The following is a 140878-nucleotide window of genomic DNA, read 5'->3' as shown; positions in this document are numbered from 1 at the left end:
AGACTGCATGTCTTAAGTTGTGTAATAGGCTTTTAGTGTCACAAATGAAAGTCACACATTAATTTTTTTTCTCAGGTTGTTTGTTTTTCTCTCTTTATTTTTTTTTGGACTGAAAGATTTGTTCACAAAGCTCAACATCACTGTGGATAAAAATGGAGTATAAGTAAATTGTGTAACATAAACCGACATGATCTTATAGAGGAACAGAATGGAGGCAAAAACATTCAAATTCATCACTTTTACTGATATTGAGCAGTATTGATGACTATTATCTCACTCTCTAATCTGTCAGCTGTTGCCATGGCAGCTGGCATGCAGTTTCTTTCCAGTTATAAAATCATAGCCTGTGTTATTTGCCTCTATAAGTTTGAGTTGAATTTTACATTGACAGCTGTCTTCTTTTTATGATCACTTTGTTCCATGTGTGAAAAATCCCAGAGTTCTCCTGTGTTTTAAGAAAGCACCTATTACATTCTTGCCCACTATATGACTGAGCCATCACTTTATATTACAGGTCAACGTTACGGTGCTTAATTATGTGCCGGCTGCTTGGGGCTCCTAATAACCTGTCATTGAGGGGAATTTGAATGTCACACCATATTGTTGGGCCCTAATGGCAGCAGGCAGATCCACTGATGAGCCGTTTTGGGACAATTACAGCGGATATTCAAATCACAGGTCTGGGTGTGTGGTGAACTGCACCGCACACAACCTGAAGGGGCTGACACGCACGCACGCTCGCACGCACACACTTGTTGTATCTTGACCCCGCAGCCCACCTCTCTAGACACATAAAGAAGATGCCTCCCCCCCTGCTGCTGAAACAGTTTAACTGTAGCCTGATCGCTTTTATTATCCGCCTAATCCAGATATCAGCGATTTCATCAAGCCGGGAAGATATGCATATCATGAATTATTTTGACACTGGGACCTTTTAATTTTCGCCGGCAATATTTCATCCCACCAATCAGTGCCTGGAGTGGTTGTCGCCGGGCGGACGTGGCGGTGTCAGAGGACGAGACTCCCACCGGCGGATCCAAATCACCCGGGGGACAATAATGAGCTATGGCCACAATTATGAGCTGCCTGTGTGCGCATGCATCTCATCAAGGCCCCCATGCAAGCTGCTGCAGGAGGAGGAGCACGCACAGAGATACACAATGCAAGACATATACATCAAAGATTGAATTTTTATTTAAAAGAAATAAGATGGCCTAATTTTATAATGCAAACATGAAGTCCTTGCATTTTACTGATACTTTACTTCACTACTTTTTAGAAGCAAAATATTGCACTTTTTGCTCAACTACAGTTATCTGACACCTACTGCAGTAACTTTACAGATTAACAGTAGTGGATTACTATTTACTTTGTGATTAAGATGTTACAAAACCTACGTTTCCTGAAATAAATTACATTGTTACAGATTTTGCTACCCTACAATAGGCTGTGTGATTTTTTCACATAAGTTAATGCTTGATTCATAATATTATAATATATAATACTATAACACTGACAGGGGCCCTTCTGATCCATAATGAATAGTTTTACTCAAAGTACATTTTGCTGATAACAACTTTTGGGTTGAAAAACATTTATAACTGCAGACTTAATAGCCTGTTAGAAAGTCAGAAACCAATGAACATTTATTAATTGTTAACTAACAAAAGTGGAATGGATAAATACATGCCAATGAGATTTTTCACCTAATGACAACCCAAAGTGTGTCCTTATTACTGTCTTTTAACTAATCTATAAAAAAGTAGTAAACATGTATTAACCACTGATATAGTCATTAGCCTTTATACAGGTTGCCTAATAGAAAGTGGCACCAATACTTCTTCCACCATGGAAACAAATAAAAACGTTATCACACTCCTAAAAAAAGATTTTCTGACTCAGCAACCACATTACTTCACATTTTGGTTCCCTTACACACTCACAACACATATAAAATCATAAGGACGCATTACTTTCCACAGCACAGGGCGTCATGTCTGTCCGTGATATGTGGACTGTGTAACTTAATAGTTTGTGTCTTTACCCAGCTCCCCGTGGAGCGGGTATTACGTGAGCAAATTGGATGCTCAAACAGTCAGTCCGTGACCTTCCCTCATCCTGGATGTTGACCCCCGTATAAAGAGAGACATTACATCTCGTTACACAACAACACGGCTCCGGCGCTTCGCTCCAGATAAAGAAAAATGTCTCAATTAAATCTTCAACGGGGACCCCTGCCGAAGAGTTATCGCTGCCCCGGTAGCGCTGATCGCTACACTCACACATCCTCAAAAGTTATTTGACATAAATTGCCGGAGTCACATCATTTCCTGCCACACTCTGAGCGGGATTTACGGCTGATCCCATTGACTGGGAGCTGAACCTCCAATAAAATTCCTCAAGACACCATGGGGCCGTGAGACGCACATATCTACCCTCCATCAGGTCCTCTCCCCCCTGCGCGCAGATTAACCATGCAAATACACACAGGTGGGAGGGTGATACCGACAACACATTTATGCACATATATGCAACTGGGCTGATATGACCGTGGGGAGGGCCAGGGATGTGCACAAGACAGGCTGATTGTGTTTTATCTGATTGGGGTGGGGGGACTGCAAGGTGGCTTATCCAAAGAACTCAAGGAGGAGTGAAAGTGAACTTATTGGAAGTGAGTGCCACTTTTATGTTCTCTGGAGGATATCCCCTTATGTGCAAACCCCCCACCACTTCTGAGAGAAGTAATATCATTGTAAGGCAGCATATGAACCCTTGAGGAAAATCATTTAAAACTGAAAATTGCTTTTCACATTAGCACTCAGGCATTGTGGAGAAAGGTGCACACTATATTAATGACTAAAAACAACCTTATGGCTGCATTAGTCTACAGATTCTACAGTCTGAGGTGAGCAAAGCATGTTAATTGTTGCAGTGTGTTAATGGTTATGATGATTCTTTGCCCAAGCTCAAACTGACCAGATGGAAATGCAGTTTCAGCATGGCTCTCCATAGCATTAGGAACCTTAGGTCATGCAATTACAAGCAAGTGTTTTCATCTGATGTTTTCCGATTATACTCTGGACCCCACACTTTATAATTTGTTTCCCTTGTCAGGCTTACTGTCTCTCTCTAGTGGTGATAAGTGAGAAGTCTTAACTCGGAGGCCTCTTACTGCAAATACCATATACATATTTGGTCACTGTGAATGGTTGGTATTTATACACGCTGTCTGTGGTATGAGATTCTGGTACACTAGCTATTGTACATGCATGCAGCTGGAAGCCTCCTGATGTAGAGTACCACACAGTCTTTAACTACATGAGACAAAATGTGGGATTTGAAACTACATTTTTAAGACAACATAAGTCCTCAGAAAAAAAACCCCTGACAACTGGGCCATCTCCATATGCTGATGAAAATCGTGTGATATGTTCGAAAAGCTCCAGAACTGCCACTAAATGGACCTTGAGGTGAGATTATATTGTCAAAAGATATGAGAGGGTTAATCCTCTTTAAAAAAGATTGCACTGCTGGTTGTTTATGCAGCTCTACTGAACAAATACTACATAAATAACATTGTTTCACTTCAATCTGTGCATTGAATGTATACCTGAGTTACATCCATTTGAACCTGACTTAAAACACTGCTTGTGCTGCAACTTATTTTTAATGTCTTATTTGTCCAGGATACCATTTCTGAAGTTGTCTTTTGTGTTTAATTTGCAGAATTTTGATTTAAGAGTTTTCTCCAAGGATTTTCCAGTATAAATGAAGGTTTAATTTAAAATGACCTGAGCAGATAACAATTGTTTTGTCAAACCTTTCATTAAATGTGCTTTAGTCACCTTCCATCCAGATGATATAGCAGGGCAGTGAAGGCCTCCCCTCCAGCTTGGCACATCGTTTCATTGGAGGCTCAGCAGCATCAGCATCAGCATCAGCATCAGCAGTGGCTCCAGGGCCTCCAGCTGGGGCTGGCTGCTGCCTCTGCCTGCCTACCAGCACCGAGGCTGGGGGAGGTGGTGGGCAGACCACGGGATCGCCCTGGGGCACCTCACTTATGCACCAGTAAAGAAAACTGAATTTTCCCTTTCTTTGCTAAGAATGGTTGCTGCCTTCAGCAATTTGATATGACAAAGTAAGGTCTGGAGCACTGGTGTGACCACTGCACATGCCATGAAGAGCATCATGAGTATAATACTGGGAAATGATAGGTCAAGGCCATCTTATCATATTCAGTAAAAGCAGCCAAAACATTCTGATAAAAATAAAAAGCACCAGACAAATTTAAATTTTAAGTTTATCATCATTTGCATTAACAATGTATGGGAATCTACAGTTTTAAGATCTGCATTACATTATATTACATTTGATGACAGACACATGAAGTCTGTTCACATGAAGTTACATTTTTGAGTTTGTGTTTTGTCAACCTTACAGATGTGGTTAATCTAACATTTAAGGGAAATTTACACTTTGATCAACACATAAGGACAGTTCTAAGGAACGATGTTCAAGTATTTCTTTGCAGTGTGAGCTGAGACATCAAATTTAAAATTAAAAATGAAATTACATGATGCCATTTAAGAGGTTAATTCTGTGCAAAATGGACAAATAAAGAAGAAAATACTGATGATGCCCCTAACTTTTAACTAATACCTTTAATGTGAAAACATTATTTTGAAGGATGATGCAGATTTATAATCACAACATTTAATGCAAAAAATATTATTGCTTTTCCAGAGAATAGCCACCATCAATTCAAATTATTCAGGTCATTCTGTGTCAGTCCTCTATGTATTTGACCTCAACCAACTGTGACGTCTCCGCACCATCAGAACAATAAAAGTCGCCTGGTCAGCATTGTATATAATAATTGTTAATGACACTCACACAAGTCAGAGAAGATAATAATTAAACCTGGTGTGAGTCATTGGGGTTGTAAGGGCTAAAGAAAAGGAAAAAACTTGCAAAGAGCATTAGCATTAGCTGCTACAACCTCTTATCCTATTTTGTGACATTAAAAATGCAAATCAGTATTACAAAAACAGAACAAAATTTTCCTTCACATGTAAGGTCTGAGATTTTAGGAAATGAGGCACCATTTACAAAATGTACATAACCACACCCTTGTTCCAGTATACCACTACTGCTCATATGACAGCATTAGTGAGTCCTCTGTATGTGTGCGTGAGCGTGCACCAACGTGATCTTTGCTTTAAGGACACTCCTGGCTAAACTGAAAATTTAACTGAACAGGTGGGGCTACAATACTGTAAAAATGTCGGTGGGAGTCCAGGTAACAGGTAAGTATTTGACAAGCAGGCAGCTAACAGGTTTGCCTTCAACATGCAGATCTAGGGTTTTACTAAAACTACAGGTGAGATAGAGGGCTGAAAGCAGAGGTAGCCTAAAGTCTGTGCAAATAACACAAGGAGCTGTCAGTTAATTCTCCGCCACTGTAGAACTCACATTAGATTTTTTCCTGCATTATATCATCATCAGAGAAGTCCTGTTTTGTGACAGAAACAACTAAACGCAGTCAAGAGTGGTATATTAATCAGCCAACTAGCTAATCAGTTCTTCTTTCAGTATGCAACAAACAGTCTAATACATGTGAGCCAGTGGCTGAATGGGCTGAGTCTTGCTGGTGTCTAAGTTTCTATTTTGACTTAAGTGGCGTCCCTCAGTGAGCTAAAAGCTGGCGGAGCTGGTGCTCCACCACAAACATTACATCTTACATGCTCAGAGCTCTCAAATCATTCGAATGAATGATGAAAAACTAATATTAAAGTAAAATGTCAAAAAGGCACACACAAAAATCACAGATCTAGGCATCAGGAAAGATTGGCACAAAAGACTCATAGCATGCTAATAAAACCGAAAGAGGGAAGAAAAAAGATCAGCTTAATTAGGAAACTAAAGAATGAAAAATATGGAAAAAAATATATATAGTAAAAGGAAAATGACTGAAAATAGACACCAGGAGGAAAGCAACCAAAAATCATGCACACTAAAAAAAAGGAACTCCCAATTTTCAAGGTATTCAAAATCAGCCTCAGAACAATTAAATATGCCTGCCATATGTCAACACTGTCAACGCAGCGATATACATTTCCAGAATGTTATTTGGTTTTGGCTGATTTAAAGTCCTCTGGCTATATCTTGTGAGATACATATGCAGCTAGTATATAGTTGTGCACACACAGCCAGTAGTGGGATTTGTAGCTCAATATATACACAAGTTAAAGTTATTGTAGGTTCCACTCAGCAGTCCAGCACTTGTTGCACACACGTGGCCAGGCTCTGTGGGCTTTGCAGAGGGTACTCTAGACTAGTGTAGGGCCGTGAGGCAGGGCTTAGTCCGGGACAAGGCTGAGAGACGCTAAGGCTGCAGCTGGATGGTACTTTAGAGAAAACAGGGAGCAGAGAGAGAGAAACACAGGAAGTGGTCACCAGTAAAAGGAGCGCGTCAGGAAGTTGGCGGCCGTGCTGAGCCAGCCCATGCCGTCTGTGATGGAGCCTACGCGTGTGACAGCCTTGTCCTGCTCCTGGGATGGAGTCTCCTCCTCAGGCAGGTAGTCTGGGATGTCTGTGTTCTCCTCTACCAGCACCGCCGAGTCCTCCTGGAATGGCACCATCAGCTGCACAAAGACAGAAGAGAAATATTTATTTTAACAAAGAAAAAATGCTAAGAGAATAATTTGTGTTTGTATTAACACGAAGCATGGAATTTGTCCAAAATAAAAATAATTTTAAAAAAATATTCCAGGATTAACGTAAAGCACAACTGTTAAGACTATAGAGCCAAATAATCATCATCATTAGGAGTCAGACTACATCACTGAGCCAGGTCTGACCCCTGCTGGCCACATTATATATGACTATTAATGTAGCCTTTGCCAATTATTTTAAATTATTTGAGCAACACATTATTGGAAAACAAACACTTCTCATATTTTGTTAAAAGTTAGCAGTTCTCTATACAGTTTGGGTACAAGCTCCAAATTGGGAATACACTGCTGTAAAAGGTGCAGCTAGGACTGGTCATGTGTTTGGCAAAAAGAAACTAGCCTACAGGCTGAGGCAGAGATGTGACTAGCTAATCATGTCAGTGTGAATAAGTCTCAGCCACAGGCAAGGGCGGCTACGCTCCCTGTACAGAGATACACACAACATACAGTGAGCATACTGATCTATCAACTGAATTGTTCTAGGTTAAAAAAAAAAAGTATGTACAGCAAATTTAAGGTAATCAATAGAGATCCTACAGTTGTTTTCTCTCTCATATCTGTCTTTCAGCTGTCCTTACCTCTCCTCCGTCCTCTGTCTTCACCACCTGCTGAGCCGTCATTACTTTGGTGGAATTGATTGCTGTGCCCAACGCCTGTGGTGGAAAAAAGCCCACTTCTGTTTTCATTTGTGATTGTTCATATTTCTGTCTTCAGCTCCAACATGAACAAAATACTTGTGGTCAATTAAATGTTAATGCTAAATACTGCAGCAACAATGACAATGCTGCTCTCAACACAGGCTGAAAACATACTAGTCAGCTTTCCTGTATTGGGCAATTTTTGCCTTTGGTGCTTTTGCTACGTTATGCCCTAGACATCCAACCAAATGGTTACAGTATATGTATGCTTTGTTAAGAGTACATTTACATCAATTTCAGGCAATCCAGGCTGATTAAAGATGACAATTACTTGCCAGTTTTAAATACCAGTAATAAAGTTAATATTTTGCAGTGACTGAAGGGAGCAGATAGTCCCACTTTTAATATAATCAAAACAGGCAACAGAACAGCAATCAATAGGTCACAGTGAAATTTGGATTGCAGGCTTAGACACATGTGGAAACAATATTTTGTTTAGTAATCAATCAGGACAGATCCTGATAAAGTGGTGTTTATTCCAGAAACTGAAACTGGACAGATGGCGTCCGAACAGACACTTACCTCAGCTTTGAGGTCGGAACGGATCCTGACCACACATCTCTTGACAGCCATCTGGAAGGTGAAGCTGATGACCCCTCGAATCTTCAGCAACGCCTCCTCACAAAGGCTCCTTCGAGTCTGACAACAGACAGGAAACAGATGAAAAGGTATGAGTAGATGTGTGAAACAACAAGGCCAACATGTCACAAAGAAATGATTGTGGTATATTATAAAGTATAAGATTTCAAATGTGGTTGATGCAAAATCAGCTACAGTTTAATAGGGTCAAATGTGGGCATAAAAATATATTATAAAACAATAAATTGCTACATCCAACATGCTATTGAGAAATACAGTTTTCATAACTATGGTTTCCAGCTGCCACAGTGTTGTGTGTTTCTGCTGTAGTGATAGCGATGCAGCCCACCAGAGGCCGTCTGTCTACTGTAATGTAATCTGGCTAGGTGCAAGCTTCCTGCAGAGCAGCATTCAGGTTCAATCTCAACGTCCTGCTGTTCAATGGCTGACATTTACAACCTGACCCCTCCACCCCCCTATCCTGTGCCAGATAGACACCGCTAAGATGCACTGACAACACTGTGATAATGACAGCAGCAAACACGATGCCCTAAAAAGAGATTTTTGTGCATCAACAGATGTCTGGTGTGTCTGAGCATGATAGATGCGTGCCAGTACGTCATGTTGAGTCCTGAATGCACTCTGAACACTTACAGGGTCATCCAGTCCATCAATGTGCAGCACCACAGTTTTGGCCCTCTTGTTGTTGGAGCCCAGGAAGAAGTGGGCTTTACGCTGACAGGAGGCGGCTGCTGCCTCGGCCTGTTCGGCCTCTTCTTTACCAGCTGACTGCAAAATCTCGTAGATCTCAGAGGCCAGCAGTTTGGTCTCCCCAGGTGATGTACTCCTTTGGTGAGAGAGAGTAAAAAAGGGAGAGGGAGACAATCATGAAAGAAAAAGAGAATTGAAAATGATCTGTTGTGTTGACATAGTGTATTTGGAAGTACCTCTGTAACAATACTAAAAGGTGGAATGCAGTTGAATGTAGGTATAATTGATGTTAAGAATAGGTAAATTGAATCTTGTGCACTTTTAAATGGCCATACTACTGCGCCAAAATATTTCTGTTGAGAGGCAAGATAGGAATACCCATGCAAAGGCAGAAAAGTCAAATAAATTCATTAAGCTCTTATTTTGTAAGCACCAATGGATGTGGCCTGAATCTGACCATGTCCTTCCTGGTCTGACGCTGGAGACTTAGAACTCTGCTGCTGCCACAGGGGGCCAGTGACAGCCATATTACCACCTAAACTTTCAATAAATTCAGAAATACTGTAAATGTTTGAGTCTGTTAAGCCCAATATTCTTTGCACAATCATTTAGTGTACCAAAAGACAGTGCTGCTATCCATCACACAACACTCATGCTAATTAAGCCTATTCTGCACTTCGGTCATGTTGTTACTGCCATTTTAGCAAAAAATCCATAGCAGAGCATAATATTTTAGTGGGCAGCAGCTTTCCTTGAAGAAGCCACATAAGGTCAGTTGCAGTTGATATTTTGTGAGGGATCATGAGATACCCCTGCAGGCTATACTGCTTTATATGTCACCAAGTCATCACTCCTTCTATAGTAACCACATACGACATCAGCTGTCTGGAATGGCTACCCTCTGGGAGCCTGGTGCTCCCCGGCGCTGTGCGACACATTCCTACTCCGGCTTTATGGAAGCCTGTCATCCTTCCAGCAAGCCAAACACTTTCTTCAATAAATGTATTTATCTATTCATCACTTTTAGGATTTGAATAAGAGGCAACATCTTCTTGAGCTTTGGATCTTAATGTGTTGACGGAATAAAAATGGTATTCACACCTGTTTGGTGGTGCAACTATGCTGGACGCTCCCCCTCAGCCATGTGTTCCCACTCTGTCCAGCTATGATCGACCTCTACCGAAAGTCAGATCGACTGGACTGCGAGCAGGGAAAGCTGCTGCTGTTGCTGCAGGGCTCCTCTTGATGCCACCCCTGACTAGCTGAAGTGACTGGCTTACCCCAGGGCAAGCAAGAGCATTGCCAGAGGAAGAGAAGAAGCGGGGGGGACTAAATCCTACAAGCTACAGCCGGCCACTTGAACATTGGGCTATTCCTATCAGGGTGCTAATGATGAACAGCAGTCACATTGTAAAATTGCCACAGACCCTCGGGTCAGTTATCTGTCTCAAACCAGACCTGCATACGACACTACATGGGTGACCAGAGTGTGTTCATCATACTCTTTAAGGAAATTATAGAATAAATTGCGTGTAATGCTTCTAGAAAAGATGATCTACAAATGATACAAGACTAAAAACAAGTAACAAAGACACATGATCAAAATATACCATGTGTGGAAAATGATCCACTTCTGCAAAATAACCTGCCAACTCCATGACAAAATAATAGCAAATATAAGCTCACATCAATAAAAACACGCAAGTGGACTCATCAAGAAATTGTAGAGAGGTGGCAAGATGCATTAAATCTATGACATGCAGAAACAGCAATTTAACTGTTTACTACCCTATTCTAATTCAACTTTAATCACATTTATGCTGACATGGCAAATGGAAGGACAGCATCCTTCCTGGAAAATTTGCAGACAGGCACACATTGTCTGTGCAAAACAAAAGAAATCCTAGGTTAAGGTTTTATGTAAAAAAAAAGTGCACAGTGAGCGTGTGTGTGTGTGTGTGTGTGTGTGTGTGTGTGAGAGAGAGAGAGAGAGAGAGAGAGAGAGAGAGAGAGAGAGAGAGAGAGAGAGAGAGAGGTGATGACAGGGACTTGCTTCTGCATGACATTCTGCAAACTCAGCATCATGCCCAGCTCGCCCTTCATCTTCTCCCTGTTGGCTCGACATTCTGCCAGGTAGCGCACGGCCTGCAAGGACAAGGGCAACCGTTATCTATCCAGCGCTAAAAGCTGACTGACCCTTTGTGATATCATAAGAGAGAGAGCTTTTAAAATGGGTGAGCATGTGCAATGGTAAAACATTACATAACCAATATAAATACACATGCACTACCGTCAAGGAGCAGCTCTTACATAAAGCCACTTAGATGTGTACTCTCAATACAAGTCATGTACTGTGCAAAAGGGTCGTGATGGAAGTGGGGACAGGTTGCTATATCAAAGACTTTGTATTGTGTTTACACTACAAAACAGACAGCAGATGTCACCATTGTACAGTGTTTTTAAATATACAGCTATTAATGCCACCAGATGTCAGCTTGTGACGGTGACTGGGACACAGTGGTGGGAGAAATGGCCTTTAGACCGTCACTGAAACCTGCTCTGACACTGCTGGACAGCAGGGGGGGACAAAATATGACATGAGCAGAAAACACCTAAATTACAGAACCAGAGGGGAGCTCAACTGGTAATTCAACCAAGACTAATTTAATCTAAACAGCTGCTGTAGATATTTCAACTAGAATGTTTGAATAATTAATTTCTCTCTTTGTATGGTGGTACTGAATAATCAGCACTGTGTAATCAAACTTTATAGTTTTCCTTTATGCAACAGTAACTATCTGTGATGTGAATAGTCTTATATGTGAACACAAAGAAAATGTAAATAACTAGATGCTCTTTACCAATAGTGCCGAGTAGACGATCTGTGGGTTGGGGTGGTCCAAAAAAAGGATGAGACCTGGCAGACAACCTTGGTCTTCAACTATGGCTCTTCGGTTCAGGGGGTCTGCAGCAAGATCTCGCAGCTGGTTCACCACAGTCAGTGCATCCATCTCCGCACTCATGGTGCCTCTTGTCTTGACGTCAAGCGCATCAAACCAACCTCTTCACTCTACTGGAAAAAAAGAAAAAAAGATGAGGTAGCTTAAATCAGGGAGCTTACATTATACAAATAAGGGTTAGAGGTAATTATTATTTAATAATCAATTAACCTGTAGATTCATAGTCCAAGGTGACAGCTTCAAATTGCCTATTTTTCTGACTACCGGTAAAAAGCCCAAAGATAGTAAATTTGCAATAATACAAAACAGAGACATGGAGCAAATCTTCACATTTGCGAGGCTGGAGTAAATGTTTGGGTTTTTATCTTAATAAATGGCAAGAACATTAATTGATTGTCAAAGCGGTTTACAAATAATTTTCTGTGAATCAATTAATCTACAAATCGTTGCAACACTAATACAAATACGTTTTATGTATATAACAAGTAATCTCAAAATCTATCTTTCAATCTATTTTTACTGTTTTTTTACTAACTTGGTGCAGAATAATGTTAGTGTCGGTGGTATGCCCTAACTATTTAACTTTCCCATTGCCTTAGACCACGTTTTACTGTTTGTTGAAGTTTCTGGGGATTTATATCAGCAATAACCTTTGAAATGTGGTGCTATACAATCTGACTGATTAATGACTCTTGTAAAGTTACTGATTTTACTGATATGCATTGATAAAACTGTAGTTATCACATGAAAGAACAAATAGCTTAGCATGCTTCAGTAGGTAAATTTTAATGCGGTTTAATCCCATGCTTTCCTTCTAACACAATCAAGTAATTTCCGTTAACCAAAACACAAATACTCGTTTTTGCCAAAGACACTTTCTACAGTACGACCCCCAACCTCACCTCAAATCACGTCCTGTGGTACAGAGGCGATTCGGCAGCTAAGCTAGGCTAACGTTAGCTAACGTACTTGACAATTAACTACAGCATACCTTTTTGTCAGTTTTCAGTAAAAGTAAAAGACTCCAGTTACAACAGATACAAAAACGACGTAACAAGAAACAGCTAAGTTCAGACGCCACTTAAACAACTGTAACAAAATAATTACACTAACGCTAGGCCTGCGCCTCTTTCTTTACTATGTTTCTTTAGTTAGCAGCTGTGCACAGTGTTTAGGTTTTGTGGCACATCAATGGGTACGGCTGTTTTGTGATTCAGGATATCCCAGTTTTCCACAAGGATCCCAGCAGTTTTACCCGGACACAGCACCGCCGGGAAATATAGGAAACTATAACGAACATACTCAGAGTTCCTTGCATATGATTGGACAGTAAACTTTGATCGACTGATATAAAGGCCAATCATCAGATAGTTTTCTTTTAAAGGTCAAAACTAGTTGGTGGTTTTGTCAGTCAGTCAATATGAATAACCAATGGTGGCGTTCCATGGTCACAACCTGTCCGTTGTAATCTGTGTAATCCAATTGGCTCAAAATGTATTCCATGAGTCTTCCCACATTAGTCACCTCCTACAGTAGATGTCCGGCGGTTTACAAGGTGGAAAAAATTACAAAGTTGTCAACCAGCGTCAGTCTCGGTAAGTTTATTTCAAAGTCACACACACACAACCGATCTTCGAATATAATATTAACACATGTAGTTGGCTATGGTGCTTTAGAGGTAACTAGAATTGTGCGTGTCTTCGACATATCCTAATTAAATTGTCAGCGGTTGTTAAAGTTGGCTGGAGTTAGCTAGCCCGCTATCGTTGTTAGCATCAGTTAGCCCGCTAAAGTTAAGATTCACCCGTTTAATTTAGCTTAGCTAACACATTAGCCTGTCGCAGGCATGATATCAGCTAACATCTGTCACAGAACTGCGGCTGACTCACGTTTACACGTTTCTTGGTGTCCTTATTTAAGTTATGAACTCTTAAAAATAAAACGGCGATAAGGTTAGAGAGTAGCTTGAAAACGTTCGCTGTAAGGATATATACGTTAGATTAAATAGAAAATAGAGTGCCTTAACGTTGAGAACGTAACTTCATTAATCTGTGATAAACTGATGTGTTACAGCAGCCAGGCCACACGTAAAATCGCAAAACAAACAACACAAATGGAAATGGTAACGTTAACTATTATTGACAACTATAATAAGCTACATCTTTTGTTTTTGCATTTTTTGTTAATCTTACAGCTACCTAGTGTCGTGTGTGTTTTTCTACACTGAGCAATTAGCATTTAGTGCTATTGCTAAAATAAAAGTTCAGATCATACTAATTTTATTTACTTTGTTGCTACTTTGACTGTATTACATGCCCCACGTGTAGGGAAAATGGATGGAGAAATTCTAATTCCTTAACCAATTAATTATTGGCAGCAATGATAATATTGGACATATAACTATATTGCTTTTCAAAGTTAATCTAGGCCAATGCCACTCAAGCCTAATACAGAATGTATGTCAATGTATTGTACTGGAGCAACACTGGTATACACTGTAGAGGCATAAAGCTCCTCAGGAAGTCATTGTTGGTTTTAAGTTTTGTGTTGCTAGGTGATTCAACCTGATTTTCTCACTCTTGTTTTGTGTTTTCTTCTAGATGACCATTTGGTGATGATGCCCTTGGTGTTGGGGCATGTCCATCTGCCCTTGTGAAACACACAAACAGAAATGAGTAAAGACCATGCACAGATCGAAATGGACCTGGTATGTGACAATCCGTGTTTGATGTCTGACTCAATAAGTGTCTTATAAATGTACTTTTTCCATACATCTCAAAATTTGATTTCATAGTCTTACACCGACCATGAAACACCACCTTGTTGTACCTTTCTCTGGCTCTCATCTGAAAGCCCATTGTTAAGGTCTCTCAGTTGCAAGATCTGAGAAGTACCAGCCATAGACTACTGAAATCTGCTGGTGTTTCCACTCAAATGCAGCTTGTGTAGACTGCATTTAGTTAATTAATACATTAATTGTAATCAACATAATTTGGCTCTTTCTTTTTTTTCCCTTTCTTTTTTCTTTTTCTTTCATTTGTGATGTAAATTGTGTGTTTCATCTTTTGTTTTGCAGGCTTTTGGATCAGCCAAACCCTATGGGTCCTCAAGAAGTATTGTGAGGAGGATAGCTACTAGTCTTCCTCTTAAACCCTGCCCCAGGGTTCATTTTCAGGTGAGGGAAGGTTACCGGGATCATAATTTCTATAGTGTTGTGTCATTTAACAGACAGACCTGTCAGTCTTGTCCGTCTTATGATGTTTTTTGAATTTGTCACACATGATATAGGCCTGTTTCCTCTTCCAACTGTTGGAGTCACAGCCATGTGACGACAAATCACACACCCTCTTCAGCTTTTGTTTACCTCTGCTTGTCTGACTGTTTTCATTTATGAACCATAAACAGACTGGATGAAGTCACTATAATGGAGATATGTTCTTATCATTAAAGCACTGACTGTGTTCAGAAGTTTTGAAACTGTTAACAAATCAGCATTTGAGATATTTCAATTCAGTGGCATGTAATTTTGAAAACTGAAGTTCTTTTCTTAACTTTTCTGACTCCTTCAATACTGTGCTTTCTCTTTTCTTCTTTTCTTCTTTCTCCAGCTACCCCCTCTAGCTATGAGGAATGCAGTATGTCTGCTTTAGGTCAGTTTGTTCAGCAACTTACAAAAACCTTGAGCTGATGTAAGATCTACTGAGCTACCTTCTGACCTAGCTGAACCTTTCATTAACAGCATATAGATCCCTTCCACACCCCTCCCTCTGAACTGCCCTCATTTCCTAATTTTTACAGAATTACTTCCTTTAATTAGTTGTTGAAATGCAGTGTTATAATGTGTTCGGGTGTGTGCTCTTGTCTGGTATGCTTTTCTGAGGTTTGTTTTGTCTAAATGTTGAATATGGCTGTTCTCTCTCTAACAGCTTTATCCATACAATGAGGACGCTGGTGTCCTGATTGGCACCAGGAGCCAGAACGGTTTGGTGGCCTCTCTGGCTGATATCGCCTGGATAGACAGGGATGAGGAGGATGACGAAGACTTCTTTGGCAGATCCAGGTGAGAGCGGGATAGTGATCTGTCAGCTAACATCTTCTAGAGGAGAATTGCAGTTTCATGTGTAAGAATTTACAGACTTTTCCAGTGAGTAGTGTCTTGAAAAAGGTGATTCTGCCTCATTAAGCAGGTCAGGGATCCCACCAGGATTCGTGTTTCGAGCCTGCCGGCCTCATCCTCAGAGAAAACCCTTAACCCGCCAGAGGTCACTACCAAGCCTGCATCAGGGGACTCCGGACCCCCAGGGGCCAACAGTCGCTAATGATGAGGCCATTCAGAAGATCAGTGCACTTGAGACCGAACTTGCCAAACTCAGAGCTCAGATAGCACAAATCGTACTGGCTCAGGAAAAGTGCGCACAGCCAGGTATCTTACACAGCCTTCAAAAACATAGGCATATCTCTCTCCGTATGGTGTGAAACGCATGGAGGGATTTGTTTTCCTCTATTTGCTCCACTGTAGTAACATACATTTTCCTCTAGATGGCAGCAGAATTTCACATGTTACACAGCTTTAAGATTTTTCTTTGTTTTGCTTCAGCTGCTACCGCAGGGATACCTCCACCCCCCCCTCCATCTGGCACGCTGCCTCCCCCTCCACCACCACCACCACCGCCACCCCTACCCCCCTCAAGTCTCCAGCGGACATTTTCTGCCATTGACTTGATAAAGGAGCGCAGGGGCATGAGGACAGGCGGCCAGACAGTTTTGGATTCAAGGCCAGCAGAAATCCCGAGCATGCTTGATGTCCTGAAAGACATGAGCAAAGTCAAGTTGCGATCAGTCAAAAGGTAGGTCTCTACTTAAATAGTGAATCAATGAAAATATATTCAGATACATTTGGAAGTGATCAAATATGAAGACTAAAGTGTTTTTGGAAGTTAATAGATGTTTATCCCAGCTAACAGTAGTTGTTTTTGGTCTTGTCTCTGTACGTTACTGTAATCAAGTGTAGTGTTACAGTCAACAGAACCACAGATTCAACTCAAGCTTTCTTTGCCTAATTTTTTAGTATATAATATCTGAATGCACCTTAATTGCTCTTGTTAACTGTATATTTCGTAGTCGTCCAGTGGAAGGTGATGCCAAAGTGAAGTCCAACGAGCCAGCAGATGCTGCAGCTCTTATCGCTGAGGCCCTGAAACGCAAGTTTGCCCATCGTTATCGACACAACAGTGAACGAGAAGACAAGGAGGATTTTAAACATCCTGTTCTAGACGTGAAACCTCAAACCGAAACCCCTTTGGTGAGAGATGTTACTGTATTTATCACTATTATCCAAAACAAGCCACAAACGCCACATAATCTGCCATTAATTCATCCTCAGTGGACCATTTTCAACTTAGGTAGACTGTTTGTAGATAATAATTTGAATAACACCATATATGGAATTAAGTGTATGTACTTTGACTGATCTCGTCTAAGTAGTTTGCATGGTGTCATGTACTTTATTCTATTTTCTGTCTGTTTCACAGTTTGGGCAGCACATGTTGAAACAAACTGGAAAAAGGAAGTTGTTCTGAACAGGTGATTCTGAACTCGAGGTCCGGATGTACCATGCACACTTAGAAGTGCCTTATCAACCCTTTTCAATATCAACTGTTTTTGTGGAAGAACAAGGGATTCTGCCTGAACTAGATGACAGTCTGCTCCAAGTATCATCTCATCCGATGACCATCTTGATAATCTGTTTTTGCACTTTTATAACTTATAATATTAGCTTTCTGTTATACAAACATGATTTATTTTTGTTTACCTGAATGTCTTTTTGTTTTTGTGATGAATAGTCCAAATTTCTGCTTGTCACAGTCCTGAGTGTGTCAGAGGCACAAGGGCATGTTTAAACACACTACTACACCACTACAGAATCATTAAGTGTAATTGGTTTTATTGTTCAATCATTACTTAGGTTTTTGTTAAACTTGTTGCACATATCATCGTTAGTTGCATTCCCATTTTTAAGGAGTCTGTGAAAGCTGAAGAGTTCTTCTACCACAGAGGAAAGGGAGCACTTTCTTACTTGTGGAATATTGTGCTGTATTGTTTATATATGTAAAATGACTTGTAGACTAATTTATGACTTGGATCCTTCTATTTATGTTGTGGTTTAAGTAGATAATTAATATTTTAACACAGGTAATTATGTTGTAGATTTGTCCGTTATTAATTACAGTTGGGTTTTAAACAATTTTGTACATTATCTGTTGAACCTCTAAGTTGTATCCCAGTTGCCAGTCTTGCCCGGGCTTTTATGTCTTTTGCTGGTTCAAATTTATGCATCCCAGTTTTAGTTGACATTATTTATTTCTTTAGAAAGATCAGCGTTTAAGAGCCAAACACATTCCAGTGATGCTGTGCGAGACTCTCTTTCAATGCCAAAAATTACATTTTCGCATCTCTTTTTCCTTTTCTATTTACCATTTAGAATTTTGCTTAAATAGTGAGGAAAACAGATACTGTATCTATTAAGTAAAGGTCATATTTCTAGGTTAATGACGGTACAAGTACAATGTTTTGTTGCTTTATCAGTACCTTTGTCGTATCTCAGAACACTTTCCGAGAACTTAAAACTCACAGTTCAACATCATCTCTATAGAAATACTGCATTGTTGTAGTTAGCTCTGTATTAAAAACATATTTTCATCATGGTTCGTAAGGCACCCATTGTTATCAGTATCCCAAAGGTATAAATTGTGCTTTTGTGCCAGCAATCATCACATTTTTATGCCTCAGTTTGTGTCTCAGAACTTAACTGACTCCTTGGGGTCATGTGAGGTTTTTGGCAGTATTTTCTTCAAAGTGACTGATTACACATGGTTTCCAATTCTGTTCACTATGCCAGTGTAGTTGCTGCTTCAAGACAACTCAACTAGTATTACCTTTTTATAAGTGAAGGTGGACTGGGTGTGTCAGTAGTAATTTGAGTGATTTAAATGTACTATTCAAGATTTGTAGAAAAGTTGTCTTCCATAAAAATTGTCAACTTCAATTGTGAAATCTCTAAATAAAAGTTTATGGTCTGCCAGACTTGCTTTGGTGCATGTTTGTCATGGTTAATTTTTAACCCAATGAAAGGCCCTCATTAAATTGCTCTTAAATAGTTAGGATCAGTCAAAAGTGAAGGCAAAGCTGCGATGAATAAAATTTAATTTGAAGGAGACATTAGCAGAAATAGTGTAAATCAATGATAGTATTAGACAAAATGCTTTAACTGTGTGAAAGTCAAAGAAACATTTGTCAACAACAGGTTTTATTATTCAAATTGTAACTGCAACAGGCATGTATCAAAAAGGTCAATACAGCAAAGCCTTTACAAAATCTGGCTCGACACTGAAGTCTTCCCAAAAATGGCTGTCGCAACAAATTGTAAACAGTTTTATCAACAGTCTTACAGCACTTACAGCAAAATACAAATCAGCTAAAGTAAGAAAAGCACCTGTTATCTTTCAAAATGTTTAAACACAAACACAATTTGTGCCACTATACAGAATCAAAGTAGACAAACCAAACAAAGAAATGGAATGTTCAAAGTCACTTGACCATTTTGTTTCCGTACAAAAAAAAAAAAAAGGACAGCTGGAGTTGTTCCTCAAAACAAAAAGGCAAAGGGGTTGGACAGTGCATTCAAAGACAAGCACACCATGCACTTGATGGGAAAAGGAGCTGGTTTGGTCACTTAGCATAGTTTGTGCATAGTTATAAGGCATCAGTCGAGCAGTCCTTTAGGTTGCATGTGGCTGAGAGAGACATTCTGCGGAGAGGGAGAGTCTCCTTCAGTAGATCCTAGCCAGGAAAAAAACAACCTTGCATCGCCTGCAGAACACCTCCTCCCCCTCTCCCTCTTGATAAGAGACTGGCAAAACCCTGAGCGAGTTGCGTGGAGTGGAGTTCCAGGTGAGATGCATGTGCAGCAAATGATCTCCAGTCTGGGAGGGAAGCTACCCCGAGTTCAACCAGCACTGGAAGAGTCGGAAACATCATCAGAAAAGGACTAATTTCTACAATACCATTACAGGGTCTTTTGGAGATGTCATGGAGACGAAGCTGCACATCCAACACCATCGTTATTTGGGAGTGCAAGAACACATTGTAGCACAGGTGGAGTTACTTATGGCATCTGGTGTGAATAAGGTTCTGCTCATGGCTTCAACAGTGGGATGACAGTTCAAACGAGTGGTTCTACACATCTGTGCTTCGAAGGCAAACCGTGGAGCCGACATGATTCACTTCAGTTCAAGGGAAAGAAACAACAAACAAGGAAATGCGTAAACAGTCTTCATAGAGGCAGCAAAAGGACTGGGCTTGTCACATTTTTTTTTTTTGTCTTTACACGAGGAAGAATCTTCAATACAAATGCAACACAGCTTTACTTTAAAGTCTTAGGAGAGTCTAATGAATACTCCAGTTGTCAATGCAGTTTAGATCATTCTTCAAATCTTTGTTTTCAAATGGCACTTCAAAATACCAGAAAAATGTCTTCTTCAGTTCTTATACTGCTTTCCCATTAAGGTTCACCAACAAAAAAAGTGGCATGTTGAGTCAGTAATGCCAAAACTACAGTGGACAAATAAATAAAACCAAGAAAATAAAAGAAAATACAGCAGTAGCCAAATGAGGTATCTATGTATTGCTCTATGCCAAAAATCAGGAATTAAAAATTAAATAAATTAAATAAAATCAGTGGTTTATCAAGATGGGAGGCAAAAGCAACAAAACATAAACAAGGTGTTAGGATCAGGTGGGGCAGCAGCAGGGCTGCAGGCCATCGCATGCCCCACCTGGTCCCCAGTGTGTGGTGAGGCCCTGAGGCCGGGGTCAGGAGTCAGGAGGTTGAGGTGAAAGGGCACATGATGAGTGTCAGGATTCTCTGCTTCCCTGAGGTATTTCTTTGGAGCTGGTTCCTCCTGCGGTTGTGGCTGTGTTGCCGTCTCTTCGGGCGGCGGCGTCATCTGTGTCGGTGCCGGCTGTGCTAGGCTCCACCTCCTCGGAGACGGAGGTTTGTTCCTGCTGTAGGCCGCCCCAGCTGGCCTTGTTCAGCCCCATGTGGCCCAGCATGGTCTGGGACAGACGTGTGTCGGAGAAACGGGCCCACTCTGCAAACAGCGGCTCCGCCACGTATGTCATGAAGCCTGAAGGGAGAGAAGAGGCGCAGATTAAGTCTAAAGATTAGACACAAGCTATAAATGAAAGCTGAATACAAACACAACACAGCTACTTACCTATTTGAATGTTGCCAACTGTGTTGGCCTCTCTGTCACAAAGTGGGCTGACTTCAAGTTTGTGCTTCTTCTCAATTTCTCCTAAAAGAGCATAACAAAATCTAATTAATATATGAGCTATTACGTCTGTTCTACTGTTATGGAATTAATTGGTTATAGAGAATAAACACAGGGAGAACAAAGGGAGGAACTGTAAGGGGACTAAAGAGAAGAGCAAAATGAATAACTGAAGGAGAATGACAAACAATATAACAGCAGGCAGCATAAAATAAAAAAATTAAATAAAAACCTTGTTGGAAGAACTCCTCGGTCACTTTCTCACTCCACTGTTTGCTCAGCTCCCAGGGTCTGCAGGGGTTACAGATGTCCGCACACTTCAGAGCCATCTGTACAGGGTGGGAGTAAAAACAAAATAAGAGTTCTGCTGAGAAGAAGTTGTGTGCGAATGACGGAGGAGGTAACCGACCTGCAGAATGAAGTGACGGTGGCTGGCGTTGCTCAAGCACAGGTTCTCCTGGTCCAGGTGCCTGCGAAACCTAGACAGGTAGTCATTCTGTCTGCTGATGTCCGTGGCCAGGATTAAGGAGCCCAACTCCCTCTCCATGTTCAGGCTAAGGGGTCGGAAAGACAAAATGATCAGACTGTTTAGCACTGCCCGTGGCATCTGTTCACATTTGCTCTGAAAGACTGAGCAGAGAAGTCTTTTGAAATAACTTCACTTTCTGAAGTAACATATATATAACCTTTCAATGGGTGCTGTCTAATGTTGTGTGTTGCACAGTGTATATAGCACTAATGCTCAGTGCACTTAGCATAATTTCAGTGTCAGACCGACCTGTCCTCAGCAGGCAGATGGGAAAACAGCCCAGTCTCTCTGAGCAGGCCCACTGCCGACTTCCAGTGGTGGTTTTCCAGAACTGAGGTATTCTGTACATTAAAAAAGGAAAAATGTGCACAGACACATTAATTTAATACATCATATGATGTCTTCCACTATAGTACATTCATAAGTAAGTTCTAGCAGACTAGAGCGACTGTTACGTGGTTTTACCCTATAGAGTGTAGCTAAATAGTGGTCAGTCTTGATGAGGAAAGGCTGGTTGACTCCAGGATGGTCCAGGTCATGTGTGGCGGCTGCTAGGAGTCCCAGTAGGATGTCACAAGAGGTCAGAGACTTGGCAAGCTGCATTCACAACAAGACAATGGCACAAAGATTATGATGACTGATCACCAAAATACAAATATTACTTCACTGAAGCACTTCTGATCTGGAAATTATTAACTGACACTTGTGCAACTTTTGCCTAACAACTAACTAAGTTAAAGGTAGTTCCTCAAGCCAAACAGAACTAAAATGTCTGTACTGTATTGTATGTCTTGTTTGTATGTTTCACCATTGGTTCCCGCATGTAGCAGTACATGGCCTGTGTGACATCTGCAGCGTGGACAGCGTTGTGGTATGGGTTGTCACTGTGGTAGTCCTCCTGGACCATGACCAGGAACCTCCAGAGTTTGACCATGTCCAGCTGGAAGAGCTCCACCAGGCCATACTGGTTCAGCAGGTGGAAGGTCAGGGTGATCAGGCTGTTTCCTGAACAACACAACAACTGGAATGAGCGTGCTGCTTTCATCTGGTCTATCTCAGACATTGTTACAATGTTAAATATCATCAATTTATTATGCTTAGTGCATTGCAGGAGTCATTTTATTGGTGCATCCGCTTTCTCTAAACCTGCCTCGACTACCCCTTCTTCAGTTTCTCCTCTACTTCATTTCCCATAATTACTTCTTTTTGGGATTTTTCGTCCTTTTTTCCCCAAAGCAATATGCACTGTCGCAGTTATCTCTTGCCATCCCTTTTCCTATCTCTTGCTATTGAGTTACACTGTATACATCAAGACAGATGTATGGCGAGAACATACAATAACCAAGAACATACTTTTTTCTGGTCTGAGTCATGCCCCTTATTCATCATACAACATATCTTGTGCCTGGACCACATTCTTATCTACTGAGGCTACTGTCAGCGCAGAAATATGTATTCGTTTCAATAGGCTCCCTGTGTGAGTGTTGAATGGTTGTTCAAAATGAAGAGTGGAGCTGCTGTTGCTCTTTGAGGCCTAAAAACCAAACTACATTATAGCTGCATTGGAAAATTAACAATATATTGTTGTGTCCTCTTACACAAGCAAATAACAACAAAACTGACCCAAAATTGCATGAATATAAGATGTGTTTTTTTCCCTTAATCTTCATACAGTAAAACCTCTGTGTCTGCCAGCATCCAATAGATGGCACCATTGGTAACACATTGAATCTAAGGCTGGTTTAATGCTGGATTCTCCTGTCAGTGCTGCATTACTTCTGTTGTCATGACTTTTAAAACAACTTCTGATCAGTATTTCAGATCATATTTTACCTACCATTTGTCAACCTATCGAAGAGGAAAATGTCAAAATTCCAGTTCCCGACTTTTTCCAGCATGCACTACGTAAGAGAGTAAAAAGAGAAGCACAGAATTAGTGATGTGAAAGTGTGTGCAAGTCTTAGTATGGTATCATTATAAAAAAGGTGGGTGTCATACTCTGGCCTGTCCAGTGTAGTCTTCATCCAGGATGTGCAGGGGGATCTGCTGGGGGACTCCCCGCAGCAGACGGGATGAGTGCAGGTACCTCTGGAAGCTGAGCAGTCTGTGGACCCTCCTCTCAGGAGCAGAGCTTGTTGACGTGGACCCACAGCCCAGCCGTGCTGCACACGCAGACACAAAAATTGACAAAAGATGTAATATGTAACACTGTTTTTGGTAAATGTTTATTTCACAAGCTCATTAGGCTTGGAGAGTCATTTGGGTTGCACAAACTTGGTGGGGATCTGACACCAACACAGAGATATACAAACAGTCGCTGCTGACACAGCCGCCCACTTGTAAGCCTTTCGTCTGGGATCACACAGCAGACATGCTTTGTCAGTGGTCTCTCTCTCTCTCTCTCTCTCTCTCTCTCACTCACTCACACACTCACACACACACAATGTCTGAATAAACCGCCGGTGCAATCCGGAAACACGTCAGCATGAGGTAGGATTACTTTTGGGTCAAAATGTCAACACACACGCGCACAAACACACACACACAAACGCACACACGCACGCACACACACACGCACACACGCACGCACGCACGCACACACACGCACACACGAACGCACACATAGACACACAACGTTTGATGTTTTCTAAAAGGGTTTCTATGAGTATGAGGACAGCTATGAGTATGTGGTTAGTTTATCACACACCTATTCACAAAGCTTTGATAAAAAAAAGCCTCTCACAAGGTTTACACTAAGTCACACCTTGGTCTTTATCATCATGTGAAGCACTGTATGAAAGCAGTGCACAAACATCACTGTCAGTCTTGCTGGAGAGGAACAAACTGTGTGTGGAGCTACAGTTTGATAATGTATTGTTATCAAAAGAGGCTGGCGAGTCAAGTAATGGGCTGTCATACTCACTGTGAAGAGTTCGGAAGTCGATGCACAGGTATGGGTGGGAGCTTCTTCGTTCCGGTTCAAATCCAACCTGACTTCTCACTCTCACATCTCCTAGAAGAAATCAGCACTTATTTCCTCAAGATTCATGCTGCTTGAAAAGAAAGGTGTCTGAATACGCTAGGCCGAGTAGTATTTACAAATATGTTTGATTATATACACTGGAATTTATCCCTTGGATTGCCACAAGGATGGGATTTACTACAATGAGACAATCGCAAATGTATGTGAAATTACCAACACAGCTGAAATCCTGTCCTCTTTTAAGCAAGCCTCTGTTCCACTAGCCACAGTCTGACAGTATATTTTCCATCACAAAGGGTTTCTTTCATCAGTCCTTCTAAAAAACTGAAACTGATTCTGGTGTTCCGGCAATATTCAAAGATAGATGACAATTTACAACTTACTAACTGTATTTGGTTGCTTTTGTTTGTTACTATCCTGCCTGTTTGATGCTAAAGCTAAATGTTTTTAATGTGAAATACTTTTGACTATTTGAATAAAATCTTACTTACAAAATGTACAGCTTAATAAAATTTGAATGTCATTTTGAAGACAAAACAATGGATTATTTTGTTAGAATTTAACAGCAATATATCCTTGGAGTTTTAGCCAGAAAATTGCATCAAAGCCTCATGGGAGCTGCAGTTGTTGAGTGCTAGCAATATAATCAGTCTTTGATTTTTGTTTAAATGATGATGCATCAATTTTTTCTAGTCAATATGGTAGTGGATATGCACTTACTGTATTTTGGAGTTCGGACAGAAAAACAAGTTTCAGTTTTTCATAACACAGGAAATAATCCATCTTATACGAAGCACTGAAAGTAAAGCAGGACTTCACCTCTCTATTGTCAAAACGTGGTAAAACCCATCATTTTGGTACTCCAAGCAAATTAAAACAAGCAAAAGGTGTGATTTTGTAAATACTATTTGACCCAAGTCTGGTGTATACTTTCCATGTGCGGGCGCAGTCACGCACAAACACACACTTCCACGTCCCAGAAAAGAAAACTGAATGGACAGACAAGTCAATCAAACAGCTGAGCATGCAATGCCATGTCAGGACAGTCTGCTCTACTATTAGTACTCAGAGCCACTGAGAGTGATCTATAGTCCATCTATGACTGTTTTTAGTAGTCAGGCAGAGGAACAGGCTCCAGACTCGGCCCAAACAGACAGCAGACGCCAGCCTGCTTGTAGACTGCAGTCAGGAGCAGTGAGAGCATAGTGAGGTGACAGGATGGTGCTATGACACTGATGCAGTAAAATGCTAGTGTGTCATTCCAGGCAACACTCTATATGCGGCAGGACTCTATATGGCAGTATACTCATCAAGGTGCTAAACAGTGCAATGATATGTTTCCAGCATGGCACTTCTGATTGTGTCGTATGTGCATTAGAATTAAAATCAAAGCAGTCACACAGGTGTGTTCCACCAACCAGCATGTTACTTACTTGCAAACAGCTGTTTGAATACTACACAAGCTCCTATCAAAATACCAAAACTAAGAATTACAATTAAAGGCATAACGATGCTCAACATTATTTTGAAAAGCTGTTTGTAAAGTTGTTGGTATGAATGTGGAGAGTGAAACCGTATCAGTGGCATATCACGTGCTAAACATAAATTATGACCAAAAGACACTACAATTCATGCACTCCTGAGTGAGTGAGTGAGTGAGTGAGTGAGTGAGTGAGTGAGTGAGTGAGTGAGTGAGTGAGTGAGTGTGATTATTGTGTTTTGAGAGTCACAGGGTCCATGTTTCCCCTGTGGTGCATTAGTGCTGGCGCTCTGGGGTGGATGTAGGTCATGTCATTATAACTGATGCGGCAAAGCTCTTAGTCCTGCTATTTGAAAGCACATCAGCATTAACTTGGCAGACTGAACCCTTGCCCAGGCAAACACCAGTCTGCATTAGTGTGCCTCTCCTCACACTCAATTTAGTATAAAATCTACAGACACAGATGCTTTATACCGGTGACGTATGAGACTGCCATCATACTTAGCCAAGTAAAATTATTAAAAAGCTAAACCTCCTTCAGTCAGCTCAATAAATTCCTATTACTGTAACTACACGCACGTGGCAGCAGTTGACTCATGGGCATTATCAAGCGGGAGAGAAACAAAGTCTAGCAATATTATGTGAAAGCTACAGTAAACAGGATTTGAACAAAGTCATTCAGTAAGCCCTAAACTGCCCCTGCTGTTCAATGCTCCCTGCCTACTCACTATGCTACACAGCAGCAATCTAATTATATATATATATATATATATATATATAAAAAACTGACAGAATAACACTATGAGCAATTCTAGTTTCTTTCTTTCTTGCCGCTCACTGCCAGCCAAACACCATCTGATCTATGAATTAAGGTAGTAAAAGTTGCATGTGAGGGCACATCTATGTGGTAGATTGATGTCAGGAGTACACCCAGGCTCTAATCGCACCATTATCTCCAATAACCTTATTGATTAGGAAGCAAAAGCTGATCTGGCTGCTTCCTAGATGCATTTGACTCCATCTGCCTGGCAGAGCTATGAGCCCTCTATCCTCTCATCCATTTTCTAAACTGCTTATCCTGTTTAGGATCGCTGAGGGCAGCACTGGGCAAATGGACACACACACATCCAGTACGTACACACGCGTGTACATGAACACAAAAACACACTCTGCCAATGAAATCCTGTACTCTTAACAAAACCTTATCAAACTTCAGACACTCACCACTACAGATACAAACAGCCTATTCTGATTGAGAGATTACCAGAAGGCCAGGGACTGAGTGGACCCTGCACACGCACTCTGGTGCATCCCTAGCTCTTGATAATCTCTACATCCCTCTGTCCATTTCTGATCCATCCATTTCCCATCTCACTGCTTTTTAAGCCATTGTGTATTAAGAAATGAACATGATCATGGAGGAGATAAACCTACTGATGTCTCAAAACATGTGTATGTGTGTGTTTACTGAAAATGCATGTGTGTGTATGCAAGAGTGGGGAAACACTTACCTAGCATACGAATGTACAGCGCTGTCTGGTCAGAGCTGTCATAGGAGATGGCCCCTCGTCTCTGAATAAACAGAGAAACCTCATCAACAAACTGTCCAGGGTTTATACCAATATAATGTTGCAATTCTATTTATAAGACGACGCAATAGGGGAATTGTTATGCCCTAAAGTGATGTGAGTGGTATCAAAAACACATCCCAAAAACACAAAACACAGGCAATTTTTAACGTATACACAGAGCTTGATAAATGGAGGGTGGTGGTGTAATGTTCCTACTGTTGGTTCTAATCTGCTGTGTGTGTGTGTGTGTGTGTGTGTGTGTGTGTGTGTGTGTGTGTGTGTGTGTGTGTGTGTGTGTGTACAAAGTGTTACACTGATAAACATGTTCCAGCTCTGTATCTTAGCACACAGCCTGATACGGCACTTATACCACTGCTATCAGTCATGTGAGAAACACACGTGTTATGCGCACACACACACACACACACACACACACACACACACACACGTTTCCCATAAATAGAAATTATTTTGGGTCCCATCCAAATAAGTTTTCTGTGATGTTCTGACTTCCCTTTAAAGGTCTGCCTCAAAATACAGTTGAAAATGCAGAAAGATTAAAAAGTATATATTGAAAAAATTACTTCCCTAATCTGACGTCAGCAGATGAATGCAATTTGAATGAATTTGAATTTGTATTTGAATTTACTTTAGTGGAACTGATAACCAGGACAGATGCGGCCCACGAACCCATGACAAGTCAATACCATTCCTCAATAGCAGAGTATTTGATAAATTATTATAACAATCTATTAATTAAAATCATTGTGGCTGGCTTCTTTAAATTTAAACTTTCTTCCTTGCAAGATCAATGTAATAATCTAATCTCAATACTTTTTCTAAGAAGCAGCTACAGTTGACTTGTCCACCAAGTTTAGTGATCATCTGCTAACTGTAAAAGTTGATCTATATCTAGATTTGGACATTTGATTTAGATTTTTTTCTTGTCAATGTGTGCCAAGGAAACACAACAAGACAAAGAACTGGCTGTGTGAGAGGCAGAAACAGATTAGGCATGCCTTGTACATTTTCTTTAGGTTTCTGGAGTCAAAGTTACCACTAACCTCCAGTGAAATACAACAATGTTACATTTTAAATAAGGGTGCATTAGTCTGTTGACCTCGGAAAGGGAACAAGTTGCTAAAATATGGATGGAGATCCTATCAAATTAAGTTGATAAGTTTTATGTTTCATCTTTATTTGCACATGCAATACCATCCAGTGTCAACAGTATCCCTCACCAAGAGGCAGCTGCAGCAGAGTCTCAACCACAGCGATAGCTGTAGCGGGTATGACTGTGGTAACTGCATATTTGCTCTGTCGACAGACAGCTGCTCCGGGCTACACTGAGGTGTTGGCTCACCTCTCTACGCACTCCACACATCCAAGCCCCCCTTCAGGCCGACTCTCCACTCTCCCTTCTGGGGCTACCCTCATCTAGGGTTACCCATTCCACAGGGAGCCTGCATGACTGGCCATGTTGGCTCACTGACGGACTCTGTCTATATGCTGGGACCATTTAATGACAACCGTCAGCTGGTCACACCACAAACACAAACACGTGCAAACACAAATGTACAAGCTTGTACACTCATTACTTCATATACTTTAGGATTATTGTCAATCTCCTTCACACACACATACACACCTGACACTGTCTGTCCTCTAAACTCATGACAGCCGCCAATCCAAAGCTAATATTTTACCGGCTAGCAAACAGCTTGACTCAGGGTGGGTAATCTGCAAAGCTGTATTTTAGTGTCAACAGGCCTCTGTGTTTACACACAGCACCAGTGGTTAGTGTGAATATTATAGATTGTGTGTATCTAGCATGGGCTTTGTTTGTCTGTTTGTGTGTGTGTGTGTGTGTAAGGGGGTTGGTATTGACCATAATATGTGTGGGAACTGCATAATGCTGGCTCTGGGGCTGGGAATGGAAGAGTGACCAGTCCTGCCAACACTTGCCCAAACAAACCTTTTGGCCAGAGCTTGCTTGTTGCAAAAACAAACACACACACACACACACACACACACACACACTAGTTGGCACTTAAGTGGACACTGGCATGTGCTCCCTCGTGAGCTGGTAAGAAGGAGGCGGCAGTGCAAACACTTTGTCAATGTCACAATCCCACTGTGAACGGAAGGGAAGGTCAAGTTTTACCCTTGAAACGGCCAGCCCACAACACACACCCCCTGCCGCACCTTGCAGTGCCAAGTGCCAACGAACACAAAACCATAGTGGTCCCATCATGGTCCGACATGAACTTGAGCCCCTTTGTAAACTCTGTGTTTTTGGCATTTATGCTTCACAGCTGAGGGTGATGCAGGATGTCAAAGGCAGGACTTAAACTTAATGTCACAGATGCGTAATTTAGTTATTAAAGTTAACTTTGCACTTTGTCCCTCTTTACACACGCTTATCACACATTTCAATCATAAGAAACATTAGGAATGAAGTCCAGCAGCGATTAATCTCTTCTTTGAAATGCCTGCTCGTGTAACCTGCATGACTGATCTAAAAGTTTTTCTCACTGTATCTTACATTCTGAAAGTCACAAGCCTGTTTTGGATTTCTTAGAAACAGCATGTTCTGCCTGTTTGTATTCGGTTGCATCCTCAGAGGACAGTATTACAAAATTCTTAATAAGGCTAAACCGAGAGGACCAAATGTTATGCATGCTAAATTGATGCCATGGCAAATTGACCATTGATCAATTTGACCATTGATCAATTTGCATATTTTGCATATTTTCATATAAGAAACTAGAAAGAGCTCAACACTTTGTACAGCCACTTAACAATAAAAGCCTTCTGCAGGCCAGATAGCTATTGGAAAATTTTAACTATGATGCAGCTACATGAGGTTTTGACTTGGTCACTGAGAATAGTGACCAACTGCTAACTCCTTTGTTTGATAAAAAACTGTGGTACTGGCAACAAGCTAAGCTGAGGTGAATCTCAACCCTCCAACAGGAAACCTGGGTGGTGCAGTGCCCATATCATGGGTTCTGATCATGGTTGCTCACAGGTGTGTCACAGCAAAGGTATCCAGCTTAATGGAAATCTGGCAGTTGGTCATAGGCCGAATGAAGAAAAATACAGATAAAAATCACCAACATTGTCAGTTCTAAGAGACTCAAACTAAAAAAAAATAATGTCCTAACTTTAGGACAGCTGGATGGAGCTGAGCAGGGATGAGCAACAGGTCAAAACAAATAGGCTGAGACGTCTATTAAGCAAAACACACTCAATTGTGCCTTAAAAATCTCCTGTATCAATGATTCTCAAAATGGCCACCATGGAATACATTACAAGAACTGAAACTGAGACATTTGCATTTCAAGATAGAAACTGTTAGATTTTTCCAATGACTTGTTAATACTGTCAAGAGTTCTTGGTGCCAGCGCAAAGTAGCCACTAGAGAAATTGAAGCTTCAGGGAGTTATGCTTTGGCTTCACTGCTGAGCCATGCTGGTTGTGACTTTGCATTTGACCCACAGCCTCTGGCATCAAACAAGGCAGGGCTAGCATTAACATTTCTACCAATCTTTTGGCCTGTGGCATTTTTTCCCACAAAATTGGGGTGTGAAGGGAGAAATTTGACTCACTGGGTTATTAAGCAATTATGTCATCACCATCGTCTCTGATGAATCCTGGGCAGTGACTTTTTGAAACATCCAGAAAAATACAACAAACTTTTTGTAAAAACCTCACCTGATCAGCTCAAGCACCATTATTCTGAAAAGGAGATTATATATATATATATATATATATATATATAGTCAAATCAAGTCACAGTTGTTGCTCACTAGTATACAGTTAAGTACTTACACAAACCCTAGCTTATTTTGCTTATTTTGTAAATTTACTTGTGTGGGTGAGCAGCTTGTTAAAAACTGATTATTAGTAAACACTATTTGAAGTCATTATACATCAAAAGAACCCTTAGAATTTTTCACAGGAAAAATATTGGTTTTAGAACCATAAAAGCGCCAAATAGGATTCAACCAAACTTGTTGAAACGTTTTGCACAGGCACTTAAGTTACATTTAACTGTTTAACAATGTCCCAAATTTGTTTGTAGGCCACATTTTTTTGTGTTTACTTCCATAAAGCTTTACAAACTCAAACTCTTTTCTTATTTTTGGGTCATCTGCTTTGGGTGCCTTTCACCAAACATCTGGAGTTGGTGTTGAGAGCAAGCCAAATTCAGTTTTGCTTGGAGTTTACTGCTAGCGTAACAGTCTGCTCCTTGTGCTCCCTGCAATTCCACATGAGTTTGTTTACATACGGCTCTGTTTCTTATCTCCGCTTATTCTGGCTGCCTGGGGTCGTGGCACTCAGGCATCTGAGGTCAGTGGGTCATGTGATGTCAAAACTTCTGACTGAGTAACCCCACGGCTCCAATGTTTGTCATTGACAGATTCACAAATGTTCAAAAATGTGAACTCAAGTGACCTTACTGGAATTGGGTGAGTAAAGGTGTGTTAAATATCTTCTTTTTGTCCCCATTAACAGCTACCTAATTGTTATGGTGAACCTGCGCTGGCTGAGTTGCAAGAACTCAAATTCAAAACAGCCAAGTATCTTTTTCAAACATGCTCTTTTGTCATCATAGCATTGTGTTTGCGCTGATATTGTAGTCTAACGCCCTTTGAAGGGTATTCAACGGTCCAGTACAGAGTGCAGCATTCTCACACTTCCTTGTCGCGAACACAGACATAAAACCTGCTTTTATTATTTAATTTAGCTTTAAAATTGGGTTTTAGCTGAGGACAGGCCTATTGGATAGTCAGTAAGTCAGCTGGGGCCAAGTAAATGAGGAAGCCAGCAGTATTCCTATAAACTGCCATATCAGAAACAAAGGAGCGCACATGCACACGCCACACACACGTAAATTCCCAAGATAAAAGCAGCTGGACTCAGCACAGTTTCATAAACTGAAAGTTTCCTTCTGAGTTATGACCTCTTACAGCGCTCTGCTGTGCGGGACGGCACATTCCAGTAACTGAGTGGTAGGCCATAAATGTGGATAGGTTTGGAGTGAGTGAGTGAGTGAGTGTGTGTGTTTGTGCACCAGGCATTGCATACACAAAAGCCCTAGATGGAGTCTACCTGTTGTAAGGGTGTTTTATGAGAACACTGTCCGCTCTGACACACTCCAGCTGCAGTGAGTTTTTGAGAGAGGGCTGCAGGTTTGAGGAGAGGTCTGGGGTGAATTGGCCCGATGCCTTAGCCGGCAGATGACAGGGCAGTGTTGTCGCCAAAGAACAAAGCAGCATGCTTGTCAAGCAGAAATATATCTGCAACCAATGTATTTTTTTTGTTGTTGTTTTTTTACTGGCGAGCAAAATGTCTTAAAATGATTTAAGCCTTTACACAGAGTGCTTTAAGGGCCTTGTATAAATGTGCTTTTAGCAGCGCTCTATGAAACAAGTAGAGTTAAGAGGTGGGGGGAAGGGGGAGACTTGCTTCATATTCTCACAGGCTGTCTACCCTGCACAGGAATTTCATTCATTTTTAAACATCATCCACAGGCTCTAATTGCTTCTCTGGGCCAGCGTAATGCCCCCCCCCCGGAAGTCTTAACCTTCTGAGGAGGGCAAATAAAACCCAAGCCGCCAACCACTGCACCTGTGGACAACTATTTGGTGTTTAAAACTTGTAACACCGGTAAATAACTTCTCCCTTCTAGTATAGGCTCATCTCATATGTCTACAGGACTATGGTAAATATGATTAAAATTCAGTGAGAGCAGTTGGCCCCTAACATTGTGTCAGTTAGTATGTTGATGTGCGGAACCACATTCTCACGGCCGATTGCACTCAACACTGCAGCACAAAAACAAAACAGTCATGTGATTAGGGGGGCCCCTTACAGAGAGAGACAGACAGGCAGAGCGTGTACGTTAAAATGAAGACGGGGTGTAAGGTTTGGCTCCTGTTTATTTACTAAATAATACACATCCTCGCTTAATAAACAAACAGTACCATGCATTCCAACTCATTCACGCTTATTTCGCAGAAAACCTAACTTTGGCAGGGAGAGGGTTAAAAATTTTTTATCAAAGATTGTGAAACACCAAGCTCAGAGTCTGAACGGCTCCTTCAGCATTCTTACCACATCCTGAAACTACGTCAATCTGATGTCACTGGGCAGGGGAAAAAAACGTATCGGTTCAGTTAAAATCAACAAAGTAACTCCCTCAGAAAGCAGCACTATAGTGTATTCCCTTATCATGCTCTGCACAGAAACATCCATAGTGTGGATGAAACAAGCTGCGCCATCTCCCACCCTTACGCACAGATCTATCATCATCTCCTGTCCTTAAACATCCAAAATGAGAAGGAGTTAATTTAGGGCCAGTGGCCAACATACTCTTGATGATATCTCTGACTGTGATATGATGGACTGAGCTGATATCAGATCAGTGTTTGCAGTGTAAGCTGTTTTCTTCCTATTATCGCCAAAAGCGATGTGACTGCTAATGCCTCACCATTACCGTGCATCTGTTTAGTGATTCTTGTATCGCTGCTGGATTTTATTTTTAAATATTTTTTAAAACGTTGTCAATAACACAGCCTTGTCAGAACCATGTGTTACTAGTACCAAATTATGACAGCCAGCCACATGACATAGAAACTTAGTCTCAGTTCTGCCATGTGCAGCATCTCTGAGATGTGTGCAGTAATGCCAAACTAACTTTATGTGCAAATACATGTGTGTTTTGTAGTTTAGATGGGAACCACATGAGTCTTTGCTGTGTCCTACTCCTTCTCTTGTACTCCTGGTCCTTTCACTCTGCACCAATCTATCTCAGTCCTGTGTTTACCCTTCACTCCAGAGAAGCCAGAGGGGACCAGCATGCATCACTATATACAAGCAAAATTCAAATCATCTTCCACCTCACTTTTAGGAATTAATCAACAAGCAGCCAACAGCCATTGTAATAAAAACAATAGAGGCATTGTAATAGATAAATGAGCCCATTTATTTAATGCTGTTGCTGTTTTCAACGCCTCTTCAACAGCATATTTACACCCAATCATAAGCATTCCACGACCACAGAGTGACATATTCTTCTGAGACTGTCGTGTCTTCAACCCTACTCTTTCGTCCTCTGTTTACAAGAGGAAATGTCTTCATCTGCAAGGGGAGGGGGGATAAGAGAAAGAGAAAGAAAGAGAGGGAGCTTCTGAGTGAGCGGAACAAGATAGCCGCAGAGAAAAGAGACTGAGACTCCAGCCATCTGTGAGTCTGGCAGCGAGCCAAACCACTGCCCACAGAGCCCAGGCACATGCCTAACTGCCTCTTTCTGCAATGGTAGTCCAGAACTGCTTCCACAAACAACAGGCCTGTGGAACCACACACAAAAACACAGCAGCCACCAAGGACAAATGCACCCTTATGGTCATAAATAGGGCCTGAAACACAATATTTGTAGAAGTGTAATTGCTCTGTGACAAAGGCTGAGTGACACTGCTGTAAGCATACATGCATGTTCACCCAATTGTGCATGTGTTCAGGAAGAAAAAAAATGTCTATGTCAGCAGGTCATTCTCATTCTAATTTCTGTCAAATTACTGAATCCCTCGCTGCCGCCGTCTTGTTTTTGCACAATGCAAAAAAGTGTTTATAAACCTTGTGCAATTTAACAAAGTCTCCACAAAAATAACATGCAGATCATTATTGTTTCAGTGGAAACTTACTTAACACTAAGTGCACTGCTTGTTGCAAATGACCCCTTTTTTCACAACAAAGGAGGACGATAACAGTACACCTCACACCTGCCGATTGAAAATGAACTCTGACGCACTTGAGGAATCAACTGGTGAACCCGACCAAGAGACACAATAGCTTTACACTTGTGTTTGTATGCAGAGGATGAGCAATCTAGCATTATGCTGAAATGGGTTTGCTCCTGAGGTTTGGGGGACCTCTCCAGGGATCCCTCCTTTGGGCTGCGGCCTGAGAAGCAAGGTTCAACAACCACCAAGGCACAAGACAGCTTCAGGCCCTTGGATTAGTTTTATAAATCTTCCTGACTAAGGCAGAGAGTGATGATGGAGTGGTAGGATAATGACTGCAGGTATGGAGTGAATGGATGGATAGAAAGATGAACGGATGGTCAGAACAGTCTTGTCCAGCCAGCTTATCAAACATTTCATGACATCTCTCAATGACACTAATAACCTAGCGAAAAAAAGACCCCTGAGGATGAGCAACATTGAGGCCCTTCGATACCCAAGCGTATGCATTAGTCTTTGAGTGAGCTGCCTGTGATGGTGTGGTAGGTTCAAAGCGGACACACATGGGTGGTTATGTGGAGCAGCGTCTTGCACAAAGGACTAATGGACGGCCCATTGAAGAGGACGCACACACAGTCGAAGACAGTGACTTCATGCTTAGTTAATGTGTTGGGAGATGCCATGTAACCGTGGGAGTTTCTGTTCATGACCAACTAACGGGACACGAACCAAAGAGATGAGAACACATGCTTTACCATGCTTTTGTGCAAACCTACTGAAGCAACAGTAAGGGTGTTTTTCCATTTTAAAAAGTGTGCCACATTGGGGAAGGAGTTCATTGACTCGTGAATTGATGTGCAACTTTTCTTTGAGCTGAGATTGCAGGCATACGTGTGTTACAGTTAGTTAAGCAAGTGTACTTAACAAAGGCCAAATGGACAGTGCATCATCTGAGACACATGCTTATACGCAATAGTGACTCAATGCTTGGCTAATGCATTGTACTGCTGTGCCAGTTTTTCTATGTACATGAGAGTGAAGCAAAAACGTGACCCCACAACATGACTGTTGATGTGGCCAACCTTTTCCTTTCTTTCACCGCAGAGCAGAAATATAGAGGCAGGCTGACCAGAGGCACATTTTCAAGAATTCAAGCAGGAAGTTCAAATATGACTCAATGATTAATGTGTCAAGGGATGTTAACATAAATAACAATGTAGCACGTTCCTTCTCACAAATGCAGCAAGTCCCAGGAGTAAACTGGAATACTTCAGGCATCATGCTGTCAGTGCTGGCTAAAGTGTAAGCCAAGAGGGCCTTTATCTGTAAGCAACATGCACAAATGCAAAGTGGTTTTAGGAGATGGCTGGTTGGTGTGTGTTTTAGGTCTAAGAGATAAGAAAATGTTGTGTGCGTCTGTGCAAGTGACTGTTCACTGTGTTCACTGTGTGTGTTAGGGCCTAGATATCCAAAAACCACCTGCAAGATTCCTGTGGATTATTCATATATTTGTTTAAAAAAAAAGAAAAGAAAAAGGCGCTGGTTTAAAGGCCTGCGTGCTTCTCAGAACCAAACTCATTGTGACAAAATTATAAATAAATTAAAAAAAATACAGATTAGTATAATAACTTTAATTTCTTTACCTGTGACAGCTGTCTCGGATCAGGAGCCCCGAAGAGAGAAGAGCTGGAGCTGAAACTAATGGCTCCCCTCCGACTGAGGACATGCTTGGGAACCGGCCTGTCAAGAGGCAAAACCGGCAGCTGATAACATACTTCCATTGAATAGTCAGGGCTAGATCCGGATCCAAAAATATTAAAAAAATAATAATAAATCAAATATATAATGAAAAAGATAACAAATGCGATGCGAAAATAGATGACTGGTGAATTAGAAAATCTCCCAAAGCCAAAACAATCTTTCAATATTGTGGAAACGATCTGCTAACGAGCTGCAAAGTATTTCTGTTCATTATGAGCGACTCAAAACTTGTCCAGATCGCCTTCATTGATGCTGCGTCTTATCTACCTCCACCGTTTTGCCTCCTTTGGTGTCATTCTGTAGGGGGGGAAATCATGCAGCTGTTGCATTTACTCCTTTCCTTCTCATTTTACTCAAATCCGGGCCCACGGACGACGAGACCTTCTTGCCATTTTCTGGGTCTTTATGAAAACGCTTCCTCATTTTCAAAGCAGAAAAAAACGTCCACTCATTTGCGTTTCGTTGCGTTTACAGATCCGCATATCACATATCCCGAAATGAAAACAAAAGGCACGACCACTTCCAAAAAATGTCATCAACATATCATATCGTATGCAACACCGGTGGATGAGGTGAGGCAGCTCCAGGATGTGAGACCTTGTCCGCCGTGGCCGGGAGGTTTTCCCTCATTCAGACTTACACCGGTGGCGAAATTTAATCAACATGTAGGGCTTTTCCGTCTTTTTTCAGAAGCTGCATAATGAAGGAGCAGTTGTCTATTTCACCGCTGACCGTAAAGCACAAAGTATCTGGCTCAGAGAGGGGAACCCCGACGTTCATCTCATTCACTGCGATTCCGGTGGGTTTAAAGGAAACGTAACGGCACGTAACGCAAAACTATCAACCAAAAAACGTCAAATTAATAACCTAAAGTGTGTTCATTGCCCTATAACTACCTACCTATCGTCCTAAACATTAGCCTACTGTATGGTTTTAAAGCACACACCACTTGCCAGAGATGGTGCTGTTGGAGCGAGCAAAAAAACGCCCTTGTCTATGAACGACCAATGGCGTTAAGGCAGCTATTCTAACCTCAACGCTGATTGGACAATAGCGTTTACAACGTTTAAACCGAGATACATGATTGGGTATGCGGCCAGGGCGATCCCAAGACCTACATGAGCAGTCGTTTGCAGGCGGCGTGGACTTTCTCAAGGGTATTCCTCCACAACGGGGCTTGCCCTGCAGCGGTCCACATCATTGCCTGTGATTACCTTCCTCTCATGACTCATACTACTTGGGAGCTGAGACTCACCGGGAGTTTGAAATACAGCCTTGGAAATACAGCAAAATGTTGCAGTTCTGTTAGGCTAAGGCAATTTGCTCCATATGCCTGTTTGTGGTGACTCAAGACACATGCGGATTGTATTGTAAAATAGACTGTGAGTTACTCATTTTATTGTCTACATGCATTGTGTGGGTTTATCTGTCTACACCAAATGCCCATAAGATACTGGACCACTGATACTGCCATACATCATGATAAGGTGTAGCTGACCTCAAGCTGCAAGCTGAGTGAATCAAATAATTTCCCATGAAAAACATACAGCATTAACAGACCAGAACATGAACATTTTCACTGGATGTTTCTGTGCCATGCCCATGTGATAGGGGACAATGGATGTGCCATGGCAACAGTCAGGCTCAGTGCCAATGGAGGCATAATCCCCTCCCTTCCCATTTCCATGGGTCTGAATGTAGTTCCCCACCATCATACCCCCCACAAAGAGGTCCTGCACCTTTTTCAGGCAACTAAGGCAACACTGCAAAACACAACAACAAATAAGTCCTTGACAGCGGCAGGGGTGGAAAGAATGCTAGAATAGCCAACTCAAGTAGAGGTATACTGTGAGATGACTTCAATTTGAAGTGAAGTTCTTGTGTTTGAAACTACTAAAAGAAAACGACAAAAATAGTTTTTTTGAGGAAACATTCAACAGTAACAGTTACATATATTCATTTCATAATTTCTGCCCTACCACACAAGCCCCCACCAATTTCCCAATACCTGCCAAAGCAGTGAAAATCTTTATCTAAAAAATCTAACAGATGTTTCAGAGGATTTGTTTGGAGGGAAAAGAGGATCAGTCAAACTTATTTTTTACATCTTCCTACATTAGCCACAACTGTAGCTTTCTCAGCAATTTTTGTCTTTGCAGACCTGAGTAAAACACTTCATTAAAAAAAGATTGATATAATATTGTGAAAGCTGAATTACCGATTTTAGAATGCACTTAAAAAAGTACAAGTAGGTGAAAAAGCTTATCACTGACTCTACTTCTAATTAAGTACCTACCACCCTTGATGGTGGAACACACTGTGGTTGAGAATACACTCTAAAACCATTTAATTTGACTTTAACTGCTACTTTTCTTATGAAGTGTTAGTGTAAATGATGAAACGTGTCACATCTTGATTCTTAAAGGTATTTGCTGCAAACAGAGCAGAGAAGGTCAACCACACATGGGTGGTACTGTTTTTGCATTCACATTTTACAAACCTGTTGTTGCCAGACAACTCTGAAACTGCTTGATCTGGCATATGACTACGTCAATGGCACGTCACATGAGTGTGCACAGGGCAGCTAATATTTTACACTAACTCTTCTAAGTGTACATGTGGGAAAAGGATTTGAGAGGCATTTCTGTTAACTAACTTCTTCCACAGCCCTTTTTTTTTTACACAAACACACACCACCACGCACAGACACACACGTGTAGCATGGCATGTGTGTTTAACTACTCTACGCATCAGCCTCAGGAGCTTTAGCAAGACAGGTGAGCTGCATACCTGCTGATTCCCCTTGGGGTCACAGGTACAGTATCTGCTTGTGAGGCCCGCAATGCTCCACTCCCTCTGACTCTAGTCTTGCTGAGAGCTCTCTGGAGACACATTGCAATCCGCCATGGTGTCCCTAATTGATTTACCTGAGCATCACAGGAGTCATTATCTATTGCTTCATTGCCCACTCAGCAGTTTTACGCCTATAGTGCTCTTTGACATACAAATTCTATATGTGCATCTGTAAACAAACACGCATTAACACACACAAACACGTGCATGCACACAGACATTCCCAATTCCTAATGTTTTCAAATTTTATATTTTATATAACTGCACATCCTCTTTGAATAACTGTCTAACATTTTCCTTAACTAATTAATTTGATTAGATTAGATTCAACTTTATCGTCATTACACATGTACAAGTACAAGGCAACGAAATGCAGTGCAATGAATATTAAGTAGTGCAAATTATGGACAGAAATAGTTAACAGTGCAGTAGATGAGTTATTGCAGTATTCAGTACATAGTACTGGAGTGCAAATGATGCAGTATATGTATAAATAAATAGTCCGGTAGTGCAAATGAACACGTGGTACATGTAGCAAAAACACTATAGCAGCATTTAATCATCATCATAATTACATTTTCATCACAGTTACTAAGTACATTTGTACATTTGTTTCTTACTAATATTAAAATGGATTGCTATTATCATCAGGTTAAACTGGAAGAAATAAACAGCATTTTTATACTGTAGTATACTTTTGCATTAAATGCCATTACAAACACCTAAACAGGTACTGTTATGTGTATGTAGAGCCATCTTGTGGTGAAAAAAACCCCTACAGGGACAGTGTGCTTGTAGGATCAAAAATTAATAAAAAATATATCGAGGTTAATTACAGTATATCTCAGGTATACTTTAAAAGAGTAGGATTTTAGCTTGGTTTGTAATCAGAAGGTATTAACTGTGCAGTGAAACTGATATTAGATTTATATTCTCCAATATACAGACAACTACACCATATAATGCCTGCCAAATACAAACATGTTGCAAACCTGGCACACATTCTTTGTGCTCACACACTTACAGTTTGATAAAAGCTTGCATTTCAATAGTTGGATATGTGCAATGGCAAAAAGTATGTAGTGCTAGTGTAAAATAGTCCAGAAGTGCTAAACTTAATGACTGAGTCCTAGATAGCATCAATGTGTGACAGCTTAATTTGTTATTCATGTGTTACTAAAGTGACAAATCTCTTGTTTCCATCCACATTATTTATACAAACTGAAAGGAGAATGAATCATGATATCTAAATGCAAGAGCACAACCACAAGTACAATGTAAGCCCTATTTGATGACGACTGCAATGATGTCAATATGCAGCAGTGCATCTACTGGACATAGCTTGGCATCTTTCTACCACTAGATAGCACTCTTTTACTGTGTTAAAGGCCAGTAGGCTTTACAATCACAGCTTCTCAGTAGAAACTACAGTATGATGCTCCTTTGATCAGCATTAACATTCAGATAGTTTATTGATTGGCATTGGCATTGTTTATTTCAAAAAGGATTTGATGGCTAGAAAAATAAATAAAATAGTGGTAGCAGCAACATGTACTGTAATATTGAAGCTCATAAATTAGCACTAGTGGGGTGTCCGACAGGGGACCTTTGTTATATCTCTCTCCCTCATCCCGCACTGGTACTATCTACTGAAAGCATAAAATGTCCAATAAAATTAGAAAAAATAATAATAAATAAATTGATACTAGGGCTTGTATGGATGCCTTTGGTGAAAATAGATAATTAAATTTTTCTAAGATATGAATGCCTAACACTTGCTGTTGAGACACTTTGATCCAGATTTATATGGTGAGTAATTGGCCAATCCCAGAGAGTGCATGTATTGTCACAGATAATTGACCGTGTACCAATTTACAGAATGAACCACAAAAACAGTGGGAATTGCTTGCTTGATTCTCAGTCTCTGCATCAAAGAAAACTTGATGATGATGTTGCGCTACACCTGTCTAAGTCTCTCTGTCCTCTCCTCTTAAAGTCTCAGCCCACAAGTTAAAAAAATATATTGTTAGTGATTAAGTTGAAAATGTAACAATTTCTTTAAAAAAAAAACTTCAAACATCCATGAGAGCAAATGTCAAAGGATTCATAATAATGCCAGCATTCTGCATGTTTACTGTACCCTTAGTGTAACGGGCTTAATGCAGACAGGCTTTTGGTGTGTAAACACCCAGCTGCCGGATGTTGAAATCATCCTGTTTCACTACACTTTGAATTCAAGTGTTAAAGATGAGACAATGTGGACTGCACTTCTTATGGTGCAGAGGGTGTGAGGTTTAAGCCAGGCTGAGAGAATCACTTGAATGCTGAGAGCATCTTAGTTTCCCATCACCATGAGCTGCAGTGGTGCCTGTTAAAAGAGACTGACGTCTCTTTTACGTCACTGTATGGGAGAGGATGTTACATAAATCTCCATGTGGAAATCTGGCTGTTTGATTTCTTATCGTCAAATGACTATACGTCAAAAAGGCAAATCCACTATCTGTAACCCTACTTATACCTACACTGTTTATCTGTGCATTACAATGCTTGGATATCTTTAAAATCATTGTGCAACCTTGATCCATACTATACATCTGCATGACCAATCCTTTTTGTGATTATAACTATCATGTCATGTGCTGCAGATATTAATGGTCAGTGTGACCAGAATAAACTTACATCAGCCCCTTTTGCCGCCTGGTTAACTATGACCACCCAGTATGGTGGTTGGACTGTTGTATTTACAGTAAAGATGATGTGGCTGTAGTGTAAATATATCCCTATTTGAGTTTTTGTACTGTGTCTGTAGTTTGTTTTTTATAGTAGCCTTAAGTGGTTGAACAAAAGGATGATTGTCTTGGAAAAGGTTTCAGTCGTAGTCATCTGGACACTGTTTTCAGAATCAAGACGTTTCGGCTTCCATCCGGAAGTCATTCTCAATTGTCAATCACAATTGAGAATGACTACGACTGAAACCTTTTCTACGATAGAATACTCCTGGACGAATGAGGGACTACACCGTCTTATTTTGAAAGGATGATTGGTTCAGCCTGTCTGTCTGCCTTTTGTATGTCAATAAAAAACCTAACAAATGAAGTCCAATAAAGGCAATAAAATGCTGGCTTATAAAGGACTAAAACACAAGTGAAACAATTACGATTATAACATGTACAACTTTTCTGTATTTTCATTTAAATGTATGATATTATTTTGTTATGGCTGGTTAGATTTTCAGTACATGGTCATTTACCTGGCTTCAATTTAGCAGGTAATAATGAAAAAGGATGTCAGAACTGAGGAAAGAGTCACCGTCTACCTCAGGAGAAGATCTCTATTCAGTTCTGGATCTGCAGAAGTTCTGCACACAAGAAGCCACACACTCCATGTGTTACAGGTACACATGGAGTTGGAACCACATCAGAAGATGTTATGAAGCTCACAGCTCATAGATATGAAAACACCACTGTTTCGCACATTATCATAAATGCTGCACGCTTGTCTGCTTGTCAAAACTACAAAGTACAGAGTTTACAGTAAACCATCTCTGGTTTTTTGTTTGTGCGTTAAAAATGAGGAAACGACCAAAGGATTAACTAACTACATTTACTCCCGTTGTTGTGATTGGAAAGCTTTAATGCAACCGCAAGGGGGCACAAGCCAGTGTCTTCTTGTGCCAGTCCCAAGTCTGGATAAATGCAGAGGGTTGTGTCAGGAAGGGCATCCAACGTAAAACACATGCCAAATTAAAAATGCGAATCGTGAAAATGACGTCCATACCGGATCGGCCCGGGTTAACAACGACCGCCACCGGTGCTGTTGACCTGCAGGGTACCGGTGGAAATTGGACTACTGTTGGTCAAAGACGAAGAAGGAGAGGAGGAAGGTGTGTTCGTAGGCAGAGAGAGAAGAGGAAAGCTAAGAATGTAGGACTGACAGTAGGGACTTTGAATGTTGGGACTATGACAGGGAAGGCTAGAGAGTTGATTGACATGATGCAGAGAAGGAAGGTGGACATACTGTGTGTCCAGGAGACCAGGTGGAAAGGTAGCAAGGCTAGAAGCTTAGGAGCAGGGTTCAAGTTGTTCTACCATGGGTCAGATAGGAAGAGAAACAGAGTAGGAGTTATCCTGAAAGAGGAGTTTGTGAGGAATGTTCTAGAGGTGAAAAGAGTATCAGACAGGTTGATGAGTCTGAAGCTGGAAATTGAAGGGGTGATGTTCAATGTTGTGAGTGGTTATGCCCCACAGGTAGGATGTGAGTTAGAAGAGAAGGAGAAATTCTGGAGTGAGTTAGATGAAGTGATGCAGAGCATCCCCAGAGGTGAGAGAGTGGTGATTGGTGCAGATTTCAATGGGCATGTAGGTGAAGGGAACAGAGGTGATGAGAATGTGATGGGCAGGTTTGGTCTTCATGAAAGGAACGCAGAAGGACAGATGGTGGTAGACTTTGCAAAGAGGATGGAAATGGCTGTAGTGAACACTTTCTTCCAAAAGAGGCAGGAACATAGGGTGACATATAAGAGCGGAGGTAGAAGCACTCAGGTGGACTACATCTTGTGTAGACGGTGTAATCTGAAAGAGACTAGTGACTGTAAAGTAGTGGTAGGGGGAGAGAGAGTGTAGCCAGACAACACAGGATGGTAGTGTGTAAAATGATTCTGGTGTTGAGGAAGATGAAGAGGACAAAGGCAGAGCAGAGGACGAAGTGGTGGAAGATGAAAAAGAAAGAATGTTGTGTAGTTTTCAGGGAGGAGCTGAGACAGACTCTGGGTGGTCAGGAAGTGCTCCCAGATGACTGGACCACTACAGCTAATGTGATCAGGGAGACAGGTAGGAGGGTACTTGGTGTGTCATCTGGAAAGAGGAAAGCGGACAAGGAGACTTGGTGGTGGAACGAGGAAGTGCAGGAGTGTATACAGAGAAAGAGGCTAGCTAAGAAGAGATTCTGACTAGTTTGTTTAACAAGATCTTGGGGAGTGAGAGGATGCCCGAGGAATGGAGGAGAAGTACTGGTGCCAATTTTTAAGAACAAGGGAGATGTGCAGAGCTGTGGCAACTACAGAGGAATAAAGCTGATGAGCCATACAATGAAGTTGTGGGAAAGAGTAGTGGAAGCTAGGCTAAGGGCAGAGGTGAGCATTTGTGAGCAGCAATATGGTTTCATGCCTAGAAAGAGTACAACAGATGTAGTATTTGCTTTGAGGATGCTGATGGAGAAGTACAGAGAAGGTCATAGGGAGTTGCATTGTGTCTTCATAGATTTAGAGAAAGCGTATGACAGGGTGCTGAGAGAGGAGCTGTGGTATTGTATGAGGAAGTCTGGAGTGGCAGAGAAGTATGTTAGAGTGGTGCAGGACATGTATGAGAGCTGTAAGACTGTGGTGAGGTGTGCTGTAGGTGTGACAGAGGAGTTCAAGGTGGAGGTGGGTTTGCATCAAGGATCGGCTCTGAGCCCCTTCTTGTTTGCGCTGGTGATGGATGGGCTGACAGATGAGGTTAGACAGGAATCTCCATGGACTATGATGTTTGCGGATGACATTGTGATTTGTAGAGAGAGCAGGGAGCAGGTGGAGGAAAATCTAGAGAGATGGAGGTCTGCTCTCGAAAACAGAGGAATGAAGCTTAGCCACAGTAAGACAGAATACATGTGTGTCGATGAGAGGGACCCAGGTGTAACGGTGAGGTTACAGGGAGCAGAGGTGAAGAAGGTGCAGGACTTTAAGTACTTAGGGTCAACGGTTCAGAGCAATGGAGACTGTGGAAAAGAGGTGAAGAGGCGAGTGCAAGCAGGTTGGAACGGGTGGAGAAAAGTGTCAGGTGTGTTGTGCGATAAAAGAGTATCAGCAAGAATGAAAGGAAAGGTGTTCAAGATGGTGGTCAGACCAGCGATGTTGTACAGCTTAGAGACAGTGGCACTGAAGAAAAGACAAGAGGCAGAGCTGGAGGTAGCAGAGCTTAAGATGTTGAGGTTCTCTTTGGGAGTGACGAGGACGGACAGGATCAGGAATGAGTACATCAGAGGGACAGCTCATGTTAGATGTTTCAGAGATAAAGTCAGAGAGGCCAGATTGAGGAGGTTTGGACATGTTCAGAGGAGAGACTGTGAATATATTGGTAGAAGGATGCTGAGGTTGGAGCTGCCAGGCAGGAGGTCTAGAGGAAGACCAAAGAGGAGATTTATGGATGTAGTGAGAGAGGACATGAAGTTAATTGGTGCGAGTGAAGAGGATGCAGAGGACAGGGTTAGATGGAGGCACATGATTCGCTGTGGCGACCCCTGAAAGGAAACAGCCGAAAGGAAAAGAAGAAGAAGTTGTGATTGGAAAGCTTTGTTGTGTACTTGTACCTTTTAAATACCTTTCAAACTTAATTGAACTTGTACTCAAGAGTGTTTTAGTACTTTGCTATATTTTAAATCACAATTATTACAGATTACAAATACTGTAAACTGCCCATAATCATTACACACTAGTTCACGCATAAATTAGCCAAAGTTGAGCCTTTCACATCGAATGGTCAGCCCAAGAACCTGACTTTACTTCTTTCTTTTTTCTTTTTTTTAAACTTTATTTTGTAATTCTCACTTTACAATAAAAATAATCAGGTTTCCGCTCTGTCCTTGACGTTCTAAAATAATGTGGGAAATACCAATAATGATAATAACAGTGTTCTCTGCGTACATTTTAAATTAGATACGTTTTGCCATTACTTTCATAATTACCTTCATTTATTTATTTGTATTCATCCCAAGCAAGTCCACAATGAGTTAGTGATAACTTTACAATTACTAGTAGATTTGTACTAGTCATTACTAGTTATTTTTCTATTGGATTAAATTTGTAGCTAGGTGACAGTATTTCTAGTTGACTAGGGCATGTTAGTACTTTTTCCATCCTAAGTGATGTTTTGAGGTGAAGAATTTCATCTCAGTGGGTCTTTTTAGGACAAATGTGAAAAAGCAGAACTAGACATTATCTGAGAATGCTTACCAAGACCTTTTCAATCACAGGCAGTGACTGCTACCATCTGTATGAATACAATATGACTAACTGAAATATTCATACAAGAGAACAGATGGCACCCTTTGCTCTGCTCCTTATTCTGGCCCCATATACACTTTTATCTTGACTGACTATGAGCTTGTAGACCTTTATGTGTGCAGTTGTGTGTGAGTGCACACTTCCTGTTGTGTATTTTGCAGCCTTGGCAGTACCTGCAGACCCTTTTACTATATAATCAAAACACCATGTACCACCACTGAGCAAAATAGAGGAAAAGGAGGGTCACACCGAGCTCTTTAAACTGGCAGCCTCTGGCCTCAAAACTCACAGCAGAATCAGTCTGGCTTTTCATCATCAAGCAATCTTCATACTGCTCTTAATTTGTCAATCTTCAGTCTTTTTACCAGCAGGCACTGCAATATTATGAGTCAGACAGTAATGGCTTAAAAATTATGAAGTCACTTCAGTAACCCAGAAACACATTCTTAATTGATCTCATTTGAATTTACTTTTAGGAGCCATCTAAATGGTGAGCATTTGAACAGTCCTTTCTTGCTGTTAATGATTACGTAATCTTAAGAGTTCAACCTTTTAAAGACTACTAATTAATACTGAATGAAGTGGTGTGCCCACAGCATCACAAAATAACGCTAAAACATAATTTCTAGTAGATCACAAGAAAAAGGTATAAACAGAAAGGAGGGTGATAGACACATGCCTGTTCTTATCATGTGTAATGGGATAGTCTGCTATTTTACATTTTCACAGATTTACAAATCACAAGTCACACAAACTTTGTGAGTTAACTTGGTATGTGCTTACAGTGTCTACACTTGTCTACACCTGTCTACAGTTTACAGCTGTGGTTCCCAACCTGCGGTATGTTGTCCCTGGATGGACACTGATTGAAACAGAAAAAGAGAGACAAATTAGAGAGGGGGGCTGGAGAATGAGCTGTCTAAAATGTTTAATTATGATTCACTGACTCTGACGTGCCTCTGTGAAAAGCATTGTGTGCATTTGGCCTTATTATAAAGGGAATAGAGGTGCAAGGAAGGCAGATGTCATATTAGGTATGGTTAGATGGGTCATACACTGCCAGAACTTTGAGGATCCTGTGCCATGCTTTTGATATAAGTTAATTAGGTTGTAGATCAACATATTTAACATAATTTAGGTATCTGAGGTATTTTGTGTGATTCTGAGTACTGACATAGACTTATCTTAAGTCCTACCTCACAGACTTGCCTCACAACCACACTCCTTCCCGCAAATATTTCCATTCCTAATTTCAATCACAATACTGCCGACGAGAACCGCTAGACAGAGGATAGTATCTGTGCAAGAACACAGAAAAATGTCAGCCATTATGAAAAAAAGACATTTTATTAGTGTGTGATGCTTGTTACAGTCCTTAACACAGCTGCTAATTATTGTTTCTGAGTCATCCATCTAAATGTGTTTGCAGAGCATTTATAAGCTATTTCATAGACAAAGCAAATGATAATGTTTGGTTTCATCACTAGTTGCCAGATACTAAACAATCTACCCTTTGAACAGAGTGCTTGCAGGTGTGATCGTTTTTCATTTAACATGCATATCGACAATACAGAGCATGCAGTGTGCTTACTGACGAGATCTCCATGGTAATCACAGCAGTGCTGAACATTTGTAATCTAACCTTCTTGTCTGACAGTGAAAAACTGGGATCCACCAAAATATGTACTCATCCTGTCAACAAATGTTTAATTGTTGCCAGGTTAACAGAGGACAGCTGTGGCAATTAGTAATCAAATTAAATGTACCATTTGATGCACACCAGAAACACACACAGTAAATTGCTTTAGAAACTGCTATCTATCGTTTCTTTCTTATTCTATTATAGTTATTTGTATTAACACTATTATTATTTTTATTATGTTCCCTTTTTCCTTTCTTGGCTAATTCAGTCACTTTTCAGACTATGAACTCTCAATACTAAGAGTTGGCGAATAAGGCTCTATTTATTTGTTTATTTGTTGTAAAGAAAAAAAAACTGACTTTTATAAATAGTTCAGGGCCTTTTCTAATTACACTGCCGTTAGACAGAAATATTTGCAAAAAGAATCTCTCCTTCGAGCCGGATTCGAACCAGCGACCTAAGGATTTCCGTGCAACCACTACAGTCCTCCGCTCTACCAACTGAGCTATCGAAGGGAGGTGCTGAATAAACTGGAACCATATTATTTTATAGGATCATTAACACATACGTCATGTAGAAAAACATACAAAGTATTTACGGAAGCGAACCGACTCCAACGACCGCTGTTCCGTCGGTGCAAAGTCGTGTCCGCTCCAGCTGAAATATTTTCGACTTTGGCGAAAGTTTCACGTTAGTTGTGTGACCCAATGTCATCAATGTAATGTCGCTATTGACGTGAGCTAAATTAGTTTATGCTAGGTCAGTTCCCTACTTTTCTGTAGATCACTAGAACTACCTTGGCATTTATACATCGCACATTACAGCGTCCCAACAAGCAAAAACCGCACAATCTTAACGCATTTCCGTGACAGCGAAAGTGACTATGGGGAACTAATTTTAAAAAGACTCTACTTTTTATAACACCTTAAGGGGAATTAGCTCAAATGGTAGAGCGCTCGCTTAGCATGCGAGAGGTAGCGGGATCGATGCCCGCATTCTCCAAGTATCTTTTTTCGGCTGTCAAGGTTTTACACTCTTTCCTCAAATCAAAGTGATAACAGACAGTCACACACTAACGCCACCATGCAGTTAGTTTTACTTGTTTTGTTTTAGCCTTTACTTTACTTAGTGAAGTACAAGAAGCTTGCTAGCTAGCGTCTCTAACGGTTATTTAAAAACGTTAGCATAAACGCCATGCTAAAAAGTTAGCATTTAGCGTTATCGTCAGGCTTACGTTCAACAGGGTGAACGTTTAAAAGACGTTTGTGTCTCAGTTTAGCACATCTATTGACTATTTGGTATGTACTTTTTCTATAGATACAGCTGTTCAGCGATTGTTTAAACACAAGATGTTACAGAACTAAAGCAGGGATGCATCATTATAATTATCATGTACTCAGTGACTATAAATTTGATTGTTAGGAACATGCTGATGTAGCTGATAATAAATTTTTACTTAAATTTAACCCAAATATTTCTGGTAGCCTCAACATCCTTTTATCACGACTAAGTTATGCAACAGCTGATTTCTAGATGTGATGCAAAGCCTTCAACCCTCCTAAAACACATTTACATACACTGCACAGACAGACAGTCACCTCTGATAGCAGTGTACAGGCTGGCAGGCAGCTGTTCAGCACTGCCCTGCTCAGTTTCAAATATGGGCAAGGTAAAAATGGCAACCTTTGACGTGACAGCAATAGATGCTAAAAACAGAACTGACACCAGCGAGATAGGAGCCCACACCCGCTAGGACAAGAGGCCTACTCCTCAGCCTGACACGGGCCCACTGTAGATTGCTTTAAAAACGGACTCTTTACTAACTTTACCAGCTTTAGTGGTCTTATCTAATTAAGTTTTGGTAGTGTTTTATGTCTTGCTAAAAGTGTTTGTCAAAAATGAATACCATGGACAACTTGGAGAAACAGCTGATTTGTCCCATATGCCTGGAAATGTTTACAAAGCCTGTGGTTATCCTGCCCTGCCAGCACAACCTCTGCAGAAAATGTGCCAATGATATTTTCCAGGTAAGCAACTGAACAAAATGCCAATGATTTGTTTTTTAGTATCAAGGTAGAAGTATTTATAAACTTGAGGAACACTGTTGTTGCATATTGGCATCTCCAGCTCACAATCTATGTTATTTAATTTGAACCATAGATATTTTACTTACTGTACACTTTCATATACAATTGAAGAGCTTTAGACAGAAAAATCAGCACATTGTGTTTTACAGCTGATCATAAATGAACATTTAAGGGTGTGTTTACAAACATTATGAATGTAATAAATCATTACCATCAGAAAACATTTAGAACTTGAATTAAGTTGCTGTTAAGTGTTAGTCCCTGCATTAAAACACCTGTCAACCAATTTGATAGTGATAGCAGAGCAATTCATTGTTTTGAGTTTTGGTCATGGGGTTACCCTTTTGTATAATGGACTGTTAATCCATTGGATTAACATTTCATAACTGTTGAATGAAATCAGTTCATTTTTGCAACTGAGGTAAATCTATCTATTAAAACCCTGTACCATCATACTAAATTTAGGGTTTGAATTATGGCTGTTTACAGGCCTCAAATCCATACCTTCCAACAAGAGGTGGCTCATTGACATCTGGTGGCCGCTTCCGATGCCCGTCCTGCAGACATGAGGTGGTTCTGGACAGGCATGGTGTTTACGGGCTGCAGAGGAACCTGCTGGTTGAGAATATCATTGACATGTTCAAACAGGAGTCCAGCAGGTGAGACAAATCAGATCCACAGATGTACTCTGTTCAGTTTCTCTTCATAGAAGATCAAATCTAAGTAATTGCTGATCACCTTACTACAGTTTCACATTCACAGATCAGAGAAAGGTTCTGTTTATCAGCCAAAGCTGTCTTTAACCCTGAGGGCAGTGAATAGACATAGTAAAGGAGAATAAGGATACACTAGTGGAGTGGTGGCAGGAAGTGTAGTAGTAGCTGGTGTGGCCTTTGTGCCAGATGATTCTGAGTCAGAGAGCTGGAGTGGATGACAGGAGGTTTCTAGTTGTAGTCATCAATCTACACAGATGATTTCCCTAATCTGAGTAGTTAGCTGTATAGCCAAAAGGCTTGTATGACATAAGAGCCACAACACTCATACACTCAGGGTGCTCAACCTCAAATTGGATCAAGAGTTTCTGACATTACTTCAGATAACCAAGTGAAATATAATTAACTGATATCTTGAGTAATTCTTATGAAATAAACTGACAATCTAAGTATGAGTTATTCATAAAAGATATATGAATAAGATATACGAATAAGATAAAATAACACTATGTACCTGCACCTACACCTGTATAGTGCACAGTGTAATGGCAATGTATTGATTATAGTGCCGACAGTCCATTTTTCATGGCAAGGCAAGACTGATGGATCATCAATAAACTACTGAGATGTGTACCTATGACATTATCAAACTGACATTACACGTCACATCAATATGCACTGAAATGTACGGCCTGACAAGAAGATACCCCTGTTTTTTTTCAACCTCAACAGCAGCAAGCCAGCGCCAGAGAGAAAGGAAGAAACGCCCATGTGTGATGTTCACGAAGAAGAAAAGATCAACATTTACTGTGTGACCCATGGTGTGCCCACATGCTCCATGTGTAAGGTATTTGGAGCTCACAAAGACTGTGAGGTGGCGCCCATCACCAGCATCTACCAGACAAAGAAGGTGAGGCCTGAAACACTCATGGAGGTTGTTTATCTATCTATCTTATCTATAGATAGATAGATAGATAGATAGATAGATAGATAGATAGATAGATAGATAGATGAAAATCTCAATCTGACCATGTTTCACCATGAAGTACATTTACATGCATTCTAACTTTGTCCCAGATTTGAATCACACTTGATCTCAGGTATTTACTCTGCCGTGTCCTTGCCTCTCAGACAGAGCTGAGTGACGGGATCGCCATGATGGTTGGTAACAACGACAGGATGCAAGGCATCATTAGTCAGCTAGAGGAAGCCTGTCGTGCCATAGAGGTCAGTGTCCAACTGCTGCAGCGCCTGGCCGCTCACTCACGCAGCAAGCCTCACTGTGTGCGTACACTAATGCACATGCACTCACCTGCACAGACGTACAAACAAACGTAATGTGTCCTTGTCACTGCCACTCTCCCTGCTTTTATCTGTCTGTGAGATTTAGACATAGAGGTGGAAAGAGGAAAATTTATGTTTTGTTGCCTCAGTCTGTCTTACTCTCTTTTCCACATTTTCTTGTACATGCACTTAGCAGAGCACTCCATTGTGCCTCTGGCCCACTGACATTAAAAACGAGCAGTGTAATTGATGGGGGGAGAACAGACAGCTTTCCTATGGTTCACGTGCCACAGTTGGACATAGTTGGATGCTGGAGTGGTTCCAGTCCCCCCTGTGTCACTCTCAGTGGCGTCACTCAGGACAGACATGCAGAATGAGCTTCACTGTCCTCCCTACACATATGGCACAACCGGATGAACGGAAGGCAGGCTAACCAGAACATTTGTAGTTTACAGCATTTACACGACCGAGCACAGAAATCAGCAGCCTTGTTTTTGAATATTTTAAACTCTGTTGCACCCTAAAGTTTTATTTACATACATTTCTCACCCGCAAGACTGTGACAAATGATTAATCTTTCTGTATGTGTGTGTTTGTATGTGTCTCCTTCTGTCTCTCACTCATGCACATATAGGAGAATGGTCGGAGGCAGAAGACGCTGGTGTGTGAGAAGTTTGACCAGCTGTACTCCATCCTGGAGGAGAAGAAGAGGCAGATGAGTCAGAAGGTGACGGCCGAACAGGAAGAGAAGGTGAACTATATCCGGGGCCTGACCAGACAGTACGGAGACCATTTGGAGGAGAGCTGTAAGATCGTGGAGAAGGGGATCCAGACTATGGAGGAGCCAGAAATGGCTTTATTTCTACAGGTCAGAGTCAATATCAAATGGGGTTCAAAATTTTGGCACAAACTCAACAATTATCAATATTTTATCTTTTGTCTCTTTTAGAACACAAAGCCTCTCCTCAAAAAGTGAGTACACGTTTTTATACATCAATAATTACGCTGATAATGAGTAAGGGGAAATACAGTATTTTTGCAATGTAAAAAGGATAACATTGTTATTTTATGGTAAAAATCCTTTCTGTCATATTCTTGTGAATTGTGCAAATTAAACATCTGCACCTACGCATTAAACCAGCAGCCTAATGCAGCAAGGTCACACCTGCTTTTGGGAAGCTGCTGAAAATAATTCTGTGAAATGTAGCAAATCACTGTCTTCAGCTGTGGCATCCGAAATAATTTGTGGAATGTGCTAAACATCACAGATTGATGATATATAACAAGTGTTACATTGACTGTCTGAGGGTGATTTTCCCCCCATAAATATGCTAATTGCACTCAGGATAGCAGAAGCATCCAGTACAGCACACTTGGACAAAGTTGAGCGCGGCTATGAGAATATGGATCATTACAACGTCGAGTTCAAGAAAGAGGGCAAGGCCCTGCGCAGCATTGACTTCATCCAAGGTGAAGGGACAGAGTTGGTGATAGCAGCAATTTACTGCTTACAGCTCAGACTTGTAGTAATCTTGACTTTCTCTTCCTATTCTTTCTACAGATGATGAAGACGAGGATGAAGAGGATGAGGATGGAGAAGCAAGCGCTGAAGAAGGAGAGGGGGCCCAGACTGTTTCCTCCGGAGGCAGTGCTCTCACAGCTGCCTCTGTCCAACCTTCTGCCCCCCAGCAGATTAACTCCTCCCCAAGCGCAGCCAAGAGCGCTGTTTCGACCTAGCTGTCATCCGCCGGCCCCAGCCAACACCTAAACCAGGAGCAGGATAAGTTTTGCTCCTAGATGTTGATTTCAGGTCAGTTGTGATACTTTTTCTGCCAGATCGGGGAACAGTGAGACAGATTTAGATCTGTGCCGAAGGGAAACTGAGGTAGTTGCTGAGGTAGATCTAAAGGAAGAGACAGAAGTTTCAATTCCCTTCTCTCTCTCTTTTATTGTGATTGTGTTAGCCTGCATCACTGCATGCTGACTGATCTTTTATGTGTCTGATTAAATACACGTTTTTGTTCTTCCTTTAGTTGTTTTTTTTTTGACATACTGAATGACAGACAGGCTATGAGTGTCTATTGGTTATTTCCAGAATTCAGACGTGTTCGTACATTTTTTTATGTAGCTGACCTTTTGCGACTCACTGCTACATCATTAGAGAGCATGACAAGAGGGCCTCAGGTTTTCCTCCCTGTCGTATACTTTTTTATGACTTGAGATATAACTTTATGAGTAGGGTAGCAGAGTAAAAAACTGTCACTGTGACATTTCAGTATTTCATACACCCAACAGCCTGTATTATATGTTGTGTTCTTTGTTGTGTAACACAGGTATTTTTTTCCATTATGGACAAAACATCACATTTTGTCATATCGTGGTATATTATATCTTATGTGTCATTAAAACAAAATTGTACAAACACCTACAGGATTTCTTAAGTCTTGGTTAATACCAGATTAACAGTTTCATTTTACTACCACATTTGTCGCTGTACTTCAGGTTTGTGCCTGGACTGAATTACCAATGAAATAGATTTTGTGTAACACCCAACCCATTTGTGTGTTTGTGTGTGCGCATGTGTGAAGGAAAAAGACTTATTTTTCTCTTTCTCCCTCCCTTTATCTCTTCTTCACATTCTTTTCTCATTTATTTCTGAAGGAAATCCATCTAGAAAAGGCATTAGTGCCATTTTTATAGCTTGTTCAGACAGTTATAAGATCCTTCTCTACAGTATGGTCGTGATACCGTTTCTGTCTACAACTGACCGTACATATCAGACCGCAGGGAGCCTCAGGCCGCCAGTTATCTATTTCCTGCCTGCCATGGTCTCACCTTGCTGTGACTCCACTAGTCAGGTAGTCCACCATTGAGTCCCATCTAATTATTGTGTGAGTGAGTTGGATCCTTTACAAATGGGCTCAATGCAGCACTAAGCCCCAAGTTGCTAAGTGGGCCAAACAGAAAAGGATGACTCACACCCACAGCTCTTGTTTAGTTTACCCTGACACTGTGGGTCAAGGATCAGCACAGCATGCACATACACACAGCGTCTCTCACACTCATTAGCTATCAGTGGTGCATCTCTCAGCTGTCAGTTGTTGCCTCTTGCTGGTATAATGAGAATTGCTTCTTAAAGGTGGGGGATGTGATTCTTGAGAAATCCAATACAATGACAAATACCATGATATAGAGAGAGCAACGACACAGCAAGTAATGTAACTATCGTTAGCTTGGTTGTGGGTGAGAAAACTGTCGCTACAGTTGCTGCTGTGAAGCTAACAGCCAGGGAGGACGAGGCGGTTTCCCAGAGCCAGCAAACCAGCTCCAGACAGCGATACTCACAACTCTCCTACTACTATAGCTAACATCACAACAACAGCACATCTTGGCAAACTAGAAAGTAAGCTGAATGTCCGTGGGCAAGTCATTTAACGTTACCTGACACACAAATCATGGTTGAAATAGTGTGGCTCAGTCCGCACTTTATTTCCCATATACAGAGCCAGGGCTGTGTACAAACACCGGAGTGTTTTTCAGCACATACACTGAACAGACAGCTAGCGGACCATGAGGAGATATTTGCTGAATTGGACAAAAAGATGTGTATTGCATAAGAATCGCATACCCCACCTTTAAGTATTAAAGGTTTAGGAGAATGAATGTATGAATGTGCTTCACCTGCATGACTGCAGGCGCTCTTACAGCATTCCTATAAACATCTTTTTGTAATTTTTTGTTGTTACAGCTCGTTTTGTGTGTGTTAGAGAGGAGGCAGGGTGTTAACCCACGACTTGGCTCCAGAGCAATGCCATGGTTACACCATATAAGATTTTTATATTCAGTTCGAAAAACCTTTCTCTATATCAATCAATATTTGTGTAGGCAAGATGCAGTGGCCATTTGTGCTCTCTCCAACCAACTGTTTGCTTTTTTACCTTGAACCAGTAAACCTATATTAAATTTCTCCATTGTAAGATTACAAATTTATATGACAGGAAACATTATTAAAGTGTATGTTAATCAAATTAGTAATTAGGGGTCTAGTTAGTTTTTATGGGAGTTATTATTAACTCATATGTAAGGATATCCACAGAGAAGTGTAAGCATTGCTTTTAATTTTTTATTAAAAAATATAGATATAAGACGTTCTCTTGCACAACAGAAAATGACTGGTTGCACATAAGTTTATTAACAAACATAAATATCATAAATACAGTGATTCATAATCTAAAACAAAATGCCAATTTTGTCATTGCAGTATTCCATTTCTCAACCAAAAGTATTTCATCTCAAATATGAAGAACGGTGTAATTCTACAGATTTGACACCAACATTAAAATGGCAAGGTACAATCGGATCATTCTAAGTCAAGCCCGTTTACGCTCCATGGTTTGAGGTTAAAGCTATAAATAATAGAGTGACAAAGCAGCACTATATTGTACAGAGCATGTTTTGTGCTGATGGTAAAAATGCCAAAAAAAGAAAGGGAAGGGAGATCTTTGGCGGACTGGAAAGAGGTCTTCATTTCCCGAAGAGCTCCATCATTCTTCTGTTATTTTGCGCTTGCTGGGCCAGCTGTTCCGCCCTGGACATCTCCATCATCTCCCGGAGCAGGTGGAAGGTCAGATCCAGGGATATCGGCGGGTCTTCGGACCTCCTTCCCCTCTCCATCGACTCGTCCCCGCGGTCTCCGAAGCCGCTTATGAGCGCCCTGATGTTCCCAACTTTCCCTTGTAAAAGACGCCGCGTCAGCTGGAGTTGCAATGCTCTGTTGTAGATGGCAGGTGTTCCGCCGGGATACATGGACGATGATGGGAAAGAGTTAGAGTCCCCGTTGCCCAGTCGGATGAAATACTCCTCTCCAAGCCGCTCCAGGATGGGACCAGACTGCTGCTGCTGCTGGGAGTTTTGGGTTTGGGGAGCTGGGACGCTCAGGGCACCGCCAGGGCTCTCAATAGCCCGACATTGGTAGCGGGGTAAGAAGGCAACTAGCAGAATCACGGTGGTACCAAGTAAATTGAGCTTCATGTCAGGATATCAACAGGAATCTGAGAAGAAAAACAAATGTCTGTCATGTTATATGTGTATTTTTTATCCCACTTCTTGTGTGAAATGTGCTGCGTAATGAGGAATTTACGCACTTAAAACAAGCATCGCATTTATGTAGACTAATGTGGAATATTTCGCGCGTAAAGAGAGATTGGATTTTTGGCTCAGTAATGGATAAACTGTGGAAGTTTGCATGTTATTGCCTGCTATCTACACTTGCTTCCAGTACTACAAAACAAAATCAAGTTTTAAAATATAATGCAATTTCTAAGGACAAAAATCCACTGGATGATCTGCATTTGTTAAAACGTTTGTGAAACCAATGCGCAAGATCTGTTTCATCAGATTTATTTGGGGTTAAGTTGTGTCGATAAAATGAGAAAATGTAACATGCCAAAGAAGGCAGACAAACTCACAATATGGATTAAATAAATTAAGCTTTTCATACCTTCAATCTTTAGAGGAGGTCCAGTACAGCCGTGTAGGTTGCCAGGTAGTTGGCAAGATGCCGCCCTCCTTCACTTCTTTGAAGAAACAAGTATATAGTTACTTAAAGAGTAGATGCTGAATGGACTTATATAGCCAACCTCACTACAAGTGTCGCGCTCCAAGCTGAGATTGCGTCTGCGCGTTCTTGCACGGGTGTAACGTGAATGGACGGCTCTGACAAAGTGCTTTAGATGAGATGACTCATATGTGAGTGTGCGCGCGCGTGCACGAGCGTCTACCTCTGTGCTTACAGAATAGCCCTATAGGTGCCACATACACCTGCTAGTGAGTTAGTTCAAGATAATTGCGGAGGATCTTGGATTCTAAGAGGGAAACACTCAAAAGTGAAAGACTGAAGATTGTGCTTTTTTCCAGCTTTGCAGTCACAGCTCATTTTTGGAATTATGTGTCCAGAATCAAAAATATTCCTCATTAAATAACAAACTACAGTGACTGTTCCTTTTCATCAACTTGGCAACATTTACAGTACCATAATGCAATAATGATGAATAATTAAGAGACTAAACATTTTGGAAATGCATCAAATAGTTGCAGACACAACAGGTATATTTTGGTGCAATCTGCAGGACTGACTTTGTTTCTGCATATTGCACCACACTAATGATTCCAAAGCAGTTTCTCAGTTGACTTGTGTTGTGTTCAGTGCATCTGCAAACAGCTCAGGCTGAGAGAGGGACATTGTCTCCCAGTGATTCATTGCTGTTGCACATACGTACGTCACTACCTCTGCCACTGGGTGCCTCGGCCACCTCGCTCCAGAGGGGCCCACCGCCAAGCCACGCTTTCAAGATGGAGAGCTTAATCCAATAGCAGACAAGCCATTAGAATCTTAAACAGTTTGATGATAAAAGTAAAACTCTCACTTGTCTGTTTCTCTGTCTGTTTCACGATTACTTCAGCTATTATGCAATATAATGAACTAACTAATTACTAATACTAATGTCTGTGGATTTACATGCAGTAAAACATGTTTAAAATGAATGATGAGCAAAAGTTGGCACTTTTCCACTTAAGCATAAACTCCACATATTTGTTAAGTCATCTTTCACATTGTGGTAAAACCTTTCCCATTAATCCTTAACAGTAAATCCATTTCACCCAGACATTCAGCCCAGGGAAAAACTAAGTTCCAGATATACAGTATATGCAGAGGTCAAAGTGACTAAGCACATACTGTGCACTCAAGTAAAAAACAGCCAATTTAAGAGACAGGAGAGGCGAACATTTGATTTTGTAAATGTAGTCAGGGAGTACAAGGTGGATTTTTCAGAATATCTGCCATTTTCCAAAATTCACATATTATCTGTAGACATTTTAGTGAGCAAGGGTCGGGGTGTAATTTGCAGTCAGTGTGAAATTGTTTAGCCTAGCTTCTCCACTTTGATGCTTTTCATGCTCCGTGCTGCTCCAGGGGAGGTGTCAGGTCCCATCATGAGAAACACATGTTGGCTGACACAAATAGAAAACACCGGCAGATGAGAGAGTAACTGCTCGTGGTCAACTCATGTCACCTCATTTTCAAATCACTGTCCCTCAACAGATCACTGGGAGAGAAATCCTCTCCTGTGACGCCACACCGGAAAAGACTCAGGCTTAAAACATTATCGCTTTGTTTCCTCAATTAGAGCGAGTCTCTCAGACGATTAGATTAGATAAGATAAACTTTTAATGATTCCTCTGGGGAAATTGGGATGTTGCAACTTATTATGACCTTTGTCTCTGACCTCTTTCCGCAGGTAGAAAATACAAAAAAAAAATGAGTGATGAAAATCTGAACTTAATCGAGTAAAGCTGCATATCCATAGCAAACACTGCTTCTGAGAAACGACTGTCAGACGAACAAACTCTCCATGGCAACAGATTCTTTTAATTGATCATTTGCCTTTCTGATTGTGATCTGCTACACGGAAGGACAAGTGCTTCTCACCAAACTGTCCCTTCCTAAATAATTGGACAGCTTTCCCTAGTGGGTTGAGCTGTGTTTTTCCTAATACTTCCGTTGTGCTGATCGACTTTGACAAACTCATTTTAATAAACTAGGTCACTCTGGCTGCTTAAATGAGAATGAACAGGTATTTTGATGCTGATCGCTCGGACTGCAGAGCCCAGGGCTCCACACTTAGACCACCACCTGACCTCAGTACTGTAGCTCAGGTGTCCTTCTAGTTTATAGTCCAGTGATATAACCTGTAATAAGAACACCTCTCTAATAGAAGTGAGAGCTTGGCCTTTAATCTCAAGAAAAAAAGACATTGAAGATTTTTACAGAAATGGCATTTCTTGTTTTACAATTGACCACAAAACATTCATACAACCAGCCCAATAAAATATATATGTGTTTTTAATGTAGGATAATGTTCACACATGGCAGTTTAAGGCTAAACAGACTCATTAATTATGCAGAATGAAAGCTGCTGGCCAGTATCCCCTCCGGTTTACGTGAGGTTAAAGCATTCTTCAATGCAACTCAGGAACTATTTTGAATTGATGCATGTTTCATCATTTCATAAGCAAGTGATAAAATATAACAATCTCCTGAAGCTCTTGACATGATCACCTTTTGAAAAATGAAATGTGAGACTGGCTTTCCTGGACTTCTCCTATGGTTTGCATGTAACTTCACAGTGTGTATGCAGCCTGCACGAGAATGTGTTTTAAACCAGAGGCTTCTCTAATGCTTGTTTACATAGTGGATGCCAATCTCCTCACACAGGGGTCATGGAAGGAAAATATTTAATCTCCTATATGTCTAAATTCCCTTTTCTATTTGTTCACAACCATGGCTGGATTTTCCAGTTCAAATTCAACAATTAGGAGACTAAACATCCTAATAACTTTAATTTAAAAAGTGTATCTTTAAATTGGACAGTAGATACCTAGGTCTCACCATCTGTCTATGCATAATGTACTTAATACATTAAATTAAAGGATAAGTCTGGTGTTTTTCTATATTTTTCTTATTGCCAATAAATCCTGTGAAAACACCAAAACCAACAATCTGCTAGCCCATCTTTTATTACTTTCTGACGTCTCTACCCTGTGGCACTCAGCCGGTGCCTATTTGTTCCTATGAAGCTGTAAATCTTTTAAAACAGGTCACAATTATATAGTTTCATTTTTTTAAAGCCTCAATAATTTCTTAAAAACAGCTGTAGTGTTTAGCAAAGGTTACTCAAAAAAAGAGTAAATGTTGCATTTGTTCAAGACTATACACATTTGGTGTGCTAGTTAACTGTTTACAGCACCAGGATGGTGTAAATTGAAAATAAAATAAAGTGCCCATATTCATCTTAATGAAGGAACATGTCACCCAGTGCAACTGTGTAGCTAACTGATGTGTTTTTAATAGTTTTTGGACAATAACGAAGCTCTATGGTGCAGAGGGATAAGATACAACAGGTTTTGGATACACAGACAATACTTATTAGAAGGATCAATTCATTATTGGTTTTGGTCATTTCATGGGATTTATAAGAAAGTAAGAATAATATAGAATATTGACAGCATTATCTTTTAACCTGGACACTAGATACAGTATTGTCATACAACTTATTGTATCTCAAAGATAGATAAAACAGATATCACATCTATATTTCTGTTCAAGGAGGCTATTTTATTGTTTTTAATATATTGGTGTGGAAAAGGTCAGAAGGAACAGGGCTATAAATGTTTTCAGTGATAGGCCACGTTAGTGGTCCACATCTGGATTTTAATGACTTCACAGGACAAAAACATGTAGCCTCGGATGTTCAAAATGTAACATTTTTTGCTGCACTTCTACTAGAAAATGAACGACCTGCTATGCTGTTCAGCACTGACACAGGGTGTCTAGCTCACTATTTAGTCAAAATGAAATCTTCTCGGTTGTCATATAAGTAAGACCTACTTTGACCGTATTCGTTTATATTGCACATTGCTATTATAATGTGTATTGAAGATCTTGGGTATGCTCGCAGCTGTGGGAAGAAGTCCATTTTCATTATTTTGTCCTTGAAATAAGACATACAGTACATTTAAGGGTTTAGTTCTATTTCAGGAAATGCTAAATGTTTCTGCCTCTGTGCATGATTTCATGTTATTAAGTGATGTTTTATCTCAATGATACGTGACATACACGAGTGATGCTTTACTCAAATGCATGAGGAGGCAGATGTCCACTCTTAGACTGTGTAGATTTGACTGCTTCATAATATGACAAAAATTGCCATCTCAAGAGAGATCTAGGGCAAAGTCATTCTACCAAAATGGTAACCCAGTTTTCTTTTCTCTTTGACAACACACTTTGACCATAATTGGCTCTTAGGGGCCCCTTAATCATAACATATAATGCTGATACTGTCTTTATGGACACGCAAAGTGTGATCAGCCGCAGGAGAACAAAGTAACTCCAGCAGAATGATTGACAAACATCATATGCATTGACAATGACAGTTATCATACAGGCAAACGTGACAGAAGACAGCCAGAGAAACATTTCAAATTCTTTTCTTTATTTTAGACTTGGCTTGTCTCTGAGCGTCAATGACCTTAAAAAAAACGCAGCTACCCTGATGTAACAATCAGAGGCATAAAGGCTGAAATGGTTGAACGGGTTTCTTCCTGTCTCTGTGGATGTCTGTCACTTGGTCTGATCAGTGGTTAACTCAGATATGTTTATACGAGGACTTTTTATCTGGGTTAAGATCCAAAACAAGTTCATCAGACCAAGCAAAGTTGCCAACATGCAGATTAAAATGGTTATGCCTGGTATTATATAAGCGTTTTTCCTTATGGAATATTTGAATGTGAATGGCAAAACTCTTCCTAGACATATGCTTTGTTTTGAAGAGCAGACACAGTCAGTTTTGGTAGATGTAAGATGTATTTATTGTCAGGGGGAGTGCTAATGAGAGAAAACAGTCAGTGTAGTTGGAGGCAGCATGGTCTTTTCTTCAACTAAGCATGTCTGCTGCTACTTTTTTTTCCAAACAAAAGTGAGGATAGCCAAGACATAATAGAAATGCACATCTATCCTCATACAGTGGCCAGTTTAGTCAACACGTCAAAAGTAGCATTTGATATCAATTATGTCGGAGTAGACTTGTTTGCCTTTGTCTATAAGAAATCAGAGATGTGAAATACTCATTCTGAGCAGTGACTACTTCATCAAATTGACTGAAAGTTGCTAGCTTCCAAGAAAACCTTGCCCTCCCTCTATGTGTGGGGGCTTCCTGCCCCTTCTTAAAGCCATGTGCACAAAACCCTCAGAGTTCTCTCAGATGATCGCACTGGGCATTTGCCCCATAGCACACATAATGGATGTCCTCCACCACATTAGACAGGATGCAAGCCAGTGAAGAGGCAGTGGAATCAGCTGTGTTTGTGCAGGACGAGATGCATTGTTGTTTTTCAGAAAGTGCATTTAAAATAATGAGGAAAACAATAAATGTAAGGCTGGGCTATGTTATATATTGTGATGGAGCAGCACAAAGTCTTGACAACCTTTGTGCAGAAAGGGGACTAACCTGACTATAAAAATAGTCTTGATTTTGTCTTTATCACAAGATAATTGGAAAAGTGTCTAAAAACATGCTGTACACAACTGACCTCCTTATCTGTACCTGTTTTACCCCTGAGTAAATCGAATGACTCATCCTTTGTTTTCTTTTCTCTGTTTTACTGGTTAAGATCCGAAGATGACGATGAGGGTTTTCTACAGTAAGTTGCAAAGTATTCCTCTTCTCTTTGTGTAGGTGTCTATGTTCCCTCCTTGGTTTTTCTCTGATCATCAGCGAGGAGCTAACAGGCACTGATCACACAGTGGCACCAGGCCAAACTCAAAAATGAGACAATTACATCAGACAGCAGCACTCTGAAAAGAAAAGAGAAGAAAGAAGGAACAAATAAAACAAAAAAATGCAGAAACTCTGTGGGGGAAAAAATGTTTTGTTACTGTACAATGAATAATATGTTTTTGATAAATAAAACTGTGGTGTTGAGAGCATAAACTGTGTCACAGAATTATTGTTGGACTTTGTTCTCTGTGATTAATTCGATTGAGTGGCTGTAATTTAAAAGCTTCCAGAGCTCGGCATCAATCAACTGAACTAGTCAAATAAAACTAATGTAATGAATCAATCAACAGAGATACACACATTAATTTGAGCGCTCCTCTGTCAGAAGCCTTTCAACATGAGGCTTAACCCTCCAGAGAGAGTGAATATACAGTACAGATGCTTCCGATGAGAGATACAGAAAACATAGACAGAGAAGATGAAGATAAAAATACAGTACCGACGGATGGCAGGTAGTCGTACACGCAAGCTGGTCTCGTTTAGTGAATTCATCAGCGTGAGTGATTGAGTGATTGGACAACTCAAGAGTGATATTGTGTCTTGGGATGAGCAACACAAAGAGGCAGCTGTCAGACAGAGAAGAGGTGCGCTGCACTGTCCTTCACTGCCCCGCCCCCCATGATGGGAGGTCATCCAAACATTTAGCAATACAGAGGATCCGGTGTGACCATCCCTTAAGCTGTTTATGTAGAAACCTAACTTTGATATTTGAGGAAAGGTAGCTATTTTCTTCGGCCAACATATACCCTGATAACGATATATCTGTGACAAGTTAAAAGCCACTGATAATATCGGCTATGCCAAGCCAATGTATCAGTCAGACTCCATACTGACTGCACCAACAGTGCACACGCACTTATGGTACCAATGATAAGGGACAACTGGAACCTCTGACTCTTCTGCCTGAAAGAGTTCAGAAACTAAACTGCACCAGCAAACAAAATGCTTATTAGTCTATAAGCTACTTAAAGGTACTTACAGCAGGAGCTGTAGAGGACTTTCAGATAAATTAATTTTTCAAATAGACTACATATTTCCTTATGGGTTGAGAAAATTCTCCTACTTCTTAACCTAAATGAATCATTAATGATCCCTTTGGGTTAGCGAAGAAATATATTGTCACAAAGCTGAAAACAGGACTTGAAAAGTTGACATTTTGGAGATACATGGTTTTACATGGACAGCAATGACACAAAGTAGTAGTAGTAGTTTTTATTCATTCATTTACAAGGCTTTCCTTTGGATTTCCTAATGCCTAGCCTCTCCTAGCTGCCTTAACTTTAGCCTTTAAGTAAAAACTCTTTCCTTGCTTGTTTTGTTTTTTTTGCTGGCTTCTGTGCTGCTAAAGGGTAAAAATGTTTTTCTGTTTATATGCTTTCAATTGCAACTGCCAGGCTGTTGCAATTGCTACCAAGCATATTGACCTTGTGAAAGACTTTGCATCCTGATATGTTTAAGCACCGCTGTGTCTGAGCCCAGAGGATACGCGTGGTCTTCACACAGCCACCTTCTGCAGTGATAGCAGCACATCGCAGGTTGCCCACAATGTAATTTCAAGAAACTCCACCTTCTTCTTTCTTTATGCTGCCTCAGTTACTGTCTCTGCTTCAGCTGCTTTGGCAGACCTTTGGATATCCTGCTGGTGATGCACTGATGCTACTACCAGTTGACTGTTTTGTTTCATACAGGATTATCTGTGTCAAGAGCAAGACCTCTGCAGCCCTGTTGTGTTTTCTTGTGTTCAAGTGCTGCATCTCACTGCCCGACTGCCTCTTTCAGGGACTATTTTCACTACTACACATCCTAATTTTCTCTTGGCATCAAGTTTTGCACTTTTGAATCCACTGTTAGAATTAAATATCCTCTATCTGTAGATTTAACAGTCTCAGTTTGCTTGCTAACACTGACTTCTGTATGTAATCTAAGCCGCTTACCACATCCTGACTCAGCTCCTAAATCTCTTCTTTGTTGTAAGGTTCATATTATACCATCTTCTTAATCTTTAGAAAAGCCTCTTCAGGATCCAAAAATTGTATCTTTGCCATGCAGGGCATTTTTTTTTTACTTTACCATTCCTCTCAGTAAATCTCTGTAGTCACGAAAGCTCCCAGTCATGAGCAAGAGCTAAGACAAACATTATCATAATAACTGGTAATGATGTAACCTTCGGATATGTTTCCTACTGTATCTCCACAACGGCAATTATGTTTTTGATCTTCACCTTTGTGTCCATGCACTGCAATGTAGCACAGACAAAACTGTAAGGGACTGGGAGTTATTTTTTTAGATATCTAATTATAGCACAATTAAATGTGTTGCTTTTGCTACACAGTTATTCTTGTCATTGCGACAACCTACAACACTCCCTTTAACTTATTACTATATTTAAACTTGCTTTATGTTTAAGAGAGAATACTCACTTTGCTGACAGAGAGTGTGAAAATGTTTTCTTTATTACGTTCGTTGAAAATAAAAATAATATACGTCGCATTAAGTAACATTTAGGTTAGTCTTTGTCATCCTTGCACTGCCGAGACAGCAATTTAGGTCCGCTTTCGCAATTCCTTGCAATTCAATTACAATGCCTTTTAAAAACTCACTAAGTGCTCTGTGATGGCAGGAGGTTGTGATTGTTTTAGTTTGTTCTGCTGCAGGATACTGTAAATAGAATAAATTAATTTCATTTCAGGTCATTATATTTGAGTACATGCATTTACATAGCTAATTGTTGTTTGCACTTTTACATTTTAATTAGTGTGTGGAGAACAAATATGCACTGATCATAGCAAAAAGGTTACACTCAACAACTTTTCCAAGAACTTTCAATTTGATTACTGCTCTGTGATCACTGTTTGCAAGCTTTGTTTTGTAATTAGAGTGTGTTTTTTTTTTCTCCTCTCAATCCCTCCTGATGTGTCCAGTTCACTGGGCTGTGCAACTCCCACACAGGCGATTTCCAACTCAGGTGGTCTTCCCCAAGCTCCTTGACCCCTCTCAACATGAGCAAGCATGAATTACATTAGGCACAGTTATGCAGACATTAATTAGATGAGGGCTTTGGATATAGGCACAACACCAATCTCTTGCTCTGCATTAAGCTGGAAGCCATCACTCCCCACTATGCACAAGTTGTCGTTTTTTTGTATCCCAGTACACGTGTATGCATGCATGGGTATGTGTTTCTATCATGCTCACAACAATGCATACTTTACACTGATAAACCCCCAGCAGAAAGCAAGCTGAGCTGAGACTAAATGTATGCAGTCATCTGCCTGAGTGAGTTGTGTGATTTAACACGGAGCCCCGGGGTGGACATAGTTTAGTTTAACTTGGGTTGGCAATGACTTTCAAACAGGGCAGAAGGAGCAGGAGCCTAACTAACCACAAGTAGGTTGTAGATGGCCTGAGGAGCTTCACACAATTACAGTCAAGATGCTGCTTTGTTGCACCCTTCCTCCCCGCCTGTGACTACATGTAAAGAATCACAAAATGGATCCGGCATCCGTTATCTGTTCTAAATCATCTGTGACACTGAGTCATCATGTTTTATTCGGGAGTAGGCTACATATGGAGTTGAGGCCTTGCGGCTGTCACTCTGCACTACTCTCCATTGACACCATGTACGCAGGCAATGAGCAAATTAACTGGAGTGTAAATTATCCATGAATCTCTGCTCCGGAGAAAAGTCTTAAATAAACTCAAAATAAACCTGAGAATTGGCACATCTCTGGTGATGTTTGGTTCCACTTTGGGATGCTTGTTTGAGGAAAAGTGAATGTGTGAGCGTGTGTGGTATTCTCATGACAGACCTTAGGATGTTCGTAGAGACTGCATATACAGTATAATGGAAATGAAAGACCTGGTTTTTTTTTCTCAGAGAATTACTGACCTCTGCCATTTTGATCACAGCTCATTTTAACAGCTTTCACTTCCTGGTGAGTCCAAAATGACAACAAAGCAGCGGGAGTCCCATCACCTCACATCTAACCTCAGAGTGGACAGAATAACAGAAACACCAAATAATATCAAGCGCCTAAAAGGGGAGCAGCTTCCCACTTTGGTTTGAAAACAGATTCAAGCCTTCTTTAGATGCTGTCACAGTCGTAAACTGTGTTTATTGAATAGAAAAAAATTCCCTCTTTGAAGGGTGAAGGAGGTGGAAATCTGCTTTGCACACATAACGGCTCATTGATGTTCAGATCTTTTCATTTCTCAGAGGTGCAGGTTTTATGCTCCTTACACCAGCTTTTGCTTCTTTGTGCGCAGGCATTAGGCCTAGATAAAAGTGGTTTCTAAAAGGCAGCCCTGCCACACATTCAAGCTTTGTATGCTGAAGGTCACAACCTACAGTTTTCTCCAGAATGAGGTGCCGGTTCAATTTAAGGGCCATATTTGAGGCTGTACATTTGAGGCACTTAACCACTACACTTTCAAGCGTCCATTTGTGACCAGCGCTCCTCTTTGCTGATGCACTTTGTCCACGTTGGGCACCTAATTTCACTTCATGTTGCTTTGCAGATATTACAGTGATCATTTAAAGCTGACACATTCTGCTAATAGGCAATCAACATGTGAAGGACTCAACATTGTATTTGTAATTGTAATTTATGGGTTCCATTTTTCATGTACTTTCTGTACACTACTTGCAAATACCCAGGATTGGCTTTTAAATGCACATCAGAGAGCTGGCAGTTCATAGTCAAATTAGCCTCAGCCTTAGCAATAAAATTATCATAACTCATTAATCTGAACATACAGTCAACTTTAGGATTAACTGTTCCTGATCAATTTAACACAGTTTAACACAAATGATGCTAAGATCAAATGTTACTTTAGGAACCACATCTGTTTGAGTATTCTCAACCTGAGACACCTTGTGAAATTCTTCTAAATTGTTTCTCTTACTCAAACTCTAGGGCATGGGGAGGGAGCAGGGATTAGATTTACATATCAAAGCCAGCATACAGATGCTTGAGGGCCCCTGCATAGATGTATGTGATCCATATTATTTATAGCTCAGGAACGTCCCCTGGGATCCCGATGCTGTTCTGCGTCTGTCATGCTACAAGAGAGGACAGTTGGATGAATGTAGCTTGCAATTAGGGACTGTTGCATCATGTCAGGCCAAAGGGTTGCATGATGCGTGACCAACATTTAATCACAGTATTGATCAGACAGCTTTTTGAAGAACAAAGCAAACTGGCTGGCAGGAGTCACTTTGAGGGACGCAGTCATGAGAGCAAGAAACTGTATATTATCTTACCATCACGGATTCTCTGCTCTGTCATGATCTGGTCATATGGGGATGTTTAGCATGCCAGCAAAACACTACGCTGTGTAGATAAGTGACAATGGCCCTGAGGATCAGTGGAGCAAGGTGACTTCTGCCCTTTTGCTAATGAGCACCGCACCTCTGACTCATTCGACAACATTGACTAATAAAGGAGGAGTTGCTCTTGTTGAATGGCGCAGTATTCAATGGTGGTTATCTTGGAATCTCAGCCTATTCAGGGTGCATTGCTCTGCACTGAATAGCCTATGTCATACATCATCATCACCTGCTGCAGATGTAATTAAGGTGTGCACCTTAAGAAAAAACATGCAATTAGACAAAACACAAGCAAATTAAGAAACATCTTCATGAATTTGACAACACATGTGCTGCAAATGCACGTAACACAACCAAATCTACAGAAACAAGCTGCAAACACACAAAACAACAACAGAAGTGTTTCAGAGGACACAAAAAGGTTTGTGACTCACTCTCGAAGTCGCTCCGTGTCATCTGCACATTGTTATTTTGTTTTGTAGGCTACTGTTTCTCCAATATCTGCAGCATGCACTTACCTCACAGGAGCACGCAGATTCAATGAAAAAGTTTGCAAAGCATTTTTGAAACTGAAAATGAAGGTAAATTTTAAGGAATTTGAAAAAAATGTTGGAAAACTACAGTTAATCAGAGATGATACTGGTTATCATCAGTGATGACGGACGGACTGTAGCCTGGTATGAACGTTGGAGTGACCAAGTGCACATAAACAGCGTATCCTAGGTTAATATCTGTCATAAACACTAAATCTCCTCACAAATCATTAAAATTATTGATAGAATTCCACTTTTTCGCTCTGCAAGGTCTTGCGAGGTAGCCTACATGCAGCAGCCACTTTTCAGGGCATGCGCAGAGTAGAGCAGTGGCCGAAGTCAGAAACCCACAACATAAACGTGGATGATACACGGACCAGACTTCAATGATTTTGTGAGTCACAAAAATAGACTGTATAAAACAAACGTGTCCAAGCCGTGTTCAGCACTTTTTAGTGTCCTCTGGAAACATTTCTGTTGTCGTTTTGTGTCTTTGCAGTGGGATTTCTAAATGCAGAGTATGTGTTGTCAAACTGATGAAGATGTTTTCTTAATTTGCTTGTGTTTTGTTTATTTGCATGTATTTTCTTAAGTTGCAGTGTGTTTGCCCTTGTCGGCCACCATACAGAAATGGACTTATGGATTGTCCAATTAGATAGATGGAAAAATACAAAAGCTTCATAGCCACTACCAGAATAAATTAAATAGCTAATAAAAATGATGATGGTGAGTTATGAAAGTTACTGATTTGGAATCCTCTTTTACATCCTGATTTGTATCTCCGACTCAACACTTTCCAGTTGCAGTCCCAAATGATTAAGAGTTTTTGAAGTTCAATAAACAGGTACAATGTCCAAATGACTCTACAAATCCCTCTTGAGACATCAGTGGTGCATGACTCTCAGCCCACGAGGGAGACAACAGCACTTCCACAGTGTCTTCAATGCATCTCTGAAAAAGGCCAATTTGTCACTTGTCAGAATGCATATTTTGTGTGAAACAATTTCTTTCGGTAGGCTATCAGTTTTTTTTCTTACATTCCCTATGGTCCATTGCCATCAAATCAGTTGGCGTCAAGTTAAGTAGCACTTAGTGGCTAAAAGCCCTCTTGTCTTTGATAAAGCATGTGAAGGACACGTCATCAGGGTGGCTTGCTTTCTTTTTATAAGACACATTTTCTCACAGACTGATAAGTGCTTATTAAATTGCATTAAAAAACACTGCTATACATGCAATTATATACATCCTGTTCAGCTCTTATCTGTGTACATCATATCGACATAATGCTTTTTCCCAAAATTATGTCTGATTGACCAAATTCTACATCCTTCCTGAAGTGAACGATTCCCCAGAGGAATTAGTGGCTGTCTGCATTCATTAAGCACAGTATCAGTCTAATTATGTGCCAATGTGCACCTACAGACTAATTAGCAGGGGATCAATAAGGGCCCTGGATGCCCCCTCACATAGTGGCCCGGCAGCCCCCTCATTATTGGAGCAGCACTGAAGCTTCAAAGAGGATCTCTCAGGCTCTACCCGAGGGGCTGGAAGACACATAGGCTGCACAGGTTTGGTGTTTCTGCTCCTCTCTCTCTTTCTCTGTGTGTGTTGTTGGATCTGATTTTAGGTATGTGAAAAATACCAGAGGCTGTAGAAGAAGATGACAAGCTATTTAAAGACCCTCCACAAGTCATGAGGCCCAGTGGAGATTTAACATGATTATGAGGTGAAAGACTGGCACGATCAGTGACAGCACAAATTTAACCATAATGTCTCTGCATTACTCACCTAACTAGTTATTGTGTGCTGCTTAAAGGAATAGTTTGACATTTTGGGAAATGTACTTATTCACTTTCTTGCAGAGAGTTAGATGAGAAGATTGATACTCTCATATTTGTCTGCTAAGTATGAAGCTAATGTCATTACTGTCAGCTTAGTTTAGCATAAAGACTGGAAAAGGGAAAATTGCTAACATGGCTCTGTCCAAAGGTTTTTAAAAAATCAACTAATTAACGCATTATATCTCTTTTGTTTAATTCACGAAAACCAAAATGTGAAAACGACACTTTGTGGTTTTACAGGAGGTTCAGGAAGTTACTGCTCCCAGCCAAGAATGTTACGGCTGATGCAAGCAGGGTAACAGGAACACAGGGGATAGGATTCAAAAGCAGATGGCTGAGGCAGAGCTGATGCAGTTCAGTGATTGAATTCACACAATGAGGTACAAAGGCTTATGTGATGGTGAGGCAGGCAAGGGTCAAAACCAAGGCAGCCCAACAGGCAAAAAAATCCAACAAGGAGCAGGCAAGAATCAAAAGGTATGGTCCAAACAGTTCTCAGGGACAAAAGAAGAACAGGATACAGAAGCTAGAGAGCAAGAAATCACATGGCAACTTGACTTAATGATCTGGCAGGAAACAAAGGACGTGAACTGGAATTAGGAGTGAAAGGCTGATTAGGAAGGTGCAGGTGGGGAGATGTGGGGGGGAAGCTCAGGTGACTGCAAGGCTTATGAGAAGTGGGAACAGGTGTGTAGATGGGTGGGCAGTCAGGTGATGAGGAAAGGAGGGAAAGAACGAGGACACCTGGTTGACAGCTAGAGGATGGCAGGTCTGGGGAGTTGCAGGAAAGTACATGGCCTGGGAGAAGTGAGCAGGGGCTGGAGACAGGGGCTGAGTAGAACTGAGGAGCAGATTGTAACAAAGATAGGCCTGTAGTCACATAATTCTATTCAATTAGAAGGATTTATATAGCGCCAATTCATAACAGAAGTTATTTCATTGCACTATAGAGCAGGTCTAGACCGTACTCTTTATAATATTATTTGCAGAGACCCAGCAATTCCTAAGGTCCCACATTCCCACATAGTCCCCCATAAAATGTGCTGTTTTTAGACTAAAGTTTTTTATATGGTTTAAACAAACCAGATATAACATGTTAATTAGTTATCTTAGATTATTATTAATTTGCTAATTAACTAATTAGCTTTCGAGGTACAGAGCCGGGCTAACTGTTTCCCCCCATTTCCAGCTAAGCTAACCTTCACATTTACCGCACAGACATGAGAGTGATATTGATATTCTCATCTAACTCACAGCAGCACAAAAGCGAATAAGTGTATTTCCCAAAATGTCAGACTATTCCTTTAAAATAGTACTCCACCAATTTAGCACATCACTCCTATACCATTGTAGCACTCACGATGGACAATTTTAAAAAAAGCAAAAATGGATCAAAATCGATGCAGCAGTACCAGAGCAGTACCATCGTTTTTATTCTACACATTCTTCTTCCTTGTCAAAAACTGCTGCCTATAGTTATCTGACCTTATCCACAATGCAACTTGACCACTGGCATTTTGGTCGGAGATTTGGGTGTGTTATGCTAGTAGCAGCTAATGTAGCCTGGAGCCTCAAGCAGAGATGAGCAGTGGGCTACAGAGGTCTGGCAAGTTCACTTCTTTCTAACTTTCTAGATGGGTATACAGTCATATTACACTAATGAAATTATTACAATAATGCAAAATATATGGAAACAAGTGCCAGCTGTTGATGAAGGAGAAAAAAAGACTCTTTAATCATTTCATCATTATTCTCACAAAGTTGTGAAGCAACTTGGTGCAGGCCCTGGCTTAACAGAGTACAGGGTGTACCCGATGATGTCACTGCGATAAGCCCCCACAGTGCTGCTGAATACCAAACTGAGGGACGACCTCTGTAAGTTGCCATGACACCAGGCACTAACCAGCTCTGTCTGGTTCCAACATCCAGCATGGAGCCACTGCAGCACATAAACACTCGCACAAACACGTCACATCATGCACTTGCTTGCATGATCGTGTACCCCTCACACTCACACACACACACACACACACACACACACACACACACACACACACACGCACACTGGTAATGCGGTTGGAATGATATCTCAAGGACTCTCCCCACCATGCCGTGCCGGTTCTAGGAACCCAGCCAGGTTTTGGGGAGCAGTTGAACTGTTTCACTTGCGTCAGCTGGATGGAGAGGGGTGTGCACTTCCGGGAGACCACAGCTGTGTATCTTGCTCACCTGCAAACAGCACACCCACCACGACCTGGCTCCAGAGAGCCAGGTAATACCTGCCACAGCGAGAGGTCTTAACACAGGATTACCTTTTGCCCTCTTTTGTCATGTTTTTTAAACGATTTAAAAAGAATACAAGAGATGCAGAAAAGTGAAGCCCTTGTTGATGCCCCTTTACCCTGCAAAAAAAACCAGAAGATGCAGTTTATCTTCTGGCTTGGCCTTCTCAGAGTGGAAGATACCACGCGGAGCAGGCGGTAGTTTAGGAGCAGCAGGCAGCTGTGAGGCATTGCACAGGGCCAAATGGTGTTTCTGTCCCAACCACAGCAGATCAATAAAGACTCTGACCTCAACTGTCAGCCAACTAAACTCTGTTTCGCCAGGGGACGCTCATTTCCCTTTCACAGTGGAAACAGGAAGTAGTGAATGCAATCTACAAAAGTGCTTAAGCCTATCAGCAAACAGCTCAGTCATGTGGATTTTTTTGTTTTGCATGAGCAGCTTAGGGTTTAATTGGACAGGCAGTCCCTTTTATTGATTCCTTTCTGAGTAATCATGTCACGTGAAGCTGTAACCCATGATATTTACCATAGTAGTGGATCTATAGTTCATGTATGTTCAGGGAATATTTTTAAGCCTCCAACATGCCTTGGTGACACGTGTGAACCTTGAAAATCCTCCTCTACATGCTGAATCATTAATTATTTTCCCTGTAGAAAAGCAGACTTCCCCTTCTGGTCTGTTGTAAAGCATACCAAAAAAAGCATGTTGTTCTTTGAAGACAACAAACAGAATGCTATTCCACAAAATCCTGCTGAAAAAACATGTAAAATAACAACTTCTCTGTCCTGCAGCCAAGCAGGTCAAATAATTTTATGTAATAATACAACGACTATAAATACACAAGCAAACTGTCATCAGCTAATCATGTCTGATTTATGCCAGGATGGTGCTGATGAGATTATTTTGCCCTCCTTCTGTATCTGGCCCTCCAGCGCTCTCACCTCTTTTTTTGATGCTAACGGGTCAACTTTTGGATAGAGTAATTTTAAGCCTCTGGCTAGTTTTTGCATGAATAAATGTCCTTTCTTTCCCCTGTGATTCATGGATCATGGTGGCCACCAGTCAGCGGGTATTTAAAGATGAAGTTGACAAAAAGTGAAGCACACAGATCTACACATGACTAACATTTTTTCTGTGAAGAAATGCAGAATAGAGACACTTTTTGATACACTACATAGGTTAGAAAAACAGTGTAAAAGGCTTCAAATAAATGGGAAAAAGGCAGTATTTTAACTGCACATGTGCAAGTATTCTATAAATAAACAGTAAAATGTGGCATGAATGTTCTTTGTTGTCCTTTAAATAACGCAAACCACTGATCCTGTTAGAGTTATAGGTTTGTCCCTGCTTAGTGAACCATTCACAAGTTGTATTCATTCATAAAAAAGCATATAAATGTGCAATCTGCATCACAGTTATTTCAGGATCTCTTTCACACTGAAGATTAGATGGCTTCACACATGTGGTTATGTGTGATAAAATAATCAAGTGCCATTACCTGGATTTGAAATGTTTAAGGTTATTACTTCATGTGTAGAGAAAGAAATGTTTTTCTTTTGCATGTTCTCCCTGTGTTGAAGAGATGTTTATACTATCACACAAAGAGTACATGCAAAGCACTACGAGGGCATCCCCTGTTGCAGATGCAGCTGAATTATGGACATCATGGAAAAGGCAAGTAAGGCTATACTTGCCAGAAATGGATAATAGATTTTCGAGTCAGTCCAGAATTAGAAGGAATTTATTTATTTTATTCTTTTTTTTTTTTTTTACTTTATTCAACCAGAACCACATTAACATGGAACCAGAGAGGCATAAAAGAGAGCGTGCCTGTTTAAAACATTCATGTTTTGAATGTGCTGGACTGATAGCTGTTTGAAATAGGACAAAACATTTTACAAAGGTAAACAGGAAGTTTACAAAGAATGGCTTTAAAGTTGAAAAGGTACATGTGAATCTTCCCCTGTATTTTCAGTGAGATCGATCCAGGTTTAAGTTTCTTTCAAGAGCAATTTGCCATTAATTTTTATATTTCTAGTTATATTACCAGTGATGGAATATCTAAGTACAGTACTTAAGTACAATTTTGAGGTACTTGTACTTTACTTATTCCTGAGTAATTTCTGCTACTTTATACTTTTACGCCACTGCATTCCAGAGGGAAAAATTGTACTTTTTACTCCACTACATTTATTTAAATGTATATTAAATATATTTTGAGGCTAATACTATTGTATTTTTACTTAAGTAATATTTTGAATCGATGATTTTTACTTGTAATTGAGTATTTCTACAATGTGGTATTACTACTTTTATTTTAAGTAAAATGTTTGAGTACTTCTTCCACCACTGTATATTACACTCACTGTGAACTCAGGTGGGACTCAGTCAGTTGCACAATGTCAGATTAAAACCCTCCTGCAAGTCCAAAATGTCATTTTTTCTGGAACTTGGAAAAAAAGAATCAAAGAATCAGCTTGGTAAAGAGGATTGAGCTCCTTTGGCTGAAACTAACAAATAAAAAAATCAAAACCTGCGAGGAGGGTTTTCACATGAAAGCAGCAATACGTTATGGAGAGAACTATTTCTAAATCTTATCCTTTAAGCACATTTAAGAGCTGTGGAGACGCAGACACTGAGAGTGCGAACGACTTTGCTCCATGGTCATAGCTCATAGAGAACTTTATCCGGCCTGTGATGTGTATTCTTCCATAAAAGAAACACCATGGAAAAGTAATCCTGTTTGGCTGAATTCACCCTGGATCAAAGTCAGCAAAAAAACCTTCAACACTTGTGGAAACAGTGGATGACACTGGCAGTGAGACCAACGGCTAACTAGTGGACTATGTTTAAATTGGGTGATTTTAGACGATATACATTCACGTCACAGAGGACCTTATAGCCTTCTCTAAATCAGGACAGGGACTTTGGGCCACTAATTACGCATCTCCAAACACAGCATCACTTGTGACCTTATCTCTGTGCCTGTCAGAGTGTTAGCATTCACATGGCAAGTGTGGCAATGAATGTAATTACTGGAGCCAAAATAATAACACCATTGTCTTTGAGCAACCAGCAGCCAATCAATTGTAATAGGACCCCCCCTCCTCCAAATCAGTGGAGACAAGGACAAAAATAGAGTTATTAGAGTCCTGGATCTATGGGAGAAACACATACAGAATATATTACAGAGAAGGAAGGATATTAATACTTCAGTGAATTTAATCTCTCATGAAAACACTTATAGTAATCCTATTATGAAGTTTATCACAACTCCATAACTTTAAAATGATGTGCAGCCATTACAAGAGTCACGGCGCAGAAACTCAGAAATGAAAACACCAAAGAAGACCTTAATATATTTCTCTTTAAAGAATGTATATCAGGTAGAAAAGCCTCCAAAGAATCCCTGATTATGGAAAAAACAATATATGAACTGCAAACTGATATAGCTTTATTTTGTTCTTCTGTTTGAAATGCAAATTTTAATTAATTTTTTTATTAATTAATTTATGTTATTTATTTCTATTTTATCTTTTCATGTCTCGTTGTGATTTAGGTTTTTGAAGTATCCCTGCACTGTAGGGCTTTGTCACTGATGTAATTTTGGTATTTTGGTATTTTGAGTTGGTTTCAACTGTACAAAAGTCTGTACAAAAGTCTACACACCGAAATCAGTCAGAATGCCCTTAAAAGTAGTAAAATGCACTGACATTTCGGCTATAACTTCTTAAGTTTGCAAACTGTTTAAAAGGTAAAATGAAAGAAAGAAAATACCATACAGACCAACTACTGAGCGCTAATAAGTATACATATGTCTGTACGTATGGGGATTTTACATTTTTTTGAAGTGTGGAAATTAAAAGGGAATGTAACTGCACATATAAATACTGAATCTGAGACTGAAAGGTAGTTCTTGACCTCGGAAACAGCAGTTGACAAATCACTCTCACCACACAGTCAACCCAGTAGCTATTCTGGAGCGTTCAACTGTATCACATGATCATTGGCATGATTTGTCAACTGCTGTTTCCAAAGTCAAGAATTAACATTCAGTCTCAACTTTTAAGCCAACATGGACGAGAAGTCCTTAAAGTGCTTCAAAAGTTTGAAACTGCAACTCCATGACAACTGAGCAAACTCCATCTGCTGATGAAGACCATGTGATTCAATCAAAAGCTGCAGAACAGCTAGTAAAATGACGTGCGGTTAGAATGTGTTGTCAACCAATATTTCAGTTTTTCATGCAAAACAAAGAATTGGACAAGGCGATCTATAACATCACAACATTGTGATATTAGGTAAATTCTATATACTGTACATAAATGCATTTTAAAGATCCTTCCAAACTATCAACTTTTTCACTTCAAATCATAAACAAATAGAAATGTAAAAATTCCTTAAAGCCCCGGTCCTGTGCTGAGTTTGAAACTAGAAGGCTGTTTTCACATTCATGTGCAGAAGGGGAAAGTTTCTCACCTTTAAATATGCAATATGCAACGTACACATGTGTGACATAGAGACTTGAAACCTCCAGTGCACATACACTGAGAATGAACTTTTCCGTGAAGTAAGAGACATCTTGTGTGTATTAGTTAAAATTTTGAAATATGAAATATTTGCATATTCTGGATATTTCATTAAGGGGTAGATGTAATTTTAAGTTTTTTAAATATATTACTATATATATATTATTTAAAGCAGATATGTCTTGAAACAGGTCTGGGGGGGGATCTTTAAGATTATTAAAACAGATGGCCCTTTTCTTTTCCTGTCCGTCCTCGTCACTCCCAAAGAGAACCTCAACATCTTAAGCTCTGCTACCTCCAGCTCTGCCTCTTGTCTTTTCTTCAGTGCCACTGTCTCTAAGCTGTACAACATCGCTGGTCTGACCACCATCTTGAACACCTTTCCTTTCATTCTTGCTGATACTCTTTTATCACACAACACACCTGACACTTTTCTCCACCCGTTCCAACCTGCTTGCACTCGCCTCTTCACCTCTTTTCCACAGTCTCCATTGCTCTGAACCGTTGACCCTAAGTACTTAAAGTCCTGCACCTTCTTCACCTCTGCTCCCTGTAACCTCACCGTTCCACCTGGGTCCCTCTCATTGACACACATGTATTCTGTCTTATGCTGTTAAATTTAAAAATAAATCCAAAAAGACACAAACAGAAAAAATGAAGTGGAACAATGTCGCCCTCTTGTGGCTACAGGTGGAACGTCTCCACACTAACTGTGACCCGGAAGTAATTTAGTGTGTGTTTTTTCTTCCACACATGTGGAGTGAACGTTTAACAGCACTGACAAATATGGCCGCGTGCAGTGTGGAAGAGCTGTTAGCTAAAGCTGAGCAAGAAGAGGCAGAAAAACTGAAAAGCATCTCCGTCCAGAAAGAACTGGACCTGGAGTTTGACATCGGCAACCTGCTAGCTTGTGACAAAAACCGCATCGAGTCCCGGGAGTTTAGAGAGCAGAAGAAAGAAGACTTCCTGCGGTCGCTAGCGCGTGACAACACGCAGCTGCTCATCAACGAGATCTGGAAACATCCCACGGAGAGAGTCGAAGAGGCGATAGTGGTCAAATTAGCAGACCCGGCGACCCCGCTGCCCAGAGAGAAACCACCTCCGAGGCCTAAACCTCCTACAAAATGGGAAGAGTTCGCCAAGCTGAAGGGCATACAGAAGAAGAAGAAGACCAACTTGGTTTGGGATGAAACTGCGAAGGAGTGGAAGAGGCGCTGGGGCTACAAGAGGGCCAAAGACGACACCAAGGAGTGGCTGATTGAGGTGCCGCAGACCGCAGACCCAAATGAGGACCAGTTCGCCAAACGCGCCAAAGCCAAGAAGGAGAGAGTGGCCAAAAATGAGTTCAATAGGCTGAAGAACATCGCCAGGGCACAGAAGATCAAAGTGCCAGGTGTTGGACTGACCCCTACAGCCCAGCAGTCCAAAGACGAGCTGGCCATAGCTGCCAGTGTGGCCAAAACCTCCACAGCATCCGCGGGGAGGTTCCAGGACCGGCTGCCTAAAGAGAAACCACCGAAGAACACAGGCAAGAGGAGGAAGTTTGAGCCCCTCATCGGTGACTTTTCTAATGAGAAGCTGAAGCAGCTGGAGCTTCTGAAAATGATGGACAGCAAGAAGCCCAAGTTGGACATCACCAAGGCTGTCAATAAACAGATGAGAGAGGAGGACAGAGAGGAGGCCGCAGCTAAATACAAGAAGGGAGCGGGGAAGAAGGGACGCAAAGGCAACATGTCAGGGAAAGGCAAAGGAAAGGCTGGCAAAGGAAAAGGAGGAAAAGCTGGAGGAGGGAAGAGGAGAGGCAAACCTGGGAAGCATTGAGGACTCTAAACCTCCTGTATCCTTGTGCCTTGGCATCAAAACATTGGACTGGACTTTAATGATGCTATATGAAATGACTGTGAATGATGGGTGTCATATTGAAACTGTCCAGGATTTTGGTGGCTTTTAACTGTCACCAAATCTGTAAATATCTGTCCCAGCATTCATGGAGGCTAACTGATTAATATGTGTAGTATTAATGGCAAATATATAAACTGCAGTCCAAATTAAAAATCAGGTGACTGTTTCCTTTTCCTGTTTTTTAATTAAATGCCACATTTATAAAGTCACAGCTATGAAACATCTTAATTAATTAATAGATCTTAATTTGACTTAATAACAAGAAACACAGGTGTAACTAATAGCTTTACAAGAACAAACATTGAATGTATTCACTGAGTTTTAATCATTGTTTCCTAAAAACATTACACACGTGGTAAGTAGAAAAAGAAGTGCAGCGTACAAAGTATGTATTTGAAATGCTGTAGAGAAAGATTTCCTTCTAAATATGTTTTTATTCAAGACAAAATGTGACATTTTGCTCACTTGTACTGTAATCATTAGAAATAAAGGTAAGCCAGTGCTGTGACGAATAAAATAGTAAACTAGTGTTACAGAACTTCAATGCAGAACAACATTTTGACAGTAAACAAAAGAAATGCATTGGCGTTGTGGTGAGCAGTTAGGTAAAATGGTCTAAATACAGAGAAATGTTTGAAAACGTTGAACTGATTTTCACTAGTCATAGTAGGAAAAGCACAGGTGTTAATGACATTAACAATGGCTCTGTTTTTTTATTCCACTGTCCCAGTATGCACAATACCAGGAGCAGCTAAATCGGATTCAGCCATCATTCATTGTATTATTTACACCTGTGCTTTTCCTGCTGCTACGTGTCAAAACGTGTCGCATAGTAGCAGCTCAGACTGGAACACCTAAATGGATTGCAGTGGTTAATAAATATTAATCCCACCTGTGCTTTTCCTGCTTTGGCATGTAAAAAAAAAAAAAAAGAGACATGTCTAATTGAATCAGGCAGCTTAAATAAAGCTGTGCAGCAACTAAGGAAGACTTGTCTGTATATATGGGTGATATGTAATTTTATTTTGTCATTTCAATATACGTCATTATACATTTTTGATTTTCTGATAAATCAGTTGAGAAAATGTTTGTGGATAAAATAACCTTGTAGCAGAGTCTGTTGTTGGCTAATTCAAAATTAAATTAAAGGCCTAACAAATCAAGCTACTCATTGATGCCAAAATCCCATAAAAGTCCAATATTGCTATAAACTGATTTCAAACATTGCCCACAATGATCAGATATTCAGATATACCCAGAGGTATTTAAGGGATCTTTGTATACATGGCCAAATCTCTAACGGTTTACAAATTTAAAAGGTTTCATGTTATATATTTTTACATCACCCGACCCTACTATAAAAGATCTTCGTTTGTATTAAATCAGGTTGCTTAAAGTAAACTGCAGCAGCAAACAGTTGACACAGGCTCAGGCCAGTGAAAGCATCTCAGCAACAGATGAAATATATTATTAATGGAGTGATGATGGTTGATGTAGTTAAAGCAATCTGATGTTTCCAAAACATCACCTGCATCTCTGCTAATGTCCTTTATTTTATTTATTTTTTTGGTGAAATTCATGTGCATTTCTAATAGCTGGCCTTGCTTGTCCTAACAGCTACATGCTTGAACACGGAGGTGTTCATGTATTTTCTCCTTCCTAGAAGTAACCATCAGATCGGTTTCCTAAGCGGCTTAGCTGTGGTTTTTGGTTATGTAAAGGCTTTGCTTTGGCCTTGGTGTCTAGACTGGAGGCATCACACTGAATTAGTGAGAAGAGTTACAACTTTAAAAAAAGCCTAAATTTGCACCTTCACTACATTTGGACACAACCTACATAAAAGGCTGTTAAATACACTTTGAGTGCTATTTTTCTGTCATTAGCGTATTTTGTTCTCCACATCTTTAATTTAATAATTTCATGTGCTACCTGTTTTGATAGACTCCTCTTAGAGCCAGAGGGGGTGCAATCCAAACAAGTGTTTTGCAGGACTACTGAGGCTAAAGATAATGAGGTTAATTAGTTGTCTCATCCATTTACAGGTGTTTCCTCTTTCAGACAGTGCACAACAACAGTTCACTAATCTGACCCATAGCCCTCCTGATAGGATTTCAATCTTATTTCCTGTTGACGTCAATTGCAATGAATTGGGGAAAATGAAATGCACCTATCTTCTAGGTAGATTTGTTATAGGAACTAAAATTAATAAAGTCTGCAGTTAAAGTTCACCGAATGTCATTTTTGTAATGACTGGGGGTTTGCAGCAAGCTTCAATCGCTCAGATATGATTGTCTGCCTGAGTGATCTCTCATGTTATTGATGGATGCTTTTTAATCGTTGACACAATCTTACCGCCAAGCGCCATCGCACCAGAACGGGAGAGGGGAGGTGTGTATGTGTGTGTGTGTGTGTGTATGGGGGGGTTCAATCACCATCTGTTGAGCAGTCCGCCACCCCGTCCCAAGCCCATTTATCTTTGTCTCTGCTCATCCAGGCCACTGGAAAATGGGACACAGTCAATAACCCTAAATCAATCAAGCTCTCTTGACGAGGTAAATTTATGAATTCTCACCCATGTCAGGCGAACAGTGGCAGCGGCCTCAAAAACTTCCCTCGCATGTGACCAGATGGTCAGACAACAATAGGCTCTGGCATGAAGATGAGGTGGTCAAGCATGACCTCTGACATGAAGACTGCCTTTTATTCCATTGCTGAGCTTAAAAATCTTGAAAATAGATGTGTCTGGTGAAATTGAATCATAAAACTAAGATTGTATTCGTCCCTAGTCTTGTGCTGCACACACGAGCATGTTGTGTGTGAAGGACGTGTTGTTGCTTGTGTCCAGCTCCACTCAGTGCTGCAGTGGATTAGTCAGCTGCATTTATTTAAAGGTAGTGCAGAGAGAGTGCAGGAGCTTCAATCAGTGTGCAAGTGTCAGATCTTCAAGATGCAGCGCATCTACATGCACAGCAATGAACATTTTGAAGTCTTCACCACTGTCCTTGCTCCACAAGGTGAGTGGAATCATATCTGCAGTGAAGTGTGGCGTAGCATGACATTTACATGGTTAGTGAGACAAAGGTGGCACATCAATGTCAGATGATTAATAAATAATGTGGTAGATCCTTTGTTTTCTCTCCCTGTGGGCTCTTTGTTTACTGATGTGGTTATAAGATACTTATGTACATGCATTTATGTAAAGAAATTCTTATGCGCATTTGCAACTATGGAAAATTAGAAAACTAACCTTTTTTGCTGATTCATTTCCACCCTCAATGGTTAACAGGGAGGTATCGATACAGAGCAGAAGCTGAAAAGGCAAGTTAAACATTCTCCTTAATTCAAATATCCATCTAGTATAGATGAATAAAAATGTATCATTGGCCGCAGGTTGTTAATTTAGCATCATGTAGGTCTTAAACAGCAGAAATATTAATCAAAACTGACATGTTTTTTTTTTTCTTATATGCACTGGAGATTGATTGATATGAGTTTGACATTGATGTTATGTAAAGTCAGTCAATTTCCTGTGGCTCCATTATGTGTTTAAAATATCTGATTTCTCTGATAAACATGCACCATATTTAGGAGGAACAGATAATGAAGAGTAGACCCAGATTTAGGGCTTGTATGTCACTGCACAGCAGTTAATCTCTGAGTCTTGACACATAGTCCTCGCCATTCACTGAGTCTGACCCGTTGACTGCAGAGAACACATAGACAGTGACTGCAGCGTTTATCACTACAACAAAAAGGGATGCAACAAACTGTACCTTATTTAAATTAAGTGTAAAATTTGAAAGTGCAAAGTGCAATTTGAACAAAAAAATGACTGGCTGTAACTCCCCCTCTGTCCATTAGATGGTAGTGGTGCACAGCTACAGGCCCCACTGGCCAGATGAGCTGGAGCTGTCTCCAGGTGACGTCATCCTGGTGCTGTCCAAACATGAGGAGGAGAGGTGGTTTGGGCGGCTGCAGGGCGGCCAGCAGGGCTACTTCCCCGCCTCCTGTGTGATGGAGCTGAGCCAGGTTGGTTGGCTGCCTGAATGAGCTCAGCAATGCAGCAATACTGGACTGTGTTGTTGCTGCTGCTTAATGTCGGGAAGGCAGATTGTACTTTCTGTTCTTTTCTATTCTGCTCTTCCACAACAGTGTCGGTTTTAAAGACCATGAAAACCTAGTTTCTCAATCAGCTTCTTACTATGAGCAATGGGATCTTAAAATAAAATAAATAAAGCTACCACCCCCCCAAACTTTAGATCAAAGGTGTTAGTGAGTTGTGTTATGGGAAATGTACCATAAAATGCTAGAGATTAAAAGTCAGTTATTGCTAGTTCAATTTTGACCATTCTTTTTTTAATCTGTCTCTTGTGAGTTCCCCAACTTTATGGAAATGTAATACTAAATCACTGGGGTACTCCTTTAAAGTCACAAAGAAATGCATACAATTAAAACAGAGTTTTCAGGGGGTTTAACAGGACAACTATAACTTCCTTATTTATGTCCAATTAAAAAGCTCTGGTAATATTTTGGTCATAAGTGTATTTTGTTGCATTTATTGATATAATATAATTATATTATTAATTAATAATTTGTGTTTTTTACTATAGCAAAAAAAAAAAAGATTATATAGTGGTGAAGACATGTTCAATCCTTCAACAAATAAACTTTTCTGTACTGCTACTGTTTAAGTAAAGAAATAAATTAAAGAAAAATAAAATCAAAGGAGTTTGAGCTGTCTACTGTGATTTAACATGAAAAAAGTAGTACCAGATAAGAGAAGATGCCAGAGGAAGTGTACAGTTTATTTCAGGACATCTGTAGGACATTTTGAACTGAAACAGACTTGATGGTTCCTATTCTCAGGTGAATCTTCCTCCAAAAGCCCTACGAAGGAGTAGCTCAGCCAGGGACAACAATTCAGGCGCACGCAGTAGACAAAGAGAGTAAGTGTAAAACTCATACAGCAGCCATGACAACAAATACACATGTCCCCCTCAACAAGTGCATGCATACACATCGTGCACACACCCAGCACCCAGCAGCTGTTCCACCACCGAACCCCCATGCATCCCCCATCCCCAAATCCCATCCCACTGCTCTCCGCCCTGCACCCCTGAACAGGTGGCCCCTCTCGTCCCTCATTAATTGACAAAGCATACTGATTACTAACCCCCCTAAACACACACATACATGCAGGCGTGCGCATGCACACACGCACACACACACACACACACACACACACACACACACACACACTTACACACACACACACACAAGCTAGTCAATCCTCTCTCACAGCACTGCTTCTCATTAAGGCCAAAGAGGAGCAGGAGGGAAAGGAAAGACTTTGTAGTTTTCCATCTAAAATGATATGAAAATGTTTGACAGCACAATCAAAATCTTCTGGGAATATTACATGTATATGGTTTGACAGGGTACTGTATCTCTCTTGCAGTTTATTTGACAGTAGGGGGCATTTATTTTTGACAGCCTGCCACTGAACTTTGCTCACACACTGATACAAACACACACACCACACAGAGCCCTCTGTACAGCTCCGTGCCTGTCTTGTCTGCTAGCAGTGGAATTTGGGTCATGAGGAATAAACAGGGCCTTTGTGTTTGTTATTTCCTCTTTGTCCCCCAGTGGACACATTCTGCAGGCGCTCAGGAGGGGTAGCAGAGGAGGTGGTGGAGGAGGAGGAGGAAGGGGAGGAGGAGTGATGCTGGACCGGGGCCAAGGCGAGAGCAAGGGCCCCTTCCTGGAGTGGAGGCCCCAGATCCCTTTGCCTCAGCCCGTGGCCTCTCAACCTCAGACACACAGATCCCCAGGCCTGCTCCACAGGATCTTGTCCAAGTGCCGGAAAAAGAGTGAATGCCAGGGAGCCACCAACGGGGCCTTCGAGGGCGAATAAGAGGCCCTCCTCTTTGTCCTGGGTGGCTGAGCCGAGTCCACTTTGGTGGGGCTGCGTTGGGGGAGTATGTGGGTTAACGGAGGAACTTCTGAAATATAAAAAGACAGGTCTTGAATATCCTGATGTGGGCAGGTACTCAATGCCATATCAGGTATTCTTGACTTGGCAGCATTTCTAGAAGCAAGAGGTTGAATTGTGAGTGTACAAACCTGACTCAGTGATGTCACAGAAGGTGTTTTGCCCATTAAATCTGATCGACTATGCCTGATGTGACATCACTGATGGGGGCGTGGCCACAAGTGAAACATGCCTGAAAGTTTGAATGTACAGAGAGCAGCTAAGCAGCTGCTGCTTTCTGCCTTGTTTTTCAGCACAGCAAGATCAAATGCCAGGCTTATGCTTTGGAAAATATATAATTACAATCATTGCAATTATATGTGTAACAAAGGGCAGAAACATTGAGTTAGCGGCAATCAATAAGTGATGCTTTACTGATCAAATGTAGCCTTTTTCTGTCTTTGATCCTGTTACCTAAGAGAAATGTTATTTCCATTGTCTGTGTGCATTTTATTCCATTATTCATGTTTCTTAACTTCATCTGCTCACATGAATCTGTTAATATGTATGTATTTGGCTGCTTAATATGCAATTATTATTATGATTATAAAACCAGTAAACCCTTACTGGCTAACATCTTTCTATTTCCATGGAAACATGCCTCGGTGTATTACCTCATACTTCAGCTCCTGTTCATTTTCCTTTGAACACACTGGGCCTCCCTCCTATTTAACAGTGCTGGAGGGAAAAAAAACTCTCTCAAGCGAAAGGAAGTGTGATTGAGGCCTGCTGAAAGCCTTGCCAAAGGACCAGGGATTGTGCCGGTTGCCCTGGCAACGCTAAAGCAGCTCTCAGATGTCCCATGTAGTCTTCTTCTGTGGTGCCTCCCAGCATGTCCCCGTAGCGGGGTCTCTATAGGGTGGGCTGTAGATTACCTCCTTCCAGAGGACACAAACACCAAACCTAATCCTAACCTTGGCCTTGACCTCCACAGGGAAAACACACTCCTCCTCCTCCCCCAGTGTTTGATATTCACTGTTGTATAATCCTTTGTAATAAAGGCGGTAGGAGGCAGTCACTCTGGGGCCAGTGTTTGGGCGGCATTCCTTGCACAGGGAACGGTGTAAATGTTACAAAGAGAGACAGCTCCACTGGTGCTCTGAGCAAACTGTGATTCATAATTAGAATATCTGAGTGGGCCTTTCCACTGCCGTTACTGTTACGGCTTATCTTGAGCATGTGACTCTCACTGTTAAACAGAGGGAAGGAATTACTAAGAATATTGCACGTTAAAATTCTAATTTCGACCCCTTGAACAGCATTACAATGACCACATATGACAGGATATAAAAGAAGATAATATGTGTACTTCGCTTAATGAAATATAATGTACAATATGTGCATAAAAGAAGAAATGTCACTTATCGTAAAGGTACCAGCTGCTTTTTTCATCTGGGAGTATAGGTGGGGGATCAGTACTCACTTACAGGTGGTTGGAATTAATTAGATTAAATTCAGATAAGGTCACATAGTGTGCAGATACAATTTTCTTTCATACTTAAATTAACATAAATCATCGACTGTAGGTGTTTCTTCAAAACATGGCAAATCCCCAGTCAAATGTGAGCCTGACTTACCTCACATGGCGCTGACACACACAAGTGGAAACAGTGACCTATATAAGGAGGAAAGGCCAGGGTCCAATTTTAACACAACCACACACACACACACACACACACACGCACACACACATGCACACTCCCAGGGTTGTGGACTCTCCCGCCTAAAAGTGTCCTATCCTTGATGTGTTGTGCTGGGTGTCGTCGGAGGGGATGGGGGGAGGATGGGGGGAGGAGGGGTAACAGGGTGCCTGCCAGATGACTACTCTGTCAGCCCAATAATGGGCTGCCATCTGCTGTCTACCATACACAAAGACAAACAGTGTGTGTGTGTGCGAGTGAGAGAGAGTTTGTGTGCTTGCTTTTGGGTGTGTGCTCAGACGAAGAAGGCAGGGGAGATTTGGCCGGACGCCTGCAGGCTCTGTTTCATGTCTTCAGTGTACAAGGTAGACACAAAAATGAACACACACAAGCACGCCTTACTTAGTCCATTAATAGCTAAGTCAATGGCCGGAGCTATAGAGGGTACCGGTCCTGTCCTGGATAATAAAAATGGGTGGTGCACACTATGGCATGCCAGGTTTTATAGTATATGCAAATAAAAATATGGAAAATAGAATTCACTTTTAATAAATCTCACAGTAAGAGCTTTGTATATCTACTGCGTCTAGTCTGTATACAACAGGTGTGTGTCTACATGTCAATAACTATAATCAAAGAACTTCCTGTAAATACATGCATGAAGCATAAGGTGGAGGGGCTGCTGCCAATAACCAATTAAGAGGCAAAAGGTCCCTGACATCTTTCAACTCTAAGTGTGGGTCACACAAGAACAAAAGACCCTCTTGTACAAGAACGACAGTGAAGGGAGGACAGATTGATTAAGTGGACATGGCGTGCATTCGGCACCCGTGTGCTTATGTGCACATTGTTTGTATGCATGTGCACTGCTGCTCCTTCAGCATAAGGCAAGTCGTCACGTCCTTTGCCTCCCTCCATTTGGGGGCCAATTGACTGAATGGGCCTGTAAAACCAACAGCCCAGAGGACAAAAGAACCCGGGGGCATTAAGTCATGGGTGAGTGGGCCCCTTTAGGGCCAGCAGCTGACCCTGTGGAGAGGCCTCTTGTTCTGGTGGAGGGGGCTCGTGTCCCTGGACCCCAGGCCAAGTTGACAGCATCCCAACATATACATACACACAACGGGGGGGGGGGTGTTCAATTTCAACCACTCTATCAGCTATAAACCCCCTAACCCAAACAATTCACCTGCATGGCTGCAACTCCACCTGGGGAAAAGTGACAAAATATGATCAAAGGTGGAGGATTTCAATTTTCCCCCAGAAAATGGTTTTCATGGAATCAGTTTTTGGCAAGAGCTCAAGAGGTTGCTATGCCTGCTGTGAGCATGTCAGAAAAACTAAAGGACCATCAGAAATCTTTATTACGTGGGAAATACCATGTAACCTATACTAATTTGCACAGGGGCACTTGGCAGAGAGAGAAAGCTCTGCTCAATTTCAAAACCATGGTAAAATGTAGACACATACAACTTAAAATGCCATAGATGTCATGCAACATATGCATTTATTTTTCCAAATTAAGTACATGGTTACAAAGACAGTTGGCAGGATTTCTATGGTACCTTGTTTATGATTTCAAATGCTACAAAATATAAAGCGAGTGTTACATCTGTGATTCACCTCGTCAATTTAAGCAGTCCAGCATCTTGTGTATTGCTCATGCATAATTACAGTAGTATATAACAGCTGCTACTATCCTGTATATGTACTTAATTCCCTCAAAACCTATGATGTTACATGCCCAAATGTTGTTAACATATTAACTTGGACTTAACAAATGGAATGTACAAACACAAGTCAAACCAACAAACAGAACATATAACACAATTATATACAGATTAGGCAAATCTCAGCCACCAGATTCATATACAAATGTCTTATCTGTTTTAGAGTTGTGTACTAAATACTCCTGATCTTTCCACTTGATCTCCCTGACAAGATTCCCTTCTTATTCTCACTCAAATGCTTAATGCAGGATAATCCAGATTATAACTAATACTGGATCCACTAATGCCGATAATACAAAGAAGATCATTTATAGCTGTAGTGTTACTTCACCAGACTAGTTTTTTTTTGTTTCAGGATGGTTAAAAATGACATGAATCAGCCTGTTAATATGTAAGCACAGTGCAGTACATTTCTTCAGAATCACACCCAAATTCGTGCATATTTACATTACATTTTAAGCATTTTGTTCTTACGCAGAGTATCAAACAATGAGTGAGAGGGAAGGGGGTTGGGGTCTTGCTCGAGGGTAACAGGACAGTCTATGTTAACTGTGTTTTTGCCCAGAGCCATCAGTCTAAAAAAGTTGAATGTAAGGCTTAAATGTAGTGTATTTAAGCACACATTTCTGCAGCAGAGCAGGAGTTGAAATCATGTTGAATTAATTACAAAATGGGAGACAACCATCTAACACACACACACACACACACACACAAAAACAAAAATAAGGACAAGAGCTACATCATCAGAATGACAACTTAAAATTAAATGAGTAAAAAGTGCAATTTGTCTATGATTAGAGGTCGGAGATGGAGGCTACCTAATAACGAAGAACACATTTGAATCAAAGGAAAAAAATGACCTATCTATATGTTACAAGATCCCAGATACGACTACAGAATGATTATTTGCTAGATCTTGCCTGATCAGGAAAAGAAATGAACATATTAAATTAGTGGCAGTTCATGTTCTTCTAACTTGGAGTAATGAAACTGAATGGTAGCCCAATCTTGATTTTGAAAGAGAAAAGACAATAAAATTCTTCAATAATTGTTCTTAAATTTTTTTTTAGAAATAAATAAATTAGTAGACATTAAATAAATAAAACCTACAGCCTTCACATAAAAAGTAAATCCTTCTTGACCAAATGCTTGTTGTAGAACATTGATGATATAAAAACTGGTCAGTATCAGCCATGACACACTGAAACGACTGACCAAAGCAATGGCGACCATTCATCCTCTATTACAGAGAGAACTGCCTTAGAGCAAGTGAGGGTTTCTAGGCTGTTTTGTCAGCAAAGTTAAACTTCTTAAAAACTCATGGTGTCCGATTTATATTAATATCTAAGCTTTAGAGCTGTCAGATAATAAATAAAACAAACACAAACAAACATTAAGGTACCCTTCCATTTTTGAGGTTCTTACACATGTACATTGCAATGAAATACATTCAACCGATGTCTCGACAGACACTATGGCCTTGGAAAGGAAACGTGTTGTTAAAAAAAGATACCATCACAAGTGCTATCCAGTTTGCCCTTAAAAACACTGCTCCTTTTTTCTCAGCAGCAAAATCAACTCAGTAGTGCAATACTGACAGCTTCTTATTTCCAACTTCACATCACCATGGATAGGCATTCAGCAATGTAACGCTGCTGTCACAAAAAAACACGTAACTGCATTTTTTGTTTCTCTAATTTCAAAGCAATTGTTAACACTATATTCTGTACTGTATGTCTTGTTAAAAACCCATTTTAAAAATACATGGGTGTTTCCATGTATGTGGTTTTTATCGGATAACAGCAATGGGGCAGTTTAGCAAAACAAGCTAAGGAGATACACAATGAGTAGCGTTACATTATAAAATGTCTTTCTTGTCATTTAAACAATATATTAACAATATAAAACTCAGAAGCAGCCACTGCTAGTAATAAACACTATTCCTACAGCCTATTGTATGTGCAGGTTGTTTCAACATTACTGACTAGTGCAGAAAGAATTCTAGCCATTTCATATCTGTACAAAACTGTTTATGTTACCAGGTTGTGTGTATTCAAAGGAAAATACAGGCCAGACCTATAAACAAGAAACTACATGGGCAGTGACCTAGAAATGTGTTGAAAACAATACCAGCAACCATGCCTTTTTGTGGACATCCTTGGCAGTGCATTTCTGCTTCAAAAGAAAAATAAAATCATTTGTCTTCACTGGATTGTCTCTTACAGGATTCAGTGGAGGTTTTAGTTGTCGGACGGGTGTAGTAGTGTTGCCTGCGCAGCAAGGGGACGGCTTTAAAGCACAAGGGCCCTTGAGGTAGAGCCAGACGAAGGGTAAGGGTTCAGGTACTGACGGGCCTGCTCTGTCATGATCAGCTGGTCCTCTGTCTTCCCATAAACCACTGCTTCCCACTCACTCACCTGCAGAGAAGGCAACCAACGATTACAGATGGTTGCCAAAGCTTACCCTTCATTGTGCAAAACATCATTGGGAAAATTATAATATTATGTATATCTTAATAGTTCCCCCTTTTTTATTTAAAAGGTTCCCTGTGGAGTTGTTGACCTCTAGTAGTGCTACAGAGAAATTTTTTGGGTTGGTCCCATTTTGTTTATCTCGTGCATGCGCATGGGGACGGGTTACGCAATACACATTCCTGCAAATGGTTTCACTATTCCACTGATCTACAGGTGGCGATAACACGCCAAGAAATGCACTAAAAAGGCAGGGAAGAAGAAGACTGCAAGCTAGTAAACATGGATGCAAACAATGCAGGATTTAAAATACTTTGGCTTTGCAAATGTTTTGAGGACGGAAATGCTTGTTTGTTTGCATCAAGGATACACACAATGTGTTATGATGAGTAACACTTAATGTAAACAGAACTTTTGTTTGTTTACAAGAAAACTCCACAGGGCACCTTTAACAAATGCAAAAGGGAAATGAGAAAAATATTTTATGAAGGTCACCTCGTCAATGGTTTTATTTAAAGACTACTCTATGTACCTGTACAGTGGTGTGTTTTGGTGCTTTGTGGGAGGCAAGAAGCTTCTTCATCCGGGGGCTAGTAAAGCGATGAGGATGAATGGGGACTAATGAGGGCTCCTCTCGGCTAGAAGTTAAAGAACGGCGACACTCCTCTCGCTCAGGGATTGGGGTGATCAGTGAAGAGTTCTTCAGTAGACTTTCATCTGGCACCTGCCATATGAGGTTCAATAAATGGAGTAGCTGAATTAAAAATACAAGTAATGATGATGCTTAATTTAATTCATATAAAGTAGCATTATACAGTGATGTCTAAAGCTGAACATTTGCCCGTTTTATTGATAATGTTCATGTTACAGGTTACGTGCCTTACTCTTGTATATATCAGTAGTAGTAGTTACTGAGTTAGTTTTCTCATCTAGCTACAGGACCTGATCAGTGATTTTAAACCAATATCGTGACTTACTTGTGCGTTATTAAGATGCTCATGGAAGAGTTGGATGTTTAGGCAGTCTTTCCCCCAGGGGTCCAGGACAAGAGACTTACGCACCTTTCTAGCTGGGCCATCAATCTGAAATCAAAGGACCACGATACAAATAACAGTAAATGCTCTAGTTCCATCTAGTATAGAGCTATAAGTATTACAAATGAGTTCAGTAAAATAAAAAAATGTGTGTATCTGTAAGTATTTGTTTCTTCAGATAACAGAGAACAGGTTAGTATGTTTCAGTAATGGAAGAAAGTGTGCATGCTACACATACATTATGTTTCCATGCTCTGTAGTCTGGTTGGACGTCTGCTCTGTTAAAAATGTCTGCTCCAGTCTCCTGCTTCAGAACTTCTCGAATGTCTTCTTCTAGAAATGCCAATGGCTGTGGCTGAAAAAAAATGAACACACACATATATATAATCACAAGATCAAGCAGCCATACACTCTACAAAATAAGAAAACGTTATCATAAATATAGGTAAATAAAAGCGTGAAGTGTGAAAACGCACAGGTAAAATGCACACAGCCACAACTCTTACCTCCATCTTTAGTGGCCCATGCATTTTCTCCTGGGCAGCCAAAGCATTTTTGAAGGGAGTTGGTGTCCTCGGGGTTTGAATCATGACAGTTTTACGGAACTTGGGGGTCCGCAAACTAGAAAGTTGACAGAGAATATTATACACCGAGCACTCTCGTCCTAACAATCTGATTAAATTAAGGTTAAAGATTCTTTTGGAAAATACCCAGAAAGCATAGCAAGCTTCTGGCTTTTATGCCAGCTCTTGTGGGATGTGTACTGCTTTTATATATTTATTTACCCATCATTCTCTTTCTGGTGCTTAGGTGTGGTTTCTTTTTGGAGTGGCGTGTTGAGGAGACACCTTTGGCCACACACAGGAGTTGAGGTGAGGGCGGGGTTATCCAGATTCAGATGCTCTGCCCCTGATATGTTGCAGAACTGGGGAAACAGACAGGCATATTAGCCGCATGACCAATGCAACCTCAGTACATCAACTCTATGAGGAAGAAGTCAGCTGAAGTGGGGATTATGGTGAGTGAAGAAAGAAAAACAGATTTCATTTACTCGTGACGGGGTGAATGGCAGTGACTTTGTGGGCGTTTTCTTGGGAGAATTTGAGATATCTTCCATGAAGGAGGAGCAGGTCCTGTCGCACAAAGGAGATGGTTCCCCCCTCTCTCTTCTCCTCCTCCTCCCAGTGGATGCCTGGGTGGGTTTGGATGAGTTGACAGGAGTCAGGGAGGTGATACTGCCCACATCAAATGAAGCACAGCTTTTATCACAGCCAGAGATGGCAGTCGGAGTGCTGACTGTGTAGCCCATTGAATTGTCAATCGTCCTCTCTTGCAGGAGAGTGGTGTAGCCTGCCTGGTTGTGCCTGGGCGGTGTTGCTGTCTCTGACAAGTCGAAACTGGCCACGTTGCTCCATGCAACAGGGTCCTGCAGAGCAAAACACATCTACAGTAGATCTTTAATACATTCATGACTTTTAGTCAACAAATTCATACTGAGATGCATTTGTTCTCTGTTGTGCTCCTTCTGTTACTCACTGAGTCAATGAGGTCCATGGTCTCTGCAAACTCCGGTATGGTCTGCAGGGTAGAGAGCACAGTGCTGGCCTCTACAGCCAGGAACTTACTGGGGGAGACAGGAAGCTGTGGTGGAGGTCCCTGGGTGATCTCAGGGCCCCTCCAGGGCCTCCTCTCTGCCTGCTCCTCTAGGCTGCTGCTACTTGTAGTCAATGTGTCATCTGACACACTGTCGGACCAGCCTGAGTACTGCTCCAAATTCTGAGGGGGCAGGATGAGAGAACAGAGGGGTTAGATCTCTGGCTCCAGCGGCAGATTGGTGTCTGATTTAATGGTGAGATTGGTAGATGTTGAGTAAAATGATTCTAAATTTGCTTCAGTTTTAAAATGATTTGTGACAAGGAAAGTGTGGAAAACACTGGTGATACTACAAAATATCAGGCAAATCTTCACCATTCAATATGAAGTCAATAACTGTGAAGAATGACACATTACATGAATGGAGTGAATTAAATGTGAAAAGTGTCGGGGAGGGATAGAATAGGAACAGGAGAGACAGAGGATAGTGCTTTGCTTGGTTCAAACTGCTGGCTGAGAGTGGGCATGGGGGTGAGGACTGGAGGGGATGAGGGAGCGGGTTCATGTTTGGAATGATGGTGGTGGTGGTGGTGGGGGAGGGGGACGGCTACCAAGCATAGCTTCAGGCCAGTCTGAATGAGTAGCGAGATGAGGAAGGTAGTTACTATAGCAGCACTACAGCAAATCAGGCTACAGACACACATACATGTGCGCCATTCTCGTTTTCACATGTATACACTGCAAAAAGTCCATCGCGAGTCATTACTCTCAAGTCTTAAAATCTTCTTTTCCTTAAAGAAAGGAATAGTCCGCTGAGGAGATGGGATTTGGGAATTTTCTATAAACAAGTGTTAAGTGTCAGATTTTCAAGAAAATTCATAATATTCTCTCTTTAGCTCACTTTGATTTGATTTTAAGACTCTTTGTTGAATTAAATAATAAATTTAATATTAAAAATGACCATTTAAAAACTTTTTACAGTGTATGTAAGGTACAAACACACGCAGGCTATGCTGACTATGCAAACACACATTCGGAGTGTGTTCTTACACATGGACCTCTGCACTGCACTTGTCGTTGGACTTCATTCTCTGCTGACATAAGCAGCAGCTCAAGCTCCTTAATTCTTTGCTCTCTGTCAGGATCATCCAGGCAGGATGGCTGAAATAAACAAACGTCAGGGAGGAGAGGTCGAGAGGACAGGATGAAAGAAAGAAGTTAAGAAAACCAGACACAAAACAGATTTACACAAAATATTTACCGGAGCATTTGAGATTTACCCCCTTTTAAATGTTATTGAATGTTAGGCGAAAATAACAGGACATTCAAGTCTTTGATTTGAAGTCCAGAGTTAGCAATCACAAGGATAACTACAGAAAGTCCAGAAAATAAAGAATCTGACAGGTTTTCCCCACTAGCATGCAAAGAAATACACAAAGACTCACCAGTATGAAGCCTGAATTATCAGGAAGGCTGTCCATCAAGTGTCCACTGTGAGGATCATAAGGATATCCTCCCATCTAAAATACAAAGAATCATGATTAAATAAAAATCAATAAAACAACAAATAAAAGACATCAAAACACCATATAGTGTGGAGTCCAAAAGGGAAGTGGACCTGGTTGGGTCCCGATATAGGCAGGGGACTGCGATCACAGTGCTGGGGCTCTGTTGGAGTTGGAGGACATGGTCTGTGGTGGCGTCTCTTCACTCCAGCATGAGAAGAAGTGAAACTCTTGCAGCCATCTTGCAGGTACCCCTCATGCTCCACCTTCCTCCTCATAGTAGAGTTCCAGTGGTTCTTGATGGAGTTGTCTGTCCTGTTGGGGAGAAGATCAGAATTTTAGCAAATTACCCGTTTCATGACTCAAACTGGAAGCAACATGCGCACAAGATTATATTACCGTCCAGGAAGAAGCTTGGAGATCTCTGCCCAGCGGTTGCCAAGTCGTTTGTGGGCCTCATAGATGATTCGGTCCTCCTCCTGAGTCCATGAAGACTTCTTCACCTCTGGGTTAAGGTGGTTGTGCCACCGTTCACGGCACTGCTTCCCAATCCTCCCCTGGAGGTGCTTGGCAATCACCGACCAACGCTTGGGGCCATACTTATGTACCAGGTCAATAACCTGCACAAACATCACCAAAGAAGGGATATGTAGAGGAGAGTTTTTATTTCTAAATTAGAAAATGATAATCTATACAATCTTGCATGTTCTGGTAGTATTCTCTGTCATCTTTTATTTTAAGTAAGGCCCTTATTAGATTAATTAATACTACAAGCTTGTATAAAGAGGGAAATGACTTCTTTCTACTTTTCTCATTTATAGCCAACAGCAGCGCCAGTGTTTAGAGAGCTATGACTGTAGCAGCAGCACAGCTTGTTTGGCTGTTTCCATCAAGGTTGAAAAATGTTGTGATGTCATCATTGGCCGCCCAGGCTTTTATTGATAGGTCTGTGTTTTTGTTATGATGCCAAGATGTTGGAGGAATGAGACATCATTCTTGACATTCTTGAAGAATCGTGATCCATTTAAGGAATGCATTATTCAACTTAGAGCCGGGGGAGATATTAGAGCTTCACTCTGTACAAAGAAGGGCTGAGCTCTAAACTAGTGACTTGGAAAGTCTGTGTTTTATTAGGGATGACGTAGTGGAGCATTTACTTTGCAAAAAAAGAAGCAAAGAAAGTTTTAGCGGGAAGTAAGCTTGCGCATGTGCACAGCCCTGTTAGTCTGAAGATAAAAGATGCACTGCATATTGTGGCATTTGAGTTTGTATTGTGTTCTTTCACTTAGACTAAGCTGCTCTCCACACTCCCTTCTGTCTCTGCTATCATTTACCTATTTTGTGATCCCTCTTTCTATCCAGAACAGGAAACTCCCAGCTCCTCTTACCTTTTGATCCTCCTCTTTTGTCCAGGGTCCTTTCACCAGCTCTGGGTTGAGTACCTTCTGCCAGCGGTGCTGACACTGGCCATCTGTCCTCCCCTGTGACAGAGCCATACAAAGCACAACACCTCATTAGACCACACCACTTACCTCACAGTTACGCCTACTCCTGACAGCTAGAAATAAATCTACCTCTCCAGTCACTGCGCCCATGTCTTACCATCACTGTTAAGAACATCCTATTGAGGAACATTTTTAATTATGAGATTACTAAATGGTTAGGATGGTCATTAAGTGTTAGACTAGAAGAGATGGACCAATATGGCATGAAGCAAGATACAACTTTTAATATTCTTATTACACAATGCAGACACATTAAATTACATACTTACTGGAAAAAAGTTAGATATTAATTTCCAGGAGTCAGTTCCATGCTGCTCTACAAGTTTTTTCAGCTTTTCGTCCTGAGAAGGGGGGAGAAAAAAAAGAGACACAGGGAGTGAAAACGTTATCCATCCTGAGGAACTTCTGTCATCTACATTAACACACTGTCCACTTTCATCGTATTATTGAATAAAATAACAGCAGTGATTATTAAGGTCCCCCTAAGATGTGTGGAGCACACACTTACACACCCCCTTATTTGCAAGAAGATAAAATTCACATCTCATGCAGTATAAAGTCCCCATTTCACACACTCAAATAACCCACCAAATCCCCTTAAATCCAGACCTCGCTTGTGCCTCTGACAAACTTACCTCATCTCGGGACCACTTTACTTTGCACAGGGTCTTTTTATCTTTGCTCTTCTCTTTACTCTCTGGGTCTGTGGAGTGTAGCTCTTCATCCTCATCATTGCTGAAAAATACACAGGACAAATGTGGAAGGGGAGTAAAAGAAGAGCAGATTTTATTAATGGAGCCAAATATTTTCTTTAATAGGGTCAATGACTGTAAGCAGGAATAGTGATATGAATATGGTATTGCATGGAAATTGTTAATGCAGGCACCGACATCAGTACCTCAGTTTTTATCAGTACCTGTATTTCAAACACTTAGTAACTGTATCCCGATTACTCATAAAAACGTATGCCTATGCAAATGAAAACATGTAAAGCTCTCTACTCGTAAAGGATATCCTGCCATTCCACAAGCTCTCAAGGTAAAGGAGTACTAGGAAGAGGTGCAAAAAGCTTAACTATTACACAGAAGATTTTTCAAATTAATCTGTCAATTTAACAAGGTTGGGTTGTACCTTTCTGTAATGCGTGCACAAAGAAGTGTGGAAAAAGATGTGAAAAGATAGTCACTTTGACCGGTATTAGCACCTGACATTTACAATCTAAGTTACCAAGTATATTCACTGGTTGTGGTTGAGCACTACTCTTTCGATTTCACAGCCAAAACAAGCAAGACAAGGAAATAAAAGGAAACACAAAACCATGGATGCCACTTACAAGTGGCTTTCAGTTCATTCTAACAAGTCTAAAAGTGATTCAAGAACTAAAACAATACTATAGCACTGTCTGTGACACCTCACTAATATTGCATTCAGACTGCAGAAAGACAGTATATATACAGTAATAGTCAAATATAACAAATGTACTCAAAAGTGTAAGCAAATAGTCTGCTTTCATAACAGACTATGGTGATTTAAATAAACAATAAGGGAATAGATAAACAAACCATCAGATAAACAAGTAAATAATGTATAATGATGGATTGAATAGAAGTGGGTTTATCTGGGACATAATAAGAGTACAACAGAACTTTCACTTTAGAGATCTAGAGGACCACCAGCTTTGATAAACCTTGTCAGAATAAAAAGGAAATAAAGAAACAACTTGTATTTAACTTGTAAGAACACAAAATTCCTCTCTACTAACACAAGAAGTTGGCAGGTAGTACTGTACTTCTGTGATCCCATAAAACTTGCTGCTGGGCAACACTTTCTTTGTGGTAATGGAGAAGAGTTTAATAAATGGAGGAGAAATTAAGTTATCCGTTCCTAAGAGCTGTTACTATACAGCAAACCTTCACGATCACACATGCACACACTTAACCACACACACACAAGGGGAAAACAGTGCTTTCCTCAGGTCTTGTATCAGACTGTGTATGAAAGGTCTTCTTCAGTGTGGAAACTTGAACATGGCAATTGAATTTTGGCATGGCCTGATTTCCCTCGCCAGAGCAAAGAGAAGTGAGTCTGAACCTATGGCTGAAGAGGAAGGAGGGGAGTGAGGGGTCTGGAGGAAAGGGGCAATCCCACATCAACAGGCTCTTTCACCTCCAGAGGTGTGTGAGTGTGTGTGTGTGTGTCATTGAGATGGAGGAGGCGGTGCGTTGGGGTGTGGTCAGAGGAATAGCAAAGCCCTAACGGTCCTGTAGTTCAAAAAGTCTCAAAAAACAGGCAGACTTACATAACCTCTCCGCATTTTGTTTAACACATTATTTACCCACTTTGGAATTATAATATAATACTAAAATGTGCTTAAAAAAACAATTGTAGTATCAGCTGAACGCCTCAGTAGCAGTAAAATAATGTACCAAACATTCATTGTCAGAGTTTGCTGCATTAGTAATACTTCATCAGTCATATGATATTGTAAAATACAGGATTTGCTTTCACCAGGTCAAGCCCTGAGCTGTTCTGCGAAAGAAAAGAGCCACCCATCTCTCTCCAGATGTGAACACAAGGAGGGGTATGTGGTGGGGATGAGACAACAAGCTTAATGCAAGCATCACTAAAGCTGCAACTAACAATTATTTTCACTGTTGATTGATCTGTTGATTTTTTTCCCAATAAAATGTTACTTTAGTCTATGAAATGTCAGAAAATTCTGAAACATACCAATCACAATTTCCCACGGCCCAATGTCACATATTTTAATAGCTTGTTTTGTCTACCAAAAAGATTTGATGAGATAAAATTGAGAACAGCAGCAAACCCTCAAATTTGATGAGCTGGAACTAGCAAATGTTTGGCAATTTTGCTTGGTAAATGACTAAAATGATTAATTGATTATCAAAATTGTTGGGAATTAATATTATGTTGATGAGCTAATCAATTAATTCACTTATAATTTCAGCACTAATGTGTGTTTTTAATATAAATAATTATAACACTTCATTGCAAACATACTTATTATTGTGCACCTGGCTGTTGTTGAATGTAAATAAATAATGTGCTCCCACCTTGGTCACTATAATTTAACAGGTCAGTATAACTTATCAAGTCTAATCACAAATCAGCACATCTGTTTGTTTTCTCAGGTACTTTTTGACACTGGAGTTTTTGAAAAACAAAGAGGGGCTTTGGGAACTCTTAGGTACTTTTTCCCATTGGCTTTTTTTTCTCTTGGCAGAAACATAGTGTTCCAAATTAAAAAAATTAAATAAAATTATTTATTGTAACTAATCTGACTTGTCACTTTCAAGTAATGTGTTTCCAAGGATGCTGTTGTTGCATAACTGCTGTTTGCCAATGGGCTGCGCGCCTCCCATGCATAGCAAAATATTGTGCAGTCTATACTGTATTGTTCCAACAATATATAGAAAACAACAGTGTTTAAAAAACATGTTTCGGGATTTACAAACATTTCAATTTTCAACCTAAAGTGTCGTGCATATTTTGAACTAACGTTATACGTCCGTACTTATTTCAGGCTTATTTCAGTACGTTATTAACCATTAATTTTCATGTATCTATTATTTGTACTCCTCATCAGCTAACGTTACCATTCATACATCTCGTAGGAGGACCTCGTTACTGTGACTGTGCAGGTGCACGTGCAGTGTACGTTATGCTGTCGAAGATGAAACTTGATGCAGTATGAATGCCCACACTGTATTATGAGGACATTGATACCAAAACCCATGTTAATTTTACTAGAGGTGCATAGAAGCACTGGTGACTGTGACAAACTGATAGCAAACTGGATAATGAAACAGCACTGTATTATTATTGCTGGCACCCACCTGCGTGGTTTCACGTTGTCCATGACAGTCGGTAGGATGATTGAACCTTTTGAAAGACGAACCTGTGTTTGGCAGCTTTATAAAATCCCACATTAATAGATGTTTATCCATAGAAATCGCTGTCAGTCATCGCTGGTTTCCTCTGAGACGCGGGGGCATCTAGCTAGCTCTATTCGGCTAGCCAGTGATCTAACTTAATGTAACTTACAGTCCATAACATTACGCTCTCTCCGTAAAAGCCTTGTTCATTGTCGATAACATCTTTCCAAAGCAACGCGTCACTATGTCCTCCTCTGGTACTTGTTTCCGAAAAGGCAATATCACAAAATAAAAAGCCGGTATTAAGTAGAAGAGACTAACACATTACTTCCATTCCTCGCTGTCCGGACTGTTTCTAGCTTACTTGTCTGTACTTCTGTTTGGCGTTATGATTTTTGTCCATCCCGCCGATTCTCGCGCCCAGCCCTCTGCGCAGGCGGCCTCGCCCCTGATTGGTCAGAAATGGGGCTGTGAAAAGCGGAGTCGGTACTCGAAACTGATAGGGCAAAAATGAGGAGAGGCTCGTGTGTGATTGGTTCGAAGTGGAAGGGTGTTTAGTTTAATTGGTTGAAAATTTGAAGAGGCGGGCGTTAAGTTAGACAACTGTACTGTCACCATCTGCAGCAGAATGGGTCTTTTCATAAATGCGGTGGTGGCTCAACGTGGGGTGCAGGAACTTTCGGGGGGCCTTGAGGGGGTTCCCAGCACCACAATTTCACTGGAGGCAAGCGCGATGAATCCAATCTCCAATTTTGTCCCCTAATCTACAGTGCTGAGATGCTATTTCGTGTTGATATATTTAACAATACGTATTAATAGTAGATAGCTCTACTGAACATGAAATGTATCTTATTTTTAACAAAAGGTGAACATCTACATTGGAGTGCATTGTGCATTGATTATGCCACTTTATGCTTTTGGTTCATAATCCCAATACCTTTGAATTGACATTACTTCATTGTGGTGTCATTTAAGGGATATAAATTATTATGATGATTGACAGAACAATTGCATCGAGGGCTTGAGGCTTGAGATTCAAATGAAAGTTATAGAGAATATTTACAGCATTCAAACTCTGGCATAGATAACACAATATTTCCTTTCGTTTTGACAGGCAGCTCTTGCATATCCACAGTACATTCTGCAGCTCCTTTAAATTGTGTTTTGCTGACACCTTGTGGACAAAACTTTGGAATCTGCAATGTTGGTTTCATGCATATAAAACCAAAAAAGCACTATTTAGGCTACCTTACACCTCTGAAAATGTGTTTCATTCATATGTTATCTCATCTTAACATTTCTATAGATTGCACTATTCATTTTAATTTATCACAACATCTCTGGTTATTATTCGTCTGCGCACTATCAGCTCATAGCAGGTAGGTCGACTGGGGACACAGCTTTTTTTTATGGGGTATGTGTGTGGTGCAATGCGTCTGTATGGATTTTGACAACGGATAATACTGAGTTATAGACTATTATAGTTATAGTTATAGAATATTACCTCACACTTTGTATTGTATAATTAATTTTGACGTATTCATAATTATAATATTATACTCATCATTCCTAGTTCTTTATCTATTCATAATTTTGAAATTAGGTGTTGACAATTTTTTTGGGACGTTAGGCATGTCCTGCCTTTCATCCTGTAGGTGACACTGTTTAACTGTTTGACTTCTCAATGTTGTCATTCCTGAGTGTCAAAGTAGCTGTGTTAAGCACACCGATTAGTTACTATGCTTCTGAAAATAAAAGCACGAATTGTGTCGATCCAAACAAATGACCAGAAGCAGAATCAGAAACAGGTTTATTGCCAAGTAAGATTTCACATACAAGGAATTTGCCTGGGTGTTGTGGTTCATAATGGTCAAAATAAACAAAGTAAGAGAAAAGAAAACAAGTACAGTAAAAGTCAAGAGTCATAAATATAAAATAGAAATTTACAATTAAAATATGTAAAATATATAGAATGAAGAGCTGTACAGTGTTTAAAATGAAGAGGATGGAATGTGCAAAATATTGGATAAAGAATGTGCAAATGAGTAGAAAAGAGTAGAAAAAGTGACATAAAGTGAAATCACAAAAACATCTAAAATATTGTAATACTAGCTAGATAAACATACAACAAGAAATATCAAAAGCCTTTTGAAACAACGTGAATTTTCTGTTGTCTTGCGTATACAAATACTACAAACTACAAAACTAAACTAGTTCAATTTGTTAAGACTTCCATTATGTTGACCTTACTCCTTAGGTAAAGATCTTCCAACCATCTTGTACAGAGCAGAAGGAAATGAAAATAACTGACAAGGCTGGATTATCAGATATGCAAAGTGAGCAAATGCCCCAGGACATCAGACTCTCTGAGGCTCTAAAAGCCCAAGGTTCATGGTGTGTATGGTTTATTTTATCAATGGCAAATTTGTCTGTGTAGGCCTATATGTACCACAAAAATTACAATATAACCTCAAGGCAATGTAGACAGAGGCCTTTAAACAGGTTCTACATGATTAATCTTGAGGTCCTGTCTTGTGGATGGGCCCATTGTCTTTTAATATTTCATTTATTTAAGCCCACATGTTGCACATACATCAATTTAATTTGTGTACTTTGACATGATACATACACAATGTGCACAGAGATGTTGTATTGACCCAGAACCCCAAATGGGTTGATCCAGACATCATTAGTGGAATATGTACTCATATATATTTTTTAAACTTTTAAAAGTAATAATACCACAATATAAAATATACTTAAAAGTCCTGCATTCAAAATATGACTTAAGTAAAAATGCAAAAGTGTAAAAGTATGAACAGCTGAATGTACTTAAAGAATCAAAAGTAAAAGTACACATTATGCTGCGAATGTTATATTATTAATATCAGATATTTGAATTAATAATATTGATGCATTAATATTAATGTGTAAATAGCATATAATGTTGGTGCCGATTGTGGTGAAGCTAATTGTAACAAATGCCTCATTAATTATAAGCTGATTGTATGTACGTTTTGTATATAAAAACCTTCACCTGCAAAGTACCTGGTAACTACAGCTGTTCTAGTCTAAATGTAGAGGTACGTAGTAACATGACATAGAATTATTCAAGTAAAGTACAAGTACCTCAAAACTGTACTTTAGTACTTGAGTAAATGTACAAGCACCATTACACCACTTGTCTACTTCTCTGGTTATATTTTGAAATGCAGTACCGGAAGTACCCTGGTGTGTGATAGTGGCTTCAGTTGTGCGGTCCCGTGACAAATTTCATTGGAACTTTCTACGGCCAGGAAAGACTAATGTTTCCTGCTTCTCTCACTTGACAGACGCTTACGGACAGCAAGAAAATACACTTTCAGTTTGGGGGTTTGAGGACTTTTGTCCGAACCAAAACGGGAAAAATGTTGAATGTACTGGCAGTTTAAATGCTGTAGAGCGAAATATACCCACTGGACCTACGGAAATAGATGAACATCGCATCAAATACTGTAAGGTACGCGACGGTCATGTAAACGTTACCTTGTTCTCGGTTTGCTAACGTACCGTTGGCTAGCTTTAGGGTAATATCTACCTAGCATACGAAACTCTAGTATCAATGTAAGTAGCAAAACGGTTTTTGTAGGTAATAGTAGGGGGGATAACTGTTAACTATAACACAACATTAACTTTTTCTGTTCGAAGACAACACTAAACAGAAGTTCTAGCAAAATAATATAAACAAAGTTAAGTTAGCTACTTTGCTGTGCAGCACACACGAGAATCTTAGAATACGTGCACCTGTGAGCTTTTGCTGTATTGTTTACAGTTTGCATTACAGCCGGGAGCGTGTTAAAGCATGTCAAACCTTTAATTTCGTGTGTGAATGTGCGTGTCGGTATTTTGTTTGTGTGTGTGTGTTCAGGTCCTCCCTCCTCTAGCCCATTTTTTTCCTCCTCTCCTCGGCTGGAGAAGCTGTGCTTTTTCTTGTAATACACGTGATGTGTGCTGGGATTTAAAAGTTGTACCGGTGTAAGTACACATGTGGCCTCAGGTGAAAACCACTGTGAACTTAACAAGCGGCTCAGCCAAAATCAAACAGAAGTAGGCGAGGCTTTTTCAGTACTGTGTGTTCTGGGGAAATGTTGTCCACCCCCTCATTTAATTCTTCTCTCACTGTAGAAATTATGTGTCAGACCTCATAGGCTGTCAAAATGAATTCCCACATTGGATGTTGATTCAGCTCTGTGGTATGGGCAGTGGCACACAACCATTTCTAAGTTGGATGATGTTTATATGAATGTTTTTCCTCCTGTGATGCTATTACATAAAACCCAGTTATCAACAAATTGGGAAAATACAAATTTATAGTGACAAGAAAGATGCTTTTCTTCATAATCCTTTCTCCTCTGTTCTCCGCTGACAATATTTCAACTCTGTTGTGTGGAAATCTGCTTATTTTCCATTTGTTACGAGTTGAAGAGGTTCACAGCTGGTTCCTTGATGTCACAGGTGGCCTTGAGGGACTTGTTTTGTATAACAAGACAAGTTTCAAGTTATGAAAGATGGCGTGATGGATTTAATAGGTGTACATAGGCATACACTAGAATTGTAGTGTGGGAGTTTAAAAACACCAACCAACTTTAGTTCAAATCTCGCACGTAGACCTGAGACCAGAGAAGTCGCTTAGGCTTGCCCAGCTAGAGGATCAAACATTCTTTTATATCTAATTTTCTAATTCATTTTGTTAGTGCACAAGCTGATTCAGAACCACAGTTTGCAGACTGTGGATGTCTGTGAGCTGTCTGGACAGTCAAGTTAGGTTAGTAATTTGTCCAGATGCTGAGGTCGGTTGCACTTACTGGGGTTGACTGAGTTCATGCCCCTCACACTTCTCCAGCTGCACTTCCTCAATCTGAGACCTGTCTGTTGCATTATAATGAGATACCTCTAAATTAACAGATTTAACAGATTTCTCCAAAGTATTTAGGTGTATTGTCAAAGTTTAAACATTCTAAGTGAATCTAAACATATTTTAATATTTTGTTTGTATTCATGTTTTTATTTATTTTGTGTGGTTATCTCCTCTAAACATTTTGGCTTGCACCGGTCTGCATCTCTGTGTTTATCAGTAGATGCATGCCTGATTGAGCTTTCACATCTGATTTAACATTGTAAGGGGAGTTCTGCTTTGTTTTCTTGCTAAAATTGCTTGTCACGCATGATACACAGCCACACACACAAAAAAAATATGTCCAACATCCTCATAGGATATCCACAGGCAAGGATGTGTGTTTGAGCTAAGCAGGAAGAATGCTATTTTCGATCTGTGTAGTAGTCCAGCATATTTGTGCCTGTCAGCACAAGTTAATTCATGTTGTAGCGTGAATGCAGCAGGGCATGCTGGGCTTAAACTGCAGCTAGGGAATGTGCTTAACATTAATCTTTACTCATTGTGCCTTTCCACGCTTTGTTTTCAATCCTTACAACAAACTTGACGATGTCTGTTAGTGGTGAGCTACAGCATTCCATATTAAGGAGTAGCAGTGTCAGCTGAAATTGTAAGCTGTACTAGACGGTTATAGATTATGTTTCCCTTGAACTAAATATTTCTGGAATGTTAAAAAGCGGGTCCTACCCAGTGACATGCAGAGTCAGTTAACTGTGAAAACATGCACAGATGTGAGGCAGCTCAGGAAAATAGCCAACCTGTACCAGCCACAGTTGCACAGTATTTAATAGCCGGGTTTTAAAAATACAAAAATATCTGACTGTTTCCCCACAAGAGTGGTTGGTAGAAGAGACAAACCTGGTAGTTACAGCCAAAAATGATCATCTGCATGAAACTGATGTTTATTTCACACAATTACAGTGTTTTTAAGATCCAGTTTTAACAAGAGCTAAAACTATTACTTGATCGATTAGTCAATCGACAGAAAACGTCAGCAACTAGTTTGATCACCGATTTTAAGATTTCAGCTTCTCAAATGTGAGGCTTTTCTGTGTATCTCTGCTTTATGTCATTGTCAAATGAATATCTTTGGTTTTGACAAAACAAGACATTTCAAGATGTCACCTTGTGCTCTGAGAAATTGTGATGGGCTTTTTTTCACAATTCATAGACTAAAAAATGTATCAAATAATTGAGAAAATAATTCATTTATTATAATAATAATTAAATTAAAATGTTTTTTAACTGTTTCAGCATAAAAGTAAAGACAATTGTGATAGAGGAAAATGTTAATGCTATTGGTCTCTTTGTGGTTTGTCTTAAGGAATGTGGGTGAAAATGAAACTAAAAGAAAGTTAAAAGTAGGAACAAAAGAGAAAAAAGAGGCTAGTGATGAAGAGGGCATGAAGGTCTCTCTGGTTGCACACATGCATTTTAAAGAGGGCCGCTCTTTTGCTGTACCCTCACCCCAACGTGAGCAGAATGAGATATCCCTTCAGGATGCATTCAAGATCAATACACAGACAGAGAAAGTTGACCCAAAGCAGGTTTTCCGTGTGTTGTGAGCAAACAACTGTGAGAGTTACAACGGTTGCTGTTACAAAAACAAAAACTACTGAACAAACTAGGCTGACCTCACCAACATAAAACAATGGACAAGTCAGAGCAGCAGACAAAGAGCTTTGTTGTAAAGAAACAGATGTTGCATAACTCATGGTGAAGGAAAAGAGATATCCCTTTCTGTGTGTGATTTAGTCAGATCACACAGTGTTTAGTATTTACCCTACACATAATAGCTTTATATCATGTCCTCAGGTCAGTTGAATACAGGAGATAGATAACATCTATTACAATTGATTATAATTAACTTATTAGACTATTTACAATAGTAATTAACTTTTCCCCCCTTCTTCACCTTCAGGGTGCTGAGGTTTTGACCTTTTTTGTTACTACAGTTGTCAGAGGTAGTAGTCTGTTACACCTCAGCAATGAGCTTTATTTCCCTCTTTAAACGTTGGGAAAGAACAACTCCGGGGGTCTTACTCTTAACCTATTGTGTAACTCGAGCTTCAAAGACCCCTGGAAGGTTATTCAAAAATACCTTTCTACTGACCAGAACAAGGGAGAATGTCACAGACACAGCATGCATAAGAGAGCTAGTGTGCATCAGTGTGTGTGTGTATGAGTGTGGGCTTGTATGCGTTCACATGAAGATTGATAGCACCATTAATAGCAAAAGAAAAAAGTTGAGAGTCATTAACCAGTATGTGCTTTGGTGATATTTATCTGTTACAATGTTTTTTCATAATGAATAATCAGATAAGAAGGAGGATGGGATATTCATGCTCAGAGGAAGGAGTGAGTTAAATGGCTGCTCAGGGGGAGGGAGCCCACCTGCTGTCATGTTGCAGCTCTCTGACCCTCCTGTTGTTGCCTGTGCATTCTTGCTACAATCTTCACCCTTGAAGAAAGCACAGGGACCTAGACAAGGTTTTCAACAAGCAATGCTTTTAAAGGCAAAACATTTTTGCAAGTCACCAATAGTTGACATTTTTGCTAACTGGCCATTGGCAGTGTCTTTAAATCTGTCCATTTGCCTCCCAAAGAAAAAGAAAAAAGTATTTTAATCTTCGCAGGGTGAAAATACCTGTATAAGAGTATTTAGACCAACATGTGACACAATAACTTGTTGAAAGCCTCACAAATATAATTCCAGACAGTTACAACAGTTGCAGTTGTGCTGCTTGCTAAATTACACTAATGTTAAACTTGTCTCAGTCGAGAGCCCCAGCAAATACAGTGGTGTGCAAAAGTGTTTGCCACCTTCCTGATTTCTTATTTTTTTGCATGTTTGTCACACTTAAATGTTTCAGATCATCAAACAAATTTAAATATTAGTCAAAAATAACACAAGTAAACACAAAATGCAGTTTTTAAATGAAGGTTGTTATTATTAAGGGAAAACAAAATTCAAACCTACATGGCCCTGTGGGAAATAGTGATTGCCCCCTAGACCTAATAACTGGTTGGGCCAAGCTTAGCAGCAACAACTGCAATCAAGCATTTGCAATAACTTGCAATGAGTCTTTTACAGCGCTGTGGAGGAATTTTGGCCCACTCATATTTGCAGAATTGTTGTAATTCAGCCACATTGGAGGGTTTTCGAGCATGGACTGCCTTTTTAAGGTCATGCCACAGCATCTCAATAGGATTCAGGTCAGGACTTTGACTAGGCCACTCCAAAGTCTTCATTTTGTTTTTCTTCAGTAATTCAGAGGTGGACTTGTTGGTGTGTTTTGGATCATTGTCCTGCTGCAGAACCCAAGTTCGCTTTAGCTTGAGGTCACGAACAGATGGCCGGACATTCTCCTTCAGGAGTTTTTGGTAGGCAGCAGAATTCATGGTTCCATTTATCACAGCAAGTCTTCCAGGTCACACTACCACCACCATATTTTACTGTTGGTATGATGTTCTTTTTCTGAAATGCGGTGTTACTTTTACACCAGATGTAATGGGACACACACCTTCCAAAAAGTTCAAATTTTGTCTTGTCAGTCCACAGAGTATTTTCCCAAAAGTCTTGGGGATCATCAAGATGTTTTCTGGCAAAAATGAGACGAGCCTTAATGGTCTTTTTGCTCAGCAGTGGTTTTCGTCTTGGAGCTCTGCCATGCAGGCCATTTTTGCCCAGTCTCTTTATTATGGTGGAGTCATGAACACTGACCTTAACAGAGGCAAGTGAGGCCTGCAGTTTTTTGGATGTTGTTGTGGGGTCTCTGAATGGCTGAAGAGGAACAAAATGAAGACTTTGGAGTGGCCTAGTGGAGATATGTTGAGGAAACTGTTTGCGAATGTTTATTCAAAATCTGTTGCATAATAGCCGAACCTTATATGGATTTAGATGTGAATTTGATACAGCATTCTAGTGAGGCTGACAGGCGAAGAAGAAGAAGAACAAAATGAAGACTTTGGAGTGGCCTAGTCAAAGTCCTGACCTGAATCCTATTGAGATGCTGTGGCATGACCTTAAAAAGGCAGTTCATGCTCATTGTGGCTGAATTACAACAATTCTGCAAAGATGAGTGAGCCAACATTCCTCCACAGCGCTGTAAAAGACTCCTTGCATGTTATCGCAAATGCTTGATTGCAGTTGTTGCTGCTAAGGGTGGCCCAACCAGTTATTAAGTTTAGGGGGCAATCACTTTTTCACACATGGCCATGTAGGTTTGGATTTTGTTTTCCCTTAATAATAACAACCTTCATTTAAAAACTGCATTTTGTGTTTACTTGTGTTATCTTTGACTAATATTTAAATTTGTTTGATGATCTGAAACATTTAAGTGTGACAAACATGCAAAATAATAAGAAATTAGGAAGGGGGCAAACACTTTTGCACACTACTGTAGCTGTTTAAAAATGTGTTGTTATTTCATTTCTTTTTTACAAGACCATAACCTTGAATAAGGACACTGGAGTAATTTCTGTATGATAACTGCAGGCAAGCAACTGGTGGCCAAGTGATCTTTTGTACCACAGACAAGCACAGCTTGAATAAAGCAGCCCCCTGTGACCCCTGCAAAACTAGCGATAAAATAGAGGGATGGTTTGATGGATGAGCTAATATAATAGTTTAAGGCATGTTAGCAGCTCTTGTCCATGATCAACAAAACATTTTTGTGGCTCAGACATAAAAGAAGTACCTTACAAAACAGTACTGAAGAATCAAATAAATAAATAAAAAACTGCATACAAAGTTATAGTCTGGGATGAACGTGTAGGCAACATGACACTGCAGACTCAAATGTGTAGAAGAAGAACACCAGTTTCACTTCCTGAATAACAGAGTGGTCTATTCTCCTCTGCGGCAGTGACCCAGGATGGGAATGGGCCAGTTGTATACTTGAAGTCTTATCCTGAGGAGGACACATTACTTTCTGACCTTGCACCTTTGAATGCCGACAGCCCCTAAGATGGAGGAGCAATGCAGTCTCCCCAATGTCAGCATACCCTGCCACAACGAGCAGAGAGACAAGAAAAAGCGCTTCACAGTGCGTGCAAAAATTCTGTTAATTTTTCCAATTTGCAGTTCTGAATAAAATAAATTCTACAAATGTCATTTCAATGTTTGGTTGTTAGACATCAAGTGTCTATAAATGTTATTGCTGTAAAATTAGCATAATACCATATTAATTGACCATATTAGCATTTGATAGTAGTCCTTGTGTTTACATGGACTCTCCATGCCTTTTTTTCAGGTTTACAAAGTGATAGTCAATGTTGGACAACAGGAATGGTTTGTCTTCAGGCGCTATGCAGAGTTTGATAAACTCTACAACACAGTGAGTGGTGGCACATTGTCATTTTGATTTCACACCATAGTGATACCTGACACATTACCATAATTCTGTTCACGAGTCTTTGATTCCATTAGTCTTTGATTTACTGGCTTTTGTGACATGCTGTTCACATTGGCATTTAGAATAATGATACACTTGCAACCATAGGCGTTTTCTATCCCTTAACATAATTTTCTCTGTTCCTTTCATGTCTTTTAATGCAGTTAAGGAAACAGTTTCCATCTATGAACTTGAAAATTCCTGCCAAGAGGATATTTGGGGACAATTTTGACCCCGGTAAGTGTTCACACTAGGCTGACGTATGCCATGTGCACCAAGACAAAAGTACCTGACGTTAAAAGAATAAATGCAGTTTTTTGTTTGATCCTTGTTGTTTGATTGTATTTTTAAACAATATATGCATCTGCCCAATAGAGTTCATCAAGCAAAGAAGAGCAGGGCTGCATGAGTTCATCAAGCGAATTGTCTCACATCCTCAGCTTTGCAACCAGTAAGTGTTGATGTTGTCACTGTCATTACATTACATTACATTACATTGCTGATTTATTAAGATGAATGGCTTCAATGATCTGAATCCAAATATCTAATGAGATCAAATTTGTTTAGCCATGCTAAAAGATGGAGAACGTTCTGCTTTGTCATGCTTTACATGCTGATGTTACTTTATTTCTTTCATTTAACTGCTTGGTCACTCTTAAACTTTACAGTTCAGATGTGAGGACCTTTCTGCTGATGGACAGAATGCAAAACTTTTCAGATGCCTCTGAGGATGAAGATGACAAAGTAAGTAACTGATCGATCAATTTTGATGGATCAATTTCTGCTTATCTTCTTCTTTTTTTTCCTGCTGACTACATCTTTTCAGTTGATGTGTTGGGTAGTCCAAATATAGTGGAGTAGTTTTTGTTATGCCCAGCTGTGCCAGAGAGGTGTTGATTCAGCTCTGTATCCAAAGGTATAGTTTGTACTTTGTAACAACTGATAGAATCTATCTAGAATCAAAATAAATACAGATAGTAAACATATTTCCCTTGTGTTATTATTGTAGCACAGATAAAGGACTTGATGGCTAATCTAGATAATGTTTTCTCTGCTGTTTAAAAGAACAACTCTACCTCCAGAAACATTAACCTGGGACCCTCTGGAAATCCACAGTATGTTCACTACTCAAATGCACTATAAGAAAATCAGTGTTTTAGCATACAGCATACAGTTATGTAATCACATACACTAGTGAAATTAATGTGCTGTAATTTTTATTTCAGTGCCAAGCCCACAGACTTTGACTTTTTAAAAGTCATAGGAAAGGGGAGTTTTGGGAAGGTATGTGAACAATACAATACTGGAAAGTACAGTTGCTTTCTCTTCATCCCAGAGTGAGAATTCACACAGGTTTCCAATTTATGGATCTGTTTAAATAAAGTTTTGTCTTCAATGTAATAGTTTCATTATGTAGAAAGCAGTTTTACAAATCAACTTTATTTAATTGACTGATAATTTTTTGTTTTACTTGAGTTACATAGGTTATGTTTACAAATGTCTTGAAATGTTTCTATGTTGTTTTTCTTTCGGGGTAGCAACAAGTTTTAGTTCTGCATGTGTTGGCCTTTCCATGTAGGAAGTGAGAATCAGATCTGGAATTGCTCTGGTTGCTGCTGACACAATGTTCAACATGCTTTCTCTTCCTTGTTATGCAGGTTTTCCTTGCAAAACGAAGACATGATGGAAAGTATTATGCAGTCAAGGTCTTGCAGAAAAAGGTCATTCTCAACAGAAAAGAGGTAACTTTACTATCAAATATAACCCTGACCCTTTCCATATTTCAGGCATGCATATGTGAATTATAATTCTTCTACTAAATCACTCCACTTCCACTTAGCAAAAACACATCATGGCAGAGCGCAACGTGCTGCTGAAGAATGTGAAACACCCTTTTCTGGTTGGGCTTCATTATTCCTTCCAGACCACAGACAAGTTATACTTCGTCTTGGATTTCATCAATGGAGGAGAAGTGAGTCGTTTCAGTTATGTGAATGATGCGCTCACACAGAAATGAGTCACAAGCTCAAGAAAAGCTGAGAATGGCAGTAACACAGGAAATATGTAACAGCTTGAATAGAATTCCTCACAGCAGCACTGTGGCTAGTTAACACACCGCCATGTGTGAAAATCGAATAAGAGATCACAACATTACTCAAAATGGCTCTTGAGTGTGAATTCATCTGTGGGTCTCCTTCAAGTGTGATCAGCCTGACTAGCTACAATCTGTATCCAAGTAAATCTGCTTCTTGCCCTTCTGAATAAGTTGACTACAAAGACTAGTAGTAACATGTAAATTAAATAAGATCAATATTTACACTTTCTACTAAGTTCTTTGTGTTAAGTCGTTTTTTATACATAACCAGAGGCAAAAGCACCGCATACATTATTTTACTCTTAAAAGCATTTTGCAGCTTTGTCATATCATGGTTAATTATTTGATGTGTATTTGATTTTTTGCTGTCATGGTTGGTATGCTCCTACAATACAATTATCATATAATACATTCCAATAATCGAATGGAACATTTTCATTTCAGCTTTTCTTCCATCTTCAAAAAGAGAGGACCTTTCCAGAGCCCAGAGCAAAATTCTACATTGCTGAAATGGCAAGTGCACTGGGATATCTGCACTCTCTCAACATTGTTTACAGGTATGTTGAGGGTTTATTTAAGTGAATACATGCTTAGTGTTAAGTTTATTAAGTGCTCTTAAGGATCAAACTAAAAGATGTCTCATCAGTTAATCAGATCTCCTAAACACAACTCAGGTCTAGAAAATGTGACAATATTTTAACTAAGTGCTGTTTATACACATATTTACTAAATCAGACATTGATGCCATGAAGTTTACAATGTATAAAATGGAAGATAAATTGACCTGAACATATGTGTGTGAATTTGGGGGGTTTAACGACATGAAAACAAAATTCTACAATTAAACACAAATTACACTTGGTGTTTTTTTTTAAAGACATTTTTTTTTTTACCAGATTAATATTCCTGGCATTGTAGAGATGTCTTTGAAGCAACATTTAGATCTACATATAGGGAGATAAAGTTTACTGGTGGCTAGTCAAAATTTCTCAGGGATGTAGGGTTGCAATGGGGGGATTTGGACTTATGACCTCAGTGTTTCCAAATCACTATGGCTACGGCCCTGGCCCTGTTTCTTATTTACTGAAATTCATTCATTTGTGTTAATTTTGTTCAGAGACTTGAAGCCAGAAAACATTCTCCTTGACCATGAAGTGAGTATTCCTGTTTTTTAACCAAACACACTGCTGTGGTTTTTTTTTAATATATATATATAATCACTGTAACAGTAATTACACTAAATATACCTGGATGGCACAGCACCTAATTTTTTCAAGTTACATATTATGTTGACGATACAATACTCATTTAAGTGTACAGAACTACAGTGCCTAAACGCTGGCTGCAGATTTATTACATAAGCCCATAACATTACAGTACAAATGTCATTCTTTTCCAGTCATATTTGTACCACCAGTGAACAACAGTGTCATTTCCAGTTCCAGCTGGACAGAATGCGTGTGATTGGATTAAGTCTTACTAATAATTTTCCTGCCTAGCCTTATTGAGAAAGTGAGGGAACGGTGAATGGGACTGACTGAGCTACGCCGCAGCCACCATTCCTGGGCAACAATAGAATCCTCAGTCCCCGGGGATAATGAGCTGCTTGTGTGGCACATGTTTTCTAAAAACGTCCCTGTGTCCTCTCTTTAAAGGGGCATATCATTTTGACAGACTTTGGATTGTGCAAGGAAGGCATTTCCCAGACAGATACCACCACTACATTTTGTGGAACACCTGAGGTATGGCAGCATTGATTTGGATGTTTACATGTCTGATTACTGCCAGTTTTGCACCTGGGTGATCCATAGAAGTCTCACCTTCAGTGTCATAAAGTAATAATCATTAACTGTAACCACACTTTTTTAGAATAAAGTGTGGTTAATAATTTTACAATTATGAGTGTATTCCAGGGAGTATACTGCTATATGTGTAGGGATATGAGTCACATTTTCCAGAGAGGAAAATAGGCTTTTATGAGCAAAAATAGTAGATGATATACATATGGTTGGTGTATTTTAAGCCAGAAACAAAGTTAATGTTATATTATTATGTTTGTGTGCTTCTTCCGACCAGTATTTAGCTCCAGAGGTCCTGAGGAAGCAGCCATATGATAATACAGTAGATTGGTGGTGTCTGGGTTCAGTGCTGTATGAAATGCTCTTCGGCCTGGTGAGTTTTTACTTTAAGCCCACAGTTGACAGTGATTTTTTTTTTTTTTTTTTTTTTTTTCTTTGGTTGGCAGTTTTGATGACTTTTGCAGACAAAGCTTTTTAGTTTTAACATGATGTGTTTGTTTTAGTGCTAAATGTTAAAGCACCTCATTGAACTGTCACTCACTTACACGCCTCTACTCCTCTTTTTTTCACATCCTAGCCGCCATTCTACAGCAGGGACACACATGAAATGTATGACAACATCCTCCACAAGCCGTTGGCGATGCGCCCTGGTGCGTCCAGCACAGCCTGGTCTCTCCTCCAGGGCCTGCTGGAGAAAGATGGCACACACAGACTGGGGTCTAGGGATGACTTTGTGAGTGGAATTTTTCGGTGCACTTGCATTGGTCAGATACAGACACTACATGTACAGCAGAATTTCCCATTTTTGGGCTCCCTCTGGTGGCTGATCTCTATACATCATGTCACGGCTGCTAATATATTACAGATGTACAGTCAAAATAATGTTTAAGTTTTTTATTTATTCTACATTTTCAGAATGAGATCAAAGAACACAGCTTCTTCTCCTCCATCAACTGGGATGACCTTGAACAGAAGAAGATCCCTCCCCCATTTACGCCCAATGTGGTAAATATTTGTTTCTTGTCCAGTAATCAGATATTTTACGACTGCACCCCGCACTACAAATTTAGAGAAAGTTATATATTGTATTTGATCATATTTAAATGTATCCACTTAATTCACATTGCAGCATATAGTAATTTACAGTCCCCCTCCTCTCAAAAATGTGTTTTTCTTGTTGTTACAGACAATTTTATAGTTTAGTTAATTTACAAGGTATACAGACTTAGAATTATTTTAAAGCCCCTATACATTCATGCTCCACCCACACAGGTGTTTTCACTTAATCTGCCTGATTAGAGCTCTCCTCTTGAGGGAGTGTACAAACTGTGCTTGATTGACATCTCTGCAGCATAGCCCTGCCCTACATAAACCTGAGCAGAGATCTAATTAGACTGAATGACTGAACACTCCTGTGGGGTGTCAGGGACTTTAAGGTTTTACTGATCATTTTAAAGTATAGTTAGACCAGCTCCTAGTCTATTGCAGATCTCCCCATCTGTTATGAGTTGAGATTCTTGGATAGGGGCATTTTGCCTGCTCCATAGACACAAAACAAAGTGAAATAAGACTATGTGAAAGACTATGCAATTAAATAAAATAGATCTACAACTTCAAAGATTACCCCAGACTTGAATGAACACCTCTCTGATACTCTGGTAGAATTCATTGCAATGCTATTACATTTGATTGCACTAGATTGCACAGGTGTTCAAATTAACAGTGGAGGTTGCCTAATTAAGTGCCATCTTTTAAATTACTTCATGAAATGCATTTTTATAGACTTAATTTCATGTTTTGTCTTTTAAGTCTTGTGTTTGTCGATTTTTGGTTTACAACTCTCTTTTTTTAAGTTTCCTAATTTTAATTAACTTTATTTTACATATATTTGACTCTTAATTGGTTTATCCATTTTTAAAGCTCTTTGTAAAATCAAGATGAGTTTAAACTTTATTGTTGTATTTTATGTCATCAAGTGACTTTTATGAATACACACATGCATTTTGTTTTGTATTTGCTCCATGAATGCTAATATGGCCCATGTTTTTATTCCCTCTTCCCCCAATGTTTTCACAGAGCTCTTACTGTGATATCTCAAACTTCGATCCTGAGTTCACAGATGAGATGGTCCCCAACTCCGTCTGTTGGTCTCAAGAACATTCCATAGTCAACGCCAGTGTAATGGAGGCCGACGATGCCTTTGTGGGCTTCTCTTACGCCCCACCTTCTGATGACTCTTTCCTATGAAACATTCCCAATGATGTCTTAAATTGCCTTAACCATCATAACTTCTTTTGACTAAAGGGAAGAATTTATACCATGAATGAACTTGTTCTATGAAGCCAAAGCAAGCAACTGAGAAGAAACAGCACTCTAAACAGATTTTGGTTGGAACAAAGTGTGCCAGAAAAGTCTTTATATTTTACCAATTTGTATTTATATAAATATATATATATAACAGATGATATTTTTAAGAATTAAGGAAAGCCATCCTCTATTGATGTAATTTCTGGTGGTTTCTAAAATGAGTCTTTATAAAGCCTTAAATTTGTCCCTTAAATCAATAAGCAGTTTTCTGAAAAACTTGAACAATTCACTGGACTTCACCATTCGACTGTCAGATGGAAGTGTGTTTGTCCATGTAATTACTGTAAAAACAAACTCATGTATCATATTCATTTTAACTAAGCTGGAAATAGGGATTACTTGAGAGACCACTGAATAATGCAGTTTAGTTTATAGGTCACATTTGTAAAAAAAGAAAGTTACCTTTCAGTTTGTCATTGCGAATACTGGTTGAATTGTTGTTGTTTTTTTTATTGGATTGTTTGTTTATTTTTTTCCTATTATTTGCCTTAACACATATGCAGAAATTAGAAATCCACAATGCTTTGCTTCGCCAGGCAATTGAGTAGGCCTATACTCTTGCACAGTAATAAAAAATATCAAAGAAAAGGTCTCTGAAGGTGTCTGTATATTTTATATTAATAGTGTATTTTTATAATGTTTAATTTGAAAATGTAAAAATGTTTTATTTTTCATATTTTGGATGAAATTATTACATTTTATCGCATCAGACCTTGATCATCTTGGTCCTTCTTGCTGCGTTGCTGAGTGGTCACCATGGCAACGTGGCTAGCGCGCCAGTGCAACCTGTAAACGCCATTAGTTAAACGGCAAAGAACTATTATTTTACCATTAAGTAAACATGGCTGACATTTTATCGTTGAAAGAATCGGTTCTGGTCTATTTAGACAGAAGTGGTGGCCTTCAGAAGCTGGCAGACGACTGCAAACCATTCAGCGGTAGGCCTGCTGTGAGGAAAATGGAAAAACTACGTTAGCTAACGTCAACTGTGTTACTTAACCTAGTAGCCATGAAAGCTAAAATCACTAAACTACATTTAAGCTAGGATTTTAAGTTGGCTAACTTTAGCCCTTTCTCTACAGACCCCCAACAGATTGAGGCAGTCTACAGGTTTTGCATCAGTGTAAATCCCTCTGATGTGATAGAGGTGGATCCTGTATTGGGTGACTGTCTTCTGCATGATCCCCTAAGAGCAACATCGTTGTTTCAGTCTGTAAGTGAAAACTGCGAGCTAGCTTAAATGAAATGTAAACTTCTACTGTAAGGTTAACTACATTTGCCTAATTCCTCATTTAGGTTTGCTTCCTGGCCATAAAGACACTGTCACTTCTTGAAAAAATACACACAGAGAGTCAGGTATGAAAAAATAGTTTAGGTGTTGTGTTTATCCCCTTGGTCACTGACAACTTTGTGTTTAGCTTAAGAGCCATAGAGCCAAGTCCATTTCCATAAATCCTAAATGCATGCACCCGATAGGAAAAAGGTAACTTGATTCGTCAGCTCAGTCCTGTAATAATGTGTCATCTGATTGTTCCTTTTGAGGTGAATGTAATTCTGAAGTTGACACACCTACCTCCATTCCCTGAGTACACATTGGACCTTTGTAGTTTTCCGCGTGGGTATGGCCCCATGAGGCCTGTTTCCATGGAGGGCCTGGTCATTGCCATGACGAGGGTCACGAAATACACCCAGGGGGCCAGGTTCCTCTGCATTAATGATGACTGTCCCTGCTCTACAGGTACTGCAGGGAAGACACATTGTCACCCCATGACCCTAATTTTTTCTCTTAGCTTCTAATAGTACTAAGACAGACCACAGTCAGTTGGGTTTGTACACACAATTTTATGTGTTTCAAGCAATTCTCAGACAAGTAGCACTCAGACTTAAAACTGGATTCACATTTGATTTCATTTCCTGGATGCTTTAGGGTTTCACCGCATTCGTGTCCATGCGCCTGGAGCCACAGAGTCAGCTACTGTGAGAAACAACTTCAGCTGCATGATCTGCAGCTCCCCACTGAAAGAGGATGTGAAATTTAGAGTGCTGGGAGGTGAGAGTAATGCCTCTGAATGTCAGATAGCACTGGAGATGTCTGAATTGGTTACTGGGTGGGGGTTAAAAGAAAACTGTATGCATTGTTATGATCTGTATGTTTGCAAATGTGTCTTTGTGGAGACAGACAAACAGCTTGTGGAGCTGATCCATGTCAAAGCACTGGATGGTCTAAGTGTCCATCAGCAAAGCTCACTCAGGTACCAGTCTGTCACCCTCTTTCTCAGAGGTAGGTCTACATCAGACACGTTTACAGAGTGTATGGGTTTTATATTGCTCAAACACAAGCCCACTCTATAATTGTGTAATTGTGTCACATATTACAATGTCACCCAGCCAACAAATTGATTTATTTAATCTGTTTGATAAATGCAACCATTTGTAGCACCATAAAATGTTACAGGAAACAAAGCTAATAGTCAATTTCCATCTGAGAAAGGCAGGGGTAATGTGGCAGGTGAAGAAAAATGTGCACTAGTAGCATGTATTACAACACATCATAATCAACAACAATAATAGCATAAAGCAAAAACACACATCAAAGGTTCACATCAGAGTAGCCTAATCTTAAAACAACAAAGAATACAAAATGATAACATAAACAGTACAGAGTGTAACTAGTCCTTTATAAAGTTCACCTCTGATCTGCTCTTTCAAACAGGATTTGAATTTGTTTGTGTTTTTTGGCATCTTCAAGTCGCTTTTTAATCTGGAGAACAGCTGCAGAACACAATAATGACTCCTTTCCTTTACAACTTCTAAACAAAATCAGCACAAAATCAGTTGATCTCCCTCTGATGGAGTATGAATAGGCATTCCTGTCACATATATGGTACGGTATATTGAGACCGATGGAGATTGTCCATCAACCAGGGAGCTGTTTCAAGCATCCAGCATCCATGTCAGGATGCAGCCACTCTGCTGAAGTGTCCTTGACCATACCTGACCAGCTTCAGAGACTCTGCTGCGTAAGCACTTTGCCTTTTTTGTATCCATAGCATAGAACAAATGAGTACTTTGAGTTTAACTGGGTTAAAAGGCTCAGTTTTTATTTGCAAGTCAAAATCTAAGTCAAAAAGGAAATACTGTACTGTTAATATCCTCAAAATTTAAAAGGGTTATTATTTGTTTGTAAAATCATACTCTCATCCATTATATTCACTCCCAGTCCTGAATAATGTGGTTGTAATAGCTTATATTTACACACAGTCAGATGTACTGAGGTTTGTCATTAATTTTCTCTGGCTTTCTAAATGAGCCTCACTTTGGAACACAAACTTAGTGGGGGAGAGTTCAAACAAATAGATTTTTGTGCAGCTAGCCGCACACAGTGGCTTATGGTGGGATATTAAGTGTTTCTGTCCCCTCTAATAACATTGTCCAGCCAGTACCCCTGAGAGTTTAGCAAATCTCAGCACCAGGATTAACATATTCTGTTGACCCAGTCATGTAGAGGAATTCAATACACTGGGTTCCCGTTACTAAACATATATGTTAATAAGTGCAAGGAACACTCATTAGCTGGCTGTGCAATTCGCACACAGAGAAAACTTTGTTCTGAAGGCCTCACTCTGTGTTTCTCTTGGCAGTGGTTTGTAGGTGGCATGCATGTTTCTTCAATAATCACCAGGCAGCACAGAACAACCCCTTCGAGTGTTACTGCTTTGTTTCCCTTATTCACGCAGATGAGCTGTGTAACTCAATGAGAATTGGTCGACTCTACAGAGTGTTAGGCATTCCTGCGCATGTGCACCAGTGGCCCAGCATTACCTGGAGTGTAGAGGCAAATAGTGTCCAACTGTGGGAGCCAGAGTGTAAGGCAGTAAATGATCTCATATTAAATCCTGCTCCAAATCTATAGAAATCCCAGCCACAGGCGTGTTGATTACAGATATGAATTTTAACACACTAAATATTCTGATTTATTTGAACAATTGTCATATGTTACATGCAACATTGTGCATCATTACCATAATGAAAGATCTATCATGTCTCACAACTCTACCTACAGATAAACATAAAGTCAGTGGCAGCTTCCAGGAGCTGCTGAAGGCCACAGCCAGTTCTCCCTGGAGGTTCTCTGCCATTGTGGCTAACTGCTTTGGGTTGGACGTGGCTCCTCCAGGCCTCTACAACACCTTAAAGCTGTGCTTGTTGCTCAGCTTGGTGCAGACTAGAGCAGATGCAAAAGACACATTTCACAACTTGGATCTCCTAGTTGTCACTACTGACACTCTCATACTAGACAGGTAAAGTGGTCTGCATGACTCAACTTTGCACATCCTAAGTGGACACTGCATGTGAAACCTGAGATTTAATCCTCCTCATTACCTATTACCCCTGTGTTTGTGCTAGACTAATGACATACAGCTTGAGCTTGGCATGTCGTGGGGTCAGACATCAGGCTTCAGGTGAGATGTTTGCATCTCTGTCCCGGGACGAACACGGAGCAGGCACTGCTAACATCCATGCCGGCTCTGCCTTGCTAGCCACTGGTGGCATTTGCATGTTGGGAGATCTGGGCTGTTACAAAAAGGACAGGTTGGATGCCATTCAGTCAGGTAGAGCACCAAAGTGGTTAATTAAATAAGTTATGGCATTAGTTATAAGGAGAGGATTCTGTCAACAATTCACATTATGGATGATGTCTGCCACACATAAAAAGCCAGTGCACTTTGATATTCTTTTCTCAGTTCTGGAGAGCTGCACAGTGTCTGTGTTCATCCCAGGGAAGAAGTATGGTGAGGATGCTGACCAGCAGCTTTCCTTCCCAGTCCAATGCAGCTTCTGGGCCCTCACAGACTCCACAGATGCCTCTCGACGGTCCGGGAAGGCAGACTGTGCCGTACTGGGAACAGCAGTGGGTTCAACCACAACATGGTGTTATATTGCCTTATAACATGGTTTGAATGTGCACTCGCAGGTCTGCCTTGAGATTATTTTGGAATATAATAGTGTGTCTTATGTTAGTGGAATTTAAGCTTTTGTGGTACAGTACACAGTTCAACAAATGTCACATTTCATTCAACTCAGATGTTGAATGTTAGATAGTACAGACAAAACAGGAAATTGAGACAATTTACTTTTCTTGAAGGAAGTGCCCTGCCCGGACAACATTACTTCACAGCAGAGCCCTTGAGGAAAATGAATGCTTTGGTTTTTTTTCATTTACAGGGGAAAGGTTGACAATAAACTGTATAACCAGTCAAACCCAGTTTACTTTCTGACTTAAAAGAGGATTATCTCAGCAGGTCAATACTTTGAAAACAGCACATTGGAAAGCTTTCTAATGCCCATTCTCATCATTGTGAGCAGGAAATGGGTCACGTACCAATTCAGTTGGCAGACGCCTTTGGCCTGGTCATTCAGTGTAGGGATATGCTGGGAGAGCATGCCCTGCTTGCCCAGACCGTCCACACCCTGCAGCAGGCAGTACACCCTGGAAAACCCCTCTACTCATCCTGCTGGGAGTTTTCTACTCAAGACTACCGAGAGGTTAACAAACATGTTCTGTTACCAAGTCCTTTGCATTGCTTTTTTATTACAATACACTGCCTCTATTTTAGTGTTTATACATTGACCTTAAATTGCAATTGCTGTTTTTAATTCTATGCCTTCCAGCTGGTAGCTTATGCACAGAGTTTGCAAGTGGAGCTTAGTCCTGGAGCAGAGAAAATAATCCATGGTTACTACGTGGCCAGCCGTAGAGTCCGAACACAGAGTCAGGGTGTCAAGATGTCTGTGGCCTCTATCAAGCTACTGTAAGCACTCTACTACAAACATTTAATGAATAATTACTGTTTTAGTATTTCATCCTCACTTTCTCCACTATGTAAAGATCATGTCATTGTCCAGTGTAATGTCACTATCATCCACTAGGTGGCAAACTCATCCAAACCACACTCTCAGATGACTATTTTTCATTTGGTTATGACAAAATGTTTACAGATCTTTTCACTGCAGTGACGTATTTTATGTGGAACTAAAACTATGAAAATAAATACATTTTTGACTGTTGGACAAAAATGTCACATTAAGCTTTAAGTCTCAAAACATTTACATGGCCTGTACCTGTTTCCTAATTTTTACAATTTTGCAGATAACTTTTCATTCATCATATGAAAATCACAACCCCTAACTACTCAGGCAATTGTTCACTCATAAATGGTCCTTTTGATGTTTTTCTGTCAAAGGATCTCTTTGGCTGAGGCCCACTGCAAGTTATGTCTCAGAACACAAGTACTGGAGGAAGATGCTGTGATTGCTGTGCTCCTCTGTGAAAACTCAGTCACTCTCAAGCATGGTAGTTTTTTTTTTTTTTTTTTTAAATCATCACCCCCTCCTTACCATACTAATAAGTACAAATACAGTACTTACATTCATTTAATTAAGAAATCATATCCTACAGTTTGTACAAGTTTGATAGATGTCCAATTGCGCATCCTGTTAATTTACATGTCAAATTTAATGCTATTCTGTTACATGGTTGTCCTGTTTATAAGTAGTGTTAAATCAATGCAAGTCAAATACTGTACATAGTCACACAGCTGTACAATGTTTATTGTAGGTTTTATCCTGGCCCTGGTCATTAGTTATTAATACTATTAATAGTACTACTATTAGTGCTACAAATAGCATGAAAGGGCTCTATGTAAACCAACGGTTTCAAAAAGGTGTTTTCAAGGGATGCCTGCCTCTTCCCACAGGGGCCTCTGCTCTTGTTATTCCACCAGACGCAGTGTTTCCTTGTGACCTGGGAGACGTGAATGGTTTGCACAGGCGAGACATGACCCTGGATGATCTCCACCAGAATATCCTACGCTTTATCTACGCCTACGCACCGGGAGCAGACACATACATCACAGAGGAGTAAGACCTCTCTAAAGATTCAGAAACACAGGTAGGCAGCACAAGATCACACTATACATACACCTGATTCATGAATACCGTAAGTATTGTTTTTCATTCATTCATAGTTGTAGACTCATCGAATCAATGAAAGCATACAAAAACAACTCAAATTTAATAACCCAAGGGTGATAGCGGGGGTACTGATGATAGTTAACCAAGATCTGAATACAGTACATGTATAAAAAGAAAAAGAAAAAAAAAAAAAAAAGAAAACATCTAAAATACATAAAAATTCAAAAGATCAAGTCAAGGCATTTTTCTTGCCGACAGGTTTTATTAATGGAGGGCATCAAAATAAAAAAAATAAAAATCTGGCAAATAACTCAAGACTTCCTCCAAATGGTGATCCATCAGCTCCAGCAACACTGCAAAAAAACAACATTCAAACAAGACAGACTGGAGGAGGACACTTTTATTCTTTTTTAAATATATAATTAATTTGTATTATGACGTGAATTCATGATCAGTGCAACAACATTTGTTGACGGTTGGGTTCAGTACTTACTTTTTAAATGAGGCTTCCCCATAGACAGTCACACTCAACTGGCTCTGTAACCTTGCCAATAAATAAGAAATATACAATCAGTTTGAGTGAAAGAGACAGATGTATGGTTTTACAACCTTGTCTTTTAGTTCAGGGTTAGTCACATTGTCAGCAGCCCATTTAGGTCTGATGGGTAAACGGCGAAAAGTGAACTCATCATTACTTCTTTAAATCAGGACATAAAGCAAACAGGCAAGTCTTGATAAGTTGGGACACATACTGCAAATAAAAGTAGTTCAGTGTGGGCTTTACTTACCACAGATGAGATGAAGCAAACACTAAGTGTGTTTTTGTTCCACTGCTGATGCAACTGCTATCTGTAGGGAAATGTAGAAGATTGTTCAAGTTGTCCATCTTCACATTGCAATTCTATAAGTCAAAAAGGACATTTCCTGTCTGTGTGACTTCTTTGTTATGGTAAAAGCTTAAAATCCAGTTCCCTGGGACAACAGTCCAGTAGAACAAGTAAAACTATGGTTGCAGCTGTAATTCAGTAGTCACAATTCTCACCACTCTATTGTCTGATGGGTAAACGGCGAAAAGGTGGACTCATCACTATTCCAGCTGCAAGAGTTGCCAGTGCTCAACATTAAGAAAATTTAATTTTAGCACAACAGAAAAGCCATTTCTGACTTCTGCCACACAGTAAGTTGATGAAACTTTAGAAAATGACCACAGTTGGGAAATTATTTATTGCCACTGATACTACTACTATATACCTCAATTACTCTTCGACAGTACATGCACCTCCGCTTATTAATATTATTTATTACATAAGGAGTTATATTGTATTTTAGACTGTACTTTCATCACCAACCAGTAAACCCACTTGGTACTTGACACTTAGTTTATCTTATACCGACAGGATACTTAATTTATTTCTGACCTGTTTTATGGTGGTTTTTTTTTTTCTAGTACTTTCTCCTGTGTGCACTGACGTAAAGACGAGCTACTGTAACAAAGAGTTTCCCTACGGGGATCAATAAAGTATTTCTGATTCTGATTCTGATTATAGTTGGGCAACGCCTTCCAAAAGTGATTCTATTAAAAATCACTTTTGTCCGGTTTACACCAGGACAAAGTTAAACTGAATTATTTTGAGCAGCTCCTATTTCTAGAGCTGCTTTGGTCACTCAAGTCTCACCATCTATTGTGTCTGGTGGGACAATGTTGTTCCAGCAGCATAAATGTACAGCAGTACAAAACCAAAAAAATACTATATCAAGGAACTCACCTCCTGATCAGCACAGGAGACAAAAGGATTACGTCCAGTGCATCTCCTGTGACCACAGCTTGACATCTGAAGCAGCTGAAGGAAAACAAGAAATAACAGGACTGAGATTAACAATTGTACATCCCATTATCCACATCAAATTTACTATTTTGCAAAACCAGTCTCGACCGATCTTATTATGCTGGTGATTCAGTTAGTCACAGTTTCACCACCTTATTGTCTGATGGGTAAACGGCAAAAATGTGAAGTCATCACTATTCCAGCAGCCGAACTGCCCTACATCCTAAAGCACAGCACAACCAATACTTAAGGCTTACCTCCAGGTCCACACAGTGAAAACCATTACTTGGCCATAGTGGTGACCTGACATCTGAAATAAATAAATAAATAAAAAAGATCACTGAGTAGATTCCACTTAACATTTAGTCCTTTTAAAGTCCACTTTATTCTGACCAATCCTGCAGTTTTGTTTTAACACTGATAAGACTCTCTCTTACCTTGTCAGGTGTACCAATCATAGATAAAATTTGCCATCTTCATCTGCACATCTATAAATGACACACAAAAGCCAAATATTTGAGAGTTAATTCATATTCATTACTTTAAATTGCAATATTTTCCCACAAGATCTGTACAAGTGTGTCAGTGACTTCACCAAACCTCACAAATAATTACTCTCAGGAGTGGCCTATTGATTTTCAGCTTGCATGAATAAGATGTACTGAAGAAATAGCCAATATGGTGACTACAGATGACTGATCACCCGAAGGTCAAAGGGTATAATGTAACACAGCTTGGGAGCATGGTTAACATCGTAGGTTTGAGGACGGGTTCAACAGCAGGTCACGACCTCTGCCATGACCTGACGTCCTCAAGGGAGCCATGATGACTTTCCCCAGTGAAATAATGGGAGAGAGCAATTCCCTGACCAGCAGCTCCTTCGCTTGACCCCTGGACACAGCCAGATATGGTCAGGGCTGTAAGAAGCTGAATGACACAGAGGGCGTTTTCCCCCTTTTTAACTGTCTAAAAGAATGATTTATTGCATTACTTCAGGGAGGAGACCTAACTTTACAGAGACATCAAAACCAATTTACTAGTTTTAATTAGTAAACTGTTACATTACGTTTGTAACGTTGCATTAAAGTCACTGTCGTCAAATTTGCCTGGATATAGTCTACAAGGGACGTTTAGCATATAAAATTTGCTTTTAGCACAGGTGTAAGAATAACGATAGCAGGCCCTGCGTTAAATTCAAATCCACGTGCGTTTACATCACAATGCTAGGCTTCATGACTAAACGGAGAAAAAAGTTAAACTTACGCTATCCATGTGCGTTGTATTATACGATTAATATTGAGTAACTTTATCTTAGGTGTTTGGTTTGGGAAGTGATGAAGACTCCTCTAAATCAACTGTTGAGCTGCGCTCTTTTCTCCCACGTGGCCGAGATATGAGCTAGCTGTTAGCTAGCATGCAATGCTCGTGGTCAAGAGCTAAGTGCGAATCCGCCTGGAAACACGTCCACGACATGCAAACAACACAGCTGTGGACACATATAAGACCACCTCACTACTGCCTACCTTCGTATCGAAGATTGAACATGATGTAGTCTTCTTAGTTTTCAGATGTGGTGAGGAGCCGGTCACATCTCTGCTCATGGTTGAGTCTCCATGAAAAGAGGAAGGATTTCCGGATCCGAGCTCCCTTTACTGCGCCCCAAAGCTGCGCACTGCAGCTCATGAAGTGCACAGCTGAGCAGTAATTATATTGTCAGCACCAACTACATCCTATTTCGTTCGTTGACGCTCATATTTAAGATAGAAAAATGGCCAATGAATGCATTCTCTCCATTGCATTACACAAAAGCACCAGGTTTTTGTCGAATTAGTCATCTATAGTGGAAATTCAGATTATCTTTATTTTCTTCAGCTCACTGCAGATAAAACACACACGGCTCTTTATAGCTGATAGTTTGTATGCCTATAACCTCCCTCATTTTCCCCAAAACTGACACATACCACCCATTATCTCCTCTTAAAAATGTTCTCATTTGCCTATGCATTATCAATATTTTAAGTTACATCATATGATCACATCAATTGGTCTAACAAAGTTCAGCAAATAAAGACATTCTTTTTCTAATGAGTGTCAAAAAGACATGAAGGCAACTTCATATCACTTTTGCTTCCCCTGAAATGATACATTGTTAAAATATAAAATGTGAAGAGGCTAACGCCTTTAATCTGTACAAATATAGGTAGGCTAATAATTGTTTGCTTCACATGTTGACACTAAACACAGCGGAACACCTTAAGATGTGTAGGCTATATATTTCTTATCGTTTAGCCCACTGGATTTCTAAAGTCAGCTTAAAACTACTCAGCCTAAAGGTCAACTGCATATTAATCAGTCAGGTGCAGTCATTTTGCTGCAATTAAATTTTGTGTTGTGAACTATAAATTCTTTATTTCGCCTAAAAGCGAGTAGGCTACCACAGCTGACTGATTTTAGTTGAATATTACTCTTAGTCACAGAAGTAGCGCGACTGTCCGGTGATCACAAGAACAATCTTAAGTGGTTGAATTACAATATAATAATAATAATAGCCTAATAATAATAATGATAATGAATGATGCCCAGACAAGCTCTATTTGAACTTTCAATTATTATACGTTTTTATATTCTTATATAGGCCTAATGAAAAAAGGGCACTCATAAATTTTCTATTATCGTCAAAACCTCAGGAGACTCGTCTTCTTTCACTGAAGTCATTTATTCACAAACACATTTACAACCATGCATGTAAAAATAAGAAGGAACATGAGATGAAGAGCCTCTATTGTTGACTCTCTGACAGACCACTTCACATGACAGATGTTAAGTTATTCACACATGCATTTAGTGCAAATGTTTCAACTGAAAGTGCACACCTCAAGCATGACGGGCTCATTACCCCATGGAATTTCTACACATATCATGGAACATGTATGAAGCTGCACAATGCAGGGCAAACAGGATTAGGCAAAATAACAACAGAGAAACATAATCTATGCTTTCTCCAAATTTATACAATAAAATTCACGTAATATATTAATTTACAAAGTGTACTGGTAGGGCTTTAGTGGAAGTAAAATCAGACAGCTAATTGTTCTACAATCATAAGGCATATGCTGCTGCCACAGTAAACAGCATGAACTCATGCAAATATGAAATTGTTTCATACAAATGATTTAAGCCTATTACTGGGAGGTGGACGATGAAGGGCCTTGATTCTCTGACTCTGAAGGATTTGTGGTGTTGAGAAACTGTCCGGATGCTCCGACGTACAGTCTGGATCGCATAGGCCATTTCTGTAAAGATATTTCATTTGTTAGTAAATCGGCCTCTAAAATAGGCCCAAAGGCCACCGAGGATGATGTTGAGGAAAATGTGATTAGTTTTAAAAGTAGGCTAGATCTATGCAGCGAGAATTGTAGTTCAGAAATTGTTTATCAAAACAATTTCACTATTAAATACTGAAGCACAATTGACAACAAAAACAGATGAACATCTGACATACCTCCTTTATTATTATTATTATTATTATTATTATTATTATTATTATTATTATTATTGTTGTTATTATTACTGACCTTCACTGGGTGCAGGTAGCCGTCACCTTTCAATGAGTGTAACGCCTCTGTTTGTTTTGTGCTCTCTCCCTCCTCCGTGCCTTCTTCTTGTAGTGTTCGAGTCAAATGGGCAATATAGGTGGTGGCCAGTATCAACACGTCGAGTTTGGACAGCTTGGTGTCCGGCGGTACGGACGGCAAAGTCCTTTGTAGCTCCAGGAACGCGGTTCTCAGGGTTTGCACTCTGCTCCTCTCCCGCGCCGCGTTAGCTGCTGCCGGGCGTCCTCTGCCGCCGAGCCCGCCGGCCTGGAGCACCCTGGCCCGCTGGAGCTCCCGACGACGACCGTCCGGACTGGGACTGGAGCTCGGACTGGACGCAGGGCTGTCATCCACTACCGCCCCGGAGCAACTACCGCTGTCCATCCGGAGCGTCTGTCTTCCAACCATTGGGGTGCACTTACAGACCTGAAGAATTAGGCTACATCAAAAAGACACATCTCTTTTAGAAGTTTAACCTGGCCATTATATTGCACGATTTATTTAGCTCAAGATATACCTGACAACACTTATTTATTGTAGCCTACCTCTGTTCTACCTTTAACTTAACTTGTAATTTATATGATAATTTTAGTTATTGCCTATGCATTTATTTATTAAACCATAACTTAAGTTGTCTGCTCTACAGTCCATTGTTGAAAATGTATGTTGTAAAATTGCATGGTCTCATAGTCTACAGCTCATCCACTAACAAAAAAAAAAAGCCAAAGGACAGAACAGACAGCTGTCCAAAGTTGCATTAAAACATCTGAGTTTGTGCTGATTGCTCAGTGACATGTCAGAAGACCTGCAGTACAAATGAAGTCCCTGTCAGACATACTGCCAGTGTACAAACTCATGAGAGTAGTTTCTGGTTGGCGGTCTGATATGGAGTTTACCTCTGGTATCTCTCAAAGGCTCCGTCTTGAAAAACGACATGAAGGCAATCCAAAGAGGGCTTCGGTAGGATGGAGAATTTGCTCTTCAATGCAGAACAGTCCCTGTCCACGTCCAGCTTATCCTTATAAAGTGGCAGTACCCGTACGCTTATCCAACACTTCACCTGTGTGCGCAAAAGTCTCAGGAGCCCTTCATTTATTGGATACACAAAGCGGTGCACAAGTATTTCACTCAGACGTAATTAATCACTCGCCCCATAACTGTCTCTCGCAGTAGAGAAGACTGCTCTTTCCCTTTCCTAACTTATTTCAGTCTGAGGCAGCAGAGGCTCGTTTTCAACGCCAGAGGCAGGACTCTCCTTTCCTTTAACTCTGATATGTGGTACGCCATATCCCACTCTAATTGGCTGCGAACCTGACACTGTATTTTCTTTATAAGCCTATCAAAAAGTGGCAACGGGAAGAAAGTTAGTCAAAATTACCTCAAAAATGTGCTCGTCGTCATGGTCAGAAATAAAGGTTAATCTTTCAAAACGCTATTTGCAATAGACCTGGAAGACAAGCTGACAAGTGTAAGGTGATATGCAAAACACTTGACTAATTGCCAGGGTGTCTTGAATTGCGAGCTCATTGGAACAGCTAATAAATAAACTCCAGCACTGCAATCAACAGGCAGGCGTTGAGGAAATTCTTGTGAGACTCATAAATTAATCACTCTGATTTCCAGGGCTCCAAACGGAGATGTCGGCAAATTAATGAAAGGAATTATTCATAATATGTATATCCTCGGACTGTTCTCAATAAACATTGTTTTTGTAAGGATGGAGTAACAGTATTGCTTCAGGCCACTAATTATAAGGCCAAGTAAAAGAAGGTTAAGTAAGCTTGTTTCCCTAATAACCCCGCATCTTTCAGGGGTACACGCCCACGTGGCTCCTAAAAGCTCATTCAAACATATAGTCACAATGATGACAACAAATACATCTGTATTGTTACTCTATTTGCTATAAAAGAGTACTGAATCATTTATCACAGTTGTTTGAACAGAAGCATATGTTGTTAGCTTTCGATAATGTAAAGCCTTGTAATGGTAGGGCATAGGGATCATTTAGATTGTGCCACTCTGCATCTCGCGGTTCACTTATTTGCCGAAATGCATGAAGAAGAAAAATTACATGCACCATAGAAAATGTAACCGTTTGTGTTGGATAGATTATTAATATCCTCAGACCCCAAAAAATGGAATTAGAAATAAACCAGCTGTGAAAGTGAGGGAAAGAAATGTGGCAAACCATTAACTCATAGTTTTACTCTTTAATTTCGTTTTTAACAAAAGATTATTTTCAGCCTATTAATTAATTTATAGGACATTAGATGTAGTTATAACAGAAAGATAAAAACATTTGAAAATATGCTGCGAAAAGTCTAATTTTTAAACCACTATAGGTCAAGGATACTGCAGGGACTCTGAAGTGCCTGCAGGTAGCAAATGGGTGACAGTGACTGTTCTGTCCTGCTACATATACAAGGATAAAAGATCGACAGCTGTGATGACCAAGGTGCTTAAACAAGGCAGTAGCAGGATGAGTCCTGGGCTCTGGCTAATGTGTGTGTGGAGGAGGTGGAGATTTTAGTGGACTGGTAGGTTTGTCTTAGGCATCAACATGACTGCAGATGGGTGATGAGACAGCCACATGATTGAAAAGTCCACCCATAGGAATCTTTAATTTTTGTGCCCTATGATATATAAAAAAAGAAGAACAGGCATTATCAGATCATGGGGTCAACAATCATAGAGCGTTTGGTTTTGGTTTTGTTCATTAGAGATTGACAAAACTATTACAGCGGCTGATAAAGAAATAAAATAATAAAAATTAAAATAACTGACACACACTGACATAAAATAACTGATACCACTTTAAAATAAAACTAATCTAAAAAGTGAGTTCAAACCTATTAGCAGTCACTCATAATTTGTACATTTCATCATATAGTATACAAATTCAGACAGCTGGTTGTAACACTGAGAATTTAATGTCTACAGTTAAATCATTTAGTAACTAATGAAACGGAGTGTGTCAAAAATGTGTAATCTCTCGCGTTAACAAAGATCTGTGTGAACTACGATACTGGACCTGAGAGCCTGCTGCGGCTTCCACCTCTGCACGTTAGCCTGGCTGCAGATGTGACCAGGATGTGGACCCTGACCCATGTTAAAGTCATCTGGAATATAAACAAAGTCACAGTAGAACCCACACACACACACACTCAAATATGTAAAAACACACCCAGCATAATAAAGTAAAGGCTGATGAATGTGAAAGTCTTTAAAAATCCAACACTTTTCTAGTGGTTTCCACATTTTACAAAAAAAATATAATATGTTATTATGATGTGGCTGTTTCACTACATAAAAATACACACTTAAATAATCGATACATGCAACTAAATCAAAGATGTGACCGTGCAAAAACAAATGACAGTGAAGACAAAGTAGGAAAATTTAAATCACTGTAAGAAATTAAGGGCTGATTTGTTAAAATATGCCCGATCCCATATATTTATTTAATTTTATTAGGGAATAATTGTGATAATGTGGGCCAAGCTGATACAGTAAAAAGTACAGAATTCAGTGGCTTACTTGTTAAGGGACAAGGGATCAAGGGTCCGGTCATTATCTGTTTGTTGTTTTTTTTCTTCCTGGCCTCTTTGGATGCTTTCCAGTTAATGAGGAACTGTCTGGTTAGCTCATTAATTTCCCTCCCATCGAGAACCTCTATAAAAAATAAATCAAGAAATTAAACAAACAAAAATGTAATTTTAAATTGAAAAGTGAACAGTGTATATTTTTACTTCCATCATTAAGCGGTGTCTTAAATATTAGCCTGGGTATATCAAAGCTATAAAGTGCATTTTCAGATTAGGATGCCATTGAGCAAGAAAATTAATAATATCTCACCAAGGCTTTTGCATACGGTTATCAGGCAGTCTCTGTACTTTGCTTTTTTACACACAGGATTTCCACTTAAATCCATTTGAAGCAGCTGAGGCCAGTGGCTGAACACATCCTCTAACTCCTGAAAATACAATATTACATACATAATATGTTGTGCTTTCATTTTAACCACTAATGATTCAAATGGCAATACTGTGTCTCTAAAGCTATGCACAGTAACTAAAAAAGGAAACAATTGACAACTTTCTTTTAAACAAATATGATGCATGTTTATAATATGATTACTAATCAGAGACAAACACCAGGGCAACTTTTAAAGACATGTGAAGTGAATGGTAATGTGAAGTACAAGGGCCAATGGAAAGTGCATAAACAACACATCAGTCTATTTTAATAAACAGTGTCGCCGGTGTCATGTAACTACAAGTTTTCTCCTGGGGCAGTGTGAGGCTGGCTCCTCCAGCGAGTTGCCTGCAGTTGTATGTTTATCTAAAGGCACATTAATCCAAGCCTGGAAATATGAATACTCTCTGGACACGCTCTGATTGTTCATTGCCTTCCTGTCTTGGCCAAAGAGCTTCCACTTTTCCAGCTCGTGCTGCAATCAGTTCAGAGGGGACCCCTGAGCACTGCGCGCTCCCAGGCTTTGATAAATGATCGTGTCAGGGCCGTCACTCAGAAGGCCCTCACCGAAGAGCAGCCCAGCGCCAAATTGCCCCCCACGCGGGGGCGTGGACAACAGCAAAGGCTGGATACTCACTGAGCTTGGCTGGCTCTCTTGCCTGGACTAATGATGGGCCAGTTATGAACCTGTATTTGACCAGGGCTTCGATTCCCCTGTCCTCTCTGCTCTGCACACAGCTAACGGTCTCTGAAGATGTTCCCCATTTGTCACCCTAGCTGACTGCCTGTCATAATCTATTTTAAAAATCCATAATGTTTCCTCTGGATTCTGAACAAATGGCGCAGAAGAAGGGATTGATCCTTTGGAGTGCTGCCTTTGCAGGATCAATAGTGGCAGACGGGTTGTATAAATTAAAGGAGATATCTGCTAAAAATGACACGTGTACAGCAATTACCTGCATCAACGTTCTCAAAATAAAATCACTTGTATTTGAAACATAGTCAATTATAAAATACTTTCCATGTGTCATCCTGGTGTTAAATGGCAGTAAGAAAGAATTAAATTAAAATTAAGTCATCAACCTTTTCAGTTAATATTTCAGTTCAAACAGAAAATGTTCTGCCATCAGAAACTGAGCCTAAAAAACAAGCAGGTCATTTTTCAAGAAAGCCAGTGAGCATAAATCATATCTCTGCCTCAGATGAATCTCCCATCAAGTTAAGTACTGGTGGTTTAGGGTATCAAATAGAGGATTCTGAGGCAGAGAGGAAAAATCAGCCTCCTAAGGAAAGAGAGAAACTTGTGCTTGTTTAAAGCTGTCAGTGAGAAAAGTCTCAGGGGAATGGCCCGCTGATTTGTTGAATAATTCTGACCCTGTGCGAGTCATGGAGACTGGGAACCTATGGCGGGATTTGCAGGATTTGGTTCTTTAGAACCCTGTTCTCCATATCATTTCACACATCACTGCAGAAAGCTACGGAACAATGTTAATGCTGACCCGATCAACTAATAGCTGGTATGTTTACTTTAATATGCGATGTCATGCATAGTTGCTGTGATGTGGTACTATTTGCTTTGACTGCACAGTGCACAGCATGCAGTCAGTTTCTGTCACACTGGAGAAGTCTTGAATGGCATCTTAGTTAAGTTTAAAAAGAAGAAGCTATATTTACCTCCATATTGTGCAATTTATTGTCAGCAGCAGATAAATGCTGGAGTTCCTTCAGCACTGCCAGGTCCCTGATATCATCAATGTTGTTGTTATTGATATTCAGGACACAAAGAGATTCCTGTGCAAAGAATTCAGATTCATGAAGAGAGCAGAGTTAATTTTACAGTTAATACAATGACAGAATATTACAAATAAATATTACATTGTGGACCCTAAAGGAGAAAACCCAGCACACTTCAACAAAAGATACATATTATTGAACCTTAGAGTTATTCAAATATGTAAAATAACTTCCTAGAAAAAGGCACAAGTACATTAATATTAATTTATTATGGACACTCAAAGAAAATGCTACTGTCTACAAAACCATATTTAGAGGAAGTACATTACAATACTATTGTGTGTCCCCAAAATAAATGTGCACTTTACAGCATTTCAATCTCTTTCTTCACTTGTGATCCATTTGGATTAAGCATTTAGATCTCTTTATATGCCTGAACTACTAGGATCATGTCCAAGTCAGACTCTAGATAGTGCTGTTGCTAAATATTCATCTTGGTTTGAAGTTCTATAATGGCACATTTATAAAAAGCTGGAACTCTTTAAATTTGCACAGCAATTTCTTTAATTATCCAAACAAACAAGAAGCTGAGACTTATGGTGTGTTTATCCATGGCCTGGGCAGTAAACGAAGTAAACAGACCTAACTGATTTGTCAGACCAGAGAGAGCAACAGAGGTCTCTTTGACATCATCAAACCCAGCACAATACTGCTTTTACATGGATCACTGGCCTCTGAGAAATCTGAGATCTTCTAAACTGGGTGTGATAACCTACCAGGTTGATACACCACACCACAGAAAATTAGGCTTTCCTCTGACCTTCTGAGCACTTAAAAATATATATAATTTGAAATGAAGAAAGCCTGAATTACTCAGGGAGTGTGGATCATCCTTCTTTTCTCATACTATCTCTGTAATGAACAGTGTAAAAAAATAGGTCATACAGCCAGTGAGAGAAGAGTCCTGGGGTCAAGGAGCAACTTTTCCCCTGGTGCCAGCCTTTGATTCTCCAGATGAAGCTCTTTGAGCTCATGGAGCTTTTCTAAGCCCTCCACCACTGCAATCCTGTTTCCACCCAGATACCTACAGAGCAGGAAAACACCTTAAACTTTAAATGATTATTACAGCACAGGACAACAATCTGATAAACTTGTCTACTCACAGTTTGGAGAGCTTCTGCAGATTGTAGAGATTATCTATATAAGTGATGTTGTTGTTCTGCATATACAGATGGGTGAGGTTGGAGGCAAAGCCAAGGTTGCAAATGTGTGTGATCTGATTATCATACAGGTAAAGAACAGTGAGGTTTCGACACATGGAGAGATCACCCTGAAAACAGAATTTAAAAGTGAGGCATATAGGAGGAAGAAACGGTAGAGAATGAATAGTTAGTGTTAATATTGACTACTTACAATATCTTCGATACTCTTGCTGGAAAAGTGTAGGTGGGTGAGTGTCTTGAGGTACTCTGGGAAGGAGAGGCCCCTTTTCTTTTTGAAGTGGTTTCTAGATTTAGCAATCAGATCTATGGTCAGGCGTACCATGGTGGCTCGTCACAGACGCTGCTTTAGAGAGGATCCTTTTCAGCTTCAGCCAAGCATTCAGCCCTCAGCAGTGACTAGATCCGTCTGGGGGAAAAATGGACATGTGAGCTAAAATACACCTTAACTAGCAAACAAATGTTCCTCTGAATAACTATTTACTAATGTCAAATTACTTCAGCATTTGTAATCACAAATGACAGGCAAAGATTAACCTTGTACAGAGCATTAAATGGCCTAAAACCTAATTGTCAATTCACAATTAGGGATAATTGATGGGAAAAAAACAACACTATTCTCCAGGAATAGTGTTGTAATTAGAGCGGTCAATTCCCCAAGCAGAGTGAGCAGTGCTTCTACTACCTCCTTCCATACAGTACCCATTGTTTATTAGCTTGACCTGATATTGTCATATGACAATTTGCACTTTGATTTTACTTTGCAAATAGGCATTATTATACATCACTTCTCCACCTAATTGTGGCTAAAATATGGTGGTGGATAGAGAAAGGCAGAGAGAATGTGACAGCAGGTCTTTTCCACACTTGATCTCAAGACATCAGACCGAGGTTATAGGAGACAAGAGCCACTGATCGATAAACCAGAGCGGAACTATAGACAGAAGCTATAGGCTAACTGAATTTATTCACCCCTGGGCCTCTGTTCTCCAGGGACTTTGGGACAGCAGTTTATCACTGTCTCTCTTAGATGTCCGGGTGCAGTACGTGAGGGACAGGATATATCCACAAAAATGAATGCAGATAGCCAGTGAAAGGTGGTGATGGGGTCCACACAGCTGGAGAAGGCCCAGAAAAATTTCAGTAGGGTATTATGAACTAAAAATGGGCCCGGCTTATGTAGATAGCGATTGCTACATTCATAGTTAGCTTAAAAGCTATCGTAACACTGTAACGTTAGCGTCCTCCAAATTTAGCATACAATTTCCTCTTATTATGGTGAATTTGGACACGTGTAAAATATTAACTAAACTCTCCTACCTCTCGAGGTCTTCAGCAAAATTTTAAATGCGAGCTAGCTAAACAGTTTTAAAGAAGTTGTAAAGCAAACCACGAGTTAGGCCGTTATGTTTGAGACCATGATGTTGCTATGGAAACCACGGAAGCAATGCGTCAGTCACAGAATCTGACGGGTCACAGAATTTGGTGCAACACCGGTGATGCGGAAGTAAACAATGAAATAATTCTATTTCTGTGGCATTTATTATGGTCAGCAGTATTATTTGGGTTACAAACACAACCAAACATGCATAACGGTTATCGCCATTTCAGGGAAATACCAGTACTGACGTTAATTTAATTTTAATTTTATGTATCTGCATTTAAATTGTATAATTAAATGCAAATAAAAGCAAGAGAAATCATGGATAAATTATGGTTTTGACAAAAGGGAGTGACTAACTAAATTCTGCTTTATTATTCTCTAATCCAGTAATGGCTTTGTTAAAAAAATAATTGTTACTATAAAAGGAATTGAACAGGAATGTTACAAACTATTTTGCAGTGTAAGTAATAAGTCTTACAATGGCCTTATCACATCCACTGAACTAATTGTATACTAAAACTTTATGCTGTTTATATTTTCTGACTTGCTCTCAGCTAAGACTACATTTCTCCAAGCGATAGTGTATCTTTCAAGGCAACATACCAAATCAGGACCACGGCCCATTTCTCCCAGTGACCTCTGCATTGTTAATCTACATCATGTCAAGACCTGGTTTTCCTGTAAGGGAGTGACTTGCCTCCACTTATGCAGGAGCACATGGCAGAGAGGAAGTGTAGCACCTCCAGCTTTCTGAGCTGGGATCAGCTTCTTCACACAAGGCACCATGCTTGTGATGTTAATTCTTATGAGAGCCAAACTAAACATAACATTTCAAGATCTTAGTGGGGTCATTAGATCTATAGGGCTAAATACTAGCTACCCAGCTATTTATCATGAGCCTTATCAATCTGCTGCTCTCATATCAGTCAATGCCAAATCACCCAGTTGTTCACCCCTTTATTTTTGTGTGGACATTCCACTGCAATCTGTGAAGGCTTTTTTTATAGTAATGGGGAACATACTTTGGAATTAGAAATTTGCTAAATGTTAAAATAGTAAGGTAAAATACAAGGGTAATGGATTTTTGGCTGCCCACAATTTGACTTGATTAGAATTAACATACATTTTCCTATTCCATCTTTAGTCATGCATACAAATGTCCATCTGGTGATAATCACAATATTTACATGTCCAATGAGTTCAATATGTTTCACTGACCAAACATTAGGTAAAACTATTTTAGAAGTGCATACTCTAAATACTTTATCAGCACTGTGACAGTCATCCATGTAATACATTTAAATATCTGGCAAAAACATGAGGTATTCAGTAGACTATGTGTGCAGAAAACCTATTCAACAATTTCAAATTCCTAAATTACATTAAATATAATCTAATAAGTTTCCTCTTCCTAAACCTCTGTACTGAACACCCTCCAATTTAAGACATGGCTTAAACTAATGGTAAAAGAAAATCATTATAAGTCGTGCCAAAGCTCATGCACATGAGAAAAAACAGACACCTCCACTGTCCCATGGGGACTGTCTCCTCTGCAATACATGACATCAAAAATATACATTTAGCCATTACAATACCATAAAAAAGACATGACACAAACCCAGGTCAAAGCGGCTGTCTGTAAAAAAAAAAAAA

The 140878-nt window shown here is 40.1% G+C and overlaps 12 protein-coding genes and 2 non-coding genes across 35 annotated transcripts; 7 read left to right on the top strand and 7 right to left on the bottom strand.

The window, feature by feature from the left end:
• Positions 1 to 4282: 4282 nt before the first annotated feature.
• On the bottom strand, positions 4283 to 12928 carry armc1 (armadillo repeat containing 1). 4 transcript variants are annotated; one of them, XM_044175653.1, is made up of 7 exons: positions 12585 to 12928; positions 11584 to 11792; positions 10776 to 10867; positions 8666 to 8858; positions 7955 to 8071; positions 7313 to 7387; positions 4283 to 6644 (listed from the first exon to the last, which is right to left on the bottom strand). In XM_044175653.1, exons 2-7 carry the CDS (start codon positions 11743 to 11745, stop codon positions 6453 to 6455), a joined length of 831 nt encoding a protein of 276 aa, XP_044031588.1. In that variant the 5' UTR covers positions 11746 to 11792; positions 12585 to 12928; the 3' UTR covers positions 4283 to 6452. The 4 variants fall into 4 exon arrangements, with proteins under 4 accessions (XP_044031588.1, XP_044031589.1, XP_044031590.1 ...); XM_044175654.1 differs by having other exon boundaries at positions 11584 to 11795; positions 12674 to 12928; XM_044175655.1 differs by having other exon boundaries at positions 12674 to 12928.
• Positions 12929 to 13092: 164 nt separating this feature from the next.
• mtfr1 (mitochondrial fission regulator 1) lies at positions 13093 to 18765 on the top strand. 3 transcript variants are annotated; one of them, XM_044175649.1, is made up of 8 exons: positions 13093 to 13277; positions 14283 to 14389; positions 14759 to 14857; positions 15609 to 15742; positions 15867 to 16105; positions 16280 to 16529; positions 16804 to 16984; positions 17214 to 18765. In XM_044175649.1, exons 2-8 carry the CDS (start codon positions 14354 to 14356, stop codon positions 17259 to 17261), a joined length of 987 nt encoding a protein of 328 aa, XP_044031584.1. In that variant the 5' UTR covers positions 13093 to 13277; positions 14283 to 14353; the 3' UTR covers positions 17262 to 18765. The 3 variants fall into 3 exon arrangements, with proteins under 3 accessions (XP_044031584.1, XP_044031586.1, XP_044031585.1); XM_044175651.1 differs by having other exon boundaries at positions 13097 to 13277; positions 15870 to 16105; XM_044175650.1 differs by lacking the exon at positions 13093 to 13277 and adding an exon at positions 13593 to 13804.
• A 206-nt stretch (positions 18766 to 18971) lies between these two features.
• pde7a (phosphodiesterase 7A) lies at positions 18972 to 38302 on the bottom strand. 6 transcript variants are annotated; one of them, XM_044175642.1, is made up of 14 exons: positions 38208 to 38302; positions 36972 to 37068; positions 27518 to 27578; positions 25960 to 25992; positions 24467 to 24556; positions 23542 to 23705; positions 23381 to 23444; positions 22352 to 22548; positions 22009 to 22140; positions 21793 to 21884; positions 21424 to 21568; positions 21247 to 21343; positions 20958 to 21038; positions 18972 to 20867 (listed from the first exon to the last, which is right to left on the bottom strand). In XM_044175642.1, exons 1-14 carry the CDS (start codon positions 38288 to 38290, stop codon positions 20596 to 20598), a joined length of 1608 nt encoding a protein of 535 aa, XP_044031577.1. In that variant the 5' UTR covers positions 38291 to 38302; the 3' UTR covers positions 18972 to 20595. The 6 variants fall into 6 exon arrangements, with proteins under 6 accessions (XP_044031577.1, XP_044031578.1, XP_044031579.1 ...); XM_044175643.1 differs by lacking the exon at positions 38208 to 38302 and adding an exon at positions 37357 to 38029; XM_044175644.1 differs by lacking the exon at positions 25960 to 25992.
• Positions 38303 to 49052: 10750 nt separating this feature from the next.
• On the bottom strand, positions 49053 to 49138 carry trnay-gua. The gene is given in 2 exon segments: positions 49053 to 49088; positions 49102 to 49138. It is a non-coding gene; the product is annotated as a tRNA-Tyr (tRNA).
• Positions 49139 to 49552: 414 nt separating this feature from the next.
• Positions 49553 to 49625, top strand: trnaa-agc. The gene has a single exon. It is a non-coding gene; the product is annotated as a tRNA-Ala (tRNA).
• Positions 49597 to 55137, top strand: trim55b (tripartite motif containing 55b). The gene is made up of 8 exons (XM_044175641.1): positions 49597 to 50650; positions 51200 to 51369; positions 52156 to 52333; positions 52555 to 52650; positions 53342 to 53575; positions 53657 to 53679; positions 54053 to 54177; positions 54269 to 55137. The coding sequence occupies exons 1-8, from the start codon at positions 50522 to 50524 to the stop codon at positions 54442 to 54444; spliced, it is 1131 nt and encodes a 376-aa protein (XP_044031576.1). The 5' UTR covers positions 49597 to 50521; the 3' UTR covers positions 54445 to 55137.
• A 1679-nt stretch (positions 55138 to 56816) lies between these two features.
• crhb (corticotropin releasing hormone b) lies at positions 56817 to 58394 on the bottom strand. The gene is made up of 2 exons (XM_044175640.1): positions 58208 to 58394; positions 56817 to 57758 (listed from the first exon to the last, which is right to left on the bottom strand). The coding sequence occupies exon 2, from the start codon at positions 57736 to 57738 to the stop codon at positions 57232 to 57234; it is 507 nt and encodes a 168-aa protein (XP_044031575.1). The 5' UTR covers positions 57739 to 57758; positions 58208 to 58394; the 3' UTR covers positions 56817 to 57231.
• A 20965-nt stretch (positions 58395 to 79359) lies between these two features.
• On the top strand, positions 79360 to 81507 carry rrs1 (ribosome biogenesis regulator 1 homolog). Its single transcript, XM_044175638.1, has one exon. It carries the CDS (start codon positions 79375 to 79377, stop codon positions 80440 to 80442), a length of 1068 nt encoding a protein of 355 aa, XP_044031573.1. The 5' UTR covers positions 79360 to 79374; the 3' UTR covers positions 80443 to 81507.
• A 1061-nt stretch (positions 81508 to 82568) lies between these two features.
• LOC122866250 (vexin-like) lies at positions 82569 to 87123 on the top strand. Its single transcript, XM_044175639.1, has 5 exons — positions 82569 to 83537; positions 83810 to 83841; positions 84385 to 84552; positions 85390 to 85469; positions 86173 to 87123. Exons 1-5 carry the CDS (start codon positions 83471 to 83473, stop codon positions 86438 to 86440), a joined length of 615 nt encoding a protein of 204 aa, XP_044031574.1. The 5' UTR covers positions 82569 to 83470; the 3' UTR covers positions 86441 to 87123.
• A 2559-nt stretch (positions 87124 to 89682) lies between these two features.
• mybl1 (v-myb avian myeloblastosis viral oncogene homolog-like 1) lies at positions 89683 to 102348 on the bottom strand. Of its 3 annotated transcripts, none has more exons than XM_044175634.1 (16): positions 101890 to 102348; positions 98668 to 98767; positions 98302 to 98373; positions 97916 to 98008; positions 96927 to 97147; positions 96641 to 96842; positions 96468 to 96542; positions 96073 to 96183; positions 94966 to 95205; positions 94481 to 94873; positions 94215 to 94354; positions 93936 to 94050; positions 93668 to 93784; positions 93373 to 93477; positions 92928 to 93119; positions 89683 to 92341 (listed from the first exon to the last, which is right to left on the bottom strand). In XM_044175634.1, exons 1-16 carry the CDS (start codon positions 101910 to 101912, stop codon positions 92216 to 92218), a joined length of 2325 nt encoding a protein of 774 aa, XP_044031569.1. In that variant the 5' UTR covers positions 101913 to 102348; the 3' UTR covers positions 89683 to 92215. The 3 variants fall into 3 exon arrangements, with proteins under 3 accessions (XP_044031569.1, XP_044031571.1, XP_044031572.1); XM_044175636.1 differs by having other exon boundaries at positions 94481 to 94855; XM_044175637.1 differs by lacking the exon at positions 96073 to 96183.
• Positions 102349 to 105175: 2827 nt separating this feature from the next.
• sgk3 (serum/glucocorticoid regulated kinase family member 3) lies at positions 105176 to 119110 on the top strand. 7 transcript variants are annotated; one of them, XM_044175624.1, is made up of 17 exons: positions 105198 to 105422; positions 111824 to 111909; positions 112117 to 112200; positions 112422 to 112494; positions 112633 to 112708; positions 112926 to 113001; positions 113323 to 113372; positions 113484 to 113541; positions 113916 to 113999; positions 114098 to 114229; positions 114797 to 114909; positions 115470 to 115506; positions 116008 to 116094; positions 116429 to 116524; positions 116729 to 116884; positions 117067 to 117156; positions 118228 to 119110. In XM_044175624.1, the coding sequence occupies exons 2-17, from the start codon at positions 111832 to 111834 to the stop codon at positions 118396 to 118398; spliced, it is 1461 nt and encodes a 486-aa protein (XP_044031559.1). In that variant the 5' UTR covers positions 105198 to 105422; positions 111824 to 111831; the 3' UTR covers positions 118399 to 119110. The 7 variants fall into 7 exon arrangements, with proteins under 7 accessions (XP_044031562.1, XP_044031559.1, XP_044031557.1 ...); XM_044175622.1 differs by having other exon boundaries at positions 111730 to 111909; XM_044175623.1 differs by having other exon boundaries at positions 105198 to 105427.
• Positions 119111 to 119262: 152 nt separating this feature from the next.
• On the top strand, positions 119263 to 125443 carry mcmdc2 (minichromosome maintenance domain containing 2). 2 transcript variants are annotated; one of them, XM_044175618.1, is made up of 14 exons: positions 119267 to 119456; positions 119601 to 119731; positions 119815 to 119874; positions 120061 to 120256; positions 120446 to 120568; positions 120698 to 120799; positions 122256 to 122384; positions 122582 to 122819; positions 122926 to 123131; positions 123264 to 123430; positions 123886 to 124065; positions 124192 to 124331; positions 124764 to 124873; positions 125277 to 125443. In XM_044175618.1, the coding sequence occupies exons 1-14, from the start codon at positions 119360 to 119362 to the stop codon at positions 125441 to 125443; spliced, it is 2046 nt and encodes a 681-aa protein (XP_044031553.1). In that variant the 5' UTR covers positions 119267 to 119359. The 2 variants fall into 2 exon arrangements, with proteins under 2 accessions (XP_044031554.1, XP_044031553.1); XM_044175619.1 differs by lacking the exon at positions 124764 to 124873 and having other exon boundaries at positions 119263 to 119456; positions 125277 to 125415.
• A 292-nt stretch (positions 125444 to 125735) lies between these two features.
• Positions 125736 to 132959, bottom strand: LOC122866247 (transcription factor 24-like). 2 transcript variants are annotated; one of them, XM_044175632.1, is made up of 9 exons: positions 131809 to 132959; positions 130895 to 131351; positions 128843 to 130612; positions 127757 to 127807; positions 127577 to 127629; positions 127260 to 127334; positions 126282 to 126342; positions 125987 to 126037; positions 125736 to 125846 (listed from the first exon to the last, which is right to left on the bottom strand). In XM_044175632.1, the coding sequence occupies exons 2-3, from the start codon at positions 131318 to 131320 to the stop codon at positions 130502 to 130504; spliced, it is 537 nt and encodes a 178-aa protein (XP_044031567.1). In that variant the 5' UTR covers positions 131321 to 131351; positions 131809 to 132959; the 3' UTR covers positions 125736 to 125846; positions 125987 to 126037; positions 126282 to 126342; positions 127260 to 127334; positions 127577 to 127629; positions 127757 to 127807; positions 128843 to 130501. The 2 variants fall into 2 exon arrangements, with proteins under 2 accessions (XP_044031567.1, XP_044031568.1); XM_044175633.1 differs by lacking the exons at positions 127577 to 127629; positions 127757 to 127807.
• A 143-nt stretch (positions 132960 to 133102) lies between these two features.
• Positions 133103 to 139297, bottom strand: ppp1r42 (protein phosphatase 1, regulatory subunit 42). Of its 2 annotated transcripts, none has more exons than XM_044175631.1 (9): positions 139162 to 139297; positions 138035 to 138250; positions 137785 to 137951; positions 137567 to 137705; positions 136562 to 136678; positions 134768 to 134885; positions 134450 to 134584; positions 133944 to 134031; positions 133103 to 133545 (listed from the first exon to the last, which is right to left on the bottom strand). In XM_044175631.1, exons 2-9 carry the CDS (start codon positions 138164 to 138166, stop codon positions 133461 to 133463), a joined length of 981 nt encoding a protein of 326 aa, XP_044031566.1. In that variant the 5' UTR covers positions 138167 to 138250; positions 139162 to 139297; the 3' UTR covers positions 133103 to 133460. The 2 variants fall into 2 exon arrangements, with proteins under 2 accessions (XP_044031566.1, XP_044031565.1); XM_044175630.1 differs by having other exon boundaries at positions 138814 to 139294.
• Positions 139298 to 140878: the final 1581 nt, after the last annotated feature.

The sequence above is a fragment of the Siniperca chuatsi genome, linkage group LG19 (assembly GCF_020085105.1).
Source record: "Siniperca chuatsi isolate FFG_IHB_CAS linkage group LG19, ASM2008510v1, whole genome shotgun sequence".
Taxonomy (NCBI): Eukaryota; Metazoa; Chordata; class Actinopteri; order Centrarchiformes; family Sinipercidae; genus Siniperca; species Siniperca chuatsi.
Note: the sequence above shows the minus strand (reverse complement) of the source record. Positions and strands in the feature narration are given on the sequence as shown.

Coding starts and splice junctions, on each gene's coding strand:
- armc1 (XM_044175653.1), bottom strand. CDS start 11,745: ATGAGTGCGGAGATGGATGCACTGACTGTGGTGAACCAGCTGCGAGAT. Junction 8,072..8,665: donor TTGATGGACTGGATGACCCT/GTAAGTGTTCAG, acceptor GTCTGTTGTCAG/ACTCGAAGGAGCCTTTGTGA. Junction 7,388..7,954: donor GTTCCGACCTCAAAGCTGAG/GTAAGTGTCTGT, acceptor TTTCCACCACAG/GCGTTGGGCACAGCAATCAA.
- mtfr1 (XM_044175649.1), top strand. CDS start 14,354: ATGAGTAAAGACCATGCACAGATCGAAATGGACCTG. Junction 15,743..15,866: donor GACTTCTTTGGCAGATCCAG/GTGAGAGCGGGA, acceptor TGCCTCATTAAG/CAGGTCAGGGATCCCACCAG. Junction 16,106..16,279: donor GGAAAAGTGCGCACAGCCAG/GTATCTTACACA, acceptor GTTTTGCTTCAG/CTGCTACCGCAGGGATACCT.
- pde7a (XM_044175642.1), bottom strand. CDS start 38,290: ATGATGTGGACCGCTGCAGGGCAAGCCCCGTTGTGGAGGAATACCCTT. Junction 27,579..36,971: donor ATCCGAGACAGCTGTCACAG/GTAAAGAAATTA, acceptor CTGTTTATTCAG/AGACGAGGGGCCATCTCCTA. Junction 21,569..21,792: donor CATCTGCCTGCTGAGGACAG/GTCGGTCTGACA, acceptor CCGACCCCTTAG/CCTGAACATGGAGAGGGAGT.
- trim55b (XM_044175641.1), top strand. CDS start 50,522: ATGAATACCATGGACAACTTGGAGAAACAGCTGATTTGTCCCATATGC. Junction 52,334..52,554: donor GCATCTACCAGACAAAGAAG/GTGAGGCCTGAA, acceptor CTTGCCTCTCAG/ACAGAGCTGAGTGACGGGAT. Junction 53,680..54,052: donor ACAAAGCCTCTCCTCAAAAA/GTGAGTACACGT, acceptor AATTGCACTCAG/GATAGCAGAAGCATCCAGTA.
- crhb (XM_044175640.1), bottom strand. CDS start 57,738: ATGAAGCTCAATTTACTTGGTACCACCGTGATTCTGCTAGTTGCCTTC.
- rrs1 (XM_044175638.1), top strand. CDS start 79,375: ATGTGGAGTGAACGTTTAACAGCACTGACAAATATGGCCGCGTGCAGT.
- LOC122866250 (XM_044175639.1), top strand. CDS start 83,471: ATGCAGCGCATCTACATGCACAGCAATGAACATTTTGAAGTCTTCACC. Junction 83,842..84,384: donor ACAGAGCAGAAGCTGAAAAG/GCAAGTTAAACA, acceptor TCTGTCCATTAG/ATGGTAGTGGTGCACAGCTA. Junction 85,470..86,172: donor GCACGCAGTAGACAAAGAGA/GTAAGTGTAAAA, acceptor TTTGTCCCCCAG/TGGACACATTCTGCAGGCGC.
- mybl1 (XM_044175634.1), bottom strand. CDS start 101,912: ATGGACAACGTGAAACCACGCAG. Junction 98,009..98,301: donor TAATATCTAACTTTTTTCCA/GTAAGTATGTAA, acceptor GCTCTGTCACAG/GGGAGGACAGATGGCCAGTG. Junction 95,206..96,072: donor TGCAGTGCAGAGGTCCATGT/GTAAGAACACAC, acceptor CTGCCCCCTCAG/AATTTGGAGCAGTACTCAGG.
- sgk3 (XM_044175622.1), top strand. CDS start 111,814: ATGCCGACAGCCCCTAAGATGGAGGAGCAATGCAGTCTCCCCAATGTC. Junction 112,495..112,632: donor TGGGGACAATTTTGACCCCG/GTAAGTGTTCAC, acceptor TCTGCCCAATAG/AGTTCATCAAGCAAAGAAGA. Junction 114,000..114,097: donor TCATTCTCAACAGAAAAGAG/GTAACTTTACTA, acceptor ACTTCCACTTAG/CAAAAACACATCATGGCAGA.
- mcmdc2 (XM_044175618.1), top strand. CDS start 119,360: ATGGCTGACATTTTATCGTTGAAAGAATCGGTTCTGGTCTATTTAGAC. Junction 122,820..122,925: donor GACACTCTCATACTAGACAG/GTAAAGTGGTCT, acceptor TGTTTGTGCTAG/ACTAATGACATACAGCTTGA. Junction 123,132..123,263: donor GTTGGATGCCATTCAGTCAG/GTAGAGCACCAA, acceptor TTCTTTTCTCAG/TTCTGGAGAGCTGCACAGTG.
- LOC122866247 (XM_044175632.1), bottom strand. CDS start 131,320: ATGGTTGGAAGACAGACGCTCCGGATGGACAGCGGTAGTTGCTCCGGG. Junction 130,613..130,894: donor GCTACCTGCACCCAGTGAAG/GTCAGTAATAAT, acceptor ATATCTTTACAG/AAATGGCCTATGCGATCCAG.
- ppp1r42 (XM_044175631.1), bottom strand. CDS start 138,166: ATGGTACGCCTGACCATAGATCTGATTGCTAAATCTAGAAACCACTTC. Junction 137,952..138,034: donor GCAAGAGTATCGAAGATATT/GTAAGTAGTCAA, acceptor TTCTGTTTTCAG/GGTGATCTCTCCATGTGTCG. Junction 134,886..136,561: donor ATAAATTGCACAATATGGAG/GTAAATATAGCT, acceptor TTGTATTTTCAG/GAGTTAGAGGATGTGTTCAG.